Raw genomic sequence first — 142555 nt, forward strand, 5'->3', positions numbered from 1 at the left:
TTTTTTTTTTATATACAAAGAAACAATATTTTGAGACAGTATAATTGTCTTAGTATAGATATATTTTACCTCTGTTCCACTCACTAGCTGAAGACGATAGAGAGGTGCTGGGGTCTTTCATGGGCCTCTGGACTCTGTGGGTGGGGCAGGCTGGCGCAGTGCGAGGGCGCTGCCTTCAGAGGGGCAGATGGCCGCCAATATGCTCAGCCGCCTGGGAAAACACTGGCCGCTTCATCCCGACGGCCCGAGCCCCCTGTCAGCTGGAAGACATCGGCACCTTATTGCAAGGAGCGAAAAAGACATAGCGTGGTCTCAGCGAAGCGACACAAATATTTGAAAAAGTGCGGCCAGCGCCTTTGTGAAAATGCACGGAGAGTATATGCGATAAAACACCGTCACTTACGTGGATACATCTGTTGGAAAAGTGTTAAGTTGAATGTGTAGGCTGTGTCGGATAAAGGTGAATGTGATGTATTTAGCCATTAGAGAGGCTGAGTGCCTGGGGGGGGGGGGGGTTGTCTCTGTCCATGCAGTGTAGGTGCTGCAGATGCTATCTCGCTCTGTCTCTCTCCTCCCACGAAAAAGAGGAAGCGAAGCAAAACAATCCAATAACTGCAGGATGTCTTATTGCCTCAAGAACTTTTGGTCTAACACCAGTAGGTTGTGCGCACATACTGTAAATGCGCACACACACACACACACACACACCACACACACACACACACTCATACACAAGCTTAATGCCGCTTTAATGCACACTGCCCGTTCTGGTCGGTGTGTTTTTTTTCCTTGCTATGTTTGCCGTGCTCAGCAGACAGAATCTGGCACGCTAGATGAATTGGATTGGCACCAAGAGACACACAAAATAGAGACTCAAACTATTGATGAGAAACGCTACTGTGCTGGGAAATGCAATTAAGCTTAAGGGTCCACTTTACTGCTCTGATGGGGTAAAGCTCACAAACTATTAATAGCTAACATCTCTTGTTCCTAAGTGTGTGTGTGTGTGTGTGTGTGTGTGTGTGTGTGTGTGTGGTGTGTGGTGTGTGTGTGTGTGTGTCTTCCACTTTTTCCCCCTCTGTGACTTGGGGGGGCTGTGATGACTGTCTGGTTTTTGACACACGTAGTTAATTGACAAACACTCCCGTCCTTCCCACGCAGAGCTCAGGATTCCTGTTGAACCCCCCTCTTCCTTTTTTTTTTTTCATTAAATGTTTTGATTGGATCATTCTCGGCAGTCAACTCGTACCTGAAGGCGGGGTATTAAATCCAAAGTGGTACAATCACACAGAACCTTTTATCCCGACGAGTTTTAGGAGCCAGTAATGGGTAAATATTAGTAATGAGCCATGCTAGGAAGTTCAAAGGCACTACTCGGTTGCCAGTGGCCTTTGGGGGTGTGTGTGTGTGTGTGTGTGTGTGTGTGTGTGTTGTGTGTGTGTGTGTGTGTGTGTGTGTGTGGTGTGTGTGTGTGTGTGTGTGTGTGTGTGTGTGTGTGTGTGTGTGTGTGTGTGTGTAAGCTTTAGCACTCTATTAGCAGAGAGTACAGATTGGTTCGAAGTTGCAACTGCCTTATGTTCTAGCTTAATACGCTAGTTTCCTCTCCACCGGTAAGGCGTGGTGCTCTTAAAATATCCGTCTGTAAGATCAATCGGTAGCAGGAAATACTTTTTATAACCAAGCTAACAGCATGGCTCTTTAGCTGGCAATGTCCGTCTGTGGATTGGTCGGTCCACCACTTTGTCCAGACTGTATGTCTCACAAAGTGTCGGCGAGATTGCCATTAACTGTTCTACAGATCGTCAAGTGGATGAATTCCGGTGACTTTGTTGCTCCTCTGACAGCGTCCCCTTTCTCCTTTTTTAATAAAGGCTGCTAATGGTGTCTTGCAGCCTTGCTTAATGGTAAATGACTATATTTATAAAGCTAAACAATTGGCCTCTCAGTCACCCACACACTCGTACACCGAGAGCAGCAGGATGGTGGTCTGAACATCAGGAGCAACTCAGGGTTCAGTGTCTCGTCCTGAGAGGACATTTCAATGTTGGACAAGAGGAGCTGGGCATCGAACCACCAACCTTCACTCCTCCAGAGTCACAGCCGCATCCTCTGCATAGCTTGCTGGCTTCGGAATGAGCTTTCATTTAGGGCTAAATTAGAAGATGCTAGCATGCCGACTCTAAACATTAGCATGTTAGCATGCCGGGTATTAGCATTTAGTTCAAAGCACGGCCCACAGAGCTGCTATTCTTTTTTATTTTTTTTTACTACCTTTCCGTTTTCTTTTTCTTCCCCCACGTTTCCCGTTTCCAGCCTTTCTTCTACTCTTTGCTAATTAATAATTAAAGCTCATTTCAAGCATTCCATCTTTGGAAAATATCTGGTCCTCTGAGACATCATATCCCCCCATTCATTTATTCATATCCTGCATATTTCTTTTATTTTTTATCGTGACTTATTTGTATATGTGTGCTTCTAAATGTTGAGCGAGGATAACTAAAAGGGGGAAAAAAATAAAGGATATAAAGAAAAGATGGCTTTTTAATGTTGTCATAAAACACATAAGGCAGTTGGACAGACTTTGAAATAATATTTGCATGAACATTACGGTGCTGTGAAACATGAGTGTTATCATCACACCTGTGTCATTCCTTCAGACTGGATAGATTTTGAAACTAACCTAGCTTGATTGATGGGGAAGAAGAAATTACTGTCAATGCCAGCCTTAAGCTGCCTCACTGTCTGCACCAGTGACTGTCAGCTGGTTGGGTTTAGGATGATTTAAAGACAGGACACTCAAAAGGAGCTCCCTTCCCTCCCATAATGCGGATAATATGGACATACTGGAAATATCTAAAACGATAACGACGGCAATCGCTCTGCCGGAGAGAGTCTCCCTCGATTTGAAAGGAGAAGATGAAATTACTGCAAACGGCGATTTCCCACGTCATCCATTCGCCAACCACAGCAGGGACTGGCAGCTGGTTTGGTTTGAAGAGCCCGAGAGGACGGCGTTGCTCTAGTTTCGCTGGTCAGACGGAAGCTCGCCTGCCTGAAGCTCGCCCTGCCTGTCTTTCTGCCTCCGCCGCCCCACGAGTTGCACTCTCTCCTCTCTCTGAAATTGCCCCCCGGGTGACATGGAGGGTATAGCCTCTCCTCTTTTAAAGTCTAACCTCCATCCGAGGTGTCTATGGGCCACTACTTGCTGTTCCTGTCTGCACTTAAGATAGCACAGTCCAGCCGAAACGCTCTGGATATTGCTTCAGCAAAAGCTGTGAGGGCCAAGTTCTCCCAGTGCTTTATCATGTATGACCGTTTTAACACCGTCTCCTCTTGCATCACGGGAGCCTTAATCTGACGCGCTGGAATGGGCTTATCGGGGGTCACGCTGAAGCATGTGTGCTAAGTGCCAGTGTGGGTTGCTTTCCAAGTTGGGTCAATAAGAAAAAAAACTAAAAAACAGCAGTCACAGTTGTAAAGCTGTTACATAACCAATTGTTTAATGTGTTGGCCTGTCTCTTCTCTCCAGTTGAGCAGAAGGACCGACACATGAAAATCCTGGAAGTCCGCTAAAAAAAAAAAAAATAAAAAAAAAATCATAATTGGATAATAATTCAGTGTTTATGGCAGCCTGCGCACTGTGTGATTATTGACCTCATCCATAGAGAATGAGTGTGACTGAAATAAAAGGCTTCTCTCCAGTGAGGAAAGTCCTTCCTGTGCCACTGCCTTCTCCTGCTCTCACTCCCTGTTTGCACACTTTGCTGACAGCGTGCTCTTAGAGGAACAACTTTAATAATGCAGCCAGTTTTACTGCGCTTCGTAGTGTAAAGCTGCATATGCATGCGCTGGGTGATGTTAATCGGGAGCTTTGTGGTTGGCACTGCCGTGTCCCGCTTCTAAATGCCGTCCAACCCCCCCCCCCCCCCCCCCCCCCCCCCCCTCTGAGCCTCCCACTTATCGCATGCTGAAAAGGCTGCTTGGAATCACACTAGGGGTCCACGGGTCCACCTTAAATGCCTCCCTTCTGTGCTCTGAATGAGCTCGCCATCTCTGCAGGACACTGAAGGAGCTCACTCCACCCCTACAGAGCGGATTATATGAAACACTAGAAATATGGATACAATTACAGCAATTGGAGAGGATTTCCACATCGGATAATGTTTCCATTAACCGTCTTCGGGGTTGATGCGTAATGGCATCAGATAGGAAACTGGTGCCCAGTTAAACTGTTGTTGATGATGCTAATAAACGGTAAACTCTTGTGTCATCATGCGCAGTAAATACTAATGGGTTATTGGAACTGGCTCTGACATTAGTGTGTGTTGTGTGTGTGTGTGTGTGTGTGTGTGTGTGTGTGTGTGTGTGTGTGTGTTTGTTTAAAAAGCTGCTGGTCCTCGGTGCCTCGGGGTGACAGTCTGACAGCAGTGAGTCGCTGGACAAACTGCAGCCCTGTGGTGGTGCTGACACACTGTCTGTAGTAAGAATACAGGACGTAAAAAGAGAACAAGCTCTCGCAGTCCCATATGGTTTTGTCACACTTTTTCTTTTTTTTTTTAAAAGTTTGCATTCACAGTGACGGAGACAATGATTCTATACCCTCACTGCACTTAAATTCTGTTTGAAATTGAACCCCAAAAGTCCACGAGGCAGTCACTGATAATGATGCATCATCTGGCTGGATGCTGCTGTACAGCTTGAAATGAACCGGCTCAAAGCAAAAAAAAAAAAAAAAAAAGCATAAATACTTTCCAGGAACGAGCTTAAGAATATCAATAACTTTTTTTTTTTTTTTTTCTTCCCGGAAACATTATGAAAAGTGTTGACCAGTAACATGGAGCTATAAGACCTATGCCAGTTATGCATCTTCAACCCCTTTTTCAATACATGTCTGTCATAATATGAACATTTAAAGGAGGTTTACTTTGTAATTGCATTAAGCTTTTCTGTCCTCTTTATTTTTTTTATTTATTTTTTTTTTTATTTTAACGGCCGGTGTTGCGTCATTAAGCCGTGGAGATGGATTAACTTTGTGAACTGATCTAGTTTTCAAGGGTGCAGCAGCATTGGAGGCTGATGAGCACGGGTCATTAAAGTGGCTAACCAAATCATATGTGCGTGCAGGAGACGCTCAGGACGAGCCGTAAAGTCTGCTTTTACTCAATTCTGCTGATGAAAATTGAACAGTTGATTGAGCATTAAGGACACCGGAGCAGATGGTTCCTGCAAAGTAACAACTTTTAAAGGAGCATTAAAAGGAAATATGGTCAGGGATAATGCACTTCAGTATAGAGTTCTCACATTTAGCGAAAACTAAGTGACGCTTTTCAGATGCGCGCCTGCGTCTTCCTGCAGGGCCGTTGTTATTTTCAGGTCCGGTTTTTGACCCTGCCTCTGGAAACTGCGCCACTCTTCCTCTTTTACAACTTCTATCTTCTTCATGCTTCAATTTCGGCTGCAATTTTAACTCCGACTTGTTCAAACCTCCGGGGGATCTTGTCTAGAAGTGCTCCTCCCCGTGTCCCATTTTCACTCCGACTGCACTGCTAATCAAAGAAAAGGAGTATTTTGTCACTGCTGACAGTTTCTTTTTGTTGATGGTACATTTTATCCTCTATTTGGCAGACCAGACGGCGATGAGAGTGTCCTCAATATGCTGAATGCAGCAGATGAAGTATGGTTCCCTGAAGGAGAAAAGCGACGTGACGCTTACAAGATATTTTATATTTGGGTGCCTCATTAGACCTCTCGCCTCTTTAACTAAAATACCTTTTTTTAAGAATGAAAATACAGTGACCAACAACCTTACAAATGTACAGTAATCTCAGCACCATCTGCCAACGCCCCCGTATTGAATTGTTAATAGACACACCTGATAGATAGGAATGAGTTGCTCTTAAAATAGAAGGTCTGACTCAGATGAGCGGGAGACAGACAGAGTGTCATCTGTGCACCGTTGAACCTCAGGTAACGATGACGTGTCTTGCTGCGACTCCATGTAATTTGTCTCGGGGTCGAGGAGGCTGAAGCGGGGATGAGTCACCCACGCCCCCGAATGTTAATCGCCACGGCCAGCTAGTCTGACTAAACGGCCCGCGGAGGAGAGAGACCAGACAATTTGGCCTCCCTCCAGAGCATGGACCTGCACCCCCAACCCAAAACCACATCCCCAAACCTCGGTTCAGGTCAGACCACCCCGTCTCCTCGGTTAAGTAGTACACTGTCACTACCACTCCCCAACCTTTTTAGAAATTAATTGGACAAATGACTGAGATGTCCTTGGTGTGTTTGTCTGGTTTAGTCACAGCCTCAGTCACAAAGCAACCCATTTGTCAAAAGTGACAGTGGGGATTTCAAACTGAATTGGTGGCGTTATGGAGGCTGGACTACTTGACATTATGTGAGTGAGTCAGATAATCAGTGGCAGATTTTCCTCTTTCTTCCTCCTTGGCTTGAAAATAATAGATATGTCCTTGTGGGAGACCTTGCTGTGTGCCTACTCCCCGTTTCCACTCCAATTGCTCTGTCAATAACTCATACAGTAGAGGCCAAATCCATAGCGTTGCGGTGATTACTTTCATCAAGCTGAGTGAGAGGAAAACATCAGCGAAGGAGTAGATTGACGCTTAAGCTCGGCTTGATAAAGGTTGAACTTGCTCTTCCATTTTGTCACTAAGGGCAAGCTCTATTAGCGATTTACATCTTTGTTTTGCCTGAATACAATTTCTTTCAGAGTCCTCTGAACCAAGTGTCGTATATCTTCTACCAGAGCGGGAGACCCTTTTATTAATCCCACCTTCCTTCTTACGCGTGTCGGGCAACATGAGCCTAATTTAGTTAGACCCTCCAATACACCGAGCTGTGAATTTGACACCGCTGCATTTGCTTTAAATGGGAATTGGTCTTCGCTGACAGGAGGAAGGGAGTAGCGAGGCCCTTTTTTTTTTAAGCCTGTAATAATCAGGATCGATCGGGCTCAGGCATCAACGAGAGCGCGGCAGCGGCGACGCGGCATTGGGGTGGTGACACCGAGAGGAGGCCAACGTGGTAAATTCCCACGCTTCGGAGGCACAGCTGGCAGCAAGGAGAAAATGCACATTCATAGATGTGTGATTTTGTTTCCGCAGCGAGGGCTGTGGGTGTGAACATTGCTAGGGGCTGTCCCCGAATCCGAATTTTCAGTCAGCGCAGTGCATCGACTGGGAGGAGGTATATTCATTTGCGATTGGTTCATGGTTTTTTTTTGTTTTTTTGTTTTTTTTTACAAACACTGAATATTATGTCTTTTCTCCCGTACACCTCACCTACAACTATGAGGAATATATTATTCACTGGGTGCACCTGCAGAGCTTCCGCCCCCACACTAAACTCCTCTATCGTCTCGTGTTTCACCTGTGAGACCCACGTTTTACTGCCTTTGTTCATCTTCTCCGACTGTGCAAACATCACATTTCCACAGTCAGAGAAACTGAAATAATTCACCCAAAATAGTAATCTCATTACTGTGACTCTGGTTATGAGTGGACATTTTCACAAAGGGCGGTCGTACTGAACTGTCCTGGGCTTGTGTCCGTTTTCATTTTTTTTAGAATAGCACCAGATCAGTTTTGGGGAAACACTGCGATGAGCTAAATCTTCTCTTTTTGCCAAATAATGTTGTTCGGTAAAGTATGGTCTCCTTTGAGCTAAAGTATGACAATCAATGAGAAAAAGGTTTTAGTTTTTATCATGAACTTTTTGCACGTCAGTATTACATTAATTATAAATGCACTTGCATTAGAAGGAAGAGGGCAGGACATTTGGCAGAAGTCTTTGTATAAAACAGGTCATGGCCCTTTTTGCAATCAATGCCTCGGGCTTTGTAGATTTTTATCTCAATAATACAAGGTCAACAGTGTCCTGCCTTCCAAAAACAGATTTTAGAGGACAATTTGCAAACTTCCCTGCGGTGGTCAGACTCTCTTTTTTTTTTTTCTTCTTCTTACAGTTATTCTTTTAGTTATTCTTTATGTATGATATTTTATTCATAGGTTAAGATAGGAATATCCCAAACCCTGGTCTGAGAAGTGCTTTTAGCAGTTGCAGTTGTGGAGGAAATAACTAGACATTTTTTTTTCTGATGTGCAAAGTCCCAAAGCAGGTGTGGCTCTGCAGATTGCCTTCACAAACCCTTGCTAAAAATTACAGCCAGCTGTCATGCACCGATAGCATACAGCCGGGAACGAAAACAGAAAAGCACACTTCACTTTGAAATATGTTGAGAGGATATTAGATCCAAAAAAGCATGGCCGGTCCTTTTCTCGGAATCTTATTCAATACTTCAAGGAGATTGAGCTGGTGAGGTTGCAAATTCTAGCTTTGCCGACATAATAGATGATTCATTTTTGACTCCCCTGAGGTGAAAGAATAAAAGATTTATGAACAAATTTGGTCGCTGCCCGGCAATGCATTAGCGAGCGCTGAAGGTGGTTTGTCGACATTATGGATAATCAATCAGCAGTGAGTAAGGATTTGATGCCTTAAAACACCTACTGTAGTGCTCTTGCTTCAGTATACATTGATTCTATCAGTCAGTCAATCAGCCTTTAGGATAAACAGCTCTATCACTTGTCCTGTTGTGAAACACATTTTTTTTTTTTTTTTGTGTAGGCGCTTCCCCAGGCGTCGTTCGGTTTCATTAAAAGACGATTACAGGATGGAAATTGGACAAGTGGCGTGTGAGGGAGAGGATGACAGAGTGACAAAGGCCAGCACTGCTGACATGTTCTCTGCAGGTCCCTATAATGAAGAGTAGTCATCCCCGCTGGGACGGAGGGCAGGGAAAAAAAAAGCGCATTACAGGTGTGTGGCGCTGCCTTGCTGCCCAGTGGCATTGTGAGATGAGGTTTTCCCTTCACGTGTCAGCCAGGCCGCCAGAATTTCATTACCCGTGCCTACTACGAGTAAGCAGCGACAAAGCTTTATTGCCGGCTTTGGAAATCTGTCACCCGGCGAGAACGGAGCGGTTTCCACGGCGCCTCAGCAGACTTGAAATGATGCTCCGAGAAAAAAATATCCGTATTGCACACAGAACCGCCGGCGAATGTGCCGCCGCTCGCCTGTCTGACTGCAGCTTGTGTGAGTTTCCTGAGATCTGTGAGAGACCAGAGGCGCAGCCCCCTGTGCTCCCCTCTCTCTCTTTCACAGCCCTTTTCACTTAGTCCTTCTGTTGTCACAGTAACATGCCTTGGCCCTTAAGTCAGCATTCCCACACTCACGGGGGAGAACCAGCACAGGTAATAAGGACGTCGAGTCTCTAGTTACAGCAGTGTGTGAGTGACTGTCGTACCACGGCGGAAGGGAGGGTGGAGGAGATGGAGCTTAATGATACACAGCGGAGCTATAAAAATCCTCTTACGTATATACCAGGAGCCACGACAGGAAATCCATGCATCTTGAAAGGTCAAGGGCCACTCTTACTCACCGATTGCGTGTGAGGAGCACATGAGGAACAGTATAATTCTGAGCTGAGGCATTAAATGTGTGGAGGATTGAAACATACCGCCTCCCGAGAGAGAGAGAGAGAGAGAGAGAGAGAGAGAGAGAGAGAGAGAGAGAGAGAGAGAGAGAGAGAGAGAGAGAGAGAGAGATGAGAGAGGGAGAGAGAGAGAGAGAGAGAGAGAGAGAGAGGGTGTTATAGAATGATGACATGAAAAAGAAGGAAATAAAAATCATTCCTGTATATTCAAATTTGGCTAAGCTGATTATGATGTGATGCATCATTTTGGTTGTGGAGTGCCTCTATATGCTACACACGTGCACACATCACCCCATTCAACAAATCACTAATGACAGGCTAGAGAACCACATGCATGTGTTGTAATGGTCGGGGCTGAGTGCAGATTGGAGAGGCTGGACCTGCCCACCACTTGCGTTTTTTTTGTTGTTACTAGAGAACGCGTCTTGTCTTTCTCAGATGCTGGCTGCATGTCTTTTGTGGTTGCATCAGGCCTATCGAGTGTAATGCATCAGCAAGTGCAAGAGGAATGAGTGAAAGTCTTGATTGTGTATCGCCAGCTACAACAGATGAAGTAGAATCTGGTGTAAATATTGAAAGAAGGGAGTTATGTTGTCGACCTCAAAAGCCCAAATATCTCCTCTCCTCTCCTCTCCTTGGAGATGACTCAACTCGGCGATGACAGAATTTGTCTCCAGTGTCTCAAACATCAAGAACAGGCTTGTGGGCCCAGTGAGGGACGAGGCAAACCCGGGGTTGATGACGCCTCCTCTCCTCTCTCATCTGTAACCCAATTACCGCCAGGCCTTAAGGAACGGGATCGGCAGGAGTGGCGCATCAGGGGACGATGCCAACATCAAAGATAGACAGATGGTCCCGAGCTTTTACCACCTCAAACCAATCTCCTGCAGGTATTATTACCCGATTAGCCGGTGCGGTGTCCCAGATACGAAGCCAGAATGAAAAGATATCGATCAAGAGAGTGGAAAATATTCAAAATGAACTCAAAACGCAGTATCACCGTTGTGTAAGAGTAGCTTCCATGAGCCACTGAGCTCCTAAATTGGCAGCGGCGGACAGAATTGTACCCAGTCCGAGGCCCCTCCACCCCCCCCCCCCCCCTCACCCATAGGGGCTCTAAGCGGCGAGCATCCTCACCCACATCCTCAGAATAGCACAGTGTTATCTATTGCCACTCACCCGACACTGTCACACCATTGTCGATTTCCACTTTTACATTTTAGCAGCTTACCCCCCCTGTCTTGCATAACAGTGTTCACGCTATGACTTAGAGGCGAGGCTTGTATTTTTTCCCGTGACTGAGAGAAAAAAAAAAAAAAAAAGAAGAAGCTGATAAATGATAGAAAACCCTCCTCTGGAAAGAACTACTTTGAAACTGACAATCAGGAAGATAGCAGCAGATGCTTTTTGCCCCCGAAACAATCTGTTCAGTTTCTCCACGCCGAGCTGTCGCATTACGACTCTCTGTTGTTTTTCATAACTCCACACGCCAATAGCCTTCCTTTCCTTTTCTTCCCTAATTACAGACTAGTGGCTGTAAGGATGCTGGACCTTATTAGGAACCAAACCTTTACAGAGTCCCACAGGCACTCAAAATGCAGATGGTGTGAGAGGTGTGTTTGCAGTGAAAGTACCTTCCCTGCATGTAAATTGCTGTTCATAAATGATCTCTGAGGTAAATCTTGCAGAGGGGAGTGAACTGCAGGTAATGTGATTTTTTTCTCTCTCTCTCTCTCTCTCTCTCTCTCTCTCTCTCTCTCTCTCTCTCTCTCTCTCTCTCTCTCTCCCCGGAGGAAATGACCTTTTCTGGCTCGTTGTAGCTCTGGTTCCTTTTTGAAAAGTAATAAACGCAGATTCATACACAGCAGAGCAAAACCGGCCTATAAAAGCAGCCAGCCGAACGTGTGCGGCTGCTTCATTTCAGACGACGTCTCTTTTTCAAAGTGGCCTCTGTATCTGCACAGACCACTTTTGTTTTGGAGTGGACTATCTGTTCTAGAAGCAGCCGACTCCTGTTTTCCCTGCACTCAAGCCCTTAGCAACCCGTGGAGTATCTAACAACAGACATTTACAAGAGGGGAGATGATCTTTTTCTGTCCTCCTTGAGTCTCGTCAACAGAAAGGTGACCTGATGAGTCACTGCGCTTTGTGGCTATAGGCTTATGCTCTCTTCAGTCTAGTCTTAGAATTTTGATTGCAAGAATTGTGCCAACTCCAAAGCTTTGATTTTAAGTATCTTCTTCTTGATTTGGGGGATTATGAAGAGAGCTTATTAATTCCTCCTTTTAAAAATAAAAATAAAAAAGAGAGAGTCAGAAAGCACTGACAACAAGAGTATCCCTCCCATCCAAAGAGCATGATCTGTAATTGCTATTTACTCAAACTGGCTTCCTGCCCATGCCGGAGCCGAACTTCACAAACTTTTAATTGCTTGGCTCTTTCTCGCCCCTGTGTTGCCATGGAGATGGAGAATCTAAGCTGAAAAACGTGCACACCGACCCATCCCATCGCCAAAGTCTCCACCTCGCACCCACATCAGTCACCATGAGGGATCCCAAACTGGCCCCAACAAGTGAGAAACGTCCTCATCAACACTCTGTCCCGACACATTGGTGCGGTTTGGTTCAAAGTGAAGCGCAGCGGCGCAGTCGGGCTCTTCTGGATGTCAGCATGTTTCCCTGAGGGACAACCAGCTGGTTGGGCAATCAAGCAGCAGCTAATTGGACTCTTCATTCAGTCCTGTACCTCTGGGCCTCTTTGTCAGGACAGGGTCTCTGTTGTGTTGTCGCCACTTGAGCTAAAGAGACTACTAATGCCTGGTATGTGATTAAATTACACATGAATCCACAGGGCATCACCTGACCTAAGGAAAGAATGGGAGCGAAAATTGTGACTTAATTGTGGGGGCTGGCCACACCAAGCCATTTAGAACAATACAAAGATGTGATCCAGCATACGCTTAACCTTCAGCAGGCTGTTCAACCCAGAGAGTCCAGATTTAAGTGAATAGGATTCCTTTTCTCCACGTTCAAACAATTCATTTTAGTGCATTCATAATCCACCGCCACTAATGATTACAGGGATTACACATGAAAGGTATTGGCAAAAGGGAAAATGGCTTCGCTGGAGTGTAAAAGCCATCTTTTATTTCAGCTGCCGGACACAATGGGGGAAACGGTTGTTTATTGCAGAAGAGAAAAGCCTTTCCCTGCAGGGCATTCCTGTGGAGACGGCAATTTGGAGGTGAGATGGATGAGTGAATAAGTCTCTTTCAGAACATAGTTGATGCCTCACTGAAATGCAATATTAAGCGTAGCAGGTGATTTGTTCTTGATGGTGAGAATCGCCAGGAGCTTTGAGGCAACCTGTTTGTCTTTGTGTGGTCAAACGCACACGCTACCCACATGACTGTGTGTCAGCGTGTGAATGTGTGATTCATTCGCGCGTCTTCAGAGCAATATAAGTTTCCCTGACCATTCCGCTCGGTCGGCCGGGCTTTTTCCAGTCTGCTGTGTTGCTCCTTGCGCGGCAGTGTCTGTTCCCCCAGTGTGACAGATCCAGCTCTCACAGCTTCCTCATCACGACTGGGCATGCTAAGAGCGTTGGATAGTGGCGGTGGAAGGACGGAAGAGAGAAGAGGGGAGGGGGGGGGGGGGTGTTCTCTCTCTCTCCAGCAGGCTTTATTCTCACTTCGTTCCCCAGGGCAGCTCACACCAGCTGGATCTCACTTAATTATGCGCACGGCATGGCGCACAGGTCAACCGGTGACAGGTTGTGTACTTTGGAGAAGTTACTTCACAATATCTGGCAAGTTATAGGCCAGGACAGAACGTGTGCAATGAATATATGCAATTGTTTTGTAGTCATTATACAATTGAGTTGTGGCCTGCAGACAAAATAAGCATAACGGCTTTGAGTACAGTATTATTGAGAAGAATGAGGCGCGTGTCCTTTTTGTAAAATGGGGTGAAAGTGAATGAGGAGAATTTGGATGAGACCTCAACGCGAGTATATTGGCAATGAAGGAGGAAAAAAATATAGTTTTGTAGTCTGAAGATCTACAGAACAGTGTTTCAGAATGTGCAAAGTCCAATGTGTGCCCTTTTAATGCTTGTTTAAAGGAAGAATTAAAAGAGATAAATATGTTTTTAGTATGTAGTAATGCACAGAAAATTTATTTTGAGTCTTTTTTTTTTTTTTATAAAATCAAAATGTCACTATCTAAGAAAGTAATCCCAATTGGTTAGATATCAAACAATCTCTTCTAATTTGATGTCTATAAGAATACGTTTAAAACCAGTCAGAAGTCAGCGGGAACAATATGTACACATGGATCAAAGAAGAAGGCTACAGACCAAGAGAGGCTACTATGCTAGCGGTGTCCTAGTAGCCCACGAGTGTCTGGAAACATCAATACTGCAAACGGCAGCGCTTATGACAACACGCTGAGGGGGAGAGCTCAGTGAAGCCTCGGTCGCTCACTGTGAAGGAACGGACTTCAAAGTCCATGGATGCAGCGATCCTAACAATATGCAAAAATGAAAGCGTTTAATTTCATAGTGTTTTGCAGAGTAGAGCGATACGTCCGGCCTGACTTCCAATCAGCTGTGTTTGATCGGCGCCTTGAGGATTACAGCGCAGGAGCTGTAGATAAGGCGCACGTTGATTTAGGAACTGGACATCATTTTGAACGTCACTGTAGTACTTGAGAAGTGTCTCTTAATATATAATTATTTTTCTTTCCAGATTTAAATAAACAGAAGAATGCCTTCTTCTTCTACTGTCGCATTAGGAATAATACGTCCTGCTGCTGCTGTGTTTCCACTGAGCAGTAAAATCCAACTAGATGCTCTCATATATAATAGCATTATGCATAATATAATACGATACAGTCCTAATGAGTGCTAATGCAAATGTGCTTGTGTTGTCGTTATGCTCTATTCTTTAATTAAGGACTAAGATTTTCTGTTATAATGTGAAACTATACGACTCGTGGGTACATTTCAAACACAAATCCTGGAATACTCAAAACGGGACAAGAAAGAACATTACTTTTATGTGTTTGAGAGAACGACTCGGCTAACTTGAAAACTTTTCCGGGCCTCATCACTATTTCATCTTCATCCAGCTCTCGCTGACGCGTCATAAATTATCTCCAGGCCCGTAAAATATATAACTCTTCTCCGCCCCGTCACCTGGACGTCCGTCGGTTTCCTCGCAGACCCCGAATGTCTTTCAACAATGACAAGTGTGCCTGAGCCCCGCTGATGACTGCTGAATCATTAATGGCGCCCATTACCGCCTGATACATCTTTTAGCAGCTGTCTCATTTCTGAAGACTGGGACAGTTTTTAATAGCTCCATCTCTGGCCATTTTTAGAAGGAAAAAAAAAAAAGGCTGTAGTTTCAATTAGCAGGAGAAGTGAATGCTTCCGCACTTAGTCCAACGCGTCGCGTTTTCTTGATGGTCATTTATGTCACTGACGCTCTCATTTAGGTTTTATCTGACTTCATTAAGTTAACCCAATTACAAAGCCATGTAACAGGAAGTAATGATCTTGTTTGAGACATTGGAGCGTTGCAGGCCTTCCCTGACATTAATGTGAAGGAAATGCTTTTCATTAAGTGGCGGCTTCAGTTGTTGGCATTCACCTCCTAGCTGTTCCCTCACGTTCTCCATCCACCTTTACCCTCCTACATGTAGCCTCATAGAGCGCTAGCGCTGCCCTCAGAGCTATAAAAGATAATATGAACAGCACACACACACACACACACACACACACAGGCGCAGCCATGCATCGGTACAAATTTGCACACGTGTGTGCAGCGAACGCAAACATATGGTGGCAAGATACGCAAGTGTTCTCCTGATAATCATTTATAGAGCTCGGTGGCGAAGGGCAAAGTGCTGTTATCGCATGCTAGCAGAACATTTTTTTTTTTTTTTTTTTCATCTCTCAAAAACACTCCACACCAAGCTGCAAACACCATTAGCTTGTACATCCAGGAGATACGATGGGCACTTTCTGTAGCTGTGCCAAGTACTTCTTGTCTGCTGTCATCCTATAGGGAGATAATGTGTTCTCCTTTCTATACTGCTATATCCATTCCAAGGTCCATTATTACATGAGAACAAAAGGACTTAATCCTTCGCATGTTGCTTTGTCACAGGGGGATTTGAGAATTCCTGGGTCGAACAGAGCCGATTTCAAAGCGTTCCCCCTGTTGTTTAGGTTCGTCTTCAAAGCAAAGAGTGCGACGCGTCGGTGCTAATCTGCGGTGCCCCCCGATTGTGCTCATGTAAAACTGTTTACGCTCACATGAAGAAGAAGAAGAAGAAGAAAGCGGACCTGAAACACGGAGGGCGGACGCAGCTCTCCATCTCCTCTCGCCCTCCCAGACTGAGAGAGATTTATCAACAAGAGTCGAGGCAGTAATTCTCTATAGTGGATGTTCAATAATTCATTCCAAACACTCTCTCAAACTTATGGTAAGAGATTGGTAATTGTCTTGCCACGCAGTGCTCTCTCTCTCTCTCTCTCCCCCTCCTCTCGGCTCTGCATTATGTGTGTTATTAAATCCATATGCATCTGGGTGTTTTGTTGTAGATTTATGGAGCGCTTGAATGAATCATCCATTTAATGCTTTGCCAGGGAAGATGATTCCCTTTGATTGTAATGGTGGTTTAGTAAATGTGCTGCAGCGCTAGTCTCCACTTCTTGTTCTCTCTTTACCTTGCTGTCCACTTTTCCAGTAGATATTTTACATTTTTTTTTGGTGTTAAAGCTACAAAATGTTGCAGAACTAAAGCATATCAAGAAGTGGGCTGGGGACAATATTATATTTCAGAATGCAAAGTTGATAAAAGCCTGTGTGTAAATGCTAGAGTCCCCCCAGCGAACATGTGAAACATGCTACATACAGGTGAAACACACATTTGACACAAAGGCTTGAAAACCCCACTACTAGACAGATGCTAAGGGAGCAATAAAGAATGCAATAGGCGGCTACTGTGCTGCATATGGTTGGCTGCGAGTGTGCAAAGTCGAGATCTTTTTGATGTAGATTGATTTCTACAACGAAGCACAGACTGCTCACGTCCAAACGGGACCTGACCTGACTGCTTAACAGTATGCCGAATAGAAAACCTGTTCAAGGACTTGACCAACACTGCTTGTTTAAAATAAGTGACCTGCTTCTGTGTGCGTGTTTAGGACTCTGTATATGGATTTATGTTCTGTATGTGTGCGTTTGTGCAGGCGTGTCCATATCCTTGAATGACTGGATGTTGGCTCGTTTCCTGTGTGTGTGTGTGTGTGTGTGTGTGTGTGTGTGTGTGTGTGTGTGTGTGTGTGTGTGTGTGTGTGTGTGTGTGTGTGTGTGTGTGTGTGTGTGTGTGTGTGTGTGTGTGTGTGTGTGTGTGTGCGTGCGCTCCTCTTCCCCGTGTAGTGGCGAGCTGTGCTGTGCTGTGCGGAGCCTAAATTTAGGTGGCTGGTGTGTGATGTGTTTGCGGCTCTGGCTGTGTCGGAGGTGTGATGTTTATCTCTGCCTCTGGGGAATGGCTGCGACAGTCTTTTTTTTTTTTTCAGTCGGCCGAAGCTCCTGACTGAAGCCCTTTGTCAGATAGATAAATCACCCCAACGTGTGGCTTTATTACCTTACAAATACTGTGTGTGTGTGTGTGTGTGTGCGTCAGTCAACTACTCAATCTACTGAATCTTTGACCCGTTCTATCATTAAGGTCTGAGTTTTATAGAGTCCATTCCACCGAGTGTCAATTTAGATTACTATCAAAACTGCATATGTTATATGAGACTTTTACTGAATCTGAATTTAAAGCTTTGCTAATCTATGTGTATGTGTAGGTTTACTGTGAAAGGTCTTACTCATAGTAACGAACCAACAGGGAACTGGAAGGGAACTGGAAGGGCACTCGGAGAGCGCAGACCTCCGCAACTTCTTCAGCAACTTTATTAAGCGATAGAATGCAAATGATGGGTTTACAGCTTGCTCTTGTTCATCAGTCGATGCAGCTTTAACTCGATCCTGAATCTAATTTTTGACTTTAAAGAGCTCCTGTTATGATTGAAAAGTAGTAAAAATATCCTAACATTGGATATTTTAATTCCAAAAAATAAAAAAAATGCACAATAACCCCAGTCGTGTAGTCGGAGGCATTTGAAATGACTGCTGTAGAAAATATCATGTGATTTCCTTTTTCTTACTTTGTTTTACTCTTTAACACATTCACCCTCTCGCCTCTCCACAGATTGAAGACATTGTTACAAGAATACAAGATGAGAAAGCAGGAGGTGTTGCCATCCGGACTGTCAAAAGCTTCCTCTCCAAGATCCCCAGTGTGGTGTCAGGTTGGTGTTTGTGTGCGTAGGCCTGTATGGAGTGGATGTTCCTGTTTACTACAGATGGCTGCTTCTCACTGCACATTTACATATGCTGCAGTTTCTTCTTTTTAACGGCTCGACTTACACAATGTTATGATGATTGTGTGTATGTGTGTGTGTGTGTGTGTGTGTGACTTTTTGGGCTCATTTAATTTGCTGCTTCTACAGTTGGAAGCAGATGAAGACCTAACCTACTGAGACGCTGCCCTTCACGCTTTTTTTTCCTCCTTCTCCTTTTCCGTCTGTGTCCATCTGTGTGCATGCACTGTACGCCTTCATGTGTTTGTACATGCGTGTGCTTGTGTACGACATGAGTCACCAGTGTTGGACGGCGAGGTCACTCCAAGCTCCCCCAAAAGGTTATTTCGGAGTCACTGCTTCGCATTGCCTCCGCAGGCCCGGTGACCTCTCGATCTTTCCCCGGCAGCCTCTGTGCCAATGCGCAATGACCGGGCCAAATATTGTGCTGTCCAGGAGCAGAGAGAGAGAGAGAGAGAGAGAGAGAGAGAGACACAGAGAGAGAGAGAGAGACACACACAGAGAGAGAGAGAGACACACACAGAGAGAGAGAGAGAGAGAGAGAGAGAGAGAGAGAGAGAGAGAGAGAGAGAGAGACACAGAGAGAGAGAGAGAGACACACACAGAGAGAGAGAGAGACACACACACAGAGAGAGAGAGAGAGAGAGAGAGAGAGAGAGAGAGAGAGAGAGACACACAGAGAGAGAGAGAGAGACACACAGAGAGAGAGAGAGACACACAGAGAGAGAGAGAGAGAGAGAGAGAGAGAGAGAGAGAGAGAGAGAACCTGTTAACATTATGTTATATTGAACAAACTGCTTTGCTCAGAGACGAATCACAAACACTTCCTCAAAGCTCATTTGAGTTTGCAGCCTTTGTCGAAAAACCATTGCTCATGTAGAACTGTGACGCCACTTCTAACCAAAGTCCTTCTCTGAATGCCAGGGACGGACATTGTTCAGTGGCTGATGAAAAACCTCTCCATCGAGGATCCAGGTAAGCCTGCTGAGCAATCTGTCATTGCATGTCAGCACAATAGAGCTCAATAGAAGAGGATATAGTAACTTCAAATGCACCCCCCCACCCCCCTCCCATCTGTGGGCTTTCTCTCATGTCGACAGCTGAAGCCATCCACCTTGGGAGTCTTGTCACTGCCCATGGCTACATCTTCCCCATCTCTGACCATGTCCTGACACTTAAAGATGATGGAACCCTTTATCGCTTTCAGGTACAGGAAGCTCCTCTTACGCGTGTATCCTTGATATGTGTTGCGAGGCCACTAAATATAGAATATTGACGTGATGGTAGTTTATCATAGGGATATGTTTATTGCGTGATGCTAATGAGAGCAATCCTTGCTAAGCCTATTACTCACCACACCAAGGTCGATACTGTCTATCCCTGCTGGACGCTGCGTCAGAGCAGGAGGTGGGCCACACATCGGGGCCGACGGGCCGGTCGTGCAGCTTGTTAGAAGAAGGGTTTTTTTTTTTTTTTTTTTCTCCGCTCCATCTGATCCAGCATGAACTTTGACAGGTCCCTCTGATCGCTCACGGCCTCCACGATGACTCATTGCCCGTTACTGGGCCATTAGCATCTTAATCCTGGCCAACTACACAGGGCAAACTCCCCTATGGGAAGCACTGAGCCGGCTGCGCTCCGGCTTTGCGCTTTTCGCTGTCGCCAGTCTACACCTGCTCCTCCCCCCTCAATCTACCTCTGTATGCATTTATCTTCACCTCCGTTGCTCAAGATTAAAAGCCATTATTGTGCCTGCGCAGGGAGGGCAGCGTGTGTCACACTTGCTCATTCAGCGAGGGCTAAAAATATTCCCTCTGATGTTGTCGTGATGCAACAGGCCCCACGTCATCGGAGCACGTGAAAAGAGTCCACGGTGCATTAGAAATGCATTGGCCGGTGTCCATATGCTGTGCTGGCAGGGGATTATTTTTTTTATTTTTTTTTGCTAGCCTGTAAATGGATACTATTCTGGAAGAAGACCCATATTTAATGACAGCTATCTTCTGTTTATTTGTCACAAATTTGCTTCTTTTGTGTCTTATATTTCAACATGATCCTCTCTGATGTTTATAATGCTAATGAGAGCGTGCACGTTACCCTTTTTGTTCACTACACTCAAACAAGCACATTCATCAGCGCCATTTGCTCTTATGCTAATTAACGCGCTGAGTAATAATGGGAATGAAATGTGCGGTTGAGTACCACCAACTTCAAATTCTGCCCTGTTATTAAGAATGCATGATAGATGCGAGCGATTCATTATTAATGGACTTGGGAATGAACTTCCAATGTGTAATGTCAGTTGCAATAGACAATTAAATATGGATAGAGAGAATATGCTGTAGATATCATTGCTCCCCAGATAGTTGTGTGCAGCACGCGGACGTCAAGGATCATCGTGAAGCAGTGAGGTTGTCTTTTGACTTTGTGTGGACGTGCAGAGGGAGCGTGGGTGGTGGGAGAAATGTGATTCCATCATTCATATCGGAGAATATTATTGTTTATCTAGACACTTATGGCTAGAAAAGGATGTCATTTGGATTATTTGCGTAAATAAACACACTCTTGTTTCTGTTTCATCCCCTTCTGTTTTCATCAGTCTCCATATTTCTGGCCTTCAAACTGTTGGGAGCCAGAGAACACAGACTATGGTGAGTCACACGTTGTCTCAATGTTTGCTTCTCTCTCCAAACCAGTAAGATCTTGCTAATGCCTTCAGTTCTCTCTCTGAAGCACAACTCGCACTGTAGATCTGCTGTTGACACCGTTGCGGGTTGATCCACATGACCCGTTCCCTGTAATATACATCTGGCCCTGAGGAGCGCCCACTGCCGAGAATAACTGCGGGGGATAAGATTAGCCAAACAAAATAAAGGGACGGACACTGATATAACCACGTCTCCACAGCTCTCTGCATGGCATTGACTCGAGACTTGTTATTTCAGGAGACAACACATCGCCTGCCTGCTCCAGCAAAACATTCATTACTTTTTTTTGTTCACACAGTTGGGACCTCAGTAAAGAAAAGGAAAAAAAGACAACCCATCAGACTAACTCTATTACCCTCTTCATGTCTCTCTCTTTCTCCCCCCCCTCCTCCCCCCTCCCTCCCTCCTCCAGCCATTTACCTGTGCAAGCGCACCATGCAGAATAAGGCCAGGCTTGAGCTAGCTGACTATGAGGCTGTAAGTACACTGTTTTTGATTGCCAGGAAGCTCTCAGTTCAGTTCAGTGCTGTGATTGTGCAGAGACCATAATATGATGACACTCTGAATTCCCTGTTTTCTTTCACATGGCTGAAAAACTAAAGAGCTGTGGCATTGTCCTCTGAGGCCTTGAAATGACAACATCCATTCATCCCAGCAAAAATGAATTATCGAATTACAGACTTAAATACAAATCTGTCAAAGGGAGCACCATTTGGCAGACTACAATGCATTTACTGTACCCAAATATAAATATCTATAGGCCTGCTTTGCATCAGCAGATCAATACCGTCTCAAGAAGGGCATTACTGCAGTGCTGATCTCTTGCTGTTATACAATAGCAATCCACTGCACTTCCATATTCTAAATTACTCTGCAGTTATTGTCCAGTAGACTTACTTTCACTCCTATTCAGGTCACTTTCTGCCTCCAGGCCTCATTGCTCTCCCTGTTAACATGCTCGCTAGTTGGTAATTTTTTTTCTCTCTCTTTGTAGTGATTGCATGTACTGTATATTTAACAGATGCTTGTTTGAGTGGTGTACAGTTTGGTAGGAAGCTTTGATGTGTGTACATTGTGGAGTTTTGAAGAGCCTGCGAGGCTTTTATTTCTTTTACTCAAGCAGAGATGTATCGTGACGAGTTGCACTCGATTAAGTCATGGGTTTGTTTTATGAGTCACAGCCATTGCTTGTTGTTATCTGCCGCGTCTCACGTCAGAGATATCTAAAAACGTGACTTCTTTGTACGGATTAAACCATTGAGACGTAACATGTTAATTAGTGAGCTTTAAAGGTATTGGCAGATGAGTTTTCTTACATTTTGGACAAAGCCAGGCTAGCTGTTTCCCCATTTCCAGTCTTTATGCTAAGCTAAGCTAACTGGCACTTTGCTACAGCTTCATATTTAGAGTACAAACCCAACAGTGGTGTCATTTACCTCTCAGGAAGAAATAACATATTTCTCAAAATACACACTGATTAAATAGCTATGCGTGAAACTCCAAACACTTTGTGGCATCAGCAGCTCAGTAACTTGTTCAGGGACACCTTAGTGAGAGGTTATGGCAGCTGTGCGCCATAACGGTAAATGGATAACGTAATCATCTAAAGGCCTTGAATTCAAATAACCTGCTCCCCCTAAACGCCCCCCTCTCGTTGGTTCCCCCAGGAAAACCTCGCCCGGCTGCAGAGGGCTTTCGCCCGCAAGTGGGAATTTATCTTCATGCAAGCTGAGGCTCAAGTCAAGTGAGTAGATGAGTGTATGTGTGAGTCAGAACATGTCGCCTCTTGACGTCAGAGTCATGCTTGAACGTGACACACTTACAACGGGAAATGGAGAGACGTTCATTCCATCGGGTTTATACATCCATACTAAGGTTTTGCTACATGCATAATTTCAGGGGGGGGGGGGGGGGGGTGGTGTTTCCCCTAGGAAGAGAAAACGCTTCAGTTTGCAGTGTCAGTTGCTCTGTTTTCATGCCTTGCTTTGACTGCAGGCTTGTAAAATAAATCAAGCATTCCCCTATGGAATTAATCAAACACAATTCTCCTTAACTTCTATCTCTACGTAAGACTTCCATCTGGTGGCTTGCATGTGTAAGTACAGCATCAATGCCTCTTGCGTCCTCCCCGTAAGGAAAGCGCTTTCTACTCTTGTCTACAAAAATCTTCTCATTGTTTACTGGCCACTGTTTTGTACAAGTAGGGGGGTGATATGGAAAGTAAGGAATATGGAAATAAGTGTTCAAAACCTGGCATCACTTTGTGTGGCGAGCAGACAGGTTAAGACCCACACACGGTCTGTCCTGTAAACGGTATAAACATGTATGTGGCTAGCTGTGTGTGTGTGTGTGTGTGTGTGTGTGTGTGTGTGTGTGTGTGTGTGTGTGTGTGTGTGTTTGTGTGTGTGTGAGAGAGTGTGATTAAATTACGGGGCCTGATTTATTGCGTTTGACCCGATATTTCAGTATACAGTATATATTATTGTCAATAAGTGGCTCCTTTGTTGACAGGATTGACAGGAAGAAGGACAAGGCAGATAGAAAGATCCTGGACAGCCAGGAGAGAGCATTCTGGGACGTCCATCGACCAGTGGTAAGTCAGGGCCAACGTCATGACTAAAGGAAAGTAAAGGAAAGGGAGGTCAGATGCTGCAACGCTGAAAAAATGGAAATGATCAAAGAGGAAAGGAAGAAGAGAGGGGCTGTTATGTGGGTGGACCATTTTAGCATTTAAAGCCTGAAAACAGCAGATTCAGCTGAACACACTCTTTAGCTGAGATCCCTGTTTTGTTGTGGGTAGCAGAATCATATTTGGTGCCAGTCACTTTGCATACAAGCCTTTTGTGAGGGTGGCATTGCTGAATAGAGAAACGGCATTATATTGTGTGAGGAGGACAGGCGCAGGCGATGCATGCAGGAGATCCATCGTTATCTGACCTCGGAACATGCTCTGTCTCCCGTCGCCTCCCACAGCCGGGCTGTGTCAACACCACAGAGATGGACATCCGCAAGTGCCGGAGAGAGAGGAACCCACACAGGGTAAAAAAGGTGAGGAGAGGAAAAGATGACAGGTTAGCTCTCCAAACCTTAATATAATTATTATCTCAACACTGCTTTTTAACAAACCTTTCCTATAAAACCAGCGGTTTATGACTTCACTAGTTTTGAAATGCTGAAGAATGTTTTTGACCAGCCACCAATACCTTTTATTTCAAAATTGTAACTACTCAATTACATTGTGTGTAAATGTTATCTCCCTAAATGCTTCAAGGCCCTATTCCACACTATTTTTTTGTATCACAAAACAAAAATAATCTGTATCTATATTTTGGTTTGCATATATACTTTCTTTTCTTCCAGATGCTAAACATAAAAAACACTTAATATCTTACACAAATATGTTTATTACAAAGCAAAATAAAAAATAGCAATGTTTTTCAAAAGAATATAAAATGACAGTTTGTATATATGTCTTTAATTTAGTTTTTGAAATATTTACAAAAAAAAAATTCTATAATATGTATAAAACATAGTATTATTTACAGAATATATATATATATAAATACTAATAATATTTTCCCTGAAAAGGATTAATACAGTAAAAATACACAAATATTTGTGTGTAAAAGCAATCGAAGATCTAAAGACTCAACGGACTCTTCCAACGCATCATATGTGTGATCTGTGTGTAAATCATGAACTCCTCCTTAAACCCCAAATTCCCAAACTTTATCAAAACAACAACAGAGGCATCGATACAAAAACGTGTCTCTCGTCTTCCTCAGTCGGTCTATGGGGTTCCAGATGATGGCCAGAGCCAGCCGAGTCCCATCCACATCAGCTCCCAGCCGACCAGGAAGGCCACCAGAGAGGACGTTCAGAAGGAGGTAAATCATGGTGTGAAAGTCTTCTCCATAGACCATTACACCGCTCTGCCTCGTCCATCCATCATAACGACAGTCGGCGACGCAGACTGATGAGCTGATACCTTATTTATCTTCCTCATTATTCTCTCTCCCCCTCCATCAGATTACCTTCTTGAACATCCAGCTGGACAGACACTGTATGAAGGTGTCCAAAGTGGCCGACAGTCTGATGAGCTACACGGAGCAGTTCGTGGAATATGACCCCTTCGTGTCGGCCACAGAGCCTTCCAACCCCTGGATCAGTGATGACGCTTCCTTCTGGGACTTGGAGGCAAGGTGAGGGCTGGAGGGGCCGTGTTGGGATGTGAGCCGAGAGAGTTCACAGGAGGCCGATGATGCTTAAACCAACGCTGAGTTCAGGTGAAGCGTAGAGTTCTCGGCGCTAGATACTCAGGGATCCGTCTGTTTCTGTCTTGTCCCAAATGAGACTTAATGCTGGCATTCCCAAAGGTTTGCTGTGTTCTGACATTCTGGGCTCTGCTCTATCTACGCCATGAACATTTTTTTCTTCTTCTGTTCTTTCAAATGTGTTTTATTCTGAGCAGTCGTGACCCCAGCCAGCAGCGTGTGAAGAAGTGGGGCTTCTCTCTGGAGGAGGCGCTGAAAGACCCGGCAGGACGAGACCAGTTCCTGAAGTTCCTCGAGTCAGAGTTCAGCTCAGAGAACCTGAGGTGAGGATGACATTGTACCTCATGCCTCTTCTCAAAGCGGCTATAATCAGTATTTGTATATTAACGATGGATCACACGATTGCTTGTCTGTGTGAGGCAATACAATAACTAAACAATACTAGAAATGTGGTGATTTTGGGCATCTATAACTCCCTCATACTGTTCAGATACACATGTGCTATTAATACCATGCACAGTGTAGGAAACTACAGTTAATCAAGTAGCATAGTACAGTTTTGAGGTACTGTACTTGAGTATTTACTGTACTTGAGTATTTCCTTTTTATGTTACTTTGTACTTCTGCTCCACTACATTTTACTGTTACTTTGCTGATTTAAGATTTTACATAAACGTTGTAAATTATGGAAAGGGAAATCGGATAAATTGTACAGTTTAGAGAAATTTGCTTTACTATATATATTATAGCACAAACTCATTTTATGCAAAATTTGTAATGGTGCATATTATGTATACTGTATATAATAGGAATATTCATATTTCATAAATACTTAAATTCATTCAGTAATCACGATAAATGGCATCGTCAGCAGGGGGAATATAACAAGACAGGCAGCTGAACTGTCATCTTTTTTTTTTTTCATACATATCTCATATTTCGGGGGAAGTTGTTATTGATTGGATGTGACGCTGTTGTAGGTTCTGGTTAGCGGTGCAGGATCTGAAACGGCGGCCGCTCCAGGAAGTGTCCTCCAGGGCGCAGGAGATCTGGCAGGAGTTTCTTGCCGAGGGCGCGCCGAGCTCCATCAACCTGGACTCTCACAGCTTCGAGCGCACCAGCCAGAACCTCAAAGACCCCGGCAGATACAGCTACGAGGACGCTCAGGTGGACTGTGCTGTTTCTTCCTCGTGGATGAATTCACATAATCACACACACACACACACACACACACACACACACACACACACACGCATGGACACACACTAACACAAGTCTGAATAAACACCAGACGCATAGACTGCCAACACACCTGTACACATCGTTACAGCCGGTACTGATTTAGTACAGTAGTATATTTTTATAAGCTCTATTGTTTTCTAATCAAAAAGACCCTGATGGGTTTTCCCTCAAATACATCCCTGTTGACAACACACACACACACACACACACACACGCACACGCGCACACGCACGGCAGCCATTGATTTCCTCTCCCGTCCACTTGCCCAAGGAAACACTGAACCCTTCCACCTCACTCGAGTTACAAAAGGGAAGGAATGAGAGGGCAAGGAGGAACGGAGAGGAGAGAATGACCCGAGTGTGTTTGTGCCAGGGCCTAATGAGGCGAGTAATGCCGTCAATAGGTTGTTCGGTCGGTTCTCCATGAATTCCTCCGGTTCGAAGTGGGTTGGCGATGTGTGACGTGGAACGCCTCTCACTGGCAGGATATTACTCAGCTGTGTCTCACAGGACTCTTGTCAGCACGCTCGGTTTGCATCACCAACTCTGAAACACACATGCATGCGTCACATTAGCATAATCCGACCCGCTTTATTACTCTGCACTTTTCTACATTCTTCCTTTCCACTTCCTTTTTGTCCCGGGCAAACATACACATTCATCCGTTTTTTTCTTTCTGTTGCAGGAGCACATATTCAAGCTAATGAAAAGTGACAGCTATGCACGCTTTTTGCGATCCAACATCTACCAAGATCTCCTGTTAGCCAGAAAGAAGGTGAGCTGCACTCGCTGACCCCTATGTCTCCTTTTCTTTGTACACAAGTTTGTCACTCTTATTGCATTTCTCGTATTGTTTTGATTCGTTTTAATGATTTAAAAGATATTTCAGGTTCTTATCTATTGTATGTAGTCAGTAAAAAGATATAGGGCCCTATTTTAATCGCGCAAGTGCTTTTTGGTTCATATATTTGCAGCAGCACAAAGAACAAAAGCTCTGGGAGAAGTGAAATATACATCAGATGTGTGATGTAACAGCCAATCACTGTGAAGCGTATCATACAGTATAAGTTAGCTGAGAACAAGAGTTACTCTAAGAATCACTGATATGAATTTAATGATATAGAGGCACTGACTCAGGAATGTTTAATTCAATTTAAAGTTTATTTACGATCCACATTTATTTACATTTACCCCATGTAACTAAGTACATTTACTCTACTAGAATTTTGAGTATTTTGAATTTTGATTGTATTTATTTACTTTAGTTACTCGTTATTTTGCGTATTCAGATTAGTAATACGACATACAATCCACTAATAAATCATGATGCATCATTAGAGATGATCCTACTAGTATAAAGGATATATAATGTAGGAACAGTTTGATCAAACTTTACCAGCAGCAACATTAGAGATGCTTACATCAGTGATTATAATCCAATAATATGATATATATTATTCTAAAATTAGCCATTCTGCGTGATTGCAACTTTTGATACTTTGAGCATATTTTGATGCTAATACTGTTGTGCTTATTATTATTATTATTATTATTATTTCTACAATGTGGTATTGCTACTTTTACTCGAGTAAAATATCTGAATACTTCTTGTATCACTAGTTCATTCACTTTGAAATATACATGGGAAAAGCAATAGAAGGATTTGCACCTAAAGGTAATCTGATCACACTTTAATGCTACAAAGGTCGGCCATTTTATTGTCATTTGGCAGTTCTTAGCAAGGTATGGCATTCGGCAGTTTGATGCTGTCATGAGGCTACTTACAGACTGTGTCCAAGATGCAGGTGCAAGGAAACTGTCAAGGGACATTCTAGAAAAACATGACATCATTATGCCAAACACAGGCAAACTGCTGTATAAAGGCGGGACAGCAGTCATGCTGTGAATAGAACATAAGCAGGCAGAAGAGTAAAGTCTATGTGTTTGACAGATGTGATGGTGATTTTGCTAGCTTTATGTTGTTTTTTTTCTACCTCCCGTGTGCTATATCTGTCACTTTTAGGACATGCACAGCTAAACAGTTAGCTGTCACTTAGCTGCTCTCTGTGTAATATGGAGCTTTTCAGCAGATCACAGCTGCCTCTGTTCATGCTAGCCTTTCTCCCCTCCCGTTTGGACACTGCTCCTCCTGCTGGCCTGTCACTGACCCCACTCTATTTCCTAAAAAAAAAAATACCACATTGTCCTCGGCCCTCATTTTTTGCAATGCTTGGCCCCTCTCTTTTCCTCACTAACTACATCACCCCGTGATCCCCCCCCCCAACCCCAACCCCCCCAACACCCATACCTGACCCAAACACTCACCCTGCTTCCCCCCCTCCCAAAACAGCAGCCAGCAGACACTGAACAGGGCCGCCGCACCTCCTTGGAGAAGTTCACCCGCAGTGTGGTAAGTCATTTGGAGCTGGGGCTGTTCATATCACAAACCACACTGGCTGGCTCACTATCAGTGGCTTTTGCAATGATAACCATATTACACTCTATTATGGCTCTTTACACCTGTAACAGGATGTGTATTTTGTGAAAAATAATAACACGCTAGTCACATGAATGGTTCCAGCCGAGCATTTTGGATTTAAAAACAAAAGCACCTTGTTGGTAGGGTTTTTTTTATTATTATTTATTAAGCACGTGTATACTTTCAGCATCTCAGTCTAGTGATGTGTTTTCGTTTTAATTGACCTTCTAGGGCAAGTCATTGACGGGAAAGCGTTTAACAGGCCTGATGCAGTCATCCTGACACAGCCTGTGCTGGAGAGGCACAGCAGGACCCTGTCGGAGGGGTGAGCGCCACACGGGGTCCGCGGCAGGGGCACAGACAGTGGAGCTGGGCTGGACAGGGCTGCTGCGGATGCTCTCATGCGCTGCTCCGAGGACTGCTGCCGTGCTGGTAGTGCAGCACCGGGCCTGCCGGGGTGAACAGCCCAAACAGAATCACTGAGGGGAAAGACATTGCTGATAAGGGGAACTTTAGCCAACACACCACATGGCATGCAGCATACAGAATAAGCACATTCAGACGAGGGCTGCCCTCTTTTGTTCACTTAGTCAGCAAAACTAGTTGTTAGGCTCTTTGTTAACGTTTGTATTGTTTTCATTTCGTTTTATATACATGTTTATTGGATATTAAAAGCACAGCTGTGGGGTTGCACCAATATTCTTTGATTTAAAAGCTACATTTAAAAGCTATTTGCCACAGCATTTGCAATGAATTGACTAGTTGTTCCTAAACACCTGGGGCCAAGGAGGTCAAAGAGGCACATCAACACAGACACAAATCTATAGTATTTTGCAAATGTCTCTGTACTCAAAAGGCAGCCAGCAATAAATTACGTGCGACGCCACCTTTTTTTTTTTTTTTTTTGTGGAAATATATCCTTTTTATATCCTTAACATTTCTATTATATCTGTTCATTATAAAGCACATGGCATGTCATTTACATTGTGTTTTGGCAGGAATACAACGTTGTTTTTCCCCCCAGAAGTTATATTTAACAACATCTACAATAGAGACTTTTGAAGATATAACTTTTCATGCTTCATTACATTCCAAAAATCTGGCATAAGGGCTTAATGTAGCATCCACACTGCACCGTTGCATGTTTCATTCAAATGTCTTTGTTGAAGATTTGTTGAACAACAGTGCTTTGTACTGAGACTTATGGAAAAGATTAATTGAATCCATTTGGCAAATAGTTTTTAAGTGAACTTTCACTCTTCAAGTTCCAAACATTTCAGGCTGCACAGTGAAATTAGTAAATTCCAAAAGTCTGTAACTGAGAAGCTCAAAACACAAACATGGTTGTGTGAATCACAGTGATTTGAGCTTCTACTTTAGTCACAGTTCTAGCGTGCATAGTCACATGTGAAACGGCATCCACATGCTCTTTCGGCTTCTACCATAGTGTAGTTTTTAAAGTTTCCAGTGCCATGGGTCCATCTAGTGGTGGTTAAACCACAGGACCAGCAACAGAGTGTTACAAGACTATATTAAACCGTGTTCATATTGACAAACTTCATGATGTCAAACCTAGTTGTTCTCCAACCATGGATATATTACAAGGCCTGCTGCCCAATATGAGATCATTTATGTTTTGTTGCTTTTTTTTTTTTTTTTTTTTTTTTTTTACTGCATGAATATCTCATCTTTTGTTTTGTCAAAAACAATGAAACCTGCCCACTTCTGTTTGGCAAAATGTATGCTGTGACTCTACATCTAATAATTCTCATGTGTTTTAATGACTATGGGGGAAAATGGTGCATGTTATTGGACCATAATGGAGATAGGGGAAGATGGTTTGACTCTCCAAAGACGGCACACAGACAACTGGAGCAACACTCCTCAGCGAACGGACGTGAAAGCCCTGAAATGCAACTGGGAACACTATTTGAACTGTCGTGGGTTCTGCGCACTGAACGTTAAGGCCTCTGTGCGTCTTGTCATGAGGAGGTGTTGGCTTCACTGCTCCCCCATGAGGCCAGTGACTGCTACAGTGACAGACCAAGCTGCTGAATGAGTGTGTCACCTTTTATTTTCTATTAGACCCGTTGCAATGAACTGTACAGGTCATATTAGTAACTATGTACCAAATGTTATTCTCAGCACAAACACAGTGACTATGTACAGGGTGCATTGTAGATGTAAATTGGCTAAATTTCCTTATCCAAAAGCACACTTTATTATAACATGGGCACATTACTATGCATGTAACATATTCAGGGCATTTTTGTGCTTTTAGTTTCTCAATCAGCAAGGTGACTACTGGCACTCCAAAACACTCAAGCACCTGCTATCTATTCATGGGTACCAAATAATAAAGAACTCTGGACCCGTCTCCTCTGTGCCACTCTTTTGTTGGTGTTTGCTGTTCTGCGTCATGAAACAAAAGAAGCCAAATGTGTCTCCTCTGTTTCAGCTTACAGTCGATCTGATGTATTTTTCAGTTGTATTTTTTTCTATTTGCAGCATTTTGCCTAAAAGCTGTGCATGTGTTGTCAAATTAGTGAGGACGTTTTCTTCGTTTTTGTTGTCTCTAATTGCACGAGTTTCTTGATACATAGTGCATTAAGCTCTCGGGGGTCACCGACGTTTTTCTGCATTTAATGCCACACACACAATTTCTGTAATTGTTTGCGTAGCAGTCCACATCAGTAACAGTATTTATCTGTTTATCTGTATTTATCTCTACTGAGGTTTAGCGTTAGGCTGTCTGCTATGTATGAGCTAAATGCCAACATGGTGATGTTTATCAGATAAATGTAAACCGTGTTCAGCATCTTAGTTTAGCATGTTAGCAGGCAAACACTGCCAAGGCTTACGGGAATTTCATTGTTTGTAAGGTATTTGGTGTTGACCAAATACAAATTTTGATCTGTTGATGAGAATTAAGGGATCACTAAAGTTATAAGAATTAGTTTTGAGGGGGACTTTGAAGTCAGTTACACATTTTATCCATCTGAGAGTTTTTACTACGTTTTATTTCATGATATTTTATGACTTTTTATAACTTGTATCATGACATACTATACTATGACCTTTTAAAAATACTTTATTATGACTATTTTTTATTACATTTTCATGACATTATGTAGTATGGCTTTTAAAAATATTTTGTCATTTTATATATATACATACTATACTTACATTTATATTATATCTATATATATATATATATATATATATATATATATATGTATATGTGTATATATATGTATATGTGTTACAGTATGTTAAAATGAAAAATCATAGCATGTCCAAGGTCATAGTATAGTATGTCTAAAAAAATGATTTGTCTTATCAGTCTTATTGCAGTGGGCAGGAATGTTCTGCTGTATTTGTCCTTGTGACAGCGGAGCTGGATGAGTATGTTGGAGAAAGTGCTCCGCTGTCCCTGCAGTAGGTGGTGGACGGGGTTGTCCAGGTTATCCAATATTGATAATAGTTTCTTCAGTGTCCTCCTCTCCACCACCTTTTCCAGAGTGTCCAGTTTGCAGCCAATGATGGAGCTGGCATTCTTAACCAGTTTGTTAAATCTGTTGGTGTCTCCGGCTCCAATGCTGCTCCCCCAGCAGACTACGGCGAAGTATAGTGCACTGGCAACAACAGACTGGTTGAACATCTTCAACATCTTGCTGCACACGTTGAAGGATCGACCTTCATCGACCGATGATGTCGAAAAAAGTCATAGTATAGCATGTCGAAATAAGTCAAAAAATAGTCATAGTATTGTATGTCGAAAAAAGTAAAAAAAAGAAATAGTATTGTATGTCGCAAAAAATTAAAAAAAGTCATGGTATTGTATGTCGCAAAAAGTCATAGTATAGGATGTCGAAAACAGTCATAGTATAGACTGTCGAAAGCAGTCATAGTATAGCATGTCAAAAAATGGAAAAAACAGTCATAGTATAGTATGTCAAAATATAGAAAAAAAGTCATAGTATAGACTGTCGAAGAGAGTGAAAAACGGTCATAGTAGCATGTTGAAAAAAGTCAAAAAACAGTCATAGTATAGGATGTCGAAAACAGTCATAGTATAGCATGTCGAAAAAAGGAAAAAACAGTCATAGTGTAGCATGTCAAAAATGGAAAAAACAGTCATAGAATAGGATGTCGAAAAGTTGTCGAAAACAGTCATAGTATATTATGTCGAAATCAGTCATAGTATAGCCTGTCGAAAACAGTCATAGTATATTATGTCGAAAACAGTCATAGTATAGCCTGTCGAAAAAATTGAAAAACGGTCATAGTATATTATGTAAAAAACAGTCATAGCATAGCCTGTCGAAAGCAGTCATAGTATAGCCTGTTGAAAAAAGGGAAAAACGGTCATAGTATAGTACGTCTAAAAAAAGTCATAGTAATAGTATTTTGGGGTTGATAGGGGGGATAAAACCGACGACCCTCTGATTGAGAGGCAGCCGTGCTCCTCACTTAGCCACAGACAGCAATTTATAACGACTGGCATAGTTTGTCTATAAAAAGTCATATTATATATCATGTAAAAAACAGTCATAGTATAGCATGTCAAAAAAAGTAAAAAAAACAGTCATAGTATATTATGTCGAAAACAGTCATAGTATAGCCTGTCGAAAACAGTCATAGTATAGCCTGTCGAAAAAACTGAAAAACGGTCATAGTATAGTATGTCTAAAAAAAGTCATAATAATGGTATTTTGGGGTTGAGACTAGCATAGCAGTATGGGGGGATTGAACCGACAACCCTCTGATTGAGGGGCAGCCCTGTTCCCCACTTAGCCACAGACAGCAATTGATATCCACTGGCATAGTTTGTCCATAAAAAGTCATAATATATATCATGTAGAAAACAGTCATAGTATAGTATGTCGAAAAAAGTCAAAAAACAGTCAGAGTATTTTATGTCGAAAACAGTCATAGTATAGCCTGTCGAAAGCAGTTATAGTATATCCTGTCGAAAAAAGTGAAAAACTGTCATAGTATAGCATGTCGAAAAAGGTGAAAAACGGTCATAGTATTTTATGTCGAAAACAGTCATAGTATAGCCTGTCGAAAACAGTCATAGTATAGCCTGTCGAAAAAAGTGAAAAACTGTCATAGTATAGCATGTTGAAAAAAGTGAAAAACGGTCATAGTATAGCATGTCGAAAAAAGTGAAAAAACAGTCATAGTATATTATGTCGAAAACAGTCATAGTATAGCCTGTCGAAAACAGTCACAGTATAGCCTGTCGAAAAAAGTGAAAAACTGTCATAGTATAGCATGTCAAAAAAAGTCAAAAAACAGTCATAGTATATTATGTCGAAAACAGTCATAGTATAGCCTGTCGAAAACAGTTATAGTATAGCATGTCGAAAAAAGTGAAAAACGGTCTTAGTATAGCATGTCAAAAAAAGTAAAAAAAAAGTCATAGTATATTATGTCAAAAACAGTCATAGTATAACCTGTCGAAAGCAGTCATAGTATAGCCTGTCGAAAAAAGTGAAACACGGTCACAGTATAGCATGTCAAAAAAATTGAAAAACGGTCATAGTATAGCATGTCGAAAAAAATTAAAAAACAGTCATAGTATATTATGTCGAAAACAGTCATAGTATAGCCTGTCAAAAAGAATCATAGTATAGCCTGTCAAAAACAGTCATAGTATAGCCTGTCGAAAAAAGTGAAAAACTGTCATAGTATAGCATGTCAAAAAAAATTGAAAAACGGTCATAGTATAGCATGTCGAAAAAAGTCAAAAAACAGTCATAGTATAGCCTGTCGAAAGCAGTCATAGTATAGCCTGTCGAAAAAAGTGAAACACGGTCATAGTATAGCATGTTGAAAAAATTGAAAAACGGTCATAGTATAGCATGTCGAAAAAAGTCAAAAAACAGTCATAGTATATTATGTCGAAAACAGTCATAGTATAGCCTGTCGAAAGCAGTTATAGTATAGCATGTCGAAAAAGGTGAAAAACGGTCATAGTATTTTATTTCAAAAACAGTCATAGTATAGCCTGTCGAAAACAGTCATAGTATAGCCTGTCGAAAAAAGTGAAAAACTGTCATAGTATAGGATGTCAAAAAAAGTGAAAAACTGTCATAGTATAGCATGTCGAAAAAAGTAAAAAAACAGTCACAGTGTATTATGTCAAAAACAGCCATAGTATAGCCTGTCAAAAGCAGTTATAGTATAGCCTGTCGAAAAAATTGAAAAACGATCATAGTATAGTATGTCAAAAAAAGTCAAAAACAGTCATAGTATTTTATGTCGAAAACAGTCATAGTATTCTATGTTGAAAACAGTCATAGTATAGCCTGTCGAAAACAGTGAAAAACTGTCATAGTATAGTACGTCTAAAAAAAGTCATAGTAATAGTATTTTGGGGTTGAGACTAGCATAGCAGGAGGGGGGGATTAAACCGACAACCCTCTGATTGAGGGGCAACCCTGCTCCCCACTTAGCCACAGACAGCAATTGATATCCACTGGCATAGTTTGTCTATAAAAAGACATATTATATATCATGTAGAAAACAGTAATAGTATAGCATGTCGAAAAAAGTCAAAAACAGTCATAGTATTTTATGTCGAAAACAGTCATAGTATAGCCTGTCGAAAACAGTGAAAAACTGTCATAGTATAGCATGTCGAAAAAATTTAAAAACGGTCATAGTATAGCATGTCAAAAAAAGTCAAAAAACAGTCATAGTATATTATCTCAAAACAGTCATAGTATAGCCTGTCGAAAGCAGTCATAGTATAGCCTGTCGAAAACAGTGAAAAATGATCATAAAATAGTATGTCTAAAAAAAGTCATAATAATAGTCTTTTGGGGTTGAGACTAGCATAGCAGGAGGGCGGGATTGAACAAACAACCCTCTGATTGAGGGTCTGCCTTGCTCCCCACTTAGCCACAGACAGCAATTGATATCCACTGGCATAGTTTGTCTATAAAAAGTCATATTATATATCATGTAGAAAACAGTCATAGTATAGTATGTCGAAAAAAGTCAAAAAACAGTCACAGTATATTATGTCGAAAACAGTCATAGTATAGCCTGTCGAAAGCAGTTATAGTATAGCCTGTCGAAAAAAGTGAAAAACGGTCATAGTATAGCATGTCGAAAAAATTGAAAAACGGTCATAGTATAGCATGTCGAAAAAAGTCAAAAAATAGTCAGAGTATATTATGTCGAAAACAGTCATAGTATAGCCTGTCGAAAACAGTCATAGTATAGCCTGTCAAAAAAAGTGAAAAACGGTCTTAGTATAGCATGTCAAAAAAAGTAAAAAAAAAAGTGATAGTATATTATGTCAAAAACAGTCATAGTATAGCCTGTCGAAAGCAGTCATAGTATAGCCTGTCAAAAAAAGTGAAAAAATGTCACAGTATAGCCTGTCGAAAAAATTGAAAAACGGTCATAGTATAGCATGTCGAAAAAAGTCAAAAAACTGTCATAGTATATTATGTCGAAAACAGTCATAGTATAGCCTGTCGAAAGCAGTCATAGTATAGCCTGTCAAAAAAAGTCAAAAACGGTCATAGTATAGCATGTTGAAAAAATTGAAAAACGGTCATAGTATAGCATGTCGAAAAAAGTCAAAAAACAGTAATAGTATATTATGTCGAAAACAGTCATAGTATTGCCTGTCAAAAAGAATCATAGTATAGCCTGTCGAAAAAAGTGAAAAACGGTCTTAGTATAGCATGTCAAAAAAAGTAAAAAAAAAGTCATAGTATATTATGTCAAAAACAGTCATAGTATAGCCTGTCGAAAGCAGTCATAGTATAGCCTGTCAAAAAAAGTGAAAAACTGTCACAGTATAGCATGTCGAAAAAAGTGAAAAACGATCATAGTATAGTATGTCTAAAAAAAGTCATAATAATTGTATTTTGGGGTTGAGACTAGCATAGCAGGAGGGGGGATTGAACCGACAACCCTCTGATTGAGAGGTAGCCCTGCTCCCCACTCAGCCACTGACAGCAACTGAGATCCACTGGCATAGTTTGTCTATAACAAGTCATATTATATATCATGTAGAAAACAGTCATAGTATAGTATGTCGAAAAAGGTCAAAAAACAGTCATAGTATATTATGTCGAAAACAGTCATAGTATAGCCTGTCGAAAGCAGTCATAGTATAGCCTGTCGAAAACAGTGAAAAATGATCATAAAATAGTATGTCTAAAAAAAGTCATAATAATAGTCTTTTGGGGTTGAGACTAGCATAGCAGGAGGGCGGGATAGAACAAACAACCCTCTGATTGAGGGGCTGCCTTGCTCCCCACTTAGCCACAGACAGCAATTGATATCCACTGGCATAGTTTGTCTATAAAAAGTCATATTATATATCATGTAGAAAACAGTCATAGTATAGTATGTCGAAAGAAGTCAAAAAACAGTCATAGTATATTATGTCGAAAACAGTCATAGTATAGCCTGTCGAAAGCAGTCATAGTATAGCCTGTCAAAAAAAGTCAAACACGGTCATAGTATAGTATGTTGAAAAAATTGAAAAACGGTCATAGAATAGCATGTCGAAAAAGTCAAAAAACAGTCACAGTATATTATGTCGAAAACAGTCATAGTATAGCCTGTCGAAAGCAGTTATAGTATAGCCTGTCGAAAAAAGTGAAAAACGGTCATAGTATAGCATGTCGAAAAAAGTGAAAAACGGTCATAGTATAGCATGTCGAAAAAAGTGAAAAAACAGTCATAGTATATTATGTCGAAAACAGTCATAGTATAGCCTGTCGAAAACAGTCACAGTATAGCCTGTCGAAAAAAGTGAAAAACTGTCATAGTATAGCATGTCAAAAAAAGTCAAAAAACAGTCATAGTATATTATGTCGAAAACAGTCATAGTATAGCCTGTCGAAAACAGTTATAGTATAGCATGTCGAAAAAAGTGAAAAACGGTCTTAGTATAGCATGTCAAAAAAAGTAAAAAAAAAGTCATAGTATATTATGTCAAAAACAGTCATAGTATAACCTGTCGAAAGCAGTCATAGTATAGCCTGTCGAAAAAAGTGAAACACGGTCACAGTATAGCATGTCAAAAAAATTGAAAAACGGTCATAGTATAGCATGTCGAAAAAAATTAAAAAACAGTCATAGTATATTATGTCGAAAACAGTCATAGTATAGCCTGTCAAAAAGAATCATAGTATAGCCTGTCAAAAACAGTCATAGTATAGCCTGTCGAAAAAAGTGAAAAACTGTCATAGTATAGCATGTCAAAAAAAATTGAAAAACGGTCATAGTATAGCATGTCGAAAAAAGTCAAAAAACAGTCATAGTATAGCCTGTCGAAAGCAGTCATAGTATAGCCTGTCGAAAAAAGTGAAACACGGTCATAGTATAGCATGTTGAAAAAATTGAAAAACGGTCATAGTATAGCATGTCGAAAAAAGTCAAAAAACAGTCATAGTATATTATGTCGAAAACAGTCATAGTATAGCCTGTCGAAAGCAGTTATAGTATAGCATGTCGAAAAAGGTGAAAAACGGTCATAGTATTTTATTTCAAAAACAGTCATAGTATAGCCTGTCGAAAACAGTCATAGTATAGCCTGTCGAAAAAAGTGAAAAACTGTCATAGTATAGGATGTCAAAAAAAGTGAAAAACTGTCATAGTATAGCATGTCGAAAAAAGTAAAAAAACAGTCACAGTGTATTATGTCAAAAACAGCCATAGTATAGCCTGTCAAAAGCAGTTATAGTATAGCCTGTCGAAAAAATTGAAAAACGATCATAGTATAGTATGTCAAAAAAAGTCAAAAACAGTCATAGTATTTTATGTCGAAAACAGTCATAGTATTCTATGTTGAAAACAGTCATAGTATAGCCTGTCGAAAACAGTGAAAAACTGTCATAGTATAGTACGTCTAAAAAAAGTCATAGTAATAGTATTTTGGGGTTGAGACTAGCATAGCAGGAGGGGGGGATTAAACCGACAACCCTCTGATTGAGGGGCAACCCTGCTCCCCACTTAGCCACAGACAGCAATTGATATCCACTGGCATAGTTTGTCTATAAAAAGACATATTATATATCATGTAGAAAACAGTAATAGTATAGCATGTCGAAAAAAGTCAAAAACAGTCATAGTATTTTATGTCGAAAACAGTCATAGTATAGCCTGTCGAAAACAGTGAAAAACTGTCATAGTATAGCATGTCGAAAAAATTTAAAAACGGTCATAGTATAGCATGTCAAAAAAAGTCAAAAAACAGTCATAGTATATTATCTCAAAACAGTCATAGTATAGCCTGTCGAAAGCAGTCATAGTATAGCCTGTCGAAAACAGTGAAAAATGATCATAAAATAGTATGTCTAAAAAAAGTCATAATAATAGTCTTTTGGGGTTGAGACTAGCATAGCAGGAGGGCGGGATTGAACAAACAACCCTCTGATTGAGGGTCTGCCTTGCTCCCCACTTAGCCACAGACAGCAATTGATATCCACTGGCATAGTTTGTCTATAAAAAGTCATATTATATATCATGTAGAAAACAGTCATAGTATAGTATGTCGAAAAAAGTCAAAAAACAGTCACAGTATATTATGTCGAAAACAGTCATAGTATAGCCTGTCGAAAGCAGTTATAGTATAGCCTGTCGAAAAAAGTGAAAAACGGTCATAGTATAGCATGTCGAAAAAATTGAAAAACGGTCATAGTATAGCATGTCGAAAAAAGTCAAAAAATAGTCAGAGTATATTATGTCGAAAACAGTCATAGTATAGCCTGTCGAAAACAGTCATAGTATAGCCTGTCAAAAAAAGTGAAAAACGGTCTTAGTATAGCATGTCAAAAAAAGTAAAAAAAAAAGTGATAGTATATTATGTCAAAAACAGTCATAGTATAGCCTGTCGAAAGCAGTCATAGTATAGCCTGTCAAAAAAAGTGAAAAAATGTCACAGTATAGCCTGTCGAAAAAATTGAAAAACGGTCATAGTATAGCATGTCGAAAAAAGTCAAAAAACTGTCATAGTATATTATGTCGAAAACAGTCATAGTATAGCCTGTCGAAAGCAGTCATAGTATAGCCTGTCAAAAAAAGTCAAAAACGGTCATAGTATAGCATGTTGAAAAAATTGAAAAACGGTCATAGTATAGCATGTCGAAAAAAGTCAAAAAACAGTAATAGTATATTATGTCGAAAACAGTCATAGTATTGCCTGTCAAAAAGAATCATAGTATAGCCTGTCGAAAAAAGTGAAAAACGGTCTTAGTATAGCATGTCAAAAAAAGTAAAAAAAAAGTCATAGTATATTATGTCAAAAACAGTCATAGTATAGCCTGTCGAAAGCAGTCATAGTATAGCCTGTCAAAAAAAGTGAAAAACTGTCACAGTATAGCATGTCGAAAAAAGTGAAAAACGATCATAGTATAGTATGTCTAAAAAAAGTCATAATAATTGTATTTTGGGGTTGAGACTAGCATAGCAGGAGGGGGGATTGAACCGACAACCCTCTGATTGAGAGGTAGCCCTGCTCCCCACTCAGCCACTGACAGCAACTGAGATCCACTGGCATAGTTTGTCTATAACAAGTCATATTATATATCATGTAGAAAACAGTCATAGTATAGTATGTCGAAAAAGGTCAAAAAACAGTCATAGTATATTATGTCGAAAACAGTCATAGTATAGCCTGTCGAAAGCAGTCATAGTATAGCCTGTCGAAAACAGTGAAAAATGATCATAAAATAGTATGTCTAAAAAAAGTCATAATAATAGTCTTTTGGGGTTGAGACTAGCATAGCAGGACGGGGGATTGAACCAACAACCCTCTGATTGAGAGGTTGCCCTGCTCCCCACTCAGCCACTGACAGCAACTGAGATCCACTGGCATAGTTTGTCTATAAAAAGTCATATTATATATTATGTAGAAAACAGTCATAGTATATTATGTCGAAAAAAGTCAAAAAACAGTCATAGTATATTATGTCGAAAACAGTCATAGTATAGCCTGTCGAAAGCAGTCATAGTATAGCCTGTCAAAAAAAGTCAAACACGGTCATAGTATAGTATGTTGAAAAAATTGAAAAACGGTCATAGTATAGCATGTCGAAAAAAGTCAAAAAACAGTCACAGTATATTATGTCGAAAACAGTCATAGTATAGCCTGTCGAAAGCAGTTATAGTATAGCCTGTCGAAAAAAGTGAAACACGGTCATAGTATAGGATGTTGAAAAAATTGAAAAACGGTCATAGTATAGCATGTCGAAAAAAGTCAAAAAACAGTCATAGTATATTATGTCAAAAACAGTCATAGTATAGCCTGTCGAAAGCAGTCATAGTATAGCCTGTCAAAAAAAGTGAAAAACTGTCACAGTATAGCATGTCGAAAAAAGTGAAAAACGATCATAGTATAGTATGTCTAAAAAAAGTCATAATAATTGTATTTTGGGGTTGAGACTAGCATAGCAGGAGGGGGATTGAACCGACAACCCTCTGATTGAGAGGTAGCCCTGCTCCCCACTCAGCCACTGACAGCAACTGAGATCCACTGGCATAGTTTGTCTATAAAAAGTCATATTATATATCATGTAGAAAACAGTCATAGTATAGTATGTCGAAAAAGGTCAAAAAACAGTCATAGTATATTATGTCGAAAACAGTCATAGTATAGCCTGTCGAAAGCAGTCATAGTATAGCCTGTCGAAAACAGTGAAAAATGATCATAAAATAGTATGTCTAAAAAAAGTCATAATAATAGTCTTTTGGGGTTGAGACTAGCATAGCAGGAGGGCGGGATTGAACAAACAACCCTCTGATTGAGGGGCTGCCTTGCTCCCCACTTAGCCACAGACAGCAATTGATGTCTATAGGCATAGTTTGTCTATAAAAAGTCATATTATATATCATGTAGAAAACAGTCATAGTATAGTATGTCGAAAAAAGTCAAAAAACAGTCACAGTATATTATGTCGAAAACAGTCATAGTATAGCCTGTCGAAAGCAGTTATAGTATAGCCTGTCGAAAAAAGTGAAAAACGGTCATAGTATAGCATGTCGAAAAAATTGAAAAACGGTCATAGTATAGCATGTCGAAAAAAGTCAAAAAATAGTCAGAGTATATTATGTCGAAAACAGTCATAGTATAGCCTGTTGAAAACAGTCATAGTATAGCCTGTCGAAAAAAGTCAAAAACGGTCTTAGTATAGCATGTTGAAAAAATTGAAAAACGGTCATAGTATAGCATGTCGAAAAAAGTCAAAAAAAAGTCATAGTATATTATGTCGAAAACAGTCATAGCATAGCCTGTCGAAAGCAGTCATAGTATAGCCTGTCGAAAAAAGTGAAACACGGTCTTAGTATAGCATGTTGAAAAAATTGAAAAACGGTCATAGTATAGCATGTCGAAAAAAGTCAAAAAACAGTCATAGTATATTATGTCGAAAACAGTCATAGTATAGCCTGTCGAAAGCTGTTATAGTATAGCCTGTCGAAAAAAGTGAAAAACGGTCTTAGTATAGCATGTCAAAAAAAGTAAAAAAAAAAGTCATAGTATATTATGTCAAAAACAGTCATAGTATAGCCTGTCGAAAGCAGTCATAGTATAGCCTGTCAAAAAAAGTGAAAAACTGTCACAGTATAGCATGTCGAAAAAATTGAAAAACAGTCATAGTATAGCATGTCGAAAAAAGTCAAAAAACAGTCATAGTATATTATGTCGAAAACAGTCATAGTATAGCCTGTCGAAAGCAGTCATAGTATAGCCTGTCAAAAAAAGTCAAAAACGGTCATAGTATAGCATGTTGAAAAAATTGAAAAACGGTCATAGTATAGCATGTCGAAAAAAGTCAAAAAACAGTAATAGTATATTATGTCGAAAACAGTCATAGTATTGCCTGTCAAAAAGAGTCATAGTATAGCCTGTCGAAAAAAGTGAAAAACGATCATAGTATAGTATGTCTAAAAAAAGTCATAATAATTGTATTTTGGGGTTGAGACTAGCATAGCAGGAGGGGGGATTGAACCGACAACTCTCTGATTGAGAGGTAGCCCTGCTCCCCACTTAGCCACAGACAGCAATTGATATCCAGTGGCATAGTTTGTCTATAAAAAGTCATATTATATATCATGTAGAAAACAGTCATAGAAAAGTATGTTGAAAAAAGTCAAAAAACAGTCATAGTATATTATGTCGAAAACAGTCATAGTATATTATGTCAAAAACAGTCATAGTATAGCCTGTCGAAAACAGTCATAGTATAGCCTGTCGAAAAAAGTGAAAAGCGATCATAGTATAGTATGTCTAAAAAAAGTCATAATAATAGTATTTTGGGGTTGAGACTAGCATAGCAGGACGGGGGATTGAACCGACAACCCTCTGATTGAGAGGTAGCCCTGCTCCCCACTCAGCCACTGACAGCAACTGAGATCCACTGGCATAGTTTCTCTATAAAAAGTCATATTATATATTATGTAGAAAACAGTCATAGTATAGTATGTCGAAAAACAGTCATAGTATAGCCTGTCGAAAGCAGTCATTGTATAGCCTGTCAAAAAAAGTGAAAAACTGTCACAGTATAGCATGTCGAAAAAATTGAAAAACGGTCATAGTATAGCATGTCAAAAAAAGTCAAAAAACAGTCATAGTATATTATGTCGAAAACAGTCATAGTATAGCCTGTCGAAAGCAGTCATAGTATAGCCTGTCAAAAAAAGTAAAAAACGGTCATAGTATAGCATGTTGAAAAAAGTGAAAAAACGGTCATAGTATTTTATGTCGAAAACAGTCATAGTATAGCCTGTTGAAAGCAGTTATAGTATAGCATGTCAAAAAAAGTGAAAAACGGTCATAGTATAGCATGTCGAAAAAAGTCAAAAAATAGTCAGAGTATATTATGTCGAAAACAGTCATAGTATAGCCTGTCGAAAGCAGTCATAGTATAGCATGTCAAAAAAAGTGAAAAACTGTCATAGTATAGCATGTTGAAAAAAGTCAAAAAACAGTCATAGTATATTATGTCGAAAACAGTCATAGTATAGCCTGTCGAAAGCAGTCATAGTATAGCCTGTCGGAAAAAAGTGAAAAACGATCATAGTATAGTATGTCTAAAAAAAGTCATAATAATTGTATTTTGGGGTTGAGACTAGCATAGCAGGAGGGGGGATTGAACCGACAACTCTCTGATTGAGAGGTAGCCCTGGTCCCCACTTAGCCACAGACAGCAATTGATATCCAGTGGCATAGTTTGTCTATAAAAAGTCATATTATATATCATGTAGAAAACAGTCATAGAAAAGTATGTCGAAAAAAGTCAAAAAACAGTCATAGTATATTATGTCGAAAACAGTCATAGTATATTATGTCAAAAACAGTCATAGTATAGCCTGTCGAAAACAGTCATAGTATAGCCTGTCGAAAAAAGTGAAAAACGATCATAGTATAGTATGTCTAAAAAAAGTCATAATAATAGTATTTTGGGGTTGAGACTAGCATAGCAGGAGGGGGGATTGAACCGACAACCCTCTGATTGAGAGGTAGCCCTGCTCCCCACTCAGCCACTGACAGCAACTGAGATCCACTGGCATAGTTTGTCTATAAAAAGTCATATTATATATCATGTAGAAAACAGTCATAGTATAGTATGTCGAAAAAGGTCAAAAAACAGTCATAGTATATTATGTCGAAAACAGTCATAGTATAGCCTGTCGAAAGCAGTCATAGTATAGCCTGTCGAAAACAGTGAAAAATGATCATAAAATAGTATGTCTAAAAAAAGTCATAATAATAGTCTTTTGGGGTTGAGACTAGCATAGCAGGAGGGCGGGATTGAACAAACAACCCTCTGATTGAGGGGCTGCCTTGCTCCCCACTTAGCCACAGACAGCAATTGATGTCTATAGGCATAGTTTGTCTATAAAAAGTCATATTATATATCATGTAGAAAACAGTCATAGTATAGTATGTCGAAAAAAGTCAAAAAACAGTCACAGTATATTATGTCGAAAACAGTCATAGTATAGCCTGTCGAAAGCAGTTATAGTATAGCCTGTCGAAAAAAGTGAAAAACGGTCATAGTATAGCATGTCGAAAAAATTGAAAAACGGTCATAGTATAGCATGTCGAAAAAAGTCAAAAAATAGTCAGAGTATATTATGTCGAAAACAGTCATAGTATAGCCTGTTGAAAACAGTCATAGTATAGCCTGTCGAAAAAAGTCAAAAACGGTCTTAGTATAGCATGTTGAAAAAATTGAAAAACGGTCATAGTATAGCATGTCAAAAAAAGTCAAAAAACAGTCATAGTATATTATGTCGAAAACAGTCATAGTATAGCCTGTCGAAAGCAGTTATAGTATAGCCTGTCGAAAAAAGTGAAAAACGGTCTTAGTATAGCATGTCAAAAAAAGTAAAAAAAAAAGTCATAGTATATTATGTCAAAAACAGTCATAGTATAGCCTGTCGAAAGCAGTCATAGTATAGCCTGTCAAAAAAAGTGAAAAACTGTCACAGTATAGCATGTCGAAAAAATTGAAAAACAGTCATAGTATAGCATGTCTAAAAAAGTCAAAAAACAGTCATAGTATATTATGTCGAAAACAGTCATAGTATAGCCTGTCGAAAGCAGTCATAGTATAGCCTGTCAAAAAAAGTCAAAAACGGTCATAGTATAGCATGTTGAAAAAATTGAAAAACGGTCATAGTATAGCATGTCGAAAAAAGTCAAAAAACAGTAATAGTATATTATGTCGAAAACAGTCATAGTATTGCCTGTCAAAAAGAGTCATAGTATAGCCTGTCGAAAAAAGTGAAAAACGATCATAGTATAGTATGTCTAAAAAAAGTCATAATAATAGTATTTTGGGGTTGAGACTAGCATAGCAGGACGGGGGATTGAACCGACAACCCTCTGATTGAGAGGTAGCCCTGCTCCCCACTCAGCCACTGACAGCAACTGAGATCCACTGGCATAGTTTCTCTATAAAAAGTCATATTATATATTATGTAGAAAACAGTCATAGTATAGTATGTCGAAAAACAGTCATAGTATAGCCTGTCGAAAGCAGTCATTGTATAGCCTGTCAAAAAAAGTGAAAAACTGTCACAGTATAGCATGTCGAAAAAATTGAAAAACGGTCATAGTATAGCATGTCGAAAAAAGTCAAAAAACAGTCATAGTATATTATGTCGAAAACAGTCATAGTATAGCCTGTCGAAAGCAGTCATAGTATAGCCTGTCAAAAAAAGTAAAAAACGGTCATAGTATAGCATGTTGAAAAAAGTGAAAAAACGGTCATAGTATTTTATGTCGAAAACAGTCATAGTATAGCCTGTTGAAAGCAGTTATAGTATAGCATGTCAAAAAAAGTGAAAAACGGTCATAGTATAGCATGTCGAAAAAAGTCAAAAAATAGTCAGAGTATATTATGTCGAAAACAGTCATAGTATAGCCTGTCGAAAGCAGTCATAGTATAGCATGTCAAAAAAAGTCAAAAACGGTCATAGTATAGCATGTTGAAAAAATTGAAAAACGGTCATAGTATATTATGTCGAAAACAGTCATAGTATTGCCTGTCAAAAAGAGTCATAGTATAGCCTGTCGGAAAAAAGTGAAAAACGATCATAGTATAGTATGTCTAAAAAAAGTCATAATAATTGTATTTTGGGGTTGAGACTAGCATAGCAGGAGGGGGGATTGAACCGACAACTCTCTGATTGAGAGGTAGCCCTGGTCCCCACTTAGCCACAGACAGCAATTGATATCCAGTGGCATAGTTTGTCTATAAAAAGTCATATTATATATCATGTAGAAAACAGTCATAGAAAAGTATGTCGAAAAAAGTAAAAAAACAGTCATAGTATATTATGTCGAAAACAGTCATAGTATATTATGTCAAAAACAGTCATAGTATAGCCTGTCGAAAACAGTCATAGTATAGCCTGTCGAAAAAAGTGAAAAACGATCATAGTATAGTATGTCTAAAAAAAGTCATAATAATAGTATTTTGGGGTTGAGACTAGCATAGCAGGAGGGGGATTGAACCGACAACCCTCTGATTGAGAGGTAGCCTTGCTCCCCACTCAGCCACTGACAGCAACTGAGATCCACTGGCATAGTTTGTCTATAAAAAGTCATATTATATATTATGTAGAAAACAGTCATAGTATAGTATGTCGAAAAAAGTCAAAAAACAGTCATAGTATATTATGTCGAAAACAGTCATAGTATAGCCTGTCGAAAGCAGTCATAGCATAGCCTGTCAAAAAAAGTGAAAAACTGTCACAGTATAGCATGTCGAAAAAATTGAAAAACGGTCATAGTATAGCATGTCGAAAAAAGTCAAAAAACACTCATAGTATATTATGTCGAAAAACAGTCATAGTATAGCCTGTCGAAAAACAGTCATAGTATAGCCTGTCGAAAGCAGTCATAGTATAGCCTGTAAAAAAAAGTCAAACACGGTCATAGTATAGTATGTTGAAAAAATTGAAAAACGGTCATAGTATAGCATGTCGAAAAAAGTCAAAAAACAGTCATAGTATATTATGTCTAAAACAGTCATAGTATAGCCTGTCGAAAGCAGTTATAGTATAGCCTGTCGAAAAAAGTGAAAAACGGTCTTAGTATAGCATGTCAAAAAAAGTCAAAAAAATGTCATAGTATATTATGTCAAAAACAGTCATAGTATAGCCTGTCGAAAGCAGTCATAGTATAGCCTGTCAAAAAAAGTGAAAAATTGTCACAGTATAGCATGTCGAAAAAATTGAAAAACGGTCATAGTATAGCATGTCGAAAAAAGTCAAAAAACAGTCATAGTATATTATGTCGAAAACAGTCATAGTATAGCCTGTCGAAAGCAGTCATAGTATAGCCTGTCAAAAAAAGTGAAAAAACAGTCATAGTATTTTATGTCGAAAACAGTCATAGTATAGCCTGTTGAAAACAGTCATAGTATAGCCTGTCGAAAAAAGTCAAAAACGGTCTTAGTATAGCATGTTGAAAAAATTGAAAAACGGTCATAGTATAGCATGTCGAAAAAAGTCAAAAAACAGTCATAGTATATTATGTCGAAAACAGTCATAGCATAGCCTGTCGAAAGCAGTCATAGTATAGCCTGTCGAAAAAAGTGAAACACGGTCTTAGTATAGCCTGTCGAAAAAAGTGAAACACGGTCTTAGTATAGCATGTTAAAAAAATTGAAAAACGGTCATAGTATATTATGTCGAAAACAGTCATAGTATAGCCTGTCGAAAGCAGTTATAGTATAGCCTGTCGAAAAAAGTGAAAAACGGTCTTAGTATAGCATGTCAAAAAAAGTAAAAAAAAAGTCATAGTATATTATGTCAAAAACAGTCATAGTATAGCCTGTCGAAAGCAGTCATAGTTTAGCCTGTCAAAAAAAGTCAAAAAACAGTCATAGTATATTATGTCGAAAACAGTCATAGTATTGCCTGTCAAAAAGAATCATAGTATAGCCTGTCGAAAAAAGTGAAAAACGATCATGGTATAGTATGTCTAAAAAAAGTCATAATAATTGTATTTTTGGGTTGAGACTAGCATAGCAGGAGGGGGGATTGAACCGACAACCCTCTGATTGAGAGGTAGCCCTGCTCCCCACTCAGCCACTGACAGCAACTGAGATCCACTGGCATAGTTTATCTATAAAAAGTCATATTATATATCATGTAGAAAACAGTCATAGTATAGTATGTCGAAAAAAGTCAAAAAACAGTCATAGTATATTATGTCGAAAACAGTCATAGTATAGCCTGTCGAAAGCAGTCATAGTATAGCCTGTCAAAAAAAGTCAAAAACGGTCATAGTATAGCATGTTGAAAAAATTGAAAAACGGTCATAGTATAGCATGTCGAAAAAAGTCAAAAAACAGTCATAGTATATTATGTCGAAAACAGTCATAGTATTGCCTGTCAAAAAGAGTCATAGTATAGCCTGTCGAAAAAAGTGAAAAACGATCATAGTATAGTATGTCTAAAGAAAGTCATAATATTTGTATTTTGGGGTTGAGACTAGCATAGCAGGAGGGGGGATTGAACCAACAACTCTCTGATTGAGAGGTAGCCCTGCTCCCCACTCAGCCACTGACAGCAACTGAGATCCACTGGCATAGTTTGTCTATAAAAAGTCATATTATATATTATGTAGAAAACAGTCATAGTATATTATGTCGAAAACAGTCATAGTATAGCCTGTCGAAAGCAGTCATAGCATAGCCTGTCAAAAAAAGTGAAAAACTGTCACAGTATAGCATGTCGAAAAAATTGAAAAACGGTCATAGTATAGCATGTCGAAAAAAGTCAAAAAACAGTCATAGTATATTATGTCGAAAAACAGTCATAGTATAGCCTGTCGAAAGCAGTCATAGTATAGCTTGTCAAAAAAAGTAAAAAACGGTCATAGTATAGCATGTTAAAAAAAGTGAAAAAACAGTCATAGTATTTTATGTCGAAAACAGTCATAGTATAGCCTGTTGAAAGCAGTTATAGTATAGCATGTCAAAAAAGTGAAAAACGGTCATAGTATAGCATGTCGAAAAAAGTCAAAAAATAGTCAGAGTATATTATGTCGAAAACAGTCATAGTATAGCCTGTTGAAAACAGTCATAGTATAGCCTGTCGAAAAAAGTCAAAAACGGTCATAGTATAGCATGTCGAAAAAAGTCAAAAAACAGTCATAGTATATTATGTCGAAAACAGTCATAGCATAGCCTGTCGAAAGCAGTCATAGTATAGCCTGTCGAAAAAAGTGAAACACGGTCTTAGTATAGCATGTTGAAAAAATTGAAAAACGGTCATAGTATAGCATGTCGAAAAAAGTCAAAAAACAGTCATAGTATTTTATGTCGAAAACAGTCATAGTATATTATGTCAAAAACAGTCATAGTATAGCCTGTCGAAAACAGTCATAGTATAGCCTGTCGAAAAAAGTGAAAAACGATCATAGTATAGTATGTCTAAAAAAAGTCATAATAATAGTATTTTGGGGTTGAGATTAGCATAGTAGGAAGGGGGATTGAACCGACAACTCTCTGATTGAGAGGTAGCCCTGCTCCCCACTTAGCCACAGACAGCAATTGATATCCAGTGGCATAGTTTGTCTATAAAAAGTCATATTATATATCATGTAGAAAACGGTCATAGTATAGTATGTCGAAAAAAGTAAAAAAACAGTCATAGTATTTTATGTCGAAAACAGTCATAGTATATTATGTCAAAAACAGTCATAGTATAGCCTGTCGAAAACAGTCATAGTATAGCCTGTCGAAAAAAGTGAAAAACGATCATAGTATAGTATGTCTAAAAAAAGTCATAATAATAGTATTTTGGGGTTGAGATTAGCATAGTAGGAAGGGGGATTGAACCGACAACTCTCTGATTGAGAGGTAGCCCTGCTCCCCACTTAGCCACAGACAGCAATTGATATCCAGTGGCATAGTTTGTCTATAAAAAGTCATATTATATATCATGTCGAAAACAGTTATAGTATAGCCTGTCGAAAAAAGTGAAAAAAGGTCTTAGTATAGTATGTCGAAAAAAGTCAAAAAACAGTCATAGTATATTATGTCGAAAACAGTCATAGTATAGCCTGTCGAAAGCAGTCATAGTATAGCCTGTCAAAAAAAGTCAAACACGGTCATAGTATAGTATGTTGAAAAAATTGAAAAACGATCATAGTATAGTATGTCTAAAAAAAGTCATAATAATAGTATTTTGGGGTTGAGAGTAGCATAGCAGGAGGGGGGGATTAAACCGACAACCCTCTGATTGAGGGGCAGCCCTGCTCCCCACTTAGCCACAGACAGCAATTGATATCCACTGGCATACTTTGTCTATAAAAAGTCATATTATATAGCCTGTCGAAAGCAGTTATAGTATAGCCTGTCGAAAAAAGTGAAAAACGGTCATAGTATAGTATGTCTAAAAATAGTCATAGTGATAGTATTTTGGGGTTTAGACTAGCATAGCAGGAGCCTGGTATTGAACCGACAAACCTTTTATTGAGAGGCAGCCGTGCTCTCCACTTAGTCACGGACAGCAATTCAGAACCACTGGCATAGTATGTCTATAGAAAGTCATATTATATATCATGTAGAAAACAGTCAAAAAACAGTCATAGTACATTATGTCGAAAACAGTCATAGTATAGCCTGTCGAAAACAGTCATAGTATAGCATGTCGAAAAAAGTGAAAAACGGTCATAGTATAGCATTTCGAAAAAAGTGAAAAAACGGTCATAGTATAGCATGTTTAAAAAAATTCATAGTATAGTATGTTGAAAAATGTCATAGTATAGTATTTCGAAAAAAGTCAAAAAGTCTTAGTATAGTATGTCGAAAAAAGTCTTGAGAAAAGTCATAGTATAGCATGTCGAAAAATTCATAGTATAGTGAGTCGAAAAAAGTCATCGTATAGCATGTCGAAAAAAAGTCACCCCATAATATGTTTTAGTCAGCAAGTTATACTTAATTTCATTGAAAAAAAAATAACTATGTTGAAAAAAGACATAACAATTCATAGTATATCATGTTTAAAATATATCATAGTACACTATGTTGTAATAGACCAAAAAAGGTTATAGTATGTGTAAAAGGGTAGAAATGTAATTGTATAATATTTAAAAAATAGTCATAAAATATCAAATATGTAATTGTATAGTATGTTGAAAAGTGATAAAAAAATCACAAGTGTATGTCGAAAATATAGTACTTCAAAAAAATTCATACTAGTGTGGCAAAGACACTCATAAAAAAGTCACTGTATAGTATTTCAAAAAAATCCATAGTGTAGTGTGATGAAAAAAGTCATTAAAAAGTCATAGTATAGAAAACGAAAAATTGGCCTTAAAAGTCATCGTATAGTATGTAGATAGTGTGAAATGTGTTTTGTAAGGGCTACAGGTTATACTTAAGTATGTTGGAAAAAAATAAAACTAAACTAAGTTGACAAAAGTCATAAAACGTCATTGTGTCGTATAAAAAAAGTCATGGTAAAATAGAAATGAAAAAGTCAAAGTATAGTAAGCAATGAAATAGACATAGTATTGTATGTTGAAAAAGGTCAAACTATAGTTTATCAAAAAAAGAAAATACAAAAGTAAAAGAAATGCTCATTAAAAAGGTCAGTCATATTTTGAAAAAATATTATACGTCAAAAAAAATATATTAGGCTATATAATGGCGAAATAATACCACAAAAAGTCAGAGTAATAATAATAATAATAATAATTCACTTTGATTCAATTTTATTTGTATAACTCAATACTCAATGCCTCGTGGGGTTTTACAATATGAAAAACATACAACATACTCTATCTTTGGACCCTCATGCACTAGATGTTGTGTGCATTACATTATGAAATTACATCATCGTCAATCCATACGGCAGATAATGAGATACTGCTACTAATAGCAGAAATAATAATAGAAAAAATATTACTACCAATAAGCAGCCGCAGTATATATAGTATAGTATTTAATGATAACGATAATAAAAACAGTAATGGGAGCATTAATAGTAAAAGACATGATTAATTTTATTTGGAGCAGTGGGTGTCAGGGTGGACCATGGCAGCAGTACCACCACGGTCCAGGTATAACCATGATCCATGGAAACCTGTGAGGTGAGAAAGCACTTCAAAAGTCACAGTAGAGTATTTCGAAAAAAAAGTCTTTGTGTAATATGTAGAAAAACGTTCAGAATTTAATCAAATGAAAATATGTCCAAAAAACATGGTATAGAATGTCAAAATAAGTCCTATTCTTGTATGTCAAGAGAAATGTCAAATTCATGGTAATGTAGATGGAAAAGAGTCGTTGTATAATTTCAACAATCATAGTATAACATGTCACTGTTTAGTCATAGCACAGTATGTAGAAAAAGCATAGAAAAAAAAATGTTAGTACCTATAGCAAAAGTCATACTATAGTATGTTGGAAAAATATGTCAATTGCATAGAATAGTATGTCAAATATTATGTTGAAAAAACGTAATATCATAGTATATTATTTCGAAAAAATACTAACAGCATTGTATTTCATGAGAAAGGTCCCTGAGGCAAATTTGTGATCTGTGATTTTGGGCTGTACAAATTGAAAATTGAATTGAATAATATGTGGAAATAAAGTCATACCATTGTCATTTAGAAAAAAAAATCAACACAGTCACATTGTTATATGTAAAAAAAAAAGTCATACTATAGCATGCTGAAAAATTTCACAGTATAGTATTTTGAAAAAAGTGATAGTATAGTACGTCATAAAAAGGTCATGGTATAGTATGTTAAAATAGTCATTATTGTATGTCATAAAAATGGCATGTATAGTATGTTGAAAATAAGTATTAAGTATAATAAGTATAATAGTATTTTGAATGAAAGTCATAGTAAAGTATGTCATAAAAAGTCTTGTATGGCAAAAAAATAAATAAAAATATAGTATAGTACGTCAAAAAATCATAATAAAGGACGTTGAAACAAATATTTGTATATTGATACAGTATAAAAATGTCATAGTAACATACAAAAAGTGCCATAAAAAATGTAAAAGTATTGCATTTCATAAAAGGTCATAGTATACTATGTCATAAAAAAACATAATATTGTATGGTCGTAAAAAATGAATGATAAAGAATCAGTGTTATAAAAATGTCAGAGTATAGTAGGTCTTAAAAAAGTCAAAGTATGACATTAACAAATATAAAAAGTCATGGTACAAATATACATACAATATTTTCATACCTTTATAATGAAATAAATATCCCATAGTATAATATAAGAATGTGATTGGAAAATCCATAAAAATGTCATACTATAGCATGTCATAAAAGTCATAGTATAGTAGTTCTTTAAAAAGTCATAAAAAATATGTATGGTAAAATGTCACCTCGCGGTTGTAAGCCTTTGTTTGTGCAAGTGGATGTTCGTAACAAAATTAAAGACATTTTCTCTAGGCATTCCTGAGAAATCGCATTTATGAGAATGGCACAGACGTGACGACAACCGTAAATGTAAACGGCTCATCTTTGAGTCCAAGTGGAAGTTTGTGCCAAGTTTGAAGAAATTCCCTCCCTTCCACCTGCAGTTAGGGTTCAGATCCGATATAGTCTCTCTCTGCAGGCAGACTATATTACTCATACATGACTTGTACCAACTTACTTGTGATTTCTGAAGCAGCACCTACAGATCAATAAGAGCTCGCTGTGCTGGAGCCCCTTTTAGTCGTCTTGTTCGTACTTCTGCTCTCACAAACTCAATTAGTGTTTTGTTTTGTTTTTTCTCCCTTTTTGTCTGCTCACAGAGTCTGAGGGTCACTCCGACCCATCGATCCAAGCATATAGTCCAGGATTCTTCTGCCTATCAGCTGCATTCTCAAGATGTCCCCTGGTCTTTCTCAGAAAAACGGCATCGAACATTACCATTCATTCTTTATTATTTTTTCTTTATTTTTTTTCAGAACAATAAAAATAGTTTAACAAACAAAGACTTCTTCATTCTCTCCATTTCAACTCATATTTACAGCTGAAGATGAAACAAACGCCCAGTCATGTCCATTTCATCTCCTCTTGGCTCCGTTTCCACCCCAGCCCCCAGCCCCCACCCCCCCCTTTGACAAGAGTATCCGGGCCTATTGCTGCGTCTTTGACGAGGTATAACAGGCTATTCAATGATTGGTGACACACAGTTCGAAGCAGACATCACTGACTTTTTGCATTTTAGGAGCTCCTCCTATTGTTCAGAACTGCACCACACTAAAGGCCTGTTCATATACGGCAGGTAACATTAAGCAGGTTATGATCGATGAACACATGCTTTCACTTACTGGCATGACTTTGGAAGATAAAAGACACAATGACCCATTTCATTGTGGAAACACCACATACAAAAGAAGACAGGATAATTGAGAAGTCTCAGATCCGTTCTTTGTCCGGAGGAGATAAACTGTTGTGTGAAGGGTCCCTGAGGGAAGTGAAGAAAGATGGTTTGAATGCACAAACACTAAAGGAGTAATGGTTAGCTTCAAAAAACGGAGTGGCTATTATTACATTGTAGCGATACTGAATGAACACATGGAAGGACACAGACCTCTTACACAGTATCAGAATGTGCAACCTATGGACCTAAAAGGCTTTTTGATATAGTACTGCAAGCACCTTCTAAATGTCATAAAGCAATTAGGCCCTCTAAAGCACTCAACGGAAATGTCACATAACTTTGATTTACAGTTTCCTTCTCATTAAGCATGTGGATCGGAGCAGAGTTATGTCTCTCTAGCGATAATATTGTTTTCAAATGAATCCCGAGATGATTCTCACCGCTGTCACTCACGATCTGCTGAGACAGTGGGTTTCAAACTGAAAGCAGAGAGGTTTTACGTGGCGAGTGTGACACCGGGCGAAATCAGCAGAGACCAGACAAAGTTGAAGCTCGTTATTGCAATGTTTTTCCTATAGCACGAGACCGCGGCGTCCCAAATCCCTGGTGGGAGTCGATTATGTACTGGGATCCCGGCGTGGCGTTATTGTCCCTCCTTGCTGACTGAATACAATCACATGAATCAGGACCGAGTTGCTGAACAATCAACAGCAGAGGAAAATTAAAAGATGCCTGAGTAGTTGTGGCTATTGTGCACCTGATCAGGACAGAGGTATCAATACAGTCTGAACAAACCCAAGAAGTCACACTAATCAAACTTTAACGAGATCAAAACATAGAAATATTATACAACAGAGAAAAGATGCAACAAAAAGAAAACAAAAAGGAAAAAAAAAAAGAAAAGAGCTAAATTACTGCGACGCATTCGAGTCTGAATGAGATCAGAGAGGCCTGGGAAATAGAGAGCAAAAACAGACAGAGGGACAGAGGCAGAAAGATAAAAAAAAACAACCTTTGCGTCCATGTCAGGGTATTAATACAGTAGTCCAGAGGTCTTCATGTAATAGTGGTGGATTTGAGCACCATGTTTATGGCTGGGGGTCAGGGGATCACTGGTCCAATCAGGTTGGGAGGGTCATGGCTGTCAGAGCTGGTTTCCAGTGCAGAGCGGCAGGCTGGCACAGTGATGGGGATAATGACGTCTTAGTGTCACATCGGATCACACGGCAGACACACAGTCACAGAGCAGGAGTGGGCGACCTTGGCCGCGGGGGCCCCCCCCCCCCCAAAATGCACCAGTTGGGCACAAACGGTCCAAAAAGGTCTGGCCTTTAGTGTTCCCATAGCTCCGTGGAGCTCCAGCACAGTGCAGAAAGGGTGAAATGAAGCTGGATCTACTCACATTTCAAAAAATGTTCAGAAGGGATCAATACATATCGTCAAGGGAGCGGTTGCTTCAATTAAGTCCACATGGCCTGTAGAAGTGGTGGATGTCTGTTCATCCGATTCAGTCGGATATTTTCGGCTCAAGTCAGAAGGGACATGAAGGCTCATTCGTTGTTGTTGTTGTTTTTTTTCCAGAGTTTAATCGTCTTCTTCACTCGTCATCCCCACCTCTGGGCCACATGCCAATGTGCTGGGTGCTCCTACGGCATAGAACAGACAACACGGGTTAGACTCACACTCAATACGTCTGAACACAGCGGTAAGGTGAGGCTGTGAATAAGCCAGGAGCTGCTCTGAGCTAGATGCTAACGCTGACCGTGCTAACATGCTGATGTTTAGTAGGTGTAATGTTCACCATGGTCATCATCTTAGTTTAGCACGTTAGTATGACAACATTTGCTAATTAGAGGGGAAAACAAAACCCCACATGGCAGCCCATCCGGTATTTGAGATAACTTAAGTTTGGACCAACATGTCCACCACTAGCTAACATGAGAGCGGTGCAGGAGATTTAGTGATTTTCATTTGCAAAGCTAATTTACACTAAAACTCTGTCTAATGCATATACAACAATGTATTTTAGACTTAAATGAAATGTGCGCTAATCAAACAAGAAAAAACCTGTTGCTTACCTTTTATTAATTTAGTCCTCTATATCTGTAAAGACTATATTTAAAGACTTCTTCACCTCCAAACATTTCCAGTGGCCTGTGGCAGTCCTTTCATTGGTTCCTTCATTTTCACACAAGTTTAATCCAGGGTTAGAGCAGAAGCAGAGACCTTCATAGTCACACCCGACTACTGATTGAAAAACAGCCAGTAGCTCAAGTTTGGGTCTGCAATGACATTCAATCATCTCCCAAAATGTACTGTATCATTTATGCCCTGTTATCAATTGTTCAAATTTCTCCAGTGTTTTTTGTTCATAACGTTCATGTACGCTCCTTCTGCTCCAGCGGCGGGAACAAAAATCCCACTCCGTCTTCCGTTTCGCAAAGAGACCAAGTCACTTGTCAAGAAACACTGACAGTCGGTAATAGCCTTGAAAGTTAATATATATATATATATATATATATATATTTATATATAAAAAAGGTGTTCATAAATTATTCAACAATGTTCAGTAGATAAAATACCACTTGCATTTCTGTCCTGAAATTATCACTTTGTGCTTTCTGCAAACAAAAAACATTGAAAAAGAAGCAGCAGATTTTTGCCAGAGGTTAATCCATATTAAAAAAAAGTCTCTTTAAATCTAATCGCTTCTCTCTCTCTCTCTATCTGTGTCGGTTGGATATTCCGTTGCTGTTTGTGGCGGGCTCTTCCAGCTCATCGTCCTCAAAGCCGTGAAAGGTGGAGGTGTCGCTCTCCGAGGTGGTGCCGAACAGCTCCTCTGCTCCGGTAAAAGTCCCGTCGTCCTTCTCTTCTACGCGGCCAGCTGGCACACGGGAGAGCGGAGGAAGAGTCAAGCAAGAGCAGCGTCATGAAGCGAGACCATCCATTTCTCCCCATCATACATGTACATTACACATCAATACACTGTGGACAGAAACATTGCGTACTGTATTTATAGTATTCTTTGGATTACTCACGTTTGCATTGGCAGGTTGAGTAGGGAGACCCAGATTTACCCGTTTTCTTTAGTGAGCCCTGGCATTTATTACAGTAGTTGTTGGGAATACTGGTCCCACCTGGACCCTTTGCACCTAAAAAACAGTCGTAGTTTTAGGGACAGTTGATTTTCCGGAGTATTAATACAAAAGCAATTATTTTAAGCATAATTTGTGTCGATATACAACTTTTGTGCTTTTTGATTTAATGATTATGTGGACATGTTTTTGGTGGATTGGCATCAGGTTGATCACTTTGATTTATAATAACTGGTCGAGTTTGTATAAATGCCCGTTTGTGTACATTTACAATGAGTTATCAATCTAAAGGCAAAATGCCCCTCAAAAAAAAATAAAAAAAATCGAACTTAAAGTACAAGTCAAACTTAAAATATGACAGAGCATTCATTTCAAACTTCATGTATATGAAACGGCAGCAGTCAGCACAGCATTAGAGTGGAGCCAGCTAACAGGACAGACGTGTCGTATGTAATGGTGAGCAATGGTTTGTTTGATGAAAACAGTCGTGATTCAGTCCAGCTGCACACAGGTGAGTGACATCTTACGCTTGTGTCGGTCCGGCTGCTGTGCAGAGGGGGATTTAGACGCCACCGAGCTCCTCTCTCCGGCTCTGCCCTCCTCTGCAAGGTGGGAATGGGTGTAGTGGTAGCTTAGCCCCGTACGGTTCCTGTAGCGCTTCGCACAGACTGAAACAAGAGGGCAGATGTTCAGTCCTACTCCTACGACTCGCTGCAGTTCAGTATCTAAAAATATGTTAGGCAACACGGCATTTTTCAAGTGCAGGACCGGTGTTTTGGAAAAGGCCTCGATATGCTTCGATTGTACCGGGACCTTCACGAGCAGCTTTAGTTATAAAGCAGCATAACACCAGGTGTCTAATGGAGGACACTACTCTGCTTCTGACTCTTTAGGATCCGATTACAATGGCCAGTCAAATCAAAACACAAACAACTTAATAACCGTTGCTCAGTTTCACAGCCCCAAGGGCCGATAATATAATAAGTGAGATAATATAGGGGCTAAATCAACACTCACAGCACTTTGTGACACTACCACTCACTCAACAATCTGTATCATCAAATATCCAGAAAAAAAACTACTACAAATCAAGGTACCTGAAGCCGAAGATTTTGAGTTCTGCTTTTGTTTGTATCTGTCTGAAACAGAGAAAACACCAAGCACAGAAGAGGAGGAGTGAAAACAGCGCGAGTGTGTGTCACAACATCCAATACCCCCCCGCCTGGAGTTTCCACATACATCTTGCATGTACAGGAATACATGAGAGTACAGTGACACTAGTTCAGCTTTGGTTCTGTCCCCAAAAATATAGAATATATATTCTATACATATACAGTATAAAGCTAAGAGTCTATGACTCTTTTAGAACAGGTTCTTAAGGAAAAATATGCTTAATAGTATGTCATTAAATTGTCATAAGGTCATAAGATGTCATTATTTAGTATGTCATAAAAAGTTATTTTTTAAAAAGAGATCTTGTGCTTTTCCCTATTTTTTTTTTTAGAGTATGGACAAGAAAACTTCCTTTTATATTCAATACAAGGGAACTGAATTTAGTGAAAGTGGATAAGGACATTCTTTCAAAAATATTACAAAATTAAGAGCAGATTTTGCTTTGAGAGAGATATATAATATATATATATAAAAAATATATAAAATATCAAACTAAGAATATTATAATAACAAGGCTCAATATTTGCCAGTGAAATCAGCAGATTATACAGAAACTCACATTGTAATTCACCAATTAAAAAGGATTTGACACGAGACCAAACCTCATGTTTCACAATTCATCTCTACTTACTGTCACAGACGTATGGCTTGTCGTCATTCATATCTGCCTTCCTGCGGCCTGAACCCCGACCCTGAGGGAACAAAAGGGCCAGAATAAGAATTACCATTATAACAATAACCATCATAAAAACTTGTGTTGTGTGTAATACAGCCACTACCTATGTATATCTATATATGTTTTATAAAGAAACTAAACCGTTCAATACACCGATAACACAATTCTTCTTAAACCTCCGGCGGCGCTCCGACTACTGTTCAAGGCGGCTCGTGTAACGTGGGCACTTACTCTTCCTTTGCCCCGATGTCTCCTCTTGGGAGTGTTCACCTCAAAGTCGTCGTCGTCATGGAAAGCATCTTCTGCTGCGTCTGCCTCCAGAACCCTCTGAGGCACAGAGACAAAAAAACAAAACATTTCAACACTCGCTCTGATAGAAGCACCAGCATGCTGGGAAAAAACAAAACACAGATCAGCAACAACAGAGTACCAAGATCAATTCATTATTTTCAAGTTCTCCACACCATCTGTGCTTTTTGACACATGTGGAAATGCTCACATGTAAAAGGACCAGAGACTATTTCTTGATTGCAGTTATTTGTTTATTACCAGGAGCATGAACATAGAAAAATGAACTCTTTGTCTCGAGAGGAGAGATGAGCCATTACGCCTCAAGCCCCGCCTTCCTGTCTGTCCTTTCTGTGAATTGAGTCGAGATATGACAGACAACAGCGAGCAGCAATGGTACGCACAGAGCTACAGCGAGACAACTCGTGTGACTGAACCCACCTGGATCTCCAGCAGGCTCTCCTCGTCGTTCTTAGCGTTGTTCCTTTTGTCTAGACCCTCTCCTCGGAGCAGAGCCTCCAGCGTGGTGCTCTGGGTGGGCAAGGGGTCCTTGGCCATGAGGCCGCCGTCTGCACAAAAGACAAAAAAAAAAACCATGATGAATCATCAAAACCAGGATCTTTAAGAGCATGCAAACACATGTCTATTGTTCCCTTTCCACAGGTATATTATCCAATCAATGGAGTCTGTTTATAAGTGATCCCAAAGCTGCGGTGTGTTACAGTACTCCAGCGGGCCGTTTCATCACCATCAAGAACTGTAATTGTGACAAGAAGCATCGGCGCTACAGTCTCCGAGCAGCTTTCTATCAGCATTCATTTCCATTACGTCTCTTTTTACTCACACCAGGCAAATTGCTGGAGCCTTTGTTTGTTACAACGCATCCGCACAACTCATTTCATAGCACTATATTACCGAAAACATTTATATCTTCATTTTGAAAGAGAATGCATTGTCATTGAAGCGCTCTAAGCGATGCTGCGCTATGCAGACATTAGGCCGACTGCGTCTGCAGGAATCTCTGAGGTACAATGTAGTTAAGTGGCTTATCGCTTTAACCTGAACACATCACGCCGATATCTCCTCCTACAGTTCATCTGAGGATTCAAACAAACAGTGTAGGAAGCAAGCGGGTTGAGCAGACAAAGCAGAGCAAACAAAAGCTTTGACAGTCAGTCGGATCTGCAGATCTTATTTACACAATCTCTTCTCCACAGACGGCTTCACGATCATCCAGTTGCTTTGTGGGTGTTTGAAAAGAGGACACACTTCAAAGCCCCCCCCCCCCCCCCCCCCCCCTGACTCCAGCTCTCCATCAGCCCTTCATCTTACCACTGCGCTCAGACTTTTGCAGAATATTGAACATGAAGTGCTGAAGCGACAGAAGACTGCATCGGTAAGAGACGTAGGAGACGGGCGTGAGAAGCAGATACAACAAGCTCCTCGAAAAATGTGCCCCCCCTCCACCATGCGGAGGCAGCCCCTCACCATTGTGTCTGCACACGTTGACTTTCAACTCTCCGCGACGAGACAGACCCAACCTCCCCCCCCCCCCCCCCCCCCCCCCCTCTCCTCCTCCCCCTCCCAACCCATGGGAGCTGGGGGGGGCTAAAAATAGAGCCGCCAGCAGCCTGCAGCAGGGAGCTGATTCTGCATGCAGCCCCCGTCTCCAGCACACCATCAGTTAGCCTGCCGAGCCAGCGAGACAGAGTCTGGCTGCTGCCCCGTGCCGGCCACCTCTGGCCAGCTGCAGAACGTGCTCCACATAAGACACGCCAGGTTAAATCAGGGTACGTTTCCCCTCCGCTGGGCACAGGCAGACAGCGCAGACAACGCTCTGTTGCTGGAGAGGGGAAGGAACAGAGTGGCGCGGTCCTATCCAGCACACGCTCAGTGGAAAACAATAGGCTACAGTGGGATGTGTATGGGGGAAACAAAGGCTCGGTTCATATGCTATCTCTCAAGCTTGCGTTTTCTTTCCAGGCCCGCTCCTCCTTTCTTACTTTCCACTTGTCTTCCCACGATGCAATGCAGACGTACATTTTGAACTAAGGCATCATGATCGTGGAGATCCATCGACACACAATGGATTTCTCTTGTGATTCCGTGTGAGATTCTCTCCTTTGTCACAGTCATTCCTATGGATAGTGTAACATCCCAGTGGGTATGCAAGCCTTGGGCACAGAATGGACCATTATCTGGAGCTCAGGATCACTATCACTACAAGTACACACACACACAGAATGCATGTCACAGTACGGGGAGGGATGCAGAGACGAAAGAGTTGTCACAGTAAAAGAGTAAAAGAGACAAAACCAATCTAAATAGGGAGGTGGTAAGGAGAATATAAAGGAGAGGGTAAATGTGTTGAGTGAGCGGTTTCAAGTGGCAGCCAGAGAAGGCCAAATTTAATTCCATAACATTTATTAAATAGTGTCTGCAGTGGCCGAACTCCGTCTCGCTGCTCCCAGCAGTGGTAAATCTAATTACGTGTTCTACTTCTCACAAAACAAGTTTACCAGCCGGGATGAACACAAGACACGTTTCATCCTCGGAAAAATGACAGGCAGCCCCGTTCTGCTCAGTGCGCTGACCACAGAGTGATATGCTTAGAGCCAGATTATTCCAGATCATCACATGAGCTGAAGGAGGTGGTGGTGGAGGAGGAGGAGGAGGTGGGTGGGAGTCAGGGGAGAAGAAGAAGCAACAGGATCTTACCGAGCTGGAGGCCGTAGATGCCCAGGCGCGTGTCCGTGGCGTTGTGCAGCCGTCGTTTCTTTCTCCAGCAGCGGGCGGGGTATGTGTACATCTGCCCGGCTGCGACCCCTGTACAGCAACAGCAGCAAACAACAACAACAACAACAACAAGACGGTTTGAGCTGAAACACCGTGATTATAAAAACACAGTTACAGGATCTTTGCAACGTAGAAACACCTGATTAACCGTTACAGATATGAAAGAAGAAAAGAAGAGTGGAATTGTCAAATTGTCACACTGACTATTGATTTTTTTGTTTGGTTTTGTTAGAGATATCTGTATTGAGATTGACAAAACTTGAATTTCTCAGGCATTACTGAGAATAATACAGAGGCTGCTTGAACATAACTAATAGTGAAAATAACTATTTGCAACCCTAAATAATAGCTTTAGATAATGCAGATGAAGACATTCATTTTACGAGCTTATTGGACCAGAAGCGCCGTTAACCCTTCGCGCATTGCGCGCGTTTACCCACCAGGGCTGCGGTGATGTCGTTCCATCCAGATGTAGCAGTTGTTCTGGGCCACGCCGGTCTGCGAGTCCAGGAATGGCAGGCGGACGCTGCGTTCAGCACACAGGCGAGCATTGTAACTGCGGCACTGCTCAATGGCGTCCTTGTAGAACTGGTCGCCCAACCTGCGGGGGCGGGGGTAACGTTATCAGCAGAGGTCAGTGACACGGGACGATGTGGTTGACACAGCGGCTTACAGAGTGAGATCACATTCAGAATCTCTTGATGTGCAGATGAGCCTTTTTAAAATCATGCATGTATGCCGCCTTGATAATAGCCTGTTGCTTTGCTACAGATCATTGAATCAGCGAGCCGAGTCAGCTACAAGACTCGTACGCCTTAGAAACGCTCCTCAACACAAATAATGTCGTTAACGTCGGCTTAAACTTCTAACCTTCAAACTTCTTGTTCAGTGCGAGTCTCGAACCGACAGCTGAGCTTCCCTCTCCTCGTTACAACACTGCTCCCACTGCTTAGGTTAAACATATTATTACCTCTGTGGGCTCTTTGTCTGATCGGGTTCTAGATAGGCTGTGAGCGACGGCGGCATTGACCGAGTTACGCTACGAAAACATAGAATCCGGTGTCTGATACAAAGTCACTCCTCCGATCAGCGAGCAGCTGAGACTCTCCCACTTTAGTTCCACTTTTCTTAGCACCACTGAGATTTTGGCAGTCCCTCAGGGTTTCAATGTTAATATTCAGAGTGAAATAGGGGAGGGGGGGGGGGTATTTCACATTCAAGCCCTCAATCGCTGCCACACGCCTGGTATGGTAATTAGCCTACTTAATTAATCTCAGTAGAGTGCCTAGCACAAGGGCAGGTTCTAATTTGACTACATCAAAGATGGGGGTAAATGCTGCAACTCATGAAATCATGGCAAGGTACTTTGAATGTGATTTCCACAATCTGCTGTTATATCACAGGGGCAGCAGGGCAAATTAGAGCCACCGGTTCTGCTAGCATGAACATCTCCACGTCCACATAATGAAGTTCCTCCACGTGTTCTCAATTACATTAGGAACACGGCCATTTTGAGCTGAAACTTAATGAGCTGCGGGGCTGCGAGTCAAGCCTGGAATCTTCGCACTGGAGGTGGAGGTGGTTTGTCAGCGTCTTCCAGGTCCCGCGCTCTCCGCTCCCTCTCTCCGTATTTACCCCCCCTACACCCATCGATGAGACCAACGTCCAGCGGATGAACGGCACACGTTAGGAATGCCATCCCGCACAAAAGCCCCACTGCTCTGCGGTTCAGACAAAAGCCACAGTGTGCGAGGCTTCTGGGAAAGAGACGGCTTCGTGTCAGTGTGACCGAGAAGAGCAAACACTCGCAGGTACAGAGCGAGAGCAAGGGAGGGGTGGAAAGGTGTGAGAAAGATGATGGAGGGAGAGAGAAGAACAAAAAACACGACGGGGTTCAAAAAAGGCAAGATGGTGACGAAAGGAAGCCAACAAGCAGATCGTTACTAATAACTACGGGACTTTGCTTTTCCTTCCTGGTGTTACAATCATACCAAGATAATATTGTAGTTAATAATCATATCACTAATACACTCTGCCTTCTAAAGACATCCTACAGTTTCTGAGACGTGCCTGCACTTTCTCACCCTTAAAGAGGCAGGAATTTTTACAACAGGCATCACAACAGGCATCACAACAGGGATTTACCCGAAACAGATTGGCCACAAAGCTGAACACTCAAGTTGAGATGTTTTATATCTTCACCAGTAGCTTGCACAAGGATTCCTTTTAAAAGATAAGTATTTGGCTCATAAAAAAACATCTTGATCTCTACCATTATGTGGTCTGTCGTTTCCAACAGTAAATCCCCGTCAAACTAACCGATTTGCGTCGCTGCTGTTCCCCTGATATCAACACGCAGCTTGGATGAGACGCAGTGTGACATAGCAGTTTCCGAAAAGCAGACCAGCGCGCGCTCAAAAGGGCGGACGCCGCAACGTGGCAAGAAACCCCTCGACTCCGAGACGACTCGAGTTGAACAAAACCGAGAGAGGATGTAGATCCGGCTCAAGGGGAAGGCGCAGGGAACGGTCGGAAGGGAGTGAGGGAGAACAAACAAGTGGTGAAAGTCTTCTGGAGGGCGCCGTCTGTCTGTGCATCGACACGCTCGCCATCGCAGCCCCGCTGCCCCGAGCAGCAGGTGCACTGGTTTTGGTGAGAGATCTTTGTGACACTTGCAATGAGTGACGAGACCCACACATCCAACAAGATGGGGGGGCAGGGGGTGGGGGGTGGGGTGTCACACCTATGTCAGCACACAACCTCTCCCCTCCTGTCTGCTTTGAGGCACATGTCCCTGTTCTTTTTCACTGTCCTTTGAAATCGAAGACATTGAAGTGGTTAAGACTAATTCCATTGACTTGAAAAATCACTAAAACAAAGTCAGTTGAGTCAAAAAACACACGCAATTCGACAATCATACTGATTTTTAACCAACCCTTACTTGGAAGAGGAAAAAACAAAAGCAGAGAGTCGAGTTATTATTCAAACTGTGTGCTCTAAACATCCATCAAGGTTTACAGAGCAGCTTCCTGGTTCACTTTGACCTACTGTACTGGCTAGATGTTGCGCGCACACACCATTTCCTGTACGATGACGGATTATTACCATCATTTCAAGTGAACTCTCTTTCACTTTCACTTTCAAATGCAGTGGTTTGGATCAGGGGTTCCCAACCTTTCTGAGCCCATAGAACAAAAATAGTGTTGACTTTCAAACCGTCATCACCAGTTGCATATTAAGCATTTTTTCCCCCCCCATTGTGCTGCAGAATTATATATTTGTCTGCGTTCCTCTTTTGCTAATCAACCCCTTAAATTCATCTTGCAACCACCCGAGGGGTCAGGACCCCCGGGTCCGGTTTAGATCATCTCTTGGCTTGCGTACAAACCGTCTGATTGCTTGAATGCTCATTTCTTGCACCACTGATTTTATTTTTGCGCGAGTTCCCCGTGTTCCCAGATCACAACAATTACTTTTGTGAATGCAGTTCCACACAAAACCGATAGAAATGATATTTCAAATACGACACCCAAGCTGTAGTAAACCCTAATTATCCTGTAAAAACGTAGCTCTGCCTAGAGGCGGCAAACTAAACGGTTTTAGGGCTTAAAGAGCTGCCTCAGAGGTATGTGCCACACATCCTCAATATCTTCCAGTTGAGTGGAGAAGGTGAGTATGTACGCATAAGGGCGAGGAACAAAAGCAAATCTTGTGGCCAGTGGGGCCTCCGCTATCAGCGCGTTTCTGTCAACGGTTCGTTTTGTCACATGGCTGCAACCGTAACACGAGTGTGTGTCAACACTCAATTTGCATATCCGACGACAAACTTTACTTTTGCAGGAGAGCAGCTCACAGGGGGAAAGTGGTCATGAGCAGTCGAGAATAAACTCCCAAGTGTCTACATTCAAAATGGTCCAGCAGCACTCCGGAGATGTGACTGACGTGAAGAATAAAAGAAATAAAAACATGATCTACAAACACAACTTCAGTTCTTTTCAGCTGTCCTCCTTTTCAGGTTTCTCAAATTTGCAGGTGCACTGCTCCTTCACAGGAAGCTAGAGCCACCACATAACAAGCGAGGGGGAGGAGGAGGAGGGCCTACAGAGCAACTGCATCCTGACAACAACCGCTGATTACACCAATCAGAGCAACACAGTCTGGGTGAGGGCAGGAGTAAAACCAGACCATACACCTCCACATTGCAGTGCCAATAAACAGCAGGCCCGACTCACTGAAAGTCTACTCAGCGCCAATGACAAGGTAGCTGACGAATGGGGAAGAAGCTCGGCGATGTAATATCAGGAGAGCCGTGGCTGGAAGATGTGTCCAACTCCAGCTGTGGCTAAAATTTTAATGAGCAGCTTTGTGAGCCTCTTCTTTTTTTTTTTTTTTTTTAATCAAATATTCCAGACTCCATTTTAATCAGCAGATTCTGGAGATTACCGTCCTCCCATGCTCATAGGAGGGACAGACCTCACACGAGCGTGCACAGGCTTGCACCGCCGCAGCTTCATCCACCACTCTACAACAAAGTCAAACCAGCGTTTCATTTCCCTGAAGTGAATCATCTTAATACAAAGAAAAAAAAAAGGGTCAAAATGGTCCACAAGAGCGACATCCAATTAGTGTCAAGTGTGACTAATTATAATCTGACAAACGTGTGAAATGAAGTCAGAAACCCGAGACAGAGGCTAATTATAACACACCGAAACACTTCATTAAGCACAGTTTATAGCGAGGAGACATTCCACATCAGAATGCTGAAGCGTCTCTGAGATGAAACGGCAGCTTCAGTAGACGCCACTGAAGCATGTTGGGACACAAGAGAGGGAAATGGTACAACAGGGTAATAATGGAAATGCACTTTCCAATAATAATAATAATCCTGCTAATCTAACATTTGCATTGGTCACTTCAACTTCAAAGTGCTTCACTGGGCCGTTCAGGAGACGACAGAGGGAGGCTGTGATTGTATTGCTAAAGACAATGTTCAGTCGCGTTACATTATTATGAGTAACTAGTCTCCGAAACTGGACTTGTGCAAAATGATCCTCTGCGGAAAACGCCAATGTCCAATGGAAATAAATAGTTTGAACTGGACAATCAGGTATCCCAAAAAAAAAAAAAATCCTTCTGCATGTTTCCCTAGGTGTAGTAACAATGTCACAATAACAATGGCAACAGCATGGGCGGATGTGTGGTCCACTCCTTGTGCTTACAGTCCACGGAGGTGCCAGGGTACCTCTGTGGAGGAGCAGATGGTTCTCCTGCTTGTGCCCGACACTTCCTCTCTGTCGGAGCATCTCTCTGACAGATGGGGCCCAGGATCCTGGACCAAGCTAATCTCCAGCACTCCTCCACTTAAAGGCACAGTGAAGTGGCTGCTCTACCTCCACAGTCCCAAAGAGCCGCGATGATGATGATGATGATGATGATGATGATGATGATGATGATGATGATAACACATCAATACAGGCGGAACGATTTAGTCACGTCCAACTGAATGTGCGTGTCAGCAAACGCAACACATTATTAGTGTAAATGTATATTTAAAAAATATGACATGAAGCAGGAGGCTAACGGTGTCTAACTTACAGTAATATGCTAACGAGTGGAATTGGTGAAACAATACAGAAGAACAAAGGCGAAATGGAGAAAAAAAAAAAAGGTGGAGCATTTCTTTGAAGTTGGAGGATAAATACGACTAAAGCACGCGCTATTTGAGCACAGAGTGACAAGCTATTTCCAACGGCGGACTCATATTGCTGTCACTTTAGTCGATTTCGCCAGCAAGCATGCAAATACAAAATGCCTCCTCCCTTGCTTTACCGGGTCCTGACCACGTCTGCGCTCGGAGGAGCCAAAGTTGACATGTCGACAATTCACACCAACTATAAACGACTTTCGGAATGTCAAGACGATATTCCCCCGCTATGCCCAGCCGAGCACGAAGAAAATCGGCTTTTAATTATTCGGTGCAGCGCGAGGGCACGTTGTCGACAGTTTCCAAATAAAATTTATAGCCCAGGAAAGACGACACTCTGTTGTGCTGAAGCCGTACGGAGGAAAAGCTCGTCTAGTGCAGTCAAAACGCCAGTTAGTCGAGCGCACATGTTTAAGACTAAATGTTAAAATGCTGTGGAATAAAAGAACTATGCGAGGCTACTTTGCCATGCAAGAAGTACACAAAAACGAATTTAGACAGCCTAATCAGTCAAATGCACACGGCTGAAAAACACATGCACGAACAGCCAGTTTCAATGTACAAGTTGGCAACAAAGTAATTGTTCACAATTTCCTAAATGTCTTTAATTACTTACGCTTTTAGTGGATTCTGAATGACAGCCGCCATTTTGCTACAATGTAACGCAATATCGGCGTCTTGCAGTTCTGAGGGAAACCTACAGGAGTTGACCAATCACAGCTCGGGGTGAAATCGTGGACCAATACATCTGCAGCATACGCGGATGGGGCGTGGCTTCATGGGGTAAACTGTCAAAATTATTTTAAAGGGTTTTCCCTTGTATTTGTATTGTAGACAACTGAATAACAGCACTTTTAAAGAGACCTTTACTTGAGCTTGGTCATGTGTCAAGTGAACTTCCCTCCTGGCGCACTGAAAACACGCAGTGCAAGTGGCACAGAATATCGACATGGAAGCTTGTGTTTAATTATTTATTAAAATAATTCTAAATCATTTATCATCATCAATAAGCACCAGGCAAATACTTTTCCCCTCACTTTATCTGCAGCGGCAGTGTTGGAGAGGAGTGGAAGCGAGGCTCATAATACACAGTTGTGCACACGATCTATTCCTCCCACATACAGTACAGTAAGTGGTTTGACACAGGCATATTTAAACACACACACACACACACACATTAAAAACATAGAGGCAATTCCAGATTATGTTTTTGACTAATGGGAGCTGATACAACTTTAATGTTCTGCAAATCTTCCATCAGTTTAGTATCCACACATCATTGCTTACATTGTTTCAATCGCTCCTTCTCGATTTGTAGTCTGCAGGTGAAATAACTGGACATCGCAAAAGATAAAAACGCATATCTGAAGCAACAGACTGCACACATTTTTGCACAGGAATGAACTCCAGTACAAGTAACATGACATGATGTATTTCCTATTCTATACTGTGCAATATTAGCACCTCCAAGGAGTGTGTGTGTGTGTGTGTGTGTGTGTCTGTGTCTGTGTCTGTGTCTGTGTCTGTGTGTGTGTGTGTGTGTGTGTGTGTGTGTGTGTGTGTGTGTGTGTGTGATGCAACATTCAGACAGATAAATCTATTTTCAGACGAGGCAGACAAAACATTTCCTCATCAGACATCAAAACCAAAAAGTTCAAAGCTAGGAGCAAAAGGGAGAATTCACTTTATCTACAAAGCTTACAATTGACAAAGACCCTTTTTTTTTTTTCCTTCTCATTTTTAACACCAAAATACAAGCATATGTGTTAAAGGCATCACCTTGTGCTTCGTATGATATCCACATGTAAAGCTCTCAGTCACTAAATATGGTTCAATATCGTATCGCTGCCACAATCGAGCATCGTTTTTTTTTTTCTTCTTCTGTGTAATGCTTGAAGACAAGAGGACAAAAACTATAAGGCGAGAAAGAGTGGTTTGCATACAGTCGCTACAACGTATATATATAGAAATATCCATACAGTAATTCATGTCAAACAAAAACCAGAAAAGGAAAAAAAATACATAATCAATAACGGAGGTATGATAACGGAAAAAAAACAAAAAACAAGCTGTGAAGAGCTGAAACATAACTAAAATGTGTTGTCCTTATCCTGTCAGTCTGCCTACGGAGACGTGGAGGCGTGAGTGAAATATGTAAAGCTGGTTTGAACACACATTTGGATTCTCTTCAGTTCGGCAAAACAAATGTCCATACGAACAAAAACAACTAAAAATCAAAAGGTGTCAAGAAAACAAAATTTTGAAACATGAAATACATACATTTTTTATAACACGGATGGTAGAAGAGATAGTGAGGTTTATTCAGAGACCGTCCTCTGAACACGTAGAAGGCCATGGATCTCTCAGACTGTCATGCATGCCAGAGTGTTAATATGTCTTTAAATCTTCAATACATAAATAATTATTTTTTTTTAGTGTTTTAAATGTACACTCCCTCTAACATAGTTCTATGTTTTCATACATCCACAAATGACATGATAAAATCTAAACATCACACCAGCACAGACACAGTGACCTGAATGATATTTGGCACACCAGATATCCACACTCTAGACTCTACTGAGGCAGAGTTCAGCTCAGCTTCGGGGGACAGACTAGTTGATCATCTGGATATCTGGATTTTGGCCGTGGTAAGCAACAGCCTATAACAGCTGAAAAAGGCGTAGTGCAAAAAAAAAAAGAAAACTAAAATGTTGCAATACAGCATGCAATGGAACCTGCAGACATGCCTGCAGGGATATCAAATATCAGCTTGCCATTACACGTGCGACATCAGAGGAACTCAATAATAAGAACTGCTGGAAACTAATAACACTGACCCCACAGGGTTCTCCACTAACTAATACTCTTTAAATGATACTTTTTTTTTTTTTTTTTTATATATATATATTTTCTGATAGTAGAAAAATAGCTCAACAGCCTTATTCAACGTAAAATTAGGGACTTGGTGTCAATAAGAATCAAAATATTGACTCTGAATAATCAGAGTGGAAACGTAGGTTTCAGACTCAAGTCAAGTAACTCACATGTTCCGGCTGTTCTACAAAGGCCACAGGAACTCTGCTAAACGTCCTACATGTATGCCTAAACACTTCCTTTCCACAGAAACGAGACAGAACCTTCAGATTGACGGAGGTAAAGCAGTGACAGACTGCGAGCTGAGTGGGCGAGTGGTTCTCTCTCCGGTGCTCTGAGGAAGGAAGGCCTTCCCCTGTTAAAGTTCTCCCGGTTTCTGGTTGCAGCCGGCGCAGACGCGCACGGGGTGGTCCCAGCCCCGCGACGGGACCGAGCGGCGCTCCGGGGAGCAGTCGTCGCACACCCCTTGGCCACAGGCACGGCAGTGGTGCTTGGACAGCTTGGCAGTGAACTCGCGCTGGCAGTTGTGGCAGGACAGGATGTCCTGGTCAGGCACCCAGTAGGCGGGACGAGCGGCGTCTTTCACGAGGCCTAGAGGGTGACGCGTAACACAAGTACGCAAACATACACGAGCAGGTATCACATAGAGTATAAGGTAACGCTTTTACATTTGTAAATTATAGGGCTGACATTTAAAAAGGAACTGACGTGACCGTCTTGGACATGTGCTTATTCACTTTCTTGCTGAGGAGATTGAGAACACGGTCGTTTCTGTTAGCTTAGCTTAGCATAAAGACCCGACGCAGAAGAGAACTGCGAGCCTAACGCTGTCCAAAGGATACTGTAGACCAACGTTACATTTACCGGTAAAGGGCATTGATGAATAACCTGATGTACTGCAGAGAATATCCGGTTATCAACATCCAAAGATAAATAGTTTATTGTTTCTTTAATCCGTGCAAAAAACTGAAGTATAAGAGCGGCAAGATGTGTTTTTTTCGGGGGGGGGGTTGTGTCCTGGACATTTTCTTGGCAGGAAGCAACGACTTCCTGAAATCTCTGCTGGTTGCCTGGCAACTGCTCCCGGCCAAGAAACCCAGAAGTCCAGCACATAACCTCCCCCTAAAACGGCAACGTCCCAAAAATGTTGAGCGATTCCTTTTCGATTTGGAGGCGAAATTCACGTACCGTAATTAAAATACTAGAGCGTTCCAATGCTCATGTTTCCTCACTACTGTTTGAAGTGCACCAGAACCCTCAACCCTTAGCTGTCTTGATTGAGGTATCCATGGAAACATGGAGACAAGATTTGGATGTGGAGGTAAGTATTTTTGCTGTGATTAGAGCTCTGAGGTATATTTGGGGTGGTGATGGATATGGAGTTTTCAGCAGGATATCAAACTCACATTCATATATGTCCTTTATCAGTCAATATAGGTCTATAGAGTAGTCTTATTTAGCAGCCCAATAATCATAGTACTAATGCTTTGGGTGGAATAAATATAAAGGGCTATTTTACTGTGTTTTTCAGTGAGTACAGCGTTTATTCCTGCCCGGTCTTTGCAATCTCTTCCAATGCAGCAGAGCCAGTTTTGGGATTATCTTGACAGAAACGCGTCATATTGGTATTATAAAAAAAGGTTAGGACAAAATGTGTGCATAGAGTGACTGATCCAGACTACAGCGCAGTCTATGAGAACCCCTCACGTACGTAATGTCAAGAAACCTCAATGCAGTCACGTTACTGACTCGAGACATTTACAGCAAAGGTGCGTTTACGGCAGGAAGTCTCGTAAATACAAATGAATAAACGGGGTAAGTGATCGTCTCTCTCTCTCGCCTTTGCACTGAGACGAAACAATGGAAGAACTGAAATGTTAAACATTAGGTAGCAGAGCCCTCCTGTATGGAGGCACTGACACTGAGATGGTAAAAGGCAGTTCCAGCTGCTGTAGCGAGAACGTGTGAGGGAGGATTTTAAATTTGTAGACCGTAAAACCTTTTTTTTGGTTACAAACAAATACAAATTCAGTATTTGAACTTGTCTTTGATAAAAAAAATATATATAATTTCAGACACTCATCTGAGTCTATTCAATATTCATATTGTTGAAGCGGTAGGACACACTGGGCCGATTGGGAACCAATTGCCCCCGTTTGGACTGTGAACTTTTAGTAAATGTAGAAGCTCTATTCCTTATAAGGACAGCTTTGCCAGTCAGGCTCCTGCGTAACATATTTGAGAGTTTAAACCAGAAACAAGGCCTCGCTGCTTTTCTTTCTTCCTGTAAATAAGCCGGGTCACACCTCTGCCACCAGAGGGCATTGTATCCACTCGCTCCCATTTACTGGGTCATTTATTCCCCTTACGCAACAGTCCTCTTTATGTTTTGTTTAGGGCAACACTCACCAAGCGGGATGTCAATGGCAGTGACCACAACCCCAATAGTGTTGGTGACTGCTTCCCCAACCTTCCTGGCCAGGGTTCCACCTTCTTCCTCCTCGAGCTCTGCCTCAAGCAGCTCTGCGTAGAGAAAAAACAAAATATCTTTGCTCAAGTCCCCCTGCCACAACCGAATGTTACTCGGCCGCATAGCGCACACAGCAGAGGGACAGTGCGTACCTGCGTACGAAGCCCTCTGTTCGAAGCAGATGTCACAGACTCTGACGGGGGCAAGACCCCAGCCCCTCTCGGGGACGGGTGCAGCTTTGGAAGAGCAGCCGTCGCAGAAGCCCTCCCCGCAGGCACGGCAGTGATGCTTGGTGTCGTTGTCCTGGAAGACTGCGTGACACTTATGGCACACCTTGTACAAGGGAAAAAAAACAACAACAACAGAAGCTGTTATTGATCTCAGTTTTTTTTTATCTTATGACCTGCAAAACCTTGTATTGCGCAATAGGCAAAGATCACCACGGACAGTAAACATAGCTCTGGACACCAGAGTGTTGACTTGGCTGTCGGTGGTGGGTGGCAGAAGGTGGGGCTGTGTGTCACTCACCAAGATGAGGGAGTTGGGTTTCCAGTAGGCTGGGGCGATCTGATCCGTCAGCCAAGAGGTGACGGCCTTGGCAGGCTTGACACTGAGCTCTGACACAGACTGGGCCACTAGGTTGACTCCATCCAGAAGACGCTGCGCTGCGTTGCTATTGTCCTTCAAAAAGCCGTCCGACTGCAAACGGGAGACAGGTTTTTTTTTAACGACGCAAAGTAGACAAATGGTCACCTCTAGACGTAATTCTAGGTCTGTGTGATTACAGACGGTTAAGGCAGCATAATAACAGATCAAACAGCTGGTTTGTCTCACCCCGGGCCACACATGCTGGATCTCAGTGCGGACAACTGTATCCACAGGGTCCTGGTTCCCGTACCAGTATTGACGGCTCCGATAGATCACGCCACAGTTGGGACATTCAATGACGTACCTTAAAACATACAGCAGACACATGGATGTACAAGTCTCTGTGAAAATATAAATGTAAAAAAAAAAAATGGAGTTTGGAACAACAGAGTTAAAATTAGGCTGTGTAAAAGGTAACACAAGCCTAATTCAAGCGTTGTTACACATGACCCTGCAGGTCACTGTGCTGCTACTCACCCAGACCAGGCGTATTTGGCGAGGCCCATCCATGGAGAGTCTGAGGAAGCCGAGGTCTTAGGGACAACTATCACTTCCTTTCCCCCTTCATAGCAAGCCTAAAGTGATGCAACGCACGGTGACTTTTCTGCTCATCAGTCATGGAACAAGAGTGATGACACAGTCAGCGGTAGAGGTGAGCAACTGTGCTTACCTTACAGGTGTAAATGCGATTATCATACTGAACAGAATAGCGACAACGGTGCTTTGCCTCATGGCACGCTCCTTCTTCTAAGTGGTTCATGCTGTTCTTGCAGCCAGATCTGGGGCCAAAGTAAAACGCCAGAATGATTAACAAATCAGAGGGAGGCGAGGGATTGAAGTCAAAGTTATAATGGTTGGAATGTATTTAAAAAAAAAAGGGGAGGATGGTACTGACCCGCAGCTGAGGCACAGGCTGGAGCAGGTGAAGTACTCGTCGGGGAAGAAGCAGCTGTGGGCTACAAGATCACCTGCGATTTCTCCATTAAAGCGCTCACTCAATGCCTGTAGGACAATCAAGGACCAGCAGAAATTAGCTAGACCCAGGCGAAACCAAGTGCATTAGAAACATTGCATTTTATGTACGGTAACATGAGCTGCGCTGATGTAAATGCATCTTTATCTGAATTAAAATAAAGATGCATCAGCATCAGTTCAATGCTGGCTTTATAACAACAACCAGCCAGTCTGAAGCAGGCCGATAGTCAAGCTGTATACATCTCTACCTGCAGGGCTTTGAAGATGACCAGAGGGGTGCGTGGGGAACGGGTGGCGTTGTTATCCAGGAGCTGCTCCAGTTTATTCTGCAGGCCACGGAAGTCAGTCGGCGGGGTGAGAGTCTGCGTGCCCCAGTACTGCACAGAGCTGAAGGCCTCTGGGAAACGGGAAAGCTTCTTGAAGCGCTCCGACAGCAGCCGGTCTACTGACTCGGAGGATTTATCTAAAACAAGGGACACGGAGTGTAATCAGAACGTACGGAAGATAATCAGCATTTGCTTCAGTTACACAACGGCATTCTTACAATACCGTGCTTCATTGTACCAATTATGTTATGTGACAGAAAAAAAAATATGAAATTAAATATTTAAGTGTCAAGAATGTTGCAGCGTCAGCCATCCCTCCCAGAAGACACATGCGTAATAAATCTATTACATTTGTTTCCCCAAGCCTTGACGACTCCAATATTCCTTCATAATTCACTTACTGCAAAACATGTGCACTCGCCGACCATATTTAGTTTTTTCTCCCTCATAAGCAGGGACTACATTTAAATTGTAGTGACTCGTATAAATTGGAAAATGGTTGACAGCTGGACTAAAGCATAATACACAAAAAACTGGCATTGTCTTTCAAACAGCTATAAATATGTGACGCTTTTTTTTACTTTACTACACAGTATGCACAGTTTTCCTTTTTAGTCCAAGAAGTACCGTTTCCACATTTCACTAAAAAAAAGTTGGAATGCATATTGTTAGCTACGGGGACGTAAAAACAGGCTGTAAACTAGTATTTGCTGAAGCTGAAATCATCCGCAGAGCTTAAACCTTAGTTTACTTTAAAGCCCCGCCCCTCGTCCCTCATGGTGATGCAGACCTACAATCATGGTGATACAGTCACAAAGTGTTGTTTCAAAGGGTGTTTTCCCAAATAAATTCTTGTTTACAGCTTTGACTTGTCTAATGAATGTGCTTACAGATGAAGTAATGACGCTCAACCCATGACCCGAGAGTAACAGAAGAGTTTCGATATTTGTACCTGAACCGAGCAGCTTAGTGTGGACCGTTTCATGGAAGATGACCACCGCGGGGCCCAAGGTGGACAGAGGGACGTCCAGGCCACAGCGGGCCGTTGTGGCTTTCAGTTCCTTGGTGAAATGCTTCAAGTAAGCATCCGAGGCATCCCCGAGGAACTTGAAGAGGTCGTCGTGGAGTCGGTCGGCGTGGGTGCGGTAGATGATGAGGTCGGAGATGGCGAGCACCTTGAGCAAGAGGCGGGTCCTCTGGCCCTGTTTGGAGCTGTTCCCGAGCAGCCCCTCCGTGTCGATGACTACTACTTTACGGAAGGGGTCAAACGCCGCCCAGACACCCACCGTGCAGGACTCTTGCGTGGGAGACGTTTTGAACACCTCTCTGCCCATGAAGAACGCGTGGTTCAGGGTGTGGGATTTGCCCTCGCCCGTGTTGCCAAAGATGGACACCACCTTCAGCAGCTGGTCAGGGTTACAGCTGAGGCTCTTTACAAATGAAGATTCGTCTTTTATCTTCGGAGAAACAAAGAGTTTCGAAGTTAACATTTGTTTATTTGTTTTGTTGTATCGATTCTGTTATCATACATGAAAAAGTGTGACTGTTGCTCAACTCACCTGCATTTCCTCGTTCTCGTCAACCAAGAGAAAACTGGAAATCTTCTCCAGGAGTTTTGCTCGCTGAGATTTGGTCTCATCGGGTATTTGGACAGCGGGCGGGACAGCTGCCTGGACAGAGTGGACCTCGGCGGGTGTGGGTGGTGGAGGGTAAGTTATGAGCTGGTGTTTCTTCTTGTTGCCTCCACTGTGGGTGCGTTTCTGGCAGTCTTGGCACAAGTTGACTTTGCAGTTCTGGCAGCGAACCGCAGATCTGTGGCGTTTGCCGCTGTCTCCGTTACCTCCTTTACAGTTGTCACAGTAAGGGACATGCCCAGGTCCTATCTGAACCCGCTCGTGGTTCTTCAGACGCTCCTGACCGTGGAGCTCGAGCTCACAGCGAACGCACTGCAAGCTTCTGCATTCATCACACTCAAACGCAGCCTCCTCGGAGCCACCACAGGCATAGCTCTCTTGACATATTAGGCTAGTATTGACTCCCTTTTCTGAAGATGAGCCATGACCACTCATCGTTTCTCACACGGTAAACTTGAAAACAGAGCGGTGCTTATTGTAACTGCCTTGATAATAGTACCAGCTATTTCCAAAAGCAGTTAATGGAAATCTTACAACAACAACAACAACAACAACAACAACAACAACTTACAACAGCTGCATGGTAACAGGGCTGGTGATCCACTGACTCTAACAGCTAACCCTCAACAATAATACTATATATCAAAATAGCTTTCGTAGCATGGATTTCAAACACTTACAACGGTAATAATAACGTTATTTAGTGCAACAAACAGTGAGGCAGTGAAGCAGGAACAGCTGTCTCCTTGACTTACACCAGATATGTTTTTACCACTAACAGTTAGCTTGTTCATGAACCAAAGTTAGCATTTAGCTGCAAGCATTACATAAGTTATGTCGAAGGTGAGCTCACGAAATAAATACAATGATAACATGTAACGTTACAGGTATACAGTACCGAGCGAGACAATGAACTCTCCCTGAAGGATGAATGTGCAAATGTTGATGCTAACAACAGGCTAGCTAGCAAACGGACCCACAATAGCTCGCTGGCAAACTCGGTAGATAGTGTGGCATCCAAACAGCAACACTTAGTTTAAGACTAGCTGGTTTCGATGGACAGTTTTAACTTTTTTTTTTCCCCCCCTCAAAAAAAGCTGTAATTAGCGGGCTAGCAAGCCCTAACAGTCCATAGCCGTACAAACAAGCAGCTAGCCTCAAGTCTGTCAACTGAGCTGTAACAACATATCAACAAAAACAACAACCAGTCGACGTCAAAAGCTCGGATATCAGCGGACTACTTTGTTTTAAAACGGGAGGGAGATCCGCGCTATTTCGTTTAAAAAGTCTTTTAAAAAGTGTTACTGTATGTGAATCCTTCCGAGCGGTGTCATTGTTTTGTTCTTCGGCCCCCTCCCTAGCAGATTTCACTAGCTACGTTATTTTGTTGCCAGGTCAGATCAGCTGATCAGATTATTTTCAGTCACAGGGTCAGAGCGGGGTAACGTGCTGTTGCATGATGGGAAACGTAGTTATACAACACGGACAAGCCGTGAGACGCACGAGCAGAGTCGACGGTTTCTGTGCAGTTCACAAAATGTTTTCTCAGAAAAAGGAAACTTGTCTGCAAATTCAACTCAAATTATTGAACTGATCACTGATATAAAAACTAATTATACACCTTTTGTCTGCAGGGTTTAGGTGTCTTGCACGCACATATTTTATGGAGGGGAAGTGGTACGCTACATTTTTTACACCCAGTCTTTCAAGGCACTCAAATCCTCTTGGATTTACCCCAAAGCACAGTAAAATAGCATAAGTTATTACAAGATGAACGCAAGAAGCACAACCAAATATTTAAAATGAATTTGCAGATAATGCTGTTATTTGTTGGTCTTGTGTTTTTTTCTTTAGTGTTGTTGTGTTGTTCTGATACATACAAATTAATAAGATACAGACAACTTAAAAATAATAAGACCTCGGTCTTAGTTGTTATGGCAAATGTCACAATACATTTGAATGAATATCATCTTAGTTTCTTTTAATATCACAATCCTTTTGGGTTAATCCTAATTAAACTTTCATCTTCGATCACCATTTTACCAAAGACGTTTCCAAGTGGGTGGCTGTTTTAAAAGTAATTGTGGTGCACATGCCTGAGCCTAAGCTTTGAAACAGAGAATGGATTTAAATGGCTTTTGTCTTGTAAAGTAAGACTTCAAAGTATCAGCAGGTGACCATTTGTCTTAAATGACTCTTTTGTGTTTTCCCTCCATTTCTTCACTAACAGCAGGCTACCTTCCTCTGCAGGGTCTGCAGACTAATGTTATCCAATTTCATTATTAAAGCAATTAAAAGAAAAACACACAGCAACTGGCAATTAAATATGGGTTGCATAGTGCATTTATTACAAAGCTTTAACACACATACACACACAAAAATATGAACAATGGCAACAAATAAAACATGATATGAAAGGAAAGGACAGAGAAGACGTAAAAAAAAAAAGAGCAGAATATGTAGCCTAATTAATGCAATGAGTTTTAGATAAAGATTGTAACATTTCAATGCATGTCAATGCAGGTTGTCAATGATCATGAATTATGTTTCAGTGCACACGTCACATTCTGTGGAGAAACATTTGAAAACAAATGCACGATATGTCATAAGACTCCCCAAACAGACTGTGTCTACTGAGCAGAGTACTAACAATCCACTCTTTGACCACACATCAGATGAATCTGAAGATTTTCCTCCATCCACAGTCACAAAAAATCTTGAAACGATTGAGCAGGCTGAGCTTTGGAGAGGTTCTGCCGGTGTGCTTGTGCTTGATGGCAGCAAATATAGCCCAGTCAAACACATCTTTGAGGTTGTGTTGTGTCAGAGCAGAACACTCCACGTAGCCGTGAGCTCTGACCCTGTGTGCCAGCCTCCTGGCCCGGCTGAAGTGCACCGGTTTGGCGCTCCGCTGGTCCAGGCGAATGAGGACGTCCGCATTGTGGCGAAGGTCCGACTGAGTTCCAACCAGAAGGATGGGAGAGGTTTTGTTGCCGGCTCGGATTTGTGGGATCCATTTGGAGGCGATGTTGTCAAAGGAGACAGGGTTCACCAGGCTGAAGCAGAGAACGAAGACGTCCACGTGAGCATAGCACAGAGAGCGAAGATGGCCAAACTCCTCCTGTCAGATACATTCATGAGAGATGAGGAAGAAAGGACTAACTGGTCTGGTGAAGAAATCCCATTGTGGTGTGGAACATTTACCTGTCCAGCAGTATCTATCAGTTTGATACGAGTTGGGACGCCATTCACGTGAACCAAACCTGTAAGTCAAATAGAAACCAGGTTTATTGCTGAGTCAAGCAGGCTTCAACCTTTAAAGAATAACCATCACTCACCGGTGAAAACATCAAAAGCTGTTTGTCTGTACTCGCTGTTGTATCCGTTGAAGATGTAACTGATAATCATGCTCGTCTTCCCCACTGCTCCATCACCGACCAGCATGCAGCTCAGCTCTCCCCTCGGCCTGTTGGCTTTTTCATGTCTCTGACAGGCCATCTTTCCTTATATATATATATATATATATATATTTAGGCTACTCCATTTTACCCAGCAGTTTCAAAGTCCAAGCAGGAGCTCAGCATTACTGTAAAAGATGTCTTCTCCCCCAGGGGCCCGTTGGTGCCAATAAAGGAGAGAGGACACCTCGATTTGAAACAACAAAGGCACCCAATCAGATGAGTGACACCCCAGAACTTAGTCTGTTCCACTTTGATGCTGATTAACATAGTCACTCCCACCGGGACGTGACGGGCCTGACCGTAAAAGTCAGCTGTAGGTACAGACAGTAACTTCTGGAGTCGCACAGCAGAGTGCAATATGATTACGCTTAATAGTCTACAAAGTGCAGCTTGTGCAATATGTTCACAAGATATATATTGTAAGTTAACTAAAGTAAGTAGTACGTATATGGATAAATATATCGCTATTAATAACTTTGTAGTTTAAGGGCTTGAAAGAAGTTATTTTTTTCAGGCTACTGATTCATTTTAAAAGCTCGTGCTGCCTCTCGCAGCCTCTGTCGCTTATTAATGTAGACTACTTGTATTTAAACGATTGCATGTAATACCAGTATTGGTCCCTAGAGGGGGGTGTTGCCCCAGCATTAGCTTGTGCATGTTGGCGTCCACCTTGCGCTTCATCGTGACGCTGCTTTCAGTTTCTTTTGAACAGATTACAACTTTTTGAGATTTCACGGATGGTCAGACACATTATTGATTTTTTTTGTGTTTAATATAAAGTGTATTTGTGCTCTTCAAGTGGGACAGAAATGTGTCATCGTTCAAAAAAGACCAGCTTTCCATTTCTTTAATTCACTTTATTAATTGCTAGTTATGTGCTCGCTATATCACACCTCAGTAACTTCGGTATCACAGATTGTTTTTCCCTGACTTGGTTTATTGTTCATGTGTTTTCAATCTGTGAATTGAAATGTTGTGAAGGCGGCTTCATTCTCATGTGTAAAAGGGGTAAAGGGTACAGCTGAGGGGGCATTGTTAAACTGTCACCAGCTGCAGTTTATGGCAGAAGCTTAATGTGCCATGTTTCATCCTGTCTCCTTCAGGGTGACCGGGTTCATAAATACACCCAAATAATATCCATTACTTTATTGAAATTTAAATCCTCTCAATCACATCATCAAACATTCACTTGTGGTTTACACACTACAACTATACTAATGATAATGATAATACCTTAATAAAAAATAATGACAATTTGGAATGTATTATTTATTATTAGACTAGTGCAGCACACAATGTACAAGTATAGGCGTGTTAGACTGGAGAATGATTGTTCTTCTTCAGGCAGTCACACCTCAATACGGTCCAAAATAAAATAGTTGGTGAACGTCTATTAAGTGTTTGACATTATTAGGTAGTTACTCTAAGTGTTACTGCTTATTTAGCATGGAACTGCTTCTGGTGCACAGCTGTAGGAATTTGGATTGTGTCCACGAAGATAATAAATGAGCAGGTGATAATGCTTAAGATCGAGCCTTCAGATCATTTGAATAAACTCATTACTGCAGTTATATAGTTCTGAGGTATTCGAGCTGAGCGTGTACATTAAAAAAAACCTCAAATTGCGCATTATCACCGTTGTTGTGTAGAAGAACTGTAAGAGCAGGGTGAAATGTGGTTTTAGAGATCAGTATGCATTTATGGGTGAAAATACAGCTTTAAACAATGAGTTGCTCCTTATCTGTCTGAGCCTGCAGGAAACTCTGTGTGCATTGTGTTGTAAGGTCTCTGCTTCCTGTTTGCCGTTGTTTCTTGCTCACTCGTTCTTTTCTCCCTTTCTCTCCCCCTTTTCCCACCACCTGCGCTGTGAGTGATAGAGTTTATTCCCAATAGTAGGAGGACAACATCTGGTCCCCCCCCACCACCACCACCACCACCATCACCAACAACACACGTCATGTTGCCAGCTCGGCTCCCATGCTACACCTCTGGCAGCTGTGAGTCACAATGCTTGTGTTCCTTAAGCCAAGGTAAATGTCAAACACAGGAAACGGTCTATAAATATCCCCACATCCAAAGATTCTCTTTCCTGTAACAGACACTTTTATCATCGCGGATCAACCGGTAAGCTGCTCTTCAATGCTACAAATGCAAATTTATACGGACGCTGTGCTAATCTGAACGCAAACGTGTTTGCATGTACAGATGTCAGCAGCGTGCTCACGACTTTATCAGTGGCTCAGTGTCTAGAGAGAATCAGTTGGGATGCTATAAATATGTTTTGGGTCTGCATTCTCACGCTATCTCTCTCTCTTTCTCTCTGCATGACTAGACATGCAGAAAAGTATCTATGACATAGATTCATGAAGGTAATCTCCTTAGTAAGTGTCTCTCACTGTGCAGATTAGGGCGGGCCCCCCCACGCACAGCACGCCTTAAAATTCATTCCCCTCATGTTTGACTGACTCATGAATTAATGCAAGAATAACAGCCTCAAATGCCCCTCACGTCTTCTCTCCCAACTAGTGCTCTGGTCGGTAAAAAGAAAAACCCAATAACCGATTCAAATTCCTGTTGTATCTTAAAGCTGACAACAATAGAGAGATCTGCCATGTTGGTGTTAAAAGATTATGCTCCTCTCTAAGCCAGAGATCAGCATGGCACACTGTAGACAGGGCACAAAACAAGTGGCTGACACGGAGGTGGAGCAATAAACAAGCCATTTGTATAACACCTCCTGCATAATGTCTCTTTAAGTAGATATTGCCTAGGCTCTTAAGTGGTGAGGATTAGAGCAGCATGGGTGCTTCCATCACACTGAGACCTCTCATAATGGAAATCGTTCCCCCGTCTTCTTTAGTTAGGTGTGACTTCAGGGTCACGGCGGGGACACATCGTCACTTGCTGAACATATATTTGACATAATCTCTGTGACACTGTTTGCATCCCGCTGTTAAGGATCCTGACCTGCTTGCTTGAATTTGACGCAAAACATAGACTGCGGTGGATTCATTTGTTTTGTGTTCATTGATGATGTGCACTCCGCTTTAGGAAGTCTTAAACCCCTTTATCGATCCACATAGACATTTCTTTTGCATGTTCTGCCACAGAATGCCAAATGACATCTATCCCCAAAAAAGATATACATTTTAGATGCTTGCAGTACAATTACACAGCATGCTATTAGAGCAAAAACAAGGGTCTACAGCCATGCTGGTGGTTCTGTAGGGCCGTAGTAGTAGTAGTAAATGCAAATGCTAGCATGCTAGCATGCTCACAATAGTAGAGCAAACACGCAACTGTTCAGCAGGTGTGATGTTTACCTATTCGCCGTCTTTGTTTGGCGCGTTATCATGCTAATATTTGCACTAAACACAAAGTGCTGACAAACTGAAGCTGATGAGAATCGTCATTAGTTTTTCAGGTATTTACCAAAGTATTTAGACAAATACAAAGTTTGACTTGATGGCGCTAGATGAGTCGTTACAATTCATCCTGAGGGGACTATGAATGTGTTATTTAATTGAATGAAAACCCACCAATTAATGATAGTTGTTGAAACTTGAGACATAACCACAATGTGAAGTTTTAATGTGGTACTACAGGAGGAGTCAAGGGATCACCAAAGTCATTCATATTTAACATTTGAGGACCATGAATGCCTGTATCATATTTTATAGCAATCCATTCAATCATTAGCCTTTTGAGCTATTTCAGTCTTGGGCTAAAACTGCATTCCATTGTCCTCATCTTGCCCAGAGCACTGGTTTTGTGTTGGGGTGTCATGTAGCTCTCCAGTTTCCTAGTAGCAAGATACAACCCCCTTCCCAAGACAACTCGAATTCTAGCACCTTATGGTCACTGCACCAAGTGATTCATGGGAATTCAGGACCTGTGTGGCTCCCCCCGCCCCCCCCCCCCCCCCGCCCGCCCGCCCTACCTCTCAGCTGACCCCTGTGGTTCGCATTCTTGATTTGTAGCCAGTTATTGCAGGAAAGCATAAATTACATCTGTGAATCATTGCAATCGTGTGAATGAGGAAATACACGCCTGGCCTTTTTTTTGTTGGATCAGTGCATTTGCAGTTAATCTGAATTAATATCACAACCCTTTTTTTTTTTTTTACCATTTTGATCTGAACCAGCTTAGGGTAAGTCAGCATGTCCCAATTTCTAAGTAAAGCCTAAGTGTTTTTGGGCTTTTGTTGGCCAGCGAGCAGACCCGTCAATTTAGTTATTCCTGCTCCATTAAACCCTGGCAGGGGTCCAGAAGCAGCGGACTAATCCCACTTTACCCTCCAGAAAGCATCACAGGGGGTCTGTCCTCCGTGCATCATGGGATATACAGTAGCCCTGATTCAAAATAGTCAAACAAGTGTCCTTCGATTGATCCGCTTGGTGATTCTGACTATTAAATGAATACATAGATTGATTAAAAACACATTTAAAGGCCCTGAAATTCATTTTCTCAATAGGCTTCTGACCATGTGCAATGGGGTACTACATGAACACAATGTATTTTTGCCAAAGTTGCCAGTTTTGGTTATTTCATGTGAGACACTTCTATATGTGCTGTTTCCTATGTGGTTTTAAGAGGTTAGGGTTAGTTTCGACAAAGTGATGTCACATAGTTCTGTACCTTTATTTGGTTTTGTTCAGCAAATGAAATGAAAATGAAAAAGTATATTGAATGATTGAATGATTGACGTGAAGCAAAAGGACTGTTTCAAGTCTTTATGTTTATCTAAGTAGTAGTTCAATCTTCTTCTCTTTTTTTTTACTCTTAGCAAGAAATCGTATTTCTCAAACTGTCGGAGCTTTCCTGAAATAATAATAATTATGGTCAGGCTAATGTTAAAAAGCTTGTCAATAGCAGCTGATTCGCACTTGTAGAACGCAGATCAATTTAAAACAAAATTTGAATATGAAATATTATAGTGGTCCTACTATAAAGCAAATAAAAAGGTAAGTAAACTGCATTTCCCGCTCTGTGTTTTCACCACACTGAGGAATCACAGTGTAGATTTCCACACATAATATGTATGTGTGTGTGCACACCTGTAATCATTTTCACAACATCTCATGTCTTAGTTGTCCGGCTGCCTGTGAGTTATCTCTTCTATCAGGACATTGTTACTGTTACACTAGTACTTCTTTACCTTTTATCGAGTTCACATACAGCAGCTGGTGACAGTACAAGTCTGGAATGCTAACTGACATGAATTACACACCCAAATATATGTCATGGAAAAACCCAACCAGCATTTGGTTTTTTTCCAGGTGAGATCATCAGATGTGATATTTGTTTTTGTCATTTTTTTTATTGTGCAATCTGTAACAATAAGTGTTAATAAAAGGCTTACTACATGAAAAAAAAATGCATAGAATCAAAAGACATTTTCTTTGGAAGCTGTTCAAGTCCCGATGAATCCACGTACAAATGCAAATTCACATCAATCCCTCAACGGCTGAATGTTTGATCCGATGCATTCCAGGGAACTGATAACAATATCACCGGGGGTCTCACCCTTTGGCCTTTGAAGCATCTGTGTTTTCTTCTTCTTTTAGTTTCAATTGGCTCCACATCAATCCACACAGCAGCATATGTTCTTTCAGAGCCCGATTAGAATCAATTCAAACAGGAAACTCTGCCGCAATTGGCTGATTAACATGAGAACACAATCTTTTCAAAGGGATGAAACTTTCCAAACAAACACGAAGCATCATTACTTGCCATTACACACTTAGGAAAGCATTTGACTCAGACTGAAGATAGAAGGAAAACAAGTGCAGATAGAGGCTATACTCAACATGTTGCAAAGACTGTTCCCTCTTAAAGATACAAACCAGCGTCATTACTTGTGTGATATTGCAGCACAAAGTCTGTGAGACCCTCACAATGACTCTGCAGCTGCTGTGGTAACACTGTAAAATGGCATTGATATCCAACCTCCGTGAGTGTGTGGGAAACAGAGCTGCCTTTCCTGCTCTTTGAGAAAAAACACTCCAGAGAAAAATGGCAGGAAATCTCAAGGGGTCTTTTGATTCAGGCTGAGAAAGTGAGTCAGAGTACCTGAGGGCTTAGAGGCCTCATAATGTCAGGGTCATCTAAGGAGGGAAATGTCAAGCGGTAGGTAAGAAAGTCCAAAAATTCACAAGGTCTTTTGAAAGTGTCTGATTATTACATAGTGCAGTTTTGGTTACACATATCAAACTTTAACTTCTAAGCTGCGCTTGCTTTTCAAATACAGCCTGTATCTGCCAACAGGGGGGGCTGGAGCCTCGTCCCTCATCTGTATCACTCCCACTAAAGGCAGAATCCCCCGAAAACACAATTCTATTCCCGCTTTCCTTTTTGTACACAAGATTACATCAACTTTTAAGTGAAATGAATTACCTTAGCTCAGTGTTTCCCAAACTCGCAGACAAACCACTGCGACCCAATTCACAACAGGCCTTGTCTATAAATTGTGGGAACAGCGAATTTGTGTTAATGAATGTACTTTACCATTTTACTGCCATTTCTACATCACATTATATAATCTTGAATGGCTAAACCAGCCATTTAGAAGAGATGAATACGTTTGATAAAAATCAGAACTGTGTTTTATGCATGTGCGAGTGAAAACATATGCATGGTAAATACTTTATGAATGAGACCAAATGAATGCATTCAGGGGAAGTTAACGGGCTACTCATTTACTTTTTTATCTTCTCTCATCAGCCAAACAAACAAAATGGATGCTAGCCTTTTATTTTACATTCAAAGTAGGCGACAAACATCAAAACAATACAAACATCCAGGTTCAAAGGTGTACTGCAAATATAAATGTTAAATAAAAGAATATCGAAGAAATTCTGCAAATTTATTCGATAAATTTGCAGAATCACCTGTGGTTTGTCTTTGGGAATGACTGTCTTAGATAATCTATCAAATGTAAGGCATGAGGCATGTATGGCATTTCCAGCTTAAAATAAATCTTGAATTAAATTACCACGGTTAAGGAAAGAAAGACTTAAACCACACCTCTTAATATTCCCTCACAGTTTCTTGACGACCCGGTTGTTCCCTTGAGTTTGCTGTCTATAGCAGCTGTTGGAATTCTCAGTTCTGGTGTGGCACTTTGAGTGGAAATATTGTGCAATCATTGTATTTATGGCATGTGTTGACATCGAGAGAGAAAGGTGTACTTACTTCAACAAGTAAGTACAGCTAATGAGTTGGCCAATCATTCTGTAGCACAGGCTACAATACAAACGGTGTGCTGTTTTCACCAAAACAAGCACATGTCGTTCTCTTCACTGGGTGTGAACGCTCCACAACTAGGTCATTGAGTTTTCACTCCTTTTTGTTTTGAACTCTCTTATTTTGGCTGACATTTAAAAGACAAAAATACAAACTGACTGATTAAGGAAATGAAGAATGAACAGGCCACATTCTCAGTTGTGTGTGTGTGTGTGTGTGTGTGTGTGTGTGTGTGTGTGTGTGTGTGTGTGTGTGTGTGTGTGGGGGGGGGGGGGGTTGTTTGCCAAATGTCAATGTGGCACTTCCCTTGGCACTGGAAAAACCCACCTGCTTCGCCCAATTGATGTGCTTTGACAAAGAACACCACGCAAGGTTTATTTGGCCTCACAACGTGAAATAACTATGCTGGTTGCTGCCAAAGTGAAGCAGGCCTACACTGAATGCTACCTTTGGATGCTCACGCTGAGCCATGCAGAAGTTTGCATACTAACTGAGTTGGACTTGTTTTCCGGTATTCCTGCAAAGCAGACAAGGAGGCATATGCACACCTCCCTCCCTTAATATCATTGTCAGCTCAAATGCTTTTAATAAAAGGTTTAGTCTGGTCTATACTGTAAATATGTAGCTACAGCCAGCTAGCTTAGCTGAGCTCAAAGAAGGGAAACGAGGGGAAAACAGCTAGCCTGGCTCTGTGCAAAGGTAAAACAATCCACTTACAAACACCTCATGTCTTGTTTGTTAAGCAGTAAAAAATACAAAGTGAAAAAACAACACTTGGGGGTTCGCAGATGATAATGAAGTAAAATGTGGTTATTAGCGAATGCTAACATGCTAACACAACTAAGACGGCAAACATGGTGTTGAATCTTAGCCGTCAAATATAACCAATGTTCAATATGGACACAGACACATTTCCCCTCAGGCCCTGACACCCCTCGACCAGGCGCAGGCGGCTGTGGCGGGTTTGAGTGTAAAAGAGATTAAGGAAATTAAATTATGAGCAGCAAAAGTGCCATTCCTCGGGGATAGAGCAGGCTAATGAAGCAGGAGGCAGCTCTCTGGCTTGAGATTTAATTTTGTCAAGCCTGGTTCAGTCCCCAGTCCTGCTCCAAACAGATTGGATTAAAAGATCCAGTGAGTGTGAGTCAAGTTCTGTTTGAGTGAGAAGAAACAGTTTTTACATCAACCACTGCCGATGATGAATGGATTAAAGAACGGCGTTTATTACAGCACAATGACGGATGAGACTAAACTCTTTCATAAACAAGATGAGCAGCAGCTCACGCCCAAACCACAAGCCAGATTCAGTCTTTTGATCTAAGCAGTCAGAAAGCACAAAGGGTAACTTTGGGTCATTTGCAACCTATTTACCCGTGTTTTTGTGTCTAAGTGGCTACTGGGGACAACCAGTTTTGAAATTGGTTCAGTATAGAGCCAGAATACTGCTGACAGCAGCCAATAAACAAGCTGCACGTAAGCGCTCGGGGCAACTCCTCGTCCTCAATTTATGTCCACTAAAAGTGCTTGTTTTTGCCACTATTAAAGTCTGTATGGCAACACCTAGACACACAAAACGTGGGAAAACAGCATCCAGGTTAAAAAATACCAAAGTTACCATTTATTAAGTAAAATATATAACGTATGGAGGAACATTCGTTTCTGTTTCTATTTTGTTGATTGATAAAGGGTTCAGAGAAGGCATGCGGTTTACTGCCAAATCATTAGCCATTGTTTGTGTCTTTTTAATGGACGGTCTTCCTCTTGTGGCGAAGTGGCCTCCAGACCACACAGCACTCGTGTCCACTGACAGGAACCCAGCGAAGGGTGAGGTGACCCCCTCAGCAGACAGAGCTGACCCCCCTATATAAGAGGGCGAGGGCTCTTAAGCGGATGGACTCCATTAATGGCCCAATCACTTTCTCTTTAGCACACTTCCAGGGTGATCTTCAGCCCTGCACTGACCAAGCCAAGGTCAGGGGTCAGAGTTCAGGCTAGGTACACATTAGCATGCAGGTGGGAGCTCCGAAGAGCATCAGTGGGAAAAAATGTTTTTGGGGATGTGTGACCACTATTCTGGGTCATAATAGACCAAACGCGCATCCTCAGGACATGACCTCAACCTCCACTTTGCGGCATTGTGTGTGTTCCTCATAATCAGTGTGCGTTTTGTTCACAGGATAATGGCCGACATCTTTTCCTGGAGAGCAAGTGACCTCAGGAAGGGTAATGGTATTGATCAGGGGTTCACATTACATAGGGAGCACAGTGCATCCATGTATATGTATATTGTACATTCTTGATGTCAATAGAGTATGCTGTTATTTTATGTTGTTTCATAGTATATTCAATGCTGATGCAAACAATAGACATGTGGAAATGTTTTGCTCCTCTCTTTGTGAAAGAGCATCCTCTGAATTAGTGACCCCAGGGTTTCAGATTTCCTCTGCACGTCTCCAAAGAGCCCTAACAGTGTGGTAAGGGCCTTTATTGATTAACTCATCTTTATTGTTATAGCTCCAAATGAGAGGTGTTCGACTGAGCTGTAAATCAAAATGCTCTAATGCAACACAATTGATCTTTCATTGCAAGTAGAAAAAGAATTGCTTCTTTCAGACTTCATAACCACATTTTAAAACAGCCTTTATCGAGTGACAGATGTATTTTTGCAGCTGCAATTGTCTCCATACAGTTGGAACTGTGGACGATGACTCTGACGTCGGAGTTTTCACTCTGAATATAGTCGCTGTGTCTTTGCACCACATTGTTTTGTACCAGTATGTGTGGGTGGAGAAGATTGGCGTTGGTATTGTAATATAGGAACCGGATGAAAACGAATCAAATTGAAAGAGTTGAACATCATGCTAACAGTGGTGTTGAACAGGTTGTACAGCGAATCCGAAATGAGTTTAGCTGTTCATGTTTCTAATTAGTGAATGCCTTTACTGGTGACTCAAAAAAAGAAGCACCAACAAATGAATGAGAGAGAACAAATACAAAGAACGGGTTTGGACTGGGAGGCAAAGGGCACACCAAATGCACTGAGTCAGATCATTGTGTTGCGCACTACATGTACCACATCATACCACAGACAAACGTCATGGGTTGTTGACTCAACGCTGTCTGTCTGGATCTCCTTAGTTTCATCGAAAAAAACAAAACAGACACCACAAAGAACATGCCGTGATTTGCTCTGAGCAGAAAACAGATTTTTTTTCAGTGGTGATTTAGCAACAGCAGGAGCCATAAATTGTTCTTTCATATATCAGTTTTATCATTGTTTTTTCTGGAAAAGGACAATCACAGGACGTAGTGCTTTAGTTATGCAATGACAGGATAGGGAATCGTCCATCTCAGGAGGCTTTCTGTCCATGTCTTTCAGTCTTTCATCAGTACATGTTCTGTACATGAGAGCTCTTGTTGCTCTGTATGTGCCAGTGCTCTCTCTCTCTCTCTCTCTCTCTCTCTCTCTCTCTCTCCCTCCCTCCCTCTCACAGATCAAACCTTTGACCTAGTTCTGGGATGATTTCTAGGAAAGCAGAGCAGTGAGCCACAGAGCCACATATATGTGCTGCTTAAAATGTGCGCATATCCATGGTTGGAACTATTAAAAAAAAAAAAAAAAAAACATCTGACATGTGGCATGTGCACAAGTTATTGCCAACGTGATCAAAGTCCAGACCGAGAAAGAAACCCTATCTGCACCCCACCTCCCAGCTCAGCCCCTATACACTCTGCCTATACTATAAGAGCATGCAGGCATGTCTCCCATGGTCTGTGGTTTCTCCTACAGCTAACTGTTTGCACAGATTGCTGCCAACACCAGCACCACTAGATATTACTCAGGACAAGCGGTGCATGATGTATGCTTGATTTCTGGGATCACCATTACATCAAATATAAATATTCCAGATGGTTTACATGCATATGTGTTGTACCTGAGAACTTTGGCATTTTAAAATAAAGTTGTATGTGTTTGAGGAATGCTTGGCTGCACAACAGGAGTTTTAAAAAGACGGACTTTAATTAAGAGGTGGAGGCAATCCTGGTATCATAAAAAGAAAGCGTTTGTACAGCCTGCTTGTTGTGACGTGAACTCAAGAACGGCACAGAATACCCCCGACGGCGACGAAACATCCAGAGTAAACAGCACATATATACGATGCAGTGTAACAGATATCTAAAAGCTGGTAGGTCTGTGCAGTTAACAAGTCTCCGAGGAACAGTCAGCATTTCCTCCGAGAGCCTACAGCTGTACATTCCTCAGCCATGTGATGAAGCAGCATGAGGCAAAGCATTTGACCGCGAACATGAATATATAGGAGACTTTTTTGTGGGTTGAGCATGAGCCGCGGGAAAATAAACACCATTGGCTTCATGCAGATTTCAGTGTTTTTTTTATTAAAATGTATATAAGTACACAGTACAAATGTCAGCTGGTCAAAATGTCACAACTGTGAGGTTTCGTTACGACATAAAAACCAAGCCACAGAAAATGTCACCGCTGCTTTTTCCTCCCTGAAAGCAAATCATAACAAACTCATTTCCCTTTTAGCCAGCATTAAAACATGGACAGTTGTATGGTGAAGTATGATGGAGTGCCTTATGTAGTTCGTTTATGTATCTCCCGGATGAAAGGTCTTCTGGTCAGGGGGTTTGATCCCTCCGCAGTCATGTAAAATGTTCAGAACGGCCGCCTCAATAGAGAAGAGGTGCTCGTCCTTCACCTCAGGACAGTAGAGCCTCATGAACTCTGCCAGGCGGACCAGGTATTCAATATTGTGACCCGCGTTCCCTCGACACGTGGCAATCTGGGCTGCGATCTCCTTGTCTGAGGCCGGGCCGAGGTAGCTGGGGTTGTCAGAAGTAGCAATGTAGACGAGGGCCAACAGGGCACCCTGACCCTTCTCCTCAGGGTTGAACTCCACCGTCTCTGTTATGTAACCCCCCAACACAACCTCTCTCATGTTCAGGTACTGAAGGGACTCTTCAATATGGGAGTCAGTCACTTCGTAGGCCACTCCCCATGTGCACGACTGTAGGCAAAGCAAGTGGAGGAGGAATGTTAACGGTAGAAAATCACGAAAAAATACATGAAATGGTTACACATGTCAAGTAAAACATATGCAAGTTCATTCATTAGCCTCTTCAAGTTCATTGTTTCTTATGTTCACTGGTGGTGATTGGGTTAAAATGATGTTTACAACTTTTGTAACAGTTAGTTATAGACTGGTAATGGTATAGAAATAGATTACATATAGTGCATGCTGTAAACAGTATTAAAATAGACTCGGAGCTTCCAAATGAAGGACACTTACCTCCTGATCCTCCACTAGTGTGGCCACTCTACCTGGCTGTGGAGAGCAAGGACACGGGCAGTGAACAAATAATACATGAGAAAAATGAACAAATAAACAACTAAAACCATCAGGAAATATTTGAATCAATTGGAGAGCAGAATAATATGATTGTAGATGAATATCTCACCTTTTCCTTGTCCCCTCGATGAAAATGATCTCCATGCCAGAAGAGCCTTTTGTATCCTTTGATGAAGCCAACTTTTCTCTTCTTGTACGCAAAATCAGGTTTCCACACTAAGGAGCCATATCCAAATATCCATAGGTTGCTCTTTTCTTTGATAATTTCCTGAGGTTTCATTGTAATATGCTTTTTATGAGGCTACTTCTGTCAACAAGTAGCCGCTCTCCTCTATTCCCTCTCTTCTTGCTATCGTCCTATACATTCCAGGACATCTGAGAGTCGCTATTATAAAGTGCAGTGCAGTTTGATAGAAACGAGTCTGTTATTATGGCTTCATCAGAAACACCGTTTGGACACGCTGCGCGTTTCTCTTGCTGATGTACAATGTACACGTGCATTTGTTGTTCAGAGCGTGTCAGAGCGAGACGGTTTCGACCAATTAAATCGCCCGGAGGGGCGGGCTTAGCAAACCGATCAACCAATCAGGATGACTTTGGTTGGAGCACCTCACACCAGTGTTTACCAGAGAATGTGGGAAAACCCAGATCTTCTCAAGACCTCACTGGCTGCTGCATTTACAGGAAATGTGTTTAAAAAAAATATTAAAAATACAGTTTCCAGGTTGAACTGAGGATTTAAAACCCAGTAAGAAAATGTACACAATTATATTTTTTTCATATGACATGACAGGGATTTGATTTGTTTTTCACATCACGGTCAAAGCAATCTAAGCTTGTATTGTTTCAACAATTTCATCAATTAAAAAACATTGTTAAGTGTCACGCAGTTAGTGATAGTCCAGCGGGTAATCACATTACCTATAAATAGCTGGGATTGTTATAAACGTGCTCTCTTAAGCTCATTATGCGTCTGCTCTGCTCAGGTCTGTCTACAGGCTGAACCCTTGTGGATGACTGCTTGAGATCATTTGTCCTCTGCCTGTCACCGCGCGTGGTATTAGACGAGTTAAGTTGTGAGAGAAACTCTTTTCTTAGAAACTTCACACAAAGCCTACTGCCCCCAAGTGGTAGTAACAGACATCGCTGCACTCTTGAGACTTAAAAACCAACGCTTTCAACATTTAAAAAAAAGTTCAAAGTGACTGTGTTGTTATGGTCGTCTGCCTCGTGGGGGGCTTGGCAGCGACTGGGTTGAGGGGCCTCTGTTTGCTGTGCTCAGTAGTGAAAGGGCATATGCAGATTTCCTCATTGACACGCGTGGAAGCATATGTCGAGTTTTATTAAGTTCCTCACATCCCTCTCCATCCCCTCCCTCTTTCAGAGATAGCTTATCACCAACAAACGACCACATCCAGTCTGCATTGTTTCTCGGCGATGTTCAACAATACAATAGCCGTTCAGAGAAGCAGTTGCGTACTGCAGAAAGACCACAAGGACTCTTTATTTTCATTTACAGATGTTTCTTTTGAAATACGTATCTTTTAGTTTGGGTAGCGCTTATTTGCACAATGATTTCACATCACACTAATACAGACGTCATGGACAATCATTAGAAATGCTACCAAGGCCAAATATGACTGTATCTATATAGACAATGAAGCCACCTCGACTGACACAAATAAAAGTTTATAGATGATTTCAACATTTAAATTAGGATGCACATGTACACTCGACCAATAAAAACAAACAGTGTACCAGATATGTGTTCATTGTTTCTTTTTATAACAAAAAAATAATACAAATAAAACACCAACGACACTTTAAAAATAAATTCACCTTTTTTTCTGGGCATCAACTTAAAAACAGATGTACAATCCATACTTCTAATCTCAACATATAAATATACAGTATATACAAAATAATCTTATAAAACACAGAAGGAGAAAGATCAGTGCTCCATATGCTTAAATTACTAATGAAATACTAATCTTACAAAATAACATTAATGGTTTAGTAATTTCCTTTGAAGGCGTCCTTGGTACGATAGTCACTTCATGTATTTCTTTGCATAAGGTAAAACGAGGCCAAACGAGGCCAAATCATGAGTTCCCCTGCATGGCGCTGCAGCATATTGCGTCTTTTGATCTCATATATTCATATTGCTGTGCAAAGGACTCACGATAAGGCGGGGCACGCGGTTTTAAACAAATATATAAGGCTTTGTGATCTAGGCTGCATACATTCTTCATACAAAAATGGATTTACAAATTTGATAACCCTACACCCTTTCAAAAATGAACCGTTTTCAGTAGTTTTTGTCCCTTTCTGATTAAGCTCAATGCTGATTTTTTTGTTTGCATAGCGCATCGTAGGCCACAAAAAAAAAAATGGAAAAAAGGCTTGCTCCTTCCACAGGCTTGTTGGCAGCAAGTTGATTTGTTGATTGCTGATTACTGCAATAAGGTGGAGAGAAGAACACCGAGACAGTCCTCTAATCAACACGCAGGCATAAGCGTCTCGGCGTGTTGCCCTTGGATGAACTTGGACAGAGCAGACGAGGGGTTTGTGTGTCGAAAACATCAAAGGCGCGTCCACAAGTAAGATTTGCTGATTATTTGTAGTCTTTGCAGTCTTTACATTCTCACCGAGATCAGTAGCTTCAGTTCTTTTGATTTTCGAGGAGCACGCCGGCTCCATCCAGTTATCAAGTTTTCAAAGCAGCAACTTGCATTTAAATAAATCCCAGTCTCTCCACACTTGTAAACAGTCCACAAGAAATCCAAAGTTGACAGTGAATAATAATTTCCATTTATTATACCTGAAAGAGAGATTCAAAAATGTTTACGACGAAAATGTGGTTTTGGTTAATATAAAGGTCATGCTCTAACGAAAATAGACTCATTGTGAAAATGACTTACCTCGGTTGCAATGATGCATTCGTTTTTCTCCTCTGCTACTACAAAGACAGACTGGTACATTGAATCGCTGGAAGAACATATTGTTGATATTCTACACTCCGGCCTTTCTCTGCGGAGTGAAGATACACCATGTTAGTGACTGAGCACAGAAACAACATGTTTCACAATTTATCCTCTAATCATCATATTCAAATCTTTCTGGTGAAACAAACACAACACACCACACAGTGACAGACACATAACCGTAACAGAATAATTGAACCCCTTACCTGTACATTCGACTCAAATGCTTTTTTTCTTCTATTGTCTTTTCACAGTTTTCATCTTTGTCCAAAAGGGACAGTTCATCCTTGTACCCGGTGGAGGTTTTATAGTCCAGGTGGTAGTGGTTGATGTATTTGTGATTAGACTTTTCCCTGGGACAGTCCACCTCCAAATCCACCTTTTTATTGGTGTTCTTGAGCTCTAGAGTAGAGATGAGGTTCTCTTTCTGAAAGTCAACCTTGGACAGGTTGTTCATGGTCTCTGAGTCCTGCTCCTTGCTTCTCTGCTTCTTGACGTGCCGTATTAATACCACCACCATGCAGAGAAGCACCAGAACGGCCACCAGGCCAACGCCCAAGCAGATGGCTGCCAAGCTCAACTTGTCCCCGGACTCCCAGCCTATGTTTGGGCTGGTGGTGTTGGGTAAAGGCACGACGCCGGACTGGCACTGGGGGCCGCTGTAATGCGAAGGGCAGATGCAGGTAGGCTGGCCTTTGGCTCCGGTGGCGCAGGTCCCGCCGTTCAGGCAGGGTTGAGAGACACAGCGGTCGGTCGGCTTGTCGCAGTGGCGGCCTGTGTGCCCCGGGGGGCAGGTGCAGGTGTAGTCGTTGATGCGGTCTATGCAGGTGGAGCCGTTTGCACAGGGGTTCCTGGCACACTCGTTGATGTTGATCTCGCAGCGCAGACCCGTGAAGCCTGAGCGGCAGCTGCACAGTCGGAGGTTACCGTGGATCACACAATGTCCACCTATGCAAAAACAAAACCACGTTACAGAAGGCTCCCTGAATTTCAGATTATTTCTAACACAAATATACAGACAGAGAATAATAGTTGTTTTTATGTAGAGAGAATGATGTATTACCATTGGTGCATTGCAGTGAGGTACATTTGTCCACCTTCCTCTCACAGTTAAGTCCAGTGTAGCCTGCTGGACACTCGCATATATAAGTGTTCCCATTATCCCGCTCTCTGCATTTGCCACCATGAAAGCAGGGTGTATCTGCGCAGGTCAGCATCCTGTGTTCACAGTGTGTCCCTTCAAACCCGTGTGTACACGCACACCTATAGCCGTTCTTAGAGTCCTGCAGAGGAAAAAGATATAAAGTTTATCAAAAAAGCTCCCTGTCAGATGTTTTCTTTATCACATCCTGTTCACGACTGCCCCGACGAACCCCATTATCCTTAGTTTGAATTCTATTTACAGTACACACTCTGTGAACTGGGTCATCTACTGACTTGACAATCGATAGCATCCTCCTGGACTAGCAGATAGAGTGAGGCAAAAACAAAAACAGGAAAGCCTGTGTTGTGGGAAAGGAGGGAGAGAGACTTCCGGACTCACCAGGCAGTGGCCTCCATTGCGACAGGGCTGGCTGTCACACTCCCTGACCTCCAAGTCACAGTTAACCCCGCTGAAGCCAGGCATGCAGGTGCAGGTGTAACTCCCCTGGCCCGTGTTCATACACGTGGCACCGTTGGCACAGGGCTTGTGATGGGTGCAGTAGTTCAGATCTGATTCAAAACAAATGGGTGAAAGCGTTACTAATGGAACAAAACAAAAAAAGAAAAAAGAAAAGGGCACCACATTTGAAGCGGCGTTATTTTATTTACAGAGTACAAAGAGGTAGTTACACACCTTGGTCACAGAAGATGCCTCCCCAGCCCTCCTTGCAGGTGCACTGCCACGGCTCTTTACAGGTACCATGTTTACAGGATGGATGGAGTTTACACACATCACAAAAGAGTCCCTGCCAGCCTTCTCTGCATCTGTACACACATAAAACAAGACAATATGACAGTTGGCTCACGCACAAATTAACAGCCATGGTTTGCCCTGGTAGGCCTCCTCATTGCCTCTTGAGCACAGTCATGACAGAGAGAATACCAAAATGACAAAAATACATTATGTGCACACTGTAATCTTTTCATCCTCTATGTCATAATCCTAGAGATAATCCTAGAGATGATTTAAAATGGAGAGACAAATAAATACATCCTAAAAGTCAAATACAATGTTACACTTTTGTTACATAATTAGGCACAAATAGAGCATTTAATGCTTTTAATTAAGTTTATATTCCTGCAAGTCGTTGTAAATGTGTATTATTGTATTTTAGCAGTTCGTGGATCACTGATGCCGATGAACAGAAATCTACATTTAATTATGAATATCCGTAAGTGAACACTCACTTGCACTCTCCAGGTAATGTGCAGTTTCCATTCCTTTCATTGCACCCTTCGAGACAGATTGCTGAAATAAAACAGGGATGTTTAGATTTCTATATTTAGCAATTATAACAAGCTTCTAATAATACCTTTATTTCCCTCGCACAGTAAAACCTGTTACCTGAACATTTCAATGATGCTCTGTGCTGTGTGTGTGTGTGTGTGTGTGTGTGTGTGTGTGTGTGTGTGTGTGTGTGTGTGTGTGTGTGTGTGTGTGTGTGTGTGTGACATAGAGATTGCGCGTGGTTTTATGGTGTTAAACGGCTGTTTAGTGCGGAGCAGATGCTTGTTCCCAAAAAAAGGAGGACAGCTGTCCCATTGTTATCGGTGGGCAGCTCGAGCCCCGTTTGCAGCTGCTGCCCTACACCGCTTTAACAATAGAGCCCACAATTTAGTGGCGCGTGGCGGGCGATAATGCCGCGATTAACCCCGGCGCGCGCTGCCGGGCGACCACCGCCCTGGATTAAACCGCACGCGCCCACAGAGAAAGTGTGCTCTCTGTCGTTAAATTTCACTCTAATAGCTCCAAAAAAACAACAACAACAACAACAACAACAACCCCACACCTGTGATGATGTAACAGGTAATGTAGACATTAACGCTCTAAACGGTATTTAGGCCTATTCTGAAATGTACAAATGGCTCATATCACGTTGCAGCTTATTTAGCTGTTTAAACGGAAGCTACACAGCTACCCACCATTGTTTCTTAAATTACACAACGTCTTTCTGTATATCATGTTCTGTAAACTTGTGTCTTAATGTTACTCCCTGCAATTCTGCCTAAAATCTGCATTGTGACCTTTTATCACATACAAAGGAAAGTAAGTGTCCACATGGTGTCTTTACGCGTGCTTACGTTCTTGGCAGTATTCTCCCTTCCATCCCGGTAGACAGGCTATTTGCCCGTCAGTCTTGCAGGTGTAGTGGCCAAAGTGGTCGTCTCTCGGAGCGCATATTTTGGAACAAGTGTCCCCGTAGTAATGTTCATTGCAGATGAACCGGTATGAGTACCTTAGCTCCGTCTGCGTCCCCCTCTGCACATCCGGGGACCACTCATGCCCTATTCCCAACTGTCTTTGGATGGCAAAAGAACTAATCAAGAATTCAGGGCTGGTGGTATCTGTGAGGAACAGAACATCAGACACACAATGATAAGTTTAAAGCAGTTATTCCTTTAGTGATTTATGTAACAATACACAATCTGTACACTGAGACGTCCTCTTCCTCTACCATTATTCCCTCGTTATGAGGGACCAAACAAAAAAAGGTGTAAAATCCAGGAAAAGGCTGTCATGTGATTTTTTTTTTTTTGGCAAGCCTTCATATTCTCACTCAAGCTTGTACACTTTCCCATGCATGCCAAAAATAAAACAAGGGAAGTGCAATTGTGTTGGAGAGATTTGATTGTGAAGAATTGTCGTGTGACTCATAAGGCATCCTAACAAACACGCATCCATGACGTGGAAAACGCCAGATGCATTTCCCAGAACGTTAAGTGTGTGTTATTGATGTGAAATGTGGAATATGTAAGTCATTGAGGCCACACAAAGCATGTCTCCCTCTAGTGGTGGACCGACAGTGGCCGTCTCCTCACCTCCGGGTAGGTCCGCTGCAGGAGAATACCGGGCTTCAATAACTAATGAGAAAGCACCCTGTGGGGACAAATGAGGAAATAAACGTCACCAAAAAAGACAAATTTACAACTATACAAAATTAATATTTTTACATAGGTTCTGTCTTTTACTTTGTTTCTCTGAAAAACTATTATAAGTGGCCAAACATTATAATATAGTTTTATTTCACTTTAATTCACCAGAAATATTCATACCTGAAAATATTTTACTCTTTAATTCGTTACTAAAAATCATTTTGAATTCAATGCGTGAAAATGTGGTTTGGTTTCAGCATAAGAGTGTTGAACGCCATTAGGGCACGCGGAAGGACAGGTGCTCTTACCGGCCAGGTGAAGTTGAGCGGCAGACGCAGCCTGGCGTCCTGCTGGATGCTGAAGGAGTCGGTGCCCAGAACAGGTGTGGTGACTTTGCCAAATAAACAGTCTCCAGGAGACACCACCGTCTGGAAGTTCTTTAAACAAACCCTGAAATAAGTCCTGCAGCCAGTCATGCTGCAACTAAGTCCATTTGCCAGCAAACCTTTAGTATTCTGAAAGTGATGGAGATCTATCTCGAACACGCCTGATCCCAGAACCTAAAAGGATACAAAAAGTGAGCACAACAGAATACTGCAACGTTCGTTTCTAAAATGATTATTTTTAAAATTTACAAAGACATATATATATAAAAAAAACAAGCTACCTGAGTAAATAAAGTTACAACTATTGCGAGGACAAGTGTGAACCAAACGGCCATCCTTTAGAGTTTGATGTGCGTATCCTTAAAAAATCAGTTTGTCCTCCAACAAAACGCTCCTATTCCAAATGGTGATGCCAAAAAAAAAACGGAGTGAAGACAAATAAAGTGATCAGAATAAATATAATCCTCCTTCCAAAGCCTGCACGACAAGATCCAGCTCCACAAGCCGTATCCAGAAGAAGAAGTTGGAAGAAAAAAACAACAACAGGTATCCAGTGCTAGAGGTTAGACAAATATCAGTAACGTCAATATCCACAAGTGAGTCTGTCTGCGGTCTTTACGTTGCCCATCCATCGTCCCGGTCAGTTGTTGTTTGAGTTTGCTGTGCTGATGCGAGACTTGCGTTGCCGACAGTGATGCGAGCATGTGGCGGAGCATCAGCGCACAGTGACTCCCAGTGAGGGGTGTTTCACGTCCCTCCCAGTTTATATACCGCAGTGTGGTGCCATTACTGGCACTGTCAGTATATAAACGCCGCCCCCCTCTCCTCTCCACCTTCTTTCTTTGCTGAGAATATCACCATCGTTCATTGTAGTTTTGGAGGAGATTCTTTTAGCCTCACCTGGTCCAGAAAAAAACATAACTTTTCTGCGAACTAAATATAGTATATTGCAAAACATCATACGGTAAAATGAATATAAGGTATTTTAAAAGCTACAGCTGGCCAACAAGGTCAGTAAATTCACAGTTGGCTAACCAGAGACACGAGCTCAATAGAACAGTAAACTGTAGGAAAATAAGTCGTTTTTCTTCAGGGATCATCCTGATTATTTGTGCGTATTTACGCGCTCGGACGTGCCTTGTGACCTCGTGGCGGTCTCTCTTGTTTCGTGTGTTTATTTAAGACAGAGAAGACGGAGCCGGAGATAACTCCACAGCTGTATGATAATGGACTCTTATTGCAAACACATTGTCTCACTCATAAATCAGCTGAGGAACCCGCGCTTTACAAACAAAAACTGGCGCGTAAATCAGCGAAGATGGGCCGTCCAGTGCTATATTCACAGATTTGCCTCACGTGCCCTAAACAGACTTCATTGGTTATTTTTTTTATTTATTGGTTACTTTTAAAATATAATTGGATAGTTTTTGTCATCCAGAAAGCTTATTTAAGGGGACACACACACACACACACACACACACACACACACACACACACACACACACACACACACACAGTGACGCATATAGGTGCCACCATATATTTTACTTTGCTTATTATGCTTAATAAAAAAGACCATAACAAGAGCAAGCACCCAGCTGTTCAGGCACTTTGTTTAGCATAAAAACTAATAATGCCCTCAATTCAAAGCCCATTTGTATAAATTACAGCTGAGATTGTATCCTACTGTAGGGTAGCACTGTTTGTTGAACTAACGTCCACTCGAGCCATTTGGAAAAAAAGAAGAAAAAAAAAAACTTCCTATCGTTTCATGTGTATGTATAATTGTTCCAAGAGGGGAAAATAAAAATGTACTCAAAACAGTATATAAAGGCTGCTAAGCAAATAAATTCAAATGCCATATACATTTGTATCACATGAAACTCATGCTGGGCACAGGCATTGTTACCTTTATCACCCCTGCAACAGGCCAACTTGTCTGAGAGGATTTACAGTGAGGGAACAGGAATCAGGAGCTGTTCCCTGGCCATGAAGGTGTCTGGCTGAACGGCTCTCCTGCCGAGATGACTTCATCTCTAACCCCCCCCCCCCCCCCCCCCCCCCCCCCCCCCACCCCCACCCCCACCCACCTTTGACTTATAGGTTTGAAGTTCCACTTTAGGGCAGAGACAATGGACTATTGAGTGCGGAGCAGTGTGAGCAAGAGGCCCGGACATCTCAGAGCTCTGCTGTATTGAGGCGTTTGGCGTTTCCCACCATTGACTGAATCACACAGATCCTGTGGACGACCAGTGCAGCCCCCGTAGTGGTTCCATCCTTAATGCATAAAAATGACTCCAATGCACTCATCTACGAGAGATCTCACTAGTTTATATGACTGCATTAGACTCTAGAGCGCCATCAATCTCTTTTGTAGAGACAAGCGTATAGTGCAAGGGTGCTCCATGCCCTCCCTTCATACATGTCAAAACATCCATACGTTTTAATATTTGATGGACCATGGTTAAGGTTTCCCCAACTGTAGCTCAGGTTACAATTCCTTGTAAAGCGTTGGACGGTGCTGAGCAAGCGGTGATGCTCGGATTGGATCTTCTTGGTGCAGAATGGAGGAAAACATTGGCTCGGAAGCACCTTTCTGGGGATGTGCACATCGAACATTTGTTATATTTCCATATTAATATCCTGATTTTATCTTTTTATTTTAATTGTGTTTGTGTTCATAGTTAGACGGAAAGCCTGGCCTAAAATAATAGGACGTTTTAGCTGTATGGGTTATTTGCTTTTGGCCAATGCAAACAATAATATGACGAGCTCTTTGCTGCCTCGTTGCTCTATAAACACAGCCATGGAAACAGACATCAGCCCACCACAGTTTCATCTCAGCTTTGTATAGGACATCATTTTTCTTTGTGACAGTGTTTTACAAAGCTGACTTCTGATTGTTATATGGCTTTTCAGCTGGCATCCAAACTCCCCCAAAAAATAACATTTTGGTTGGGGAAACAAAGAGTATGAAAGTGCCTTTGGACTTATTAGGTAACTTGCTATTTAAAAGAAAGTGCCTGACGCAATTGTTTGATTCTTTGGCAGACTAATGTTTGTTCCCAAGGAAAGCCTGTCTTCTCAGCAGTGTTTGTACGTTATAGACATGACCAAGATGTTTGAAATCTCATTTATCAAAACACTAATAATTTAATCCAATCTGGGATGTGCTTGGGGTTTTTTTTTTCCCCCAATCTCGGCTTTTTCCAAATGTAAGCGATGAAAATAAACATCAGTCACTTATTTATATCCAAAACACATGACAATTATTACGTCCCCCATTAATACAGGGATCCATGGAGTGTAAATAAAACTGTGAACCTGATGACATGAGTGAAAAGTCACCTGACATAATCTCATGATTTAATGTCCCAACTGTGCAGCTCCTTAGATGCACTCAGACTAAGCAGAGCACGGTCTTCCTTTTATTTGCCCTCCAGGTCCGTCGGGCCCCTCGGCCTGATTTGGACCGTCTCCGCATGGCCACTGATCCTATAGCATCAAAAAAAAAATCTGGCCGAGTGCAATGGGAAATTAGCTACAGTGCTAACAGATGGCCCCTTTTAGTCCAGAAATCTGCCCTGTTTAATGCAGAGCAGTTTAACACTTCTTTACAGCGCATTTGATCTCTACGCCCCAATCTGTCCGGCCAATCAATGGGGCTTTTGATGTGCGCTGCCAATGGATCCGAGGCATCTGAGCATGTCGCCCTCGGAGGAGAAACCACCTGCTGCCGCAATTAGAAAGGCGAGGGGTGGTTTCCTTCCCTCACAGCGGCGCGCTGCTGCCCCGTGTTAACTTCATACTGCCTTCAGATACACAAATGCTGTCTCTACATTGCTTTTTTTTTTTTTTTTGGGGGGGGGGGGGGGGGGGGGAGGTAATTTGTTTTAGCCAAAATTGTTGAAATATTGTGTGTGGGGGTTCAGGGTGTTTCTAGAAAAAAACTGAATCTAATGTTGCTGTGAAGGAGAGCGTGACTGAACAACATATTGACAATATGAGGCAAACAGTCAAATTGATATTATCAAATGTGTCACTTTTGGAACCTCAAAGTGATTTCTGACCGGCGTCATATGGGTGTCTGTTTATACTCACTTTAAAACCGTCAAGCTTTCAGCTGACATCAGACACCCTGACATTATGGTTGTCTTCTAATAAGAGTCCCGGTCTGTTGTGGAACTTTCCAGCCACCCTCTTGCTACGCTGTTGACAAAACACGAGTCATTGTCGGCACTCCTCCACCCTCACAATGCAACCAACAACACACCGTCGTCACTGACACCACGTCACAATAAGTCAAGTATTTTTTTTATAGCTCTTTTAAGTTTTTTAAGACTCTTGCTTGCATAAATCAGGTGATCTGAGGCCATGTGTGCCAAGAGACAGAAGCACACATACCCCAACCAGCCCTTCAATACTTGATATTGATCCTAACAGACCAGCTCCACCTTTGACACACAGACTGTTAGCAAGGGCATGCAGGCATGCCCACATCTGTCACTCTAGCCAAATGATGTCATGTCCTGCTGTCATGTCCTTCTACATTATAGCAGATGCGTTTCCATGTGTTTCTCTGTCATTGTCCCTCTGTTGCTGCTGTTTGTGTTGCGCTTACTAAATAAATACGTGAAGGACACTCCCAGGCACGGAAGCCAAACATGTTTTTGTGTCCGAGCAAGCTCTTGAGTGATTACCAGGCTAATTGTTGTGTGCGTGTGTGTGTGCGTGTGTGTCTGTGTGCGTGCGTGTGTGTGGAAGAAGCTACTGTAGCCTTGAGGAAATCCTCCCTCGCCAGAGTCAAAGCATCTTTGACTCACACAAGACAAAACCTCACAGCAGGAAAAGGAAAGAGATAAATGGAGGAGATGGAAGAGCGGAGCTGGTGTGAAGAGGGCCGTTAAAACCAGACCGCTTAGCCTATGAGGAAGACCAGCCTGAAGACTATGGAGCCTCAGGCCTACGCTAACCCGCAATTCACACACTAATCTACCTGTTAGCATGAGGTGTGAACAGGTGCATTCCCTTTGTGTGCTGCACAGTGGGGACTCTGTTGTCCTCAAGGGGTTTTTGGCAGCACAGATGCTCCACAGGAGACTTTGAAATAGCTCCTTTTAATTGTCTTTTATTTAAAATGTCCCGGCTTTGTGAATCAGGGGACGTTTTAATCAAAGTAATAGCCGACATTAATCTTCAAAGTTGCAAGGATTTGGGCCTCAGCGTCGCCATAGGGGAAATTGAACATAATCACTGAACACCATCAGCATCTCGTAATTTCACTTTAGCATGCCCCGCTGTTAGATGCTGTGATTTTGTGTGATAAGAGCCTGTGATTTAATTATCCAGAGACCTATCTGCTTTTTGTTCCTCCACTTCCTGACCAGGGGCACATGACCTCTACAGCACATTCACCATATTATTGTTTATTTATGTGGACGGATCTCGAGGTATTTTTGGAGGGTCTGTTGTTATTTCCTTTGACGATTTGAAAATTCCTATTTGTCCCTTTTCCATTTGGTCTAAGCACGAGCAGTTTCCTCGCTTCTTGGGAAGCAGAGATTCTTGGGACCGTTGCTCTGCCGGCCTTGTGTGTGGGACTGTTATGTTTCAGAGTAATGCATGAGGATGTGTGTATATGAAGGTGAGAGGGATCTCACGGAACATTCCCTGTGCGAGGCCCTTTTTCCTTGGCCTATCGAGGGCTATCGGCGTGAAATGTGACCTTTTGTTTGTATTCCATTTAGCTAGCTGAACTGCAGTTGACCTCATAACTGCTCACTGTGTACATACACACAAACCCATCTCCACCTCACTCTGCAGGACAAACAGCAGATGCAAAATCCTTTGTGTAGACGGATTGTTACCCGAGTCAACTTGAGGCTGGTCGTGATATTAACAGCAGTGTACGGCCCAGATGGAAGATGTATACGTTTCCACGGTTAGTTTGTGTTTCTGCGGCCGATGAGCGAGTGAATGGGATTCATGCATGTTTGACATCACTTAGGCCTCTGTCCATGCTTACCCAGCCTCGTGCTGAGACAACGGGGGCTGACTGGATGGGGGGTTTTGATTAATTCTCTCAGTGGGAGCTGGTGGTGAGGAGTCTGCTGCAGCCTGTTTGTCTAGTAAAGGCTCATTGAGGTTGGGTCTTCGCTGATGAGACCGCGTCGACGGGCTGCGTGTTTACAGTGATGAATGTGTTCTCACAGAGTCTAACCAGTTAATGAAGCGGTGAAGCGTTCGGCCTTATTTCTGAAGTTGGCCCTGTCGCGCAGGAGGAGCTCCCCTCCGCCGCCGGGCCTAATAGCCGTGGAGTGTTGTTCCAACTTGACCCTGTAAGTCCCACGTTACCTAGCTGTTACCCCTCTGACTTGGCTCTCATGGGCAATTTTCATGTCTCTGTCCAATATTTGACATCTCTCAAGAACTCTTGCTGCTCCAGATCACTCCAACAGGCCGGATGTCGTACTTTTAATATTCACTCCTTTTCAAAAATGCATCCCACTGCGCAATGCTCACATTTTAAACCCATTTCTTCCTTATGAGGAAAAAAAAAAAAAGTGTGGAAAATGAATGTGTAAGAGGAGCGATCCTCATGGCGCGGTGACATAACGATGCCCGTTATGCCGCTCCTAGATGCACACATAAGGATTTTTGCTGTTTTCTTTGGAGCACCTCTAATGGATTGAGATGAATTGGTAACTGTTCCATGCATATTAATCTTTCCGTCCAGAGTTTGTGTTCTCATACACTACGTGATGATTTATTCGCCATGTGATGAATGACACTGATAGTACAAGTGCAGACCCAGCACATTTGAACAGGGGCTATGTTGTTTGTTTTGCAGCACTACGCTGTTGAACCAGAGGGGGAAAAAAAATAAAAAAAATCAGCACAGTGCAACACTGTGATTCCAACCAGATTACGTAGAGTTGCGTGTTTTTCAAGTCTATGGAAGCGCCCCGATACCATCAAGTCAAAGTTATGTTTTGCAATAAAAGGAAATGACAATGTATCTCAGCAGTGCCACTCCGGAGACGGTAACAACATTTAAATCGATCATGTAACGGAAGCTTGTCCAACTAGCAACCGAACTGCAACAGCTAGTCTCGACAAAGTCCGCATTCAGCAGGAGGATGGTCCACCGGCTCACAGGCTAACAAGCCCTCAGTCTGTTGAGTATACTCTGGTACATTCAGCTGACATGTTACACAATATTACTCACCGAGCCTTCGCCTGTGTGGTCAGACCCTGCCTGAGTTTGTGAGATTAAGTGATCATCATTTTATTTTGTAGGGCTGCGTTGAAAAGCGTGTGATGTGCCATGAAACGTTTATGAGTTCTTTGCTTTTTTTTTTTGTTTTGTTGACATGCCATAACTTGGATGTGGGAGCTTTACTTTCCCTAGTAGTGGTCGTGACAAGTGTCCACCGGTCACTTTTTTTGTCACCCGCTCCGCTAACAGCCGTTACCCTCCGCCCTCCACCTCCCCGCCCTCTCACCCTCGCCCCATCCTCGGCTTTACCCTGAGCCTGGGAGCGGAATTCTGGGAACATTTTTCCATGTGAAACGCCGAGGTTCAGTCGAGGGGTGTGACGCCAGTGCATTGTTCCAGCAGCAAAAAAAGGAACCGCTTGTGATGAGGCCAATTCCTGTCGGTCTCAAAAAAACAGGCACTTTCTCACACCGACTTCCTTCCTCATTGGACAGCACAAAACAATCCCAGACCAACCAGCAAAGCTAAAAAGAAAGGAAGAGAATGAAAGAGAGCAGTAGGAGAGGTCAGCTTGTATTTGAAGAGATATTCTCAGTCGGTCAGGTTTTTTTTGCATCTGTAGCTGGAAAACACAGATTGTCTCTGCAATCTGCAGTTTTCACCCGACTGCCCCTTTTAAAAAAGGTAAAGGCCCTTTATCTGCAGACGCAGACCCCTTGCAAAACACGTTTACCCTTATGCACTGTATGTTATCCTCGGGACAGCAAGCCGCTCTTATCTTTACTGCCTGAATGATCGTCATCACTTAAGAGAATCTCCTGGCACTCTGCTTTTTTTTTTTTTACTGTCCCTGAGTGTTTGCTTTTAGCTCTAGCGTGAAGACGACAAGGCAGTGATTGCGGGTTGATCCCAAACCTTGCCATCATGTCATGAATTATACTCGACTGATTGAGAGAGCAGGACTCAGGAAGCACCTGCCCGTGCGGAGGGCCGAGCATTTATCTGACCCCTTCTCACATCAGGTGGTTTCCTTGTTTACGTTATCTCCCCGCGGCTCCCTGTCGCCCGGCCACTATTGGCTGCCCTGGGCCACTCCTTTTTCCACCGCGTTCATTGATCTTAAGAGGGCTTGCCACTTCCCGGGTTTCTCCTTTCCCACCACAATGACCGCGTAGAGGAGATACTTTTTACCTGGAGCTCACTGACAAACAGACGGATTGGTTCAATAAGCTTAAAAACTCAAAAGCTCTGCTTGACCTCTCACTTTTGTCCTCACAACACAAACATGGCAGCCTTGGAGACTGTCTTCCTTTTCCTCCTCGCGCCTATACTTAGGCTCAGAGAAAACAAGTACGCTCATCAATTAGCCTGACTACCATAACCTTGATCCCGCTGTCCTCCGTGTCACCTGTATTGCTCAACCCTAACCCAGCTGGCAAGATTTAAACACTGATCTGCCTTGGGGAGGGTTTTTAAATGTTTTCATGCACCGGCGGTTCATTATTCCAGGAATCCTGTTGAGACGGTGCTTTTCCTCTCAACGCAGCAGCATTTTTTAATAGTAAAGTTATTGAGTTGTATTGCTGCTGAATGTTTCCTTTTCCCCCTGTTGATATAATTACGGTTAAAATTGCCGCTTGGCATTAGTGGAAATGACTGCAGGTGGGCCAGGCACAGGTGCTGTCTGTAATTACGGTGCACAATGAGATCCCAAAAAATAATTATCGAAGCTAAATACATGTAATCAACCTCTGCAGATGTGCATCTAAACTGTTTTATTAAATGTTTATTCTCACCAGGAGGCACGGCTGAGCATTGTGTGTGTGAGACAGAGACGGCAGCGAGACTCAGGAGACTGACGGTCAGCCAAGTGACTCCTTGAAGCAATGACAAAATCCAGAATTTCATCTCTCAATCAGCTCGGTTACGACTCAGTACAACAGTATCTAGGCTGTACATCTTGTTCACAGTTTAGGTTAAGGACGTGTACAATAATATGCTCAGGTTTAGTGGTCAGCCTAAAGCGAGGCCGTCTCGATGGACATTTTCCTCCGTGGTCAGTCCGCCCTCCTACTCTCCGCGTGGCCTTTCGGTGGCCCTGCTTTCCTTACTATCTTGTTATCTCAGCAAGTGTTTCCTGCGAGCACCTCGCTCGTCTCTGGGACATGTGGTAGAGCTTGCGGCGTGTTACGTCCACGGGGTATTGTTCTCCCGCAGTTTGACCATCGTAAATTAGCTGGAAACGATTTGTCAGACATGAGAAGGGGGGTGAGGGGGGTGAGGGGTGGGGGGGTGGGGTGGGGGGGCAGGAAAGGGAAAAAAACAACAACAAAATCAGGGCCCTGATGTGGCCCCAGCACTGAACCGTACACTGAACAGATACGTTAATGGTCTCTGTAATTGCTGCAATTCAGGCTATTAAAAAAAAATTATTATCCAGAGCGATTAACTATCGGCCAACTGGAAGAATTTTTCTAATTTTACGCTTTACTCAGAATGCTTGACGCCATGCCAATACCATGGCATTTCCATATGAATCACTTTACGTGACAAGCTGATGCACAGTGAGAGGTTGTTATATGTATGCATGGAAGGGAAGGGATCCAACCACGTTTTAGGTCTGCTACAAAGGAAACATTTAAGAAATGTACTCTTGTGACCACCACTTCCATGTTGATTAAATGAAAAGTGTGTTTATTTGAAATTGCTGGAGGAACCTCCCGTGTTTATTCCGCAGGCTGATTCCTACTGAGCATCAACATGACCCTCTTAAATGAGGGAATTCCTGAACATCAGAGGATGTCTCACGCACATCCTGGCCCTTAATCAGCCCTCATGCTCTCACCTACATCACCGAGCGCCCGCAGCAGTGACCTATTCTAGGGAGAGTCGACACATCCTTCTACTCCCTCGGAGCGCACGTGGGCCTGTCTGTACGGGGAGCCACAGGCCGGCAGAGAGTCGGATCCTTGTTTTTTTTGGGGTTTTTTTTACGAAATCACCACGGTAACCTCAAACTGCCTCAGTTTAACTGCAGCAGAGGATTTTTTTGAACCGCAAAGCTATGCCTTTCTGGCGTTCGCTGTGATTTTCTGTCAAGATCTACCCTGTACCATCCCCTCCGGGAGTCCTACTGTCACAACCAATGTTCCCATGGATGGGAATGACCGCCGGGGATGGCGAGATTGACAGTGAGCAGAGTGGGACCAGGGATTAAAGGTCTCCAAAGAGTCAGGCTTGTCAGAGGAGTGCAAAAAAAACAACAAAAAAACATGCTGTAAAGTATACATCCACAACATCAGCATGCCCGTAGCTGTGACATGGGAACCACCCCCACCCCAAACTATATGCCTGTAGTCATTCCCCCCTGGACAGCAGGGGCAGGTCACACATGAGGTCCTGTTTGCTACCTCATGCCAGGCTGTGAGCTATGCTGGGAACCATGCTAACTTAAGCACACAACCTTGAGATCAGGCCCTGATACGAACAGAACCTCGCACGCCTTTTTGATATGAAGCCAAATAAGTAACCGTTTTTTTTTTTTTTTTTTACAAAATTACACGGACAACGAAATGTTGCAAGGCAAGGGGAAAAAAGGGACCCTGGCAGTCATCAGAAGCGTGAAAAAAAGACCGCGATTCCGTACGAAAAACAACTTCCCCTCACTGTAAAATAACAGTATTCCTACAAGTGTAGAGGAAAGCAGCAGGAAGTGCCTCCCTTATAAGAGAGTGGATTGTTCTAGCTTTGATTGTTTATGCAAAGCCAAGCATGTTTGCTTGAATTATGTCACAATGTATCAGTGTTTCCAGTTTTGTACAGGAACAAATACTGCATGCCTCATTTGGAATGAGTGTGCATTTGTTTAGCTTTGCATCTCCTGATTTCCTTATGGACAAAAATGAATCCCTGTAGGGCTTGAAAGTCACAACGAATCAAAGCTCATCACCACAACGATGCTGTATTTGGGATCCAGTACATCTTTGCTCTTTTCTAATCTACTGTGGCTTTCACTTGTATTTTTCTTGGCAGTATTTTATTTGTAGCCTCACCATCCCCATGTCTCTCTCCATATTATATGAAGACAAACCGGACTCTGAAGCAAGGCCAACATCCATATTGTCATATCTCAATCAACTCAGTTATGACTCAGTAAAACATAGTTGTCTACACTCTTAGAAATAAACTTAACTTACCGCTAAAGCTGGAATGTCCCTTGTAAGACTTGATGGCAGGCGATGGTCGCTCTCTGCTCCCTCCAGCCAGCCTCATTTTGTCCCATCATAAATCTTCTTGAGAAAACTGTGACCATGGCACCAAGCATTCTGCAGGGGAAGATGGCAGGACGACAACATTAGAACTGGTGATGTTTTGTGTGACGCTGGATAACACTTGAAACCCCCCCAAAAACATTTGTTGTGGGTCTCTTTTACTCTCTTGCTTCAGGTGCGCCTGTTGGGAAAACAAAACAAATCCAGAATGGAACAGGACTGCTAGTTTGGCTCAGAGCGCGTTGGACATCCTAAGTGTGTGAGGTGGATGTTTTGTAAGATCTGGACAGATATCAGAAGCACCGCATGTGCAAAATCTCGATAGAGAACATGATGCAATTATGACGGCTTGGCCATTGTGGAATGTTGGTGCTTTTTTATACATTTCATCTACTGGTTGTTACCTGTAGATTGTTACCACTCTCGTGTCTGTACGGTAGGCTAAATGTGAAGCTAACCTTAGCCAGCAGCCTGCCACAAGGGGAAACAGATAACTCTTCAAATCTAAAAAACATATTTCCCCACATGTTTTTTATTTTTTTTTCTTGCTGTATAGGCTCCGAGTCAGACAGTCTAATTGGAAGGACTGTCAAAATAGTGGCATTTGATTTCCAAAGCGCAGACAGTAGTCACGGGAGAAACAGATAAGCATCGGGGGCCACATTCAGGCCGGTTCCTGTTTGTCCTATGGGAGAGAGCGACTCCTTATTCTATGCTGCTGCTGGTAAACCTATCAGGGCACAAAGAAGAATGGGACCCTCTGCAGACTACGTGGCTCCTCCAGCAGACAATAAGGCAAGGGGACAATTCGGGAGTCCTGGCGGACAAGCCTGCCTGCTGAGTCTGCTGAATTGAAGTTTAAATGAGTGTTAAATACATGCCTTTTAGAAGTGTTTAACTCAATGCATTTAGAGATACGTTTATCTTTATTGTAAAAGGACAGAGAGAAGGGAACTACCAGTTCAATGATGTCATGTCGCTATTAAAACCCTGCTGACATGAAACTTACTGAAAACCCAGGACCCCTGCTGTCGTTTTCTCTGTTACACAATGAAATTTGGACATGGTGTCATTTCCCTTTCTACTCTACACCCATTCCCCCCCCCCCCCCCCCCCCCCCCGTATGGGTGTCATCCCCCGGTGTAACTCATAGAATTGCAGGGGTTTGTCACTGTCAGACATCACAATGCTCATTGTTCTAATGGCTGCCTCTGGTTGACAACCTGAGAATAATGCATGAAAGACTGATAATCTGACTGGTGAAATATCTTCAGTCAGTCGCAAATGCAGTAAATGTGTGCTCACACGTGTACGTGTGTGTGTGTGTGTGTGTGTGTGTGTGTGTGTGTGTGTGTGTGTGTGTGTGTGTGTGTGTGCAGGATGAGGCAGGAAAGAGCTTTTTATACGTTTAATGTCATGTCACTGTGACCCACTGGGGTTTCCCACAGCCCTGCGTCTCTCTGACGGAGCTACCTGTGGCCGACCGACCCCCCCCCCCCCCCCCCCCCCCCACCCCCACCTCTGCTCACCCCTCCCTCTTCAGATTAAAGTAAAACCTGGAAACCATTTTGTTTCTCTTTTTTTTTTCCTTTCTCTGGAGCCCTCATAATGACGGGAAAGTGCTCTGGCCCTGCTGCCACCGAGAGCGAAACGCACAGGCTTGATGGGAAACTGTAAGCCTCTGCAAAAATGTCTCCTTTTAGGGCTCTGTGAGCTCTGTTACACCCACACTCTGCAACCATAAATTTCAAAAGATGAAATAGCATGCGGCTCTTATCTTTATTTACACAATATAAAGTATTTTTTTCTACGTACGAGAGAATGAAAAAAGTGGCCTCCGGAGTCTAAAAAGCCCTAACTTCTCATGGAGGAAGTCAGCTCGAACTACTATAAATGAATTTTAAAACACAGTTTCAGCCTAATTCTAAAGCACATACCTCTAACGTCAAAAAGATGACTGTTTTTACACGTGATGATGACACATTTCAAGTATGTGAGGAGTCATTAAAGCTAGTCAAATACATGTTTGATAGATTTCAAATTGGACTAAATATCCAACAAGCTCATTTATATGTGTCCCTGTTTATGTGTTGCACCCACTCTGCAAGAGCCAATCACCACCATCAGTTTGTTTATGCCGGGGCACTGGGACAGCAATCACTGCAAGCTTGTTGTTGATGAGGAGAGTGCGTAGCGCTTATTCAAGGATACAGCCCACTCTGTAATCAACCAACGGGCAATCATCAAAATCCAACTAATTTTAGAGATTGTTAAAGAGCAATTACAATAGAAAGATGTAATTCGGCGCAAATTGAAAACAAAACCAAGAGATCCGAAGTGAAACGGTGGCTCGTTCAAAAGCGTGGCTGTTAATTGAGTGCGCTGATAATTACTGATGTGCTTTAAAAAAAAAAGACAGCTGTGGACGAGTGGGTAGAATGAGAGGAACACCCACACACCATTTCCTCCATAAATCACCAAAGACATCCACCAGACAAACATGGCTGCCACAAAGATCCTCGCCGCTAAGAATGGAGGCTTTTCGTGACCTGCGGGGTTTTTTTTTTTTTTTTTTTTTACAGCTCGTGTCACTGGTATTGTGTGTCGGGCCTAACTGGTTCTCAGGGTCAGTTAGGGGCCGGACAGCAGATAAGGGCTGCAGCACACATGCCTGAACAAATAAAACTATACACCCAGCCACCTTATGGTTTTACTATCCTGTGATGGATTAACATACAGTAGACTGCTCACTGTAGTGATGAGAAAGTCTTTTCTCGTTTTCTCCTCACACAGCACAGCCCTACGTGTCGTTCGAATACTTTGCATTCGGTTATTTAAAGACGACACTGTTTGAACGGTGAATTAATAAAAAAGGTAGTGGACAAGAATGACAACTGTGCTGCATTGTGTCGGACATGAAATATAGGCTCGCCTGGCTGCGGTACCTTCAGATGGTTGCAATAATTAGCTGCCCCACTTCATCCTCATTATACCAGCGGCACTGAAACCCTTTGCTCTCATTAGGTGCCGGGCCATTGTCCGTCAGCAGTTAGCAACCATTTTGCCTTCCCCGATGCAACACAAAGAGAGGGGAGGCAAAACAGTTTACCCACAAATCTCCCTTCGGCGTGCCCACTGGTTCACTCCACCTATTGAAGCAGGGAAGTAAAGACCATCTGCTCATTTCACACTCCTGTCTCAAAACACTCGCTGATGCACACTCACGGATTCTATTGCAGTCAGCCAGCAGGTTATTTGACCAAGCACCCACCTAAACTCCCTCCAAAACAAATCTCAAAGAAGGCCAAGGTCGACGAAGCCAAAGGCTGTGGAAGGTAGCCATCGCTTTGAATGTGGGGAAGTTGGACCGAGCATGAGCGGAGGCATTACAGCCACAGCAGTGGCCGCTGGTAAAAGAAGACGGGGCAGCTGCTCTCTGGCCCTCCCAAAGCCCGACATGAAATAGCCAAAATGTAAACGTAGGTAATAAGCCAACACGCCACAGCGGCTGAGATGTGTTGTTGAACTGTATAGACGGTAAACAACTCATTGTTTTGTTGCTGTGTGGATCTGATCAACCCTGATCCTCCCCACATTGGTTTTTACACTTCACTCTGCGCTTGATGTCGTGCTTTTACACCGATGACTTTTTTTTCTTCTTCTTTTTCTTCACACTTTGGCCCGTTCGACGTCGTGCCATGTGGGGCCAAACAAGCACACATTAATCCACGCTTTGTATGAATATTCAGATACAGCTGTCTGTGACACGGAGATAGCAGCTGGTGTGCTTGGGCCCCACAGATATCCCAGTGCCATGCCTGGACAGAAGACGCTGCATCTGGGCCAAGACGGGGCCCAGCCGCCCCCCCCCCCCCCCCCCCGGCTAGGCCGACACCAGAATCTACCCAAATCCCACCAGTGACACCCTCCACGCAAGGGTGGTTTATGACTCAATAAACACCTTTAGCAGTCTGCAGCAGATGCATGATGGCACTTTCAGTATGTCACTACAATGGTGAGGAAATAGCGGGATGAATGGATATTAATTTGAATATCTCAGGCATGACACTTTAGATTAAAAATGTATACATATGTTAAAAAAACAATTTCAGTCATTTTAAAAAGGTATCAAACATTTCTCCTCATATCCATGAATCCATGAAATGCGTGACAAGGTGGTTTTATGTTACTGCAGTAACAAGTACGTGTTAAAACAGATGGCACTGCTTTGTGTGTCACATTTAATTGACCATTTAGGGCTTTTGTTGAGCGCTCTTGACAAAGCAGTTTAAATTAAATTGAATTTCACTTAAGTGAATCACACAGACACGGTCTTAACTCCGGCCAATGGGACAAGGCCCAGCACTGTGAATGTGACACCTGACTGTTTTGGAACGCTGCTTTAAAAAAAAAGAAAAAAAAAAAAAAAGCATAATGGTCACATTTTTCCATCATGGCTAAATCTCATAACCAGTTTAAGATGACATTTACATTTTCCCTTGTGACACGAAAGTCATTTTCAATTGCCCAACTTAATCTCGTGCTAATCCAGTGATATTGCCATAACATGAAACGCAAGTATGGTTGGAAGACAAAGCCTTCTATGGTAAAAGAGTTTGTGTTTGGTGGGCCCTGGCGTTACCGCCTCCCCGACAGTCTGCTGGTCGGCCCTGACAACACGCCGCCGCGGTGCCAGGCTGTCAGCGTGCCAGGCTCAGAGAGCAGCTGCCAGGCCAAACCAGCGGGCACTAATTCAGCCAGCCACAGGGAGCCCCCTCCATCCCTTCTTCTTCCAGGCCCTCCCTATGGCTGCAACTACCTCCTCATCTGTGCACACACTCACTCACACACTCACTCACACACACACACACCTTACACAATGCAGGCTTTAATTATGACAAACTCGCCAAAAGCTAATCTCCCATCTTTTTTAATCAAAGACATTTGTAGCTGAGGGGGTTGCCAGTATTCTAATGACCAGAATTTCTGGTGAATAAACACCTTTTTCCTTTGACCAACAGTGGCCTTTCTCGATTGAGCAAAGCCGGAAAATCTCTCAAAGCCACCGACGCAAGACAATCTGGAGGACAGATTCTGCTCGATGCGGTCGCAGAAGATTAATCATAACTACATGGACGTGTTTTATAAGACCAAAGTTATATTTATGGACATTTTAATTCCTTCATTCTTTTAAAATATATTTTAAGAACTGTTGATAGTGGGATAGTGCATCATTAACTTGCATGCTTGTCATTGACCCATGTCCATGTCCATTGCACAAATCATTAACATCCCGGTCGTTTTGGAAAATTCTCCCCTGAACGGCAGCGCAGTCCCTGAGCCTCCAGACTGCGGCCCTGCTACTCTGTGGTTGGTTATTAAACGGCCAAAATGCTCAGAAGCAATCAGCTGCACTTCTGATGCGATGAGGACTTTCTAGAATAATCCCGCTGGATCCTTTGCTTGTCCCCGCTGAGCTAAGTGTGTGGTTGAAAGGACAAACCTTTTCTCTACAAAGAGCAGGTGGAGTATTCCGAGTATTGTGGTGGCTGAACAGCTACCTGCAACATGAATGGCTTCGAATTCAGCATTAGAGCATGCCATCCGAACTTCTCTGTGCCTCCTTATTCCTCCTTTCCAGTCTTATTATACACATTTTACAAACGGGAGAAGAAATGGACTATCATCATAAAACGTAGGAAATACAACCTCTTTTCTTCGGCTCTCTTAGACACACACTTATTAACAAGACTAAAAATCTACACCACGTTAGCGGCTCTCCTTTGAGGCTATACTGTTCACACTAACAACTTGGCTAACATGCTGATGTTTACCCTGTTGTATTTACCCTGCTCACCATCTTAGTTTAGCGCGTTAGCGTGCTAATTAGCACTAAACACTGAGGCTGAAGGGAACGTCATGTAGTTTTGCGTGACTAGTCAAAAAATAAAACAAAAATATTGAGCAAATTTGAAATTTTGACGCGACGATGGTGCTAGAGGAAAAATTCGGGGTGTTGGGGAACATGAACGTCTGTCCAAAATGTCACGGCAATCCATCGAACAGTTTAAATATTTAAGTCCGGTAAAAAGCGGCGGGCAAAATGGCCGACCGACCGACATTGCCGTCCGTAGAGTCGAGCTGCTAGCGCGGCTAACAGAATGTTCAACAGTGTACTTATGCACAGCGAGACCGGCTGAAGGATGCACTCTTAAGGCCGGCTCTCTCTCCGCATCAAACACATTCTCTTCTGCACCCTCACCTGTCACTCTTCCTCTGTTTGAGCCGGCCTGGCCCAGCTGAAGGTCACAATCAGGCGGGTTCCTTCGGAGAGGGGCCCTCAAGGTCCCGACGCTCCATGCTGCCTAGAAGTAAACACGGCGCAGCGGTTCATACAGATGCATATTGTGCGCCTCCCATCTGTGTGTATGCATGCGTTTGCGTGAATGTGCGCATATAGGGATACATACAGTTAGTACGCATTAGGAACGCCGGCTGAAATATTGATGCTGTGTTTTGTTCTCATTTTTTTGCTGTACTTGAGAGGCCACCTTTCTCACGTTAAATATTAATTCTTCCACTGAATATGACCAGGGGAGAGTAATAAAAAAAAAAAAAAAAAAAAGGGTCATTTTGTAATATGAGAGAAAGAAAGAGGGAGAGGTGGTGGTTGGGGGGTGGGGGTTGAGCAAGGACTCAACAATAGCCTTTTTCCTAACAGATGGAAGATTGGCTGCACGATTATAGTTCAGTGTCACAGAGGAACCTGATATCTGATTATATTCATCCCTGCTCACGCACACAAAAGGGATTACATGCGATTATATGAATAATGAAATTGAGATTATTTTGTTGACACGCTTCGAATTTGTTGTGCCACAGACACAGAACTGCCGAACGTGTCTCTTTGTGCCGCGATACTCAGGTGAGACCTGATCAAGTGTTTCCGACGAGCCAATCAGAGAGGTCGCTTCTGGCCAAGTCTGCCGCCTAAAGCAGCTCTCCTCTGAAGCGAGGCCGGCAATTAGCCGATAAATGTCCACGCGGCAGGACTCGATATCATGAGGACACAATTTAAAAAGCTCACAAACAAACTCATTATCGACGGTCCAGCGGTCAAACGCCGAGTTCGGCATGAACAGAGAAACGCAGCGTGAGCTGACTGTGCACTTAGTGGGGAAAACTCAGCGATGAATTTTAATGATGCGCTTAGGTGTTAGCAAAGCAGCTAACATGACAACCCTAACAAGGAGCCATTTAAAAAAAAAAGGTATAGCGGTGTTTGTAAATTATCCCTCCGCTCTTAATAATTAACAAAAAGCCTATTAATTATGAACAAATCTGTAGCCCAACACTCGTCGAGCGGAGGGACGGTTGCCTAGGAGATTCGAGCCGTTCTAGAATACCTTGTCGCTCGTCGGTAACTGGAGCTCCTGCAGCACGATAGTAACATGGTGGAAAGTAAATAAGGCGAAGGAGTAGGGACACAATGCCTTTGTTTTGGGTGCTGTCAGAAGGGTGCCACAAGTCTGGGGGATCAATAATGCAGTCTGGCACGTGTCCCGAGTGGCTTTGATGCCGCGTGGTGCAGAAATAACACCAGAAATTAAGCGAAATGTCTATACTTTAGTGTTAAAAACAAACCCGTGTAATATTTAAAAGTGATAATCATTGTTTATGGGTGACCTATTTCCATTACACCTTGAGCAAACAGCAGGCCTCCAGGTTCCCACAGCTCAGTCAAAACAATAATTGGCCTTACACGGTCGAACCACCATTTTCGGATGCTAAATCAACACAGCTGGACATCCTAAAGTTTGTGTTTATGTCTGTGCACTACCTTTCCGACTTGAGTCTAAATATAGCTCGCTAGCATCCTGCTGTGATGCCGAAGGTGCAGTCATCTTTCCCCTCTGAAGGACACAACACTGTCTGAAGTTTGTGAGCAGGGGGAGTGGGGGGGGGGGAAGTGGTGACTACTGTGTGACAAGCGCCCTGTTCCTTCCTCCCAGGCCTGAGAAACAGGAAGTGCTGCACATAAGGCATTATTGTGACGGAGAGGAAATGCAAGGTCCTCTAAAATAAGAGCCCCAATCTGGTTGTCAATGACAGCAGCTTGTCCTCCACAGAGACCCCCCCCCCCCCCCCCCCCCTACACACACACACACACACACACACACACACACACACACACACACACACACACACACACACACACACACACACACACACACACAACTTCACTGTTGAGTGACGCAGATATATAAAACAAGCTCCCATTCTGTAGCCAAGCAAGACTTCTGTAATGAATCCTACAAATAAAAACATACATAGCAAGTCAATGTATCCATAAAAAAAAAATAAAAAAAGACGTGGGATGGTATTCAACCTCTGGAGGATTTGAGTGCAGTAGCTCCAAGATAACACCGAGGGAATCGGCTTTTAAGATCATGCGTTGAACCTTTTGTTCCCCCCGCCGAACACGCCCACATACAGACTGAGCAACAGCAGCATTTCAAAAGGGTTAAACAAGGCATATGGGTCGGATCCATCGCGCTCGTGTTGAGCAGAGGCTGAGGAGGAGCCGGTTGCTAAGAGAGATGCAAGGCTTTGTGAAGGGCAGCCTCCCAGTTAATTAAAATCCTACTTTATCTCTGTTTCACGCTTTCAATTAGGAAACTCTGGAAAGGGTCCAAGCCTCTGCATGTAGATAACCATAGCAATAAGATGTGATTAATAAGGGGGGGGGGGGGGGGCCTGCTGTTGTGTCCATGCCTCATTCTGATCCCAGGCACCAACCTCTGACGATCCTGGCAAGAGAAGGTTGTGCAGCGCCTCTCTGCACCGTCTGCACGGCGCCACCACGAATGGATAAGATCTGCTTTTATGGAGCACGGCAGGTGTCGGCCACCTGTGAACACACACATCTGAACTGCGGCGACGACCGAGGCTGCAGAGAGTCAGAGTCGCTGCTCGGCCCGAGCCAAGTCTAATGGTTCCCTTTGGTCATTTGTAATCAAAAGAAACGTCAGCTAGCAATGCGTTTGCTCAATTAACAGCAGATCCATCAATGTCAGCCGCTGTTTTTTCACAATCAATTAACTGGAACACAGAAGCCAAGCTGTACTGGAGATGAATCACGCCGGGTTTAGCACATTACGGTTTAATGGGCATGTGGTTTTGTGTTACATTTTGAGTGAAGAAACAATTATCACTCAGTAAAAAATATATTGAGAAGGATTTAGAGAAAAAACGCCGATGAAATACAACTGAAATAAAAGAAACGGGGGAATGTTTTGTCACAAACACAAATATATTTGAGTGAACTGGCAGGCAACGTCTGAACATTAATCTTTTTTTCCCCCCTCTAAAGATTTTTCACCACCTGCTATTAAACAAACCTCTGCACAAAACAGAATATTTACTGCCATCTACTGGACACTTTTGGTGATAAACAATAAAACAGCTATCATCTGCAATACATGTCCTTTTATGGCTGCATAACACTTCCTTTAACATCTGAAAGACCGAAAAGACCGAAGGAGCGAAGAGGAAATGGACTCGGGTGCTGATGTGAAACGGTCTCCTGTCGGCGGGTCGTCAGCCCTGGGGCCCGGCTGGGGCATCACTTCTTGAGCAGGTGCATGGCTGAGGCCAGAAGGAGCCGTCCCCATCCTACCGGGAGGCTTTACGTCCCACATGCTCTCTCTGGAGTTCTGCTCTTGTGATATTTGGAGAAGGAGGCCTCTTCCGAAGGAACGTAGGGCCGGGAGAGACGATTGCTCTTTCCCAAAGGGACTTCCTCTACCTGCACCTAGAGACAGCGGACCGTTGACAGACAGTTGGTTCCCGAGGTCCGATGAACTGGCTGGGACTGGAGGCTGATCCGCTGAGTCAGGGGAGGCGCAGACATCCACCGACAACACATTGTTGGCTCTTGGGGGGCTCGCAGGCGACTCGGGAAGGAGCGGGTCCACTCGCGAGGGCGATTCCACAGTCGCGTGTCGCTGGGCGCTCTCCTCTGCCGCAGGTAAAGCCCGGGACGGACACTGAGCTTCCCGGGGGTGGAAGCGATCCAGCAGGCCGTGTTCTGTGACGGGGTAGCGGTCGGCGGCCCACTCCTGCCGCTCGCAGCGCATTTGCTCCAGCTGCCTGAGCTCTCTGGGCAACTCTAACACACTCTCCTGAGGACGCAAACAAGGAAGATTGTTTGTAGACCGACACATGTGCTTTAAGGGTCAGTTCGCTGACCCTTTAACTCGTAATGAGGGCTGTAGATTCTATCCTCCATCTCTTGCACTGGAGTCACACCGGGAATGGATGACACATTTTACAAACTGAGACAGACCATATGCCCTGGAAATGTGGTCCTTTGTGAATTACCCACCATGCTGACATGCTGCAATTCATCAGGTTCATAGACGCTGCTGTTGAGGTACGAGTCCACCAGGGCCACGTAGTCTATCATAAGAGTATCCAGCAGCACCAGTCTGAGAGGCTGAAGGTGGACCACCGACAGAGCCATCACCTTCAGCAGGGGTACAGGACAGGGCCGCTTGTACCACAACTCCTTTTCTTCCTGTAAAAAGAGACACACACACACACACACACACACACACACACACACACACACACACACACACACACACACACACACACACACACACACCAGTGATTCCAGTGCATACGTGCAGCAAATAACACCATCTCGGATGAGCCTGTGCACTGCACCTTGGTGAGCAGTGACTTCATCTGAAGGGAGAGGAGTTGAGAGGAGGGCACCTTCTGATGGAGACTGACCACCTCCTGCAGAGTACTGACTCTGTCGGGCAGCAGACCTCCCGTCTTAGAGTAGAAGCACATGACATCTGCCACCTAAAAACGCACGACGAAAGAAAAGCAACGGGAATAATTAAAGCTCAACTAAACACACATGACAGAGAGTTAGTGCACATGTACCTGAGTGTCAAAGACGTTGGTGAGCTTTATTCCGAACTGAGCGATCAGACATCCAGCCATGGCTCTGCAGTCATGAACGACCTGAACAATACGTACGACGTAGACGTTTATGGTGATAATCATCACAGCGACCGAGCAGTACTTCTAGTCCGTCTACAGTGCTGACCTTCAGGATGTGCTTACTCTCCAGGATCATGGCGAGACCGTTCTTAAAGGACCCAGCTCCAAGTAACAGGATATCAAACAGGTAAACCTTGTTTTTAGTGGCAATCTAGATGAATGCAGAGCAGTTTAAGTTATTTTTACTTTAAGAAAAAGAAGCGAAAAAGACAGAAGGAAGGAGTTAAAAAAAAGGACAGAACTTCTCACCTGCAGCCAACACAGTCTGCCATGCTTAAATACCTCGACTCCGTCAGATCCCACACCGATCACACGCTGCTTCTTGATGTGCATCACCTGATGAACGGGACCTCAAAACGTTAGCAAGAATTTTAAAGACAGCGGGTCTCATTTAAGACACGTCGCCATCATTATATACTGTCCATGCAGATTTGTATACTGAAAAATGTGTAATTTAAGTGATTTATTCAACAGAAAAGGAAGAAATCTACTTACAGCGGGCCAGAACTTCTCATGAAACTCATCGATGACTACAAAGTTGACAAAGTCCTCTTCATGTTCATCACCATCTATGAAAAAAGGAACATGAATTTAAAAGCTGGATGTATGCTGAATTTTAGGTATGAGTATTAAGAAAATACGCCAAAATTTCTATCATACCCAATGTGATCGTCTTCCTGTATGGCTGAAACTTTTCCACATTAAAATGCTCTTCAAGTCTGTGGTCGTGAATATTTCTGTGCAACACATTATATACACACACACACACACACACACACACACACACACATATATATATTATATTATGTCACAGTCCAGGTCAGCTGTCACAATAATGACATCATTGCTTGTTGGTCACTTACCCACTGCCAGTGTTTGCTTCATTGGTAAATTCCACTGTTAATAAAATCAGATAAAAAAGTCAGACGTCAAAACTTTCAATTATATATATATATATATACACATATATATATACACACACATATATATATACACACACACACACACACACACACACACACACACACACACACACACACACATATATATATAGTTTATTTATTTATTTTTTGGTTTGTTTTTTAATTAAGTCCAGCTTCACTTTCAGATATCACGTGTCATGAGTGAACTCACCATTTTGGATCTCATGACCGAAGATTATTTTAGAACCAGGAATTTTGGAGCCGTTACAAACAACTGAAACGATATGCAAAAGTTAAACGTCACTTCAGAAAGCCGACGAATAGTAACACAACAACACAAAATACAAAAGGTCGACATTTTTCTAACCGTCCGTTAAAACCAGCGTTTTGTTGAGATTGATACGGTGGACGACGCCAAACAACGATGAAGTCTTCAGCGTCAGTTTGACGCGTTTCCCCTTGAGGATACTCAGGAACTGGACGTCGTCCACGGCCATTTTGAAGTTCTGTTAGTAGTGAGACGTTTGAAGCAGTAAAGAAACAGTACGGCTGCTAGCTTAAACACGTCAGGCTGTCGAGGCAACTACTAACTAGGCCCACAGCTTCTCATTTAACTTAACGTTAGCTCGCTACTCAGAAGGCTAACGTTACATCCACGAGGCGCATATCTACTTACCGTTAGCTTGTGTTGCGTTCTTCTTCTTCTTCTTCTTCTTCAAGTTTTATGGCGGGTTTCAACCGTTATGTATAAGGTCAATGTTGCGTTCAAGAGCTTCTCTTTAACGTCATCATTGACTTCTTCCTTCCTAGCTCGCCAAAGATTTATATTATATTATATTTTTACTTTTCCAATGAATAGACAAATGCAACAGAAGGTTTATTTGCTGTTTAAAACATTTTGTTTAACTGTTGCTGCTCAGGTCTGATCTAAGTCCGACTTTTCTAAATGATGTTCTGTATAGTGGTGCAGGAGCAGACAATACTCACAGGTTTGCAGTAAGTACGCTCCACACATTAACCTCTGAGGGATCTATTTCTTCTTAAAACTACTAATATAAAATTCTCAATAACCACCAAAGGCCTGTATTCTCCCAACTGGTCAGTAACTCAAGTTATATTAGCGTCCACCAGGGGGCGGTCACAGCCAAACTCTTGAGCCACTCGTTAGTCCCAGGTCTTTCACTCTTCTGACTTCTGAGTTAGTGTCTTAAAAATCTGACAATTTTCAATCTGCAGCCATACATTTTCATCCACATTACAAAGTATGTGCATATGACCATTTTTCATTTGTCTGTGTTGGACTATACTGTATGTTACATCCTTAGAGAGGTACACTTTGGCCCAAAATGTTGAATATATTCTAATAAGATGCCATTTTAACTTGCACCCTAAAGACATAAATCACCATGCAGCGACATGCAGCTGCCTACTAATTGGCCACGGTGCATATTTTGCAGAAATGTCCGACCACAAGGATGAAGCCTGAGCCGGTGCCCGATCATCTTTAAATGACCAGGTGTGCAGAAGAAACAAACATGATATCTGATACCTTTACTATAAAAAATGCAAATAAAGAGAAGAATTTGAAGTTGATGCGTGCAGATTATTTTGAAAAAAAAGCAAACGTTATGAGAATAAGACCAATAATAACATACAGTACATGAAAACAACAAAAAACCACTGAACACTTATTCAGAGATTATAATATATAATAGAAATATTTTCATTTCTAACTTGACATGGTACTCAGCGTACATGATCATAAGCAGATGTAGAAATATGGTCCACCCAAATGAATCATATAATGTCAGAAGCAGTGCTGCAGTGACATGGGAAACAAAGAGTATACTCATTCCTTGATAAATCATTGACAAATCTCATTTCTGTCACCAGCACTGGGCTCAATGCAATGAGATAAAACTGAGATCAGATTTAGATTTGCCACATGAGGGCAGGCTTAAGGCCTCACTGACTGGTCTGATAACAGCACTGACTCAGAAATGGGTGCAGACAAGCTACCTTATCAGAAGTAGCCAGCTGCTACAGGTTCTCATGACTTCAGTCTGCCTGTGGAAACTCATGAAGTCAAACTACTGCTAGTCTGTGGACAGCACACGGGGTGGCACCTCATCAAAGGGAGGACACTAGGGGGGGAGGTGGGGGGGGTGCAGGAGGCACAGAGCTGTCTCAGATTTAATCACTGACCGTGTGCACCTATTATTGTTCGCTATGGAGTGTCTTGCTTCGCCTGAGCACCGTTAATTTCAAGTGAAAAAGGGCAAACGCAAAGCTCCATAGCTAATTTAACAGCTTTCCTTTTTGCTTCAACTGGATATTTTATGGTGAAAAAAAAGAAAAGAAAAGAAAGAGAAGCTGTTATTAGTTGCATTTCCAATCATATCCTATACAGGTTTTGACATGATCTATTGCAGCACAGTGCCAACTCTGGTGTGTTTGCACATGATTTCTTATTTGAGAAAATATGCCTAAACACACCAGATGCAGTTTTTGTCATCGTGATAACAAAATGTTCTGAATAATCACTTGTTCAGTCCCTTAAATCAATCTTTTAATTGCCCTCAGGTGTCACTTTAGCTGTAACATGCTAACAGACTTACTGTGTTGTTATTCATTAGCATAATGTCTACATGAATCCCTTCTCACAGAGCTCTGTTCTCCACCATGTAAGTGTAATAACACTCTTCTTAAAGCAGTTGAAAGGCTGCAGGAAACCTCGTCCCTGGACCACCTACTACAGTTCGGTACAATCCATTTATCCCCCATAAAAGCCTCCATGGAAGCTACAACCACTGTTATCTTTAGAGGAAGGTCCACCCTTTTCCTGTGCTGCAGTCTGAACAAACAGAAAAGGTTTTAGTAAACTACGAGAGAGAGTTCCCTAAATGTATTCATGTCCCTAAACCATGGGCTCTGCTTTTGTGTATATATTTTATGAATATGATTTGATGTTGGACAGCAGACTCACATCTATGATCCAATTTTATTACAGTTTCAATTGAGTGAGACGACAGAAAACTGTGTTTTAACTGCATTTCATTTCTGCTGCTCTTCCCCATAAACAGACACCAACGACCCAACTCTTGAATTAAAGTAGTAAAATAAAGAAGAAGCCTACATACAGAGCGCGCTCTGTGTTGAGTGACAAGCCCGGCACCACGGCCGCCCACTCACAGACGAGCTGGGTGACTTAATTGTGTAACGTCCATTGACGAGTCAGCACAATGCTGCTGAGACCGCGGTGGCGCACCGAGCAGAGCAGAGCGATGAAATGCTCCCATCGAGGCGAACACAGATGGACAGCCTAGTTCAGCCGCTCGTCGCCCAGTACCTCGCCATGGGGTGTCAATCAAAAGAAAACAACCAAAACGAAAGTATAACGTCGGACGAAAAGGGAAAGGACGATGCGTAAGTCAGACCTTATTGTCGTGTTTGCTTTGCTTTTTTTGGAGCGGAGTTTCTTGTGTTTTTTTTGGCGAAAATGTGCGCACTTCTTCAACAATAACTTGATTATTTAAATTATCGGAGTTGTGCTAGAGACCGTTCTTAGTGGTAAATAAACAGGCTTTTTTTTTTTATTAGTTGTGCCTAAACGGTGCGTGAAGAGCTAACTTTGGCCGTAAATTACTTTACGCACAGGTTCATTAATCTAAACTGTTGTTACTTTCTGACCTGCTGCACTTAAAATACATGTTTCGAACAAAGTCCTTCTCGTTTACTGGTCACTCGACTGGTTAAACTGGACGTCCGCAATCAACCGGTATTTCCCTAAGTTAAAAGGAAGGAAATGAGAACAATGAAGAGCTAACATTCCAGTAGAGTTCTTAAAGTCAAACAATGGCTCCGATTTCTTGTGACAATTACACAGATCGTTTCATGTGTCATCATCTGTGGTCTCATGAGATTAAGGCTTGAAAACACGTGTACGAATAGACTTTCATTGCAGCAAGCCCCCCCTGTCCCCTCCTCCCCCTCACTCTTCTTGTGTTGGTGTTTCTCAAGGAGAGTGTCTCCAGGATGCAGCTCCAAGTCTAGGGTTTCTCCTCCAGGCCGCCCTCACAGGTTCCACAAACCCAGCTCGGCCCAAACCGCCCCTGGGAAATCCATGATGTCCCTGGGTCCCCTCACCAAAGGGGGGAGCTGGGAGGACATCATCCAGGCCTGTCTGCAGTGCTTTGGTGAGTTAAAGACCTGCCATTTTACCGCTGCTGGGTTTTAATTGGTGGAATACTGCAGCGAGGTGTACAGCATGAGGACTGAGCACCGGTGTGTGTGTGTGTGTGTGTGTGTGTGTGTGTGTGTGTGTGTGTGTGTGTGTGTGTGTGGTCCGTGTTTGTGTAACACTGAAGCCTTTTGTGAATGTTTTGTCTAAGTTTGACCTTCTGGCTGAACTCGTTTCTGTTATTGAGAAACAAGAAGATACAAAGCTTTAGTGTATCGAGTGATCACACACTGTTGTTGTTTCCCAGAAGTCTCTGTTTTTCCCACCTTTTTTGGCCGCAAACCTCCAACAAGTTTGGGCAAGCCCCTAAAGAACTGGAGCAGGCATTTGAAAGTGAAATGGATTTTCTTAACAGTTGAATTTGTTTTTGTTCATTGTAGGGTTTTATGTTTTTGAAGGTGAAATCTGTCCTATGGATGCCTGCCAGTCAGATTTGAGTTTTTTTCAGCTTCGAGTGATTTGAAAATATTGAGAAAAACAGTATTTGATTACATTTATCATCATTTCTCATGTCACTGTTTGTCAATGAATGCATCAGTATCACTATTTTACTGACTGCAAGATATATATATAGTTTCTTTTAAATAAAAAAGAGCAGCAGTGATTGAGTGGGCTGTAGCATGGATCAATCAAGCAATGATCATTGTCTTCATCAAGTTGTCAGGAGTGCTCCTAGAGTTATGGTGATTGCGTCTCTGCAGAGACAAGCTTTCAAATTGCCGTTGCCTGGTTACACAAATGGAGCAAGAGCAACGGAGAGGCGTTACAATAGGCTGCACATAAAATGACATCCCATAACTGCATTCATCTGCGGAGAGGTAGAAGCGGGCAGTAATGACAGCCTGTTGCTCATTTCAGATTGACGAAGGGAACTGAATTAACCAGGGGAAGAAGAGTAAAGGAGCCCTGTAGTGCAGTATCGTAGCATGCTCTGAACACTCGTGTCAAAAATGTGAGATCCACCCGTACATGCTCCAGATAGTATCTCACTGAGTACAGTGGGGTTTTGAACGGGGCTTTCCCTGAACAGCTTCTCCTGATAAAATGGAACATAGTCCTGCTCCTCCCGGCCCACATGACAGGCGAAACCCCCTAAGGTCCGCTAGTCCTGCCACCTTTTCAAATGTGAGAGTGCACGTAAGAGCTATTTGAAGGATTACCTGATGGCAGCTTCAAGCCTGGCTGAGCGGAAAGGTCAGCTCCCCTAACAGTGGTCCTCAGATGCTGACCGGCCTTTGAAATGCAGAGCACTATGAGGTGTGGATCAATAGCTGTTGACATCATCATCACTCTCTCTCTCTCTCTCTCTCTCAACCACACTGCACACTCTGAACATGCCCAATGCCAACCTAATTCATATATACACATTACAGTTAATTTGTGTTTATACAGGTTTTCTTTTTATTAGATATAATTTATAAAACATGTAACAATATGATTCTTACAGTGAGAACTTCTCTGTTGGCCGTATAGAAAGCCCTCAACCTCTAAACAAGTGGCTCCCTTGTCAGATGAACTCCTCCATCAACTGTTCCAAATGTGTTCATTTGAAGTGATTTTACACTGGGTGGCATTGAACCATTACTGATATAAAAGTAGATGTAAAATCAATAATTTTCGTATACAGTAGAACCATCGACGTTTGCATTCAAACTACTACAACTTAGAGAAGCTGGACAATTCAAGCATTTTATCATTACTTCTTCTAGCTAACTACTTCAGAATCAGAAAGAGGTTCATTGCCAAGCAGGTTATTTGCTTACATGACATTTGCCTTTGTGTTCGGTTCATACAATAAATATATTAAGAGGAAACAGAACATACAGGCAATGTACTGCAAAGGCCAAGAACATAAATAGAAATATTACAATAAGAATATGTGCAAAAGTTGAATGTACAGGGATAATAGTCCAAGATGAGCGTCAATGTAACACAGATGTCTATGGGGTAGACATCAACCATTTGATTTCTTTTATCTATATTGTCCATTACTTTAGGCTAACTATTTCCATTACTTTTAGCTATATATATATATATATATATATACACATATATATATATATATATACACATATATATATATATATATACACATATATATATATATATATACACATATATATATATATATACACATATATATATATATACATATATATATATATATATACACACGTATATATATATATATATATATATATACATATATATATATACGTATATATATATATATATATATATACATACGTATATATATATATATATATATATATATATATATATATACACGTATATATATATATATATATATATATATATATATATATATATATATATATATATATTACCATTCATCCATTTCTTTTAGCTTTGTTTGCCTGCTAACTAATTTTCCCACACTCTTCTTTATATAGACATATATTTAAAGTTGAATCATGAAATTCTATTTGATCGAATTAGTCAAACTACTCCACAATCTTTGTACCTTCTGGCAACTGCAGAGGTACTCCCTGTGGTACAAGCACTGCTTACAGGGATTCACTGCTCCAAAGTTTTAATTTAAACAATTTAAATTAAAACTGATCATTTTGGAGACGTTTGTTCAGAGCACAGAGACATAATCATCGTCCTGCATCTGATTTGTAATCCTCTGAAACAAAAAAAAAAGGGACCATCCAGTCTGAAAGGCTCCGTCAAAACAAAGGAAAAGCGACGCGCAGGTTTCGGAGCAGCTGATGAATGTCTAAGATAACCTTAAAAAGTGAGCCGGGCGCGGCGTGCCCCCGGGCTGCGTTTATCACCGTACGGTGTCACACGTTTCCAGTGTAGCGGGCGGCAGCGCTCCTAATTTTCCAGTCGGGAACAGACAGTAGAGAGGGGATTTCCTCCCGCAATTAACCCTGCACAGGGAGGGTTAGCGGTCGGAAAGTTGTGAAAAAAAGGATGGAGCAATTGTTTACTTGATGGAGAGTCATGACTTCCTGTTGTGCATTAGCCATAGCTCTGACTTTGTCTGATTCACACCTAATACCTGTTGACAGACTTTGAACTGAAATGTGAGTGCGAGTTGATCATTTGCTTTCTCTACGTCTTAACTGCATCAAAGCATTAGTACTTTACCAGCCATGTTATTTGAATTGCTAGGCATTGTTTCACTCTTCTTCTCTTTTACTCGCTTATGTCACTTGACTGGTTGATATTCACTGGCTTTGGCTGGCAGAGGCGGCGCGTTACAAACAGAAACACACCCAATGCAGGATATGAGGGCTAGATTAGTCAGCTGCAGCTGGAGTGGTGAGTTGCTTACAGATAACAAAGATTAGAAAACATGTTGCCATGGCGTCCGAGGTATTTCCAAGGTGATACGGTTTAAAAGTGGGTCCACAGATGCCTGATGTCCTTGATAGTGTCAAGATACTGGTAAAGCTTAAAGGGAAACAATTCTCAGTTTGAGAACTTGCACATTTTCAGCACAATGTTTTCATTCTTTACAGATTGTCGCTGATGTATACAGAATATTTTCGAGATGCAATTAAAAGCTCTTCTTCTTTGCCTCCATCGCTAATTCACTGCATGTAGCGTTGGTTTTAAGATAAGTGGCGTGTTGCTACGCTTAAGTGGGCAGGAAAAAAAAAATGTGTTTTCTGAAATTAAAGGTCAGACCTGGCGTTGTGATGTTATGTAATATTTTGTACACATGTAGGCTCATTTTTTTTTTTTTTTGGAAGTGGTCGACAAGAATGTTTCTCGCTCCATGGGTCTCAACATGTCAGCTGTAGGCCTAGCATCAGACAACCGAGATAAGAAAAGGTGGTCTGGCCACAATGGGAGGAAGTGAGATATACACAAGGAAAAAGGAAGCGAAAAAAAAGGTAGTGAGACTAGCTAGCCGCAGAGGTTCACACAATCAGAGGAAAAGGCAAATCTTCACAAATGGGGGTCCGTGCTGGATAGTATGACAAAACGCGTTACAGTGCATGTTGGTGTTGTTGCAGGTTAACCTAACCCTCTGTTGTCAACGATGGGAATATCGATGTCGTGGTTTTCACAGGTAACACTTGAGGGTTATTCAGAGTCACAGGATCATAATTAAGAGATTTGTAAACAAAGGAACACTCCAGAATAATCTATGAAGCACTGCATCCATAGACATTGGTATATTTGCAAAGAGTGGTCCTCCTTCCATCATCACATTTCATCCAGAACATATTCCATGAAGGATAAGGCTGTGATATTCTACATTTTCGTATGAAAGTATATATTTGTGACGTAGAAAATGATATAGAATACCACCAGCCTGATCCTTGAAAAAGGTGACTGCTTAGTCCGTTGTTGTTTTTTTTTCCATAATTAAACCATAGCTCTTGAATTTTTATATAAATCAGTTGACTTTGTAAAAGCAGAGCAATGACGACTGCAAAGTAAAGTTAAAACACACACACGTGATGTGTGATACCACCTAAACAACGGAAACCTTGTATCACCTCTGATGCAACTTTTATTTTAAGGGATGACATGTTGACTTGCAAAAGGTGGTTTTTTTTTTTTCTTCTTCTTCTTCTTCTCCACGCTGTAGCAATGAGGGTGAATTCAAGTCTGTGCATTTTGCCTTGCAGACCCGGATGGAGGTGTGTGTGGAAGCAGCCACCTGTTGAACATCACCCTGACCATGCACCGTATCCACATCTCCTCCTGCGATCTGCTGGACAAGCTCACCGCTCTATATCCTTCAACGGTCCCACATTTAAGCCGTAAAACCGCTGTCTCAACACAGACGGATGATTCAAACAATGCACCGGCCAATTTTGAGCACCGAATGTAACTCGGGGGATCGGATCGCTGGCTCTGTTGTGTTGCTTGCTTTCCTTTGGTTGTCAACAGCAACTGGCAATCAAGCTTGTACTTGGCTAACGACAGCCTTGTAGCTGTCAGTGTAAAATGTGATAGGCAAGTGGCAGCTCATGTTTACTCCTGCTGTCAGTTGCTGTAGACCTTTTACATCTCTGTCCGTGTAAATTCCCTTCACTCTGCGCCCTGTATCCCATCACGTATTTGGTCTCTTTGAAAATGTTTGATTCTGTCTCTTTCATTTTCCCGACTTCACACCTTGAAGAAAAAGAAAAAAAAAGCATGTTGTTTTTTTTCTGGGTAGTGATGTGACTTGAGTGAAAGGCTTGTAATCTAGGCTTCCATTCAGGGGAAAACAGCAGTGGCATCACTAAGCCTCTCAGAGGAACCCACTGACCCCCGGTGAGCAGCCTCTGGGTTTCAGGTGTTAATTACCTTTGCCTCTTTCACATTCAGGTCCTCTTCAACTATATATAAACACAGACCCTCTATTGCTTAAAGAGGCTCCACCGTTCACACAAACCCACGTCAGAGCATGCGACGCCGAATGCCCCTCTGCTATTTTTAACCCTCTCGTTCTGAGCCGAAGACCCAAAAGGATACATCAAATGAATTCAGCGTGTGGGGAAGGATGTGGGGAAGAGACACAGGGGCCATTAACAGCCTTCATCACAGTCTGGCCTTGGGATTGCGTGGGCAGATCTTCTGCTCCCATGACGCAATTAGCCTTTTTATATGAATCACTTCAAGCTGATTTCTGCCAATTGAGAGCTTTAGTGTCAGTCTATATAGAAGAGCTGCTTCGTATAATAAGGACATGTTATTGTGTGTGTGTGTGTGTGTGTGTGTGTGTGTGTACTGTACATGAATTGTTAGGACAGTGTTTTTGTGGTCAACGTGTGCAAATCGGAAGCCAGAGCGACCACGTCAAATAATAAGATTCTTACGGGCTTCGATAAAAACATCGTCAGAGTGCGACCACTTAAACAATGCGCATTAATCAACGGCTGCTCTACAGTATATGAGGCATTGATTGTGTGTTCTCTTTGTACATTTTGTTATTCACTTACTTCTGTATGCCAGAATGATTCATTCAGTGATGCTCATCAGAGTTTTGCTTCATGCAGTCGCCTCCTCCCACATTGCCAAATGCCACTTCTGTTCGCCTTTTGCTTTCGTTGCTGTAGTTTTATTAATGAGTTGTTTGTACGAAAGACACCCTGCGGTCAAAATACACATATGTTCATTGTTTACTCAAAACTGCTCACCTGTCTTGTACAATTTCAATGATCCGCCGATTTACCGACAAACTGTTTTCAGTGTTGCGGTAGCCTGAAGCGCTGCTGACACCTGATGTGAATCCCAGCTCTAACTATCAGACGATAAAACCAATGTTTAGCGAGGTTGCTAATCACAAAAAGTCAAAATCAGCTCCTTCACCAAAGCCCTTACATTCAAAATAGCGCTGGACAACGAGCAGCCGACCGAGTGCCAGAGGATATGCTACCTCATCAGGTCTGTTTAACACGACGACGCACATCGTACGAGTCCAATGCTTATTCTACGTTCCGTATCGGTCTCACGGCATCATCTCTGACCTGCAGGCATTGGATCCAGGAATTCTGGATGATGTTCCGGTTGCACCACAGCTTGTCAGACAGCCTGGAGGAGTTTCGGGAGCTGATCAGAGAGCAGGGACAGGAGCATCTTTGCTCTCTCCTCGAGACCAAATGGATGTAAGTGTTAATCTCTGACCAGCTGGCAACCGAGACATTAGGCCTGAACGACACTCTGTGGTTTTGTTCAGTCACGATCCGCAATACAGACTTTGAACTGTGAACAGTAGAACTTTGAGGCTGCTTATGTAGCATGTAGCATGTAGCTTTCACGCGGTTTGACATCACGTGCACATGTGTCTTCTATCTGCCGCACTTGACCACGTGGCTAGTTGGGCTGCAGCTAATAATCATTTGTTAATCCGCTATTATTTTCAATTTCAATTAATCAATTGATCATGTAGTCGATAAAATTAAAATTTCAGAAAATGTCACAATTTCCCAGAGCCCAAGGCGATGTCTTCAATGTCTTGCCCAATATTCAATTTACAATCATAGAACAACAAATATTATCTATATCTATATAGATATATATATATGAATTGTTGAAATCAAATGTTGCATTTTTAAATCCAAACTGTACAATGTATGGCTGCACAGTTATGTCCAAAATGTATATATAATTCAGCATATTGGTAACTTTGGAAGAGTTTGCATCTTGACTGGATGAATGATGAGAAATTCCCGGGCACATTAACACAAGTCTGTATTGACAGACAGTTAAACTGCTGATTGTAAATGTCGTTGTGTGATGTTGGATGGTGTGTTCTAGAAATGAGCGGGACTGGTCGTGGAAGGCCAGCCAGAAGATCAAAGCTAACAGCAGCAAAAAAAGGAAGGTCTCTCTTCTTTTTGATCACCTGGAGCCCATTGAGCTGGCTGAGCATCTCACCTTCCTGGAATTCAAGTCCTTCTGCAGGATATCAGTGAGTGTACACACACCGAAACACTATTCGAGTGTATGTGGCTCATCATTTGCATGCTAATGATTTGTTTATTTGACATGCATCTTTGTGAGCTGAAAACCAGTAAGTATTTCCTCTCGACAGTTTCCGTGCAGCAGTTTATGCTCCTCTCTCTCTCTCTCTGTCAGTTTGTAGACTTTCAGAATTACATTAGAAGCTGCTGCATGAAGGACATCCCCGTGATGGAGCGTTCCATCGCCCTGTGTAATGGTATCTCCCAGTGGGTTCAGCTGATGGTGCTGAGCAGGCCGACGGCTCAGCTGAGAGCTGAGGTTTTCACCAAGTTTATCCACGTGGCAAAGGTAGCGGTTTAATCAACCCGTCACTACTACTCTTGCACTTTCTGTTCCTGGTTTAGCAGAAAAATGTACTTCTATTTGACACATTTCCTCTTTGCTTGCATCTACGTGCCATTGTTCATGCACTTTATCCAACTAATGACAGCCTATTTTCATACTCTGAACAGCACTATAGATGCTACGTAATTGGCAGTTGCATAATGCGTATTCACCAAGAGCCGGTAATGATTTTCAACAGCTCTGCTGCAGGCTTTTAGCGTATCCTAAGATTTTCCCAATAGAAAATTATTAACTGAATGCAAGCTAATGGAGTCGTCAAGTGGAACACACTTAGACACAGAGGAGGATGTGGAAGTGGAAAAGACAGAAATGACTCTTGAGTGTAAACCTTGCTTCTAAAACCACTCCAACGTGAAGCTGCCTGTGGCCTGCTGAGAAGCAATGCTCTGACAAGGGAGCAGTTAGGCAGGCTTGTACTCTGGAGGACCTCTTGCACTGTTACACTAATGCACCAGTCTGCTGCTGCTCACTGCTGTCAACCTCAAACCCATGGGTGTGGAAACGAATTTCACACCATAATGCTCCAGTGACAGCGCAAATTTAGAGAACTGAAAAGAGAGGGAAAAGCACTTCCAAAAAAAAAAAAAAAAAGGAGTGAGATATCAGAGCGCAGTAAGAAAAACCCAACAATGCAAGTGGCTTATGTAACTGCAGTGTTGTGAATTATATAACCAGGGCTACCTGGAACAAGTTTAATTGTGCGTGTTTATGTGTGTGTGCGGATGGACTGATATGTGTGCTTTTTTTTTTTTTTTTTTGTGCGTCCGCCAGAATCTACATCTCATGCACAATTACAACACACTAATGGCGGTGGTGGGAGGGCTTTGTCACAGCTCGATCTCAAGACTGAAGGACACCACCTCAAATGTACCCAGCGAGGTCACCAAGGTAAATGACACTTACCGCCATAAGATCCCGCTCATATTTAGAGCCAAAGCATTCTCACAAAAAGGTAATCTATTCCCTCCCCAGGTACTGAATGAGATGACAGACCTGCTGTCCTCTTGCAGAAACTATGACAACTATAGACAAGCTTACAACAAGTGCACAGGTTTTAAAATCCCCATTCTGGGCGTTCACCTCAAAGATCTGATTTCGGTCAACGAGGCCATGTCAGACTATGTGGAGGACAACAAGGTGAATGTCCAGAAGCTCCAGGCACTCTACAGCCACATTAATGAGCTGATCCAGCTCCAGCAAATCCCTCCGAGGCTGGACGCGAACAAGGACCTGGTCCATCTGTTGACGGTAGTGCACCCTTCAATGCAACTTCACAAATTTGATTATTTTTCAAATTGTTATGTAGCTTGATGTGATTCACTAAATTGAATGCAAGCACAGATGCAAATGAGCGCCTTACAGCATGTGGATTGTCCGCGCTTGTGTGGGTGTGATGAGAGTCTATGATCTATGAGTGTGTGGGTGACGAACCGAGTGTGAATGAGAGAGAGAGTTCAGATTGCTATATTGTTGTGCCATCTGTGTGCGGTGCTGTAATCGTACTTGAACCACAGAATGCCCATGAAGAGATAATGGTTACTCTGTGACCTAATATTGCCCTCATCAAAACATGTTTCAAGGACAAAAATCTAGATCTACAGAGAGCTCTTACTGTTTCTGTTTACCTCTCATGTGCCGTCATGTGTTCTCTCATTCCCCACAGCTGTCCTTGGACCTTTACTACACTGAGGATGAGATCTATGAACTGTCTTACACCAGGGAACCCAAGAACAGTAAAGCACTTGTGAGTGATAGAAGCAGACAGTTAACCGCTTTTACCAGCTTGAGATGAAAAGATTGCTACGATTCGATTGTATGCTACATATGAAGCTACCGGTTAGCTTAGCTCAAAAACTGGAAACGGGGAAGCAGCCAGTCTGTCAACTAGCAGGAAGTAAAAAAGAAATATTAAAACAAAAGGCTGAGTAATGCTTTAAGGAATAGTTTGACACAATTTGGGGAGTACAGCTATTCTCTTTCTTGTTGACAGTAAGAAAAGATTGATACCACTCTTATGTCTGTATGCTAAATATGAAGCAACAGCCAGCAGCTAGTTAGCTTAGCTTAGCTTAAAGACTGGAAAATGACGTGCCTGGTTCTGTTCAAATGTGACAAAATCCAATTACCAGCACCTCCAATGCACACAAATTAACATGGATCATCTTCAATGTGTATTCTGTGCAAAAATCAAAGTGTAAAGCTGTTTTCCCATTGTCCATTCTTTATGCTAAGCTAAGCTAACTGGCTGCTGGCTACAGCTACATATTTACAAACATGAGAGCGCTATCAATATTCTCATTTGACTCTCTGCACGAAAGCAAATTATTTCTTAAAATGGCGAAATACATAAATGTCCTTTACAGCATTACTCACCTTTTTTTCAAAGAATATTTCGCCAGCATTGCCTCTGCTTCTGAAGGACATTTTATAGATTTAGTGGAACAGAATGGCTCAGATAATATTTTGCATGTTTATCTGCGTGCTCAGCGCTGTTTTTTTAATGACTAATTCATTTTCTATCAGCCAGCCACCCCCTCTAGACCTTCAGTGGTTGTGGACTGGGCACCAGGAGTGGCTCCCAAACCCGATCCCCGAACCATCAGCAAACATGTGCAGAGAATGGTGGATGTAAGTACTTCCCTTTTCAAGTGTAGCTACTCAGCAATGCTGTTACATAACCATAATCAATTATTTTAACTATTCTGCTGGATGCTGCCATTTTGACAGCCCGTTCTCGCAGCTATTGTGCACTAATAGTCAAGCAACAATGGTGTTTGCCTCTTGTCTTTCACAGTCCGTGTTTAAGAACTACGATCACGACGAGAACGGCTTCATCTCTCAAGAGGAATTTGAGAAAATTGCAGCTAGCTTTCCGTTTTCCTTCTGTGTCATGGACAAAGAGAAGTGAGCTTGTTTGACAGGTCACACACACACACACACACACACACGCGCTCTGAGATCATTTGTGACTTCAGAGGAGGGGAAGAAAAAGTGGTATTTGTAGTGATGAGCGTAGCAACAGGAAACAAAAAATAGCTGCAGAACTTACCATAACACCCACCACTAAATAATCACCGTTTTATTTCTCATGCTTGTCCAGTATAACCGACGGACGATCATGTGATCCCTCATTTAGACCTAAACATAAAAACCACCATCGTTGAGGGTTGTATTTTCACATTACACAATGTGGTTTAGTGTGTAGCAGAGGAAGGTGCAGGCAAATAAACTAGGTCGGACATTACCAAACGTTAAGATATGAAGTTAAGATATCAGTTTCATTTGTTATAAGTTATGCTGTGTATGTGTTTTGTTTGATCAGGGAAGGCCTCATCAGCAGAGAGGAGATCACAGCCTATTTCATGCGGGCAAGTGTCATCTGCTCCAAACTGGGTCTTGGCTTTGTCCACAACTTCCAGGAGACCACTTACATGAAACCAACCTTTTGTGACAACTGCTCAGGATTTGTAAGTCACCACAAAAACTCAATGTGTGATGAAATAATTAAACTGTTTAACTATTATGTCAAGGCAACAAGGGAAAAAAAAAAAGACTTTTCCAATATGTAATCTTGTTTTTAGTTGTTTTTTTTTGCTACAGTGATGTGAAAACGGTCTTCATGTTCTTCTTCACAGTTGTGGGGTGTCATCAAACAAGGCTACAGATGCAAAGGTGATTATTATTATTATATCTTTGGCCCCAAAAAGAAGTCAGTCAGTCAGTATCGTGCTTAAAAATGAGGTGCACACATTGTCTTGTGGGGAGCAGGTGAAGTGAAGCTATCTTAAGACGGTGTAGTGTGGTTTTCTGTGTTGCACACAGCTAGATGAGCCTTGCAGCACATGAAAAAAAAGAAAGAAAGAAATCTGCAGCCAGAACCACAGTTTTTTTCCCCCTCCCCCGTCCCTCAATAGATCTGAGAGCTATTTGTTTGCCTGCCGGTAAGCATGCAAAAGTTGCATTTGCAGAAGAGATGGTGTTCAAAGAAAAGTCAGTAGAAGTCAGTTTGTAGATGTTAGACTAACGCTAGTTTCTGTTCTGACATGTTGTGCATTCTTTGGCTCAGACTGTGGGATGAACTGCCACAGGCTGTGCAAGGACCAGGTGGCGTTTGAGTGCAAGAAGAACGCCAAAGTGACCAACGCTATCGACAGCCCGACACCGAGCTCCACCCCTGTCACCACGGGCACCTCAGAGGGTGGGTTTGGGTGACTGGGTTCATTATCTGCATAAAACAGTCCCATTAATACACACAGTAACAACAAATGCAATCGTTTTACAAAAGTTCCCACAGATGCAGACTCTCACCTTGAACTATGAAGACAATAACATGCGTGTCACACGGCGGCGGCGATCAGTAAGTCCCTGAGACAGGTGCCATCTGGTGGCAGAGACTTTTTAAGGCACATGTTCATTTCCTTTAGTTTGCTGCAGCTTAAAGAAAACAATTGTCGAGCACAGGGTCTACTGTCGGGGTGGTTTCCCTCCCGCTGGCATTAGGGAACCGTTTCACTTACAGTAATACTGAATCTACCCACCTCCAATGAGAAAGGTGCTACACTCAGACATTCAGAACAGAAGAAGAGCTTTCGATTTTACTGGAGAATTGACACATCAAGACACTCAGTTAAAAAACATGGGGGCTGTATTAACACAGGCCCTCTTCAAATGAGTCTGTGTGACGTGCTATTTTGGCATATGGTTTATTTGGCTTTGTTTTTCAGTACATAGTGAAGTGAGTCATTTTGTTTTGTGGCCCCTGACTGATTAAATCTTATGAAATTATTAAAGCTTGTTCTCCTTAAAGACATGATTTTGAAAAAAAGTCAAGTCAGGTATGTCATGATAACAATCTGCGTTTTCCATTTGCCTCACTTAAAATAATTACTAATAATGACCCAACACTAACAACATTACAAATCTGTGCAATATAAATACAATTCTGTCTGTATATATAATATTTTTGTTATTGTGGATTTTTTAAACTTTTTTAATATTCTTTATCGTTTCATTACTTATTTATACTACTTGTTTTTATTATGTCTCTTGTTTGCACTATCCACTGTGCTGTTGCAATCCTGTAAATGTCCCCACTGCGGGACTAATAAAGGATTATCTTATTTTATCATATCCAGGTTCAGAAGAATGTCCTTTCCCCTACCCGCCGGATGACAGCAAAGACTGGAGCCCAGACTCCCCAGTCGCCTCCTATTCGAGGCCTCGGAGGGTCCACAGTTCCACCCAGACAGAGGGACTCCAACTGTCCTCAGCAGACCCTGAGGCCAGCTGCCTTCAGCCTTCTCTGCTGGTCCCAACAACACCCCTCCTCACCTCATGTCCCAGCCCGGTGCCCCAGAGGAAACAGCGACACTGTGCCAAGTGGGAAAACAGAGCGTCTGTTGCGCAAAAGCCTAAAGAGCCGCATGAGGAGAACAAATCCACCTATGAATCTCTGGAATCAGTGAGTGTCTGGACCCAGTTTTATCTTCCCTTCTAAACAAAGGCACAGTACTTTAAATGCACCACAGTTTACCATGCATGATACAAATCGTCTGTGTCTTTCGCAGAACAACCAGAGGCTCCAGAAAGACAATGGGTCACTACGTAGGAAGCTGAAGGAGGCAGAGCGGGAGGTGGAGATACTAAAGACACTGCTCAAGAGGCACGCTCTCCACCCGGTGGAGGAGGACTCCTCCTCCTAGACACACACTTACACCGGACCTCCTCTAGGGAGACTGCTGCTGCCCCCCTATGGCAGCATGTGTAAATCTGGATCCAATGCGTTGTTGGTCATGAACAGAGCAAATATTTTACCAGTCTGACCCAATTAAGTAAGATATAACGCACATAGCTAGTCAAGGTGTTTTAATGCTAATGGTATACAGTCAAACAGAACCTTTTTGAGGAGTATCGATTGTTTGGAACTAGCTACAGTACATAGAAAATACAGTAACAATACTGTGGTGTTCTATTTAAAGACGTTTCAAGTGAGCAGAAGGAGCCATTCGACTGTATTGTGCAGTTTACAGAAGAATGGAAATTGTTGCAATGAGCATTACTCACTTTTTTTTTTTAGTGAACCATTGGGAGCTGGACCGGAGTTCCCTATGTTTAAGGTAAACATAGAAAAACATATAGAATGAAGGAGTGCAGTATTTAAGAGTGAAAATAGGGCAAAATGCATTTGATCAGTTCTTGATCAATAACGAGACCAGATATTTATGTTAAACATAAAATGGAAATCAGAGGAAAACAAGACGTTTATCGTGATCATCACAGGTGCAACATTATGACTATTATTAAACCCGAGCGGCCACTGATCATAGCAGCAGAATG

The 142555-nt window shown here is 42.2% G+C and overlaps 8 protein-coding genes across 10 annotated transcripts in view; 2 read left to right on the forward strand and 6 right to left on the reverse strand.

Moving 5' to 3' along the window:
- Window positions 1-31037, forward strand: part of rgs6 (regulator of G protein signaling 6) — a 32722-nt gene extending 1685 nt beyond the window's left edge. Inside the window, 15 exon segments of the mRNA XM_068721634.1 lie at window positions 17787-17886; window positions 18883-18933; window positions 19059-19165; window positions 20558-20609; window positions 21079-21143; window positions 22334-22410; window positions 23178-23259; window positions 23640-23714; window positions 24452-24553; window positions 24696-24868; window positions 25138-25263; window positions 25921-26107; window positions 26867-26956; window positions 28532-28591; window positions 28892-31037. Of these exon segments, the coding sequence (XP_068577735.1) occupies window positions 17787-17886; window positions 18883-18933; window positions 19059-19165; window positions 20558-20609; window positions 21079-21143; window positions 22334-22410; window positions 23178-23259; window positions 23640-23714; window positions 24452-24553; window positions 24696-24868; window positions 25138-25263; window positions 25921-26107; window positions 26867-26956; window positions 28532-28591; window positions 28892-28942 (1398 nt within the window). The 3' untranslated portion in view covers window positions 28943-31037.
- A 22471-nt stretch (window positions 31038-53508) lies between these two features.
- On the reverse strand, window positions 53509-68913 carry LOC137880462 (zinc finger protein DPF3-like). Its single transcript, XM_068721844.1, has 11 exons — window positions 68858-68913; window positions 62978-63138; window positions 62460-62567; window positions 60183-60310; window positions 59685-59780; window positions 59409-59469; window positions 58702-58743; window positions 58132-58272; window positions 57548-57661; window positions 56588-57393; window positions 53509-56155 (listed from the first exon to the last, which is right to left on the reverse strand). The coding sequence occupies exons 1-10, from the start codon at window positions 68887-68889 to the stop codon at window positions 57233-57235; spliced, it is 1044 nt and encodes a 347-aa protein (XP_068577945.1). The 5' UTR covers window positions 68890-68913; the 3' UTR covers window positions 53509-56155; window positions 56588-57232.
- Window positions 68914-69908: 995 nt separating this feature from the next.
- On the reverse strand, window positions 69909-78534 carry LOC137880344 (zinc finger FYVE domain-containing protein 1-like). Its single transcript, XM_068721668.1, has 11 exons — window positions 77097-78534; window positions 76490-76994; window positions 75460-75674; window positions 75132-75238; window positions 74907-75015; window positions 74714-74811; window positions 74423-74540; window positions 74117-74287; window positions 73741-73921; window positions 73528-73641; window positions 69909-71709 (listed from the first exon to the last, which is right to left on the reverse strand). Exons 1-11 carry the CDS (start codon window positions 77604-77606, stop codon window positions 71477-71479), a joined length of 2361 nt encoding a protein of 786 aa, XP_068577769.1. The 5' UTR covers window positions 77607-78534; the 3' UTR covers window positions 69909-71476.
- Window positions 78535-79771: 1237 nt separating this feature from the next.
- On the reverse strand, window positions 79772-80669 carry LOC137880387 (rho-related GTP-binding protein RhoV-like). Its single transcript, XM_068721724.1, has 3 exons — window positions 80510-80669; window positions 80376-80434; window positions 79772-80292 (listed from the first exon to the last, which is right to left on the reverse strand). The coding sequence occupies exons 1-3, from the start codon at window positions 80667-80669 to the stop codon at window positions 79843-79845; spliced, it is 669 nt and encodes a 222-aa protein (XP_068577825.1). The 3' UTR covers window positions 79772-79842.
- An 11585-nt stretch (window positions 80670-92254) lies between these two features.
- LOC137880376 (glutathione-specific gamma-glutamylcyclotransferase 1-like) lies at window positions 92255-93731 on the reverse strand. Its single transcript, XM_068721711.1, has 3 exons — window positions 93362-93731; window positions 93193-93228; window positions 92255-92910 (listed from the first exon to the last, which is right to left on the reverse strand). Exons 1-3 carry the CDS (start codon window positions 93530-93532, stop codon window positions 92491-92493), a joined length of 627 nt encoding a protein of 208 aa, XP_068577812.1. The 5' UTR covers window positions 93533-93731; the 3' UTR covers window positions 92255-92490.
- Window positions 93732-95014: 1283 nt separating this feature from the next.
- On the reverse strand, window positions 95015-101417 carry LOC137880479 (delta-like protein 4). Its single transcript, XM_068721869.1, has 11 exons — window positions 100981-101417; window positions 100622-100873; window positions 100260-100317; window positions 99522-99785; window positions 98628-98688; window positions 98074-98204; window positions 97780-97949; window positions 97300-97519; window positions 96443-97184; window positions 96174-96282; window positions 95015-96073 (listed from the first exon to the last, which is right to left on the reverse strand). The coding sequence occupies exons 1-11, from the start codon at window positions 101032-101034 to the stop codon at window positions 96068-96070; spliced, it is 2067 nt and encodes a 688-aa protein (XP_068577970.1). The 5' UTR covers window positions 101035-101417; the 3' UTR covers window positions 95015-96067.
- Window positions 101418-121344: 19927 nt separating this feature from the next.
- Window positions 121345-125254, reverse strand: exd1 (exonuclease 3'-5' domain containing 1). Of its 2 annotated transcripts, XM_068721755.1 has the most exons (13): window positions 125179-125201; window positions 124868-124997; window positions 124559-124697; window positions 124403-124465; window positions 124132-124165; window positions 123929-124005; window positions 123764-123837; window positions 123518-123604; window positions 123315-123419; window positions 123149-123229; window positions 122921-123064; window positions 122577-122768; window positions 121345-122373 (listed from the first exon to the last, which is right to left on the reverse strand). In XM_068721755.1, exons 3-13 carry the CDS (start codon window positions 124686-124688, stop codon window positions 121702-121704), a joined length of 1659 nt encoding a protein of 552 aa, XP_068577856.1. In that variant the 5' UTR covers window positions 124689-124697; window positions 124868-124997; window positions 125179-125201; the 3' UTR covers window positions 121345-121701. The 2 variants fall into 2 exon arrangements, with proteins under 2 accessions (XP_068577856.1, XP_068577855.1); XM_068721754.1 differs by having other exon boundaries at window positions 124868-125254.
- Window positions 125255-127413: 2159 nt separating this feature from the next.
- The window catches only part of LOC137880277 (RAS guanyl-releasing protein 1-like), a 15600-nt gene continuing 458 nt past the window's right edge, over window positions 127414-142555 (forward strand). Inside the window, exons 1-17 of one of the 2 annotated variants that reach the window (XM_068721556.1) lie at window positions 127414-127617; window positions 128212-128387; window positions 133048-133153; window positions 134732-134794; window positions 134884-135015; window positions 135668-135821; window positions 135989-136162; window positions 136991-137107; window positions 137192-137467; window positions 137883-137963; window positions 138743-138847; window positions 139014-139123; window positions 139542-139686; window positions 139855-139891; window positions 140286-140417; window positions 141355-141680; window positions 141787-142555. The exon at window positions 141787-142555 is cut by the window's right edge and continues 458 nt beyond it. In XM_068721556.1, coding sequence (XP_068577657.1) covers window positions 127481-127617; window positions 128212-128387; window positions 133048-133153; window positions 134732-134794; window positions 134884-135015; window positions 135668-135821; window positions 135989-136162; window positions 136991-137107; window positions 137192-137467; window positions 137883-137963; window positions 138743-138847; window positions 139014-139123; window positions 139542-139686; window positions 139855-139891; window positions 140286-140417; window positions 141355-141680; window positions 141787-141921 — 2406 coding nt within the window. In that variant the 5' untranslated portion in view covers window positions 127414-127480 and the 3' untranslated portion in view covers window positions 141922-142555. Of the gene's footprint in view, window positions 127618-128211; window positions 128388-133047; window positions 133154-134731; window positions 134795-134883; window positions 135016-135667; window positions 135822-135988; window positions 136163-136990; window positions 137108-137191; window positions 137468-137882; window positions 137964-138742; window positions 138848-139013; window positions 139124-139541; window positions 139687-139854; window positions 139892-140285; window positions 140418-140504; window positions 140577-141354; window positions 141681-141786 lie in introns of those variants that run through there. The other variant, XM_068721557.1, reaches the window with a different exon arrangement.

This window comes from Cebidichthys violaceus, unplaced genomic scaffold, assembly GCF_023349555.1.
Source record: "Cebidichthys violaceus isolate CVI_PGR_0920_01 unplaced genomic scaffold, fCebVio1.0.p SCAF_28, whole genome shotgun sequence".
Taxonomy (NCBI): domain Eukaryota; kingdom Metazoa; phylum Chordata; class Actinopteri; order Perciformes; family Stichaeidae; genus Cebidichthys; species Cebidichthys violaceus.

Excerpts from the sequence above, each read along its gene's own strand:
- LOC137880462 (XM_068721844.1), bottom strand. The coding sequence starts at position 68,889 with ATGGCGGCTGTCATTCAGAATCCACTAAAAGC. Across the intron at positions 60,311-62,459 it reads CATCTACGGCCTCCAGCTCG|ACGGCGGCCTCATGGCCAAG; the intron begins GTAAGATCCTGT and ends TCTTTTGTGCAG. Across the intron at positions 59,470-59,684 it reads GACATCGGGGCAAAGGAAGA|GGTCGGGGTTCAGGCCGCAG; the intron begins GTAAGTGCCCAC and ends TTGTTCCCTCAG.
- LOC137880344 (XM_068721668.1), bottom strand. The coding sequence starts at position 77,606 with ATGAGTGGTCATGGCTCATCTTCAGAAAAGGGAGTCAATACTAGCCTA. Across the intron at positions 74,288-74,422 it reads TCCAGCATGTGTGGCCCGGG|TCGGACGGCTTTTTGAAGGA; the intron begins GTGAGACAAACC and ends TCCCGTTTGCAG. Across the intron at positions 71,710-73,527 it reads TGCCATTGACATCCCGCTTG|GCCTCGTGAAAGACGCCGCT; the intron begins GTGAGTGTTGCC and ends GTCACCCTCTAG.
- LOC137880387 (XM_068721724.1), bottom strand. The coding sequence starts at position 80,669 with ATGGCCTGTCAGAGACATGAAAAAGCCAACAGGCCGAGGGGAGAGCTG. Across the intron at positions 80,435-80,509 it reads AGCTTTTGATGTTTTCACCG|GTTTGGTTCACGTGAATGGC; the intron begins GTGAGTGATGGT and ends TTTGACTTACAG. Across the intron at positions 80,293-80,375 it reads TGATAGATACTGCTGGACAG|GAGGAGTTTGGCCATCTTCG; the intron begins GTAAATGTTCCA and ends TGTATCTGACAG.
- LOC137880376 (XM_068721711.1), bottom strand. The coding sequence starts at position 93,532 with ATGAAACCTCAGGAAATTATCAAAGAAAAGAGCAACCTATGGATATTT. Across the intron at positions 93,229-93,361 it reads ATCGAGGGGACAAGGAAAAG|CCAGGTAGAGTGGCCACACT; the intron begins GTGAGATATTCA and ends TGCTCTCCACAG. Across the intron at positions 92,911-93,192 it reads CACTAGTGGAGGATCAGGAG|TCGTGCACATGGGGAGTGGC; the intron begins GTAAGTGTCCTT and ends CTTTGCCTACAG.
- LOC137880479 (XM_068721869.1), bottom strand. The coding sequence starts at position 101,034 with ATGGCCGTTTGGTTCACACTTGTCCTCGCAATAGTTGTAACTTTATTT. Across the intron at positions 99,786-100,259 it reads TGCAGCGGACCTACCCGGAG|ATACCACCAGCCCTGAATTC; the intron begins GTGAGGAGACGG and ends TGTTCCTCACAG. Across the intron at positions 96,283-96,442 it reads CATTTGAGTCGAATGTACAG|AGAAAGGCCGGAGTGTAGAA; the intron begins GTAAGGGGTTCA and ends TTCACTCCGCAG.
- exd1 (XM_068721754.1), bottom strand. The coding sequence starts at position 124,688 with ATGGCCGTGGACGACGTCCAGTTCCTGAGTATCCTCAAGGGGAAACGC. Across the intron at positions 124,466-124,558 it reads AACGCTGGTTTTAACGGACG|TTGTTTGTAACGGCTCCAAA; the intron begins GTTAGAAAAATG and ends ATATCGTTTCAG. Across the intron at positions 123,065-123,148 it reads CCAACGTCTTTGACACTCAG|GTGGCAGATGTCATGTGCTT; the intron begins GTACATGTGCAC and ends GTGCGTTTTTAG.